The sequence below is a fragment of the Spermophilus citellus genome (assembly GCF_964194105.1).
Source record: "Spermophilus citellus genome assembly, chromosome: 4".
NCBI lineage: Eukaryota > Metazoa > Chordata > Mammalia > Rodentia > Sciuridae > Spermophilus > Spermophilus citellus.
The window spans coordinates 165,652,463-165,796,641 of NC_138185.1; the positions used below are offsets into that span (position 1 = coordinate 165,652,463).

The 144,179-nt window shown below is 38.8% G+C and overlaps 1 protein-coding gene across 1 annotated transcript; it reads right to left on the minus strand.

Moving 5' to 3' along the window:
* Positions 1–8,001: 8,001 nt before the first annotated feature.
* On the minus strand, positions 8,002–116,989 carry GNG2 (G protein subunit gamma 2). Its single transcript, XM_081289731.1, has 4 exons — positions 116,734–116,989; positions 99,499–99,539; positions 24,879–24,994; positions 8,002–11,264 (listed from the first exon to the last, which is right to left on the minus strand). Exons 3-4 carry the CDS (start codon positions 24,963–24,965, stop codon positions 11,136–11,138), a joined length of 216 nt encoding a protein of 71 aa, XP_081145857.1. The 5' UTR covers positions 24,966–24,994; positions 99,499–99,539; positions 116,734–116,989; the 3' UTR covers positions 8,002–11,135.
* Positions 116,990–144,179: the final 27,190 nt, after the last annotated feature.

The following is a 144,179-nucleotide window of genomic DNA, read 5'->3' on the forward strand; positions in this document are numbered from 1 at the left end:
GTAATTTTGAATGACACTTAAGTTTTTCCATTTGCAAAATAAAGGGTTGGGCTTGAAGGCATTGTATAGGGCAACAGTTCTCAAACTTTATGGCCTAAGTACTCCTTTATGCTTTTTAAAACTATTGAGGACCTACTCAAGTTCTTAGGACTTTGATTTATGGGAGTTGTATTTATTTCCACTTGCCATGTTAGAAATTAAAGCAAACAAATTTAAATATGCATTTATTAATTTGTTGAAAATTAAAAAAAAACATTATAGTTTAACATATTTTTTATGAAAAATAATTATATTTTCCCAAACAAAAAAAATGTCAAGAAGAGTGGCTTTGTTTATACAGTTTTTGCAAATCTTTTAAATGTCTGGCTTAATATGAAACAACTGGACTCTCATATGCTTGTGCACATTGAATTAGTTGTGACATCAAGATCATATAGCCTCTGAACCTTCAATGGAACTCATGAGAAATAGAGAGTAGAAAAGGTAAATAACATCAGAATATCATTATAAATATAGCTTTGCCTTATAGATCACCCTGAAAGTGTCTCAGGGACTGTCCGGGACTCTTGGAGAACTAGTGTTATAAAGTAAACCAAGATGACCTGTAGGTGGGAGGAGTGATTTTGAGATGAGATGTATCAAGATCTTATGCTGATCCCCTTCTGAGAGTGACAGTTTGCTTTGATAAGTCTTTGAACATCTTTACTCTGTGTATGTTTGTTGTTGTGCGTGTGTGTATGTGTGTCCCACACATGCGTGTGCACATGAGTGCAGCAGCGTATGTTGATCTGTGCTGGTATTCAATTGTAAGCTTGAATGTGAATTTGCATGTCCCTGGAGTAGGGATAAGAAGCAGGGTGGAGGTGAGGGGGAGGAATGAGCACCATTCTTATCTTTTCCAAGAAGCTCTTATAAAAGTAAAACTGCATTTGCGAGGGCTTTTGTCATGCTGTTCTTTCCTGATCCTTTTCTCAAATCATGGCTTTGGTTTTATTTCATTTTATTTTTTTAAATTTTTTTGGTTCTGCAGGGGAGCTTCACCACTAAGCTACATTTGCAACCCTTTTTATTTTGAGACAGGTTTTTGTTAAATTGGTGAGGGCCTCTCTAATTTTCTGAGGCTGGCTTTGAACTTGGGATCCTCTTGTCTCAGACTCAGAAGTTTCTGGGTTACAGGTATGTGCCACCACACCTGGCTTTTACATCATGGTTTTAAGAGTGAATGGGGGATAGGAAAAGGAAAGACAGTGGAATGAATCTGACATGATTTTAATCCCATCATCATGTGTATCCATAAGAATGAGGTCCTAACTACAATAAAGATACATTCCATGTTTGTTTAATTATATAAAAATGAGTTCTTCTGTCATGTATACTAAAAAAAAAAAAAAAAATTAAGAAAAAAAAAGAGTGAACCTCCTGAAAGCAACCATTGCTAAAGCAACCAATGCTACTCAGATGACCTTGCTTCTGACCTGTGAGGGTGTGTGGGGGGGGGCTCTGAGATGACAGGGAAAGAGTTGTTAGAACAGTAATTGGAAACTACTGATTTTCCCCTTCTGAACACTCTGAACCTTCCCTGTTACAAATCCTCTTCCTGGAGTTTCTTGCACAGGCTCTTAAATACCAGGGAACATTTTCTGTGCATGGTGAACCTGAAAGCTACTGCCTATACTTTCTCATACCAAATGATGATGGCAAAGAAAAGGAAAATGCTGACAAAAAAAAAGAGCTTACTGGTTTTGAAAAACCAGCCTCTACCTCAGAGCAAAGCCTTCCAAGGAAGGGGGCGTGACCCTTGTCCTTAGAAAGACCCACAGAGCACTCCTAGGCACATACCTACCCTGCTGAGTTGTTTGTCTGCAAATAACAGGAGAGATCTGTGGTGCCAGGTGTCCCTGACTCAGTCAGGCTAGGTGAGGACCCATAGCAACCCCCTAGAAACCACCAATCAGCATGAGACAGGGAAAATACCTGGGATACCAGATGACCCTCCCAGTAGTTTATGGTGGTTGATAACATGTTGGGAAACCATGTAGTTCAGCACGTATACCCCTTGTGGCTTAAACCAATCAGTCCAAACGAATCCCCCTCTTGTACTAACCAATCACCCTTACCCAACTTGTTCCCACCAGTTAATGTGCTAATCATTATTAAGAGTTGTTTTATGATTTTCCCGCAGTATGGAATGATTTGCTAAGAGATGCTATGATATATGTGAAGTCCCTACCTTCCCCCAAAGAGTGTGTAAAACTGCTGCAAACCCTGGGCTCGGGGCCTCTCAGCATCACCAGTTGCTGTGTGCTCGCGGAGGACTGAGCTACTCACAATAAACACCTCTTTGCTGCCTACATCCATCTTGGTCTCTGGTGGTCTTTTGGGATCCTGAATTCAAGCATAACAGTTTCTTCATTCTAGGAGAGTAATTCAGAGGTTTGAAGCTTGCAGACAATATGCTTATTTTATAAATAATAACAGGTTCAGAACTTTTCTTTTAAGCTCCCTCTTTGTAAAAGAACTCCAATTTATACTGTAAGATAGTAATTATTCTAGATAGGGAGGAGGGAAAGGGAGGGAAAGGGAGGGGGCAGGGGATTAGCAAGGATGGTGGAATGTGATGGACATCATTATACAAAGTACATGTATGAAGACTTGAATTGGGTGTCATACTTTATATACAAACAGAGATACAAAAAATTGTGGTATATGTGTGTATTAAGAATTGTAATGCAAAAAAAAAAACAAAGTACATGTATAAAGGCATAAATGGCGTGAACATACTTTATATACAGAGATATGAAAAATTGTGCTCTTATGTGTAATAAGAATTATAATGCTTTCCACTGCTGTCATGTATTTTAAAAAAATAAAATCAATAAAAGATTAAAAAAAATAAATGCCCATCTCAGCTCTTACTCTTAAAAAAAAAAGTTAAGTCTTTGGAATCTAGATAGATCTAGATCCTTAATCTGCCACTTCTTCAATGGGGATTTGGGGAAATGTCAATTTTTCTAAATCTCAGATTCTTTGTTTTTAAAATAGAGTGATTTAGTTTGAGTCTGCAATGGACATGCAAAGCAGAGCCTGAATGAAGGACTAGGATGCAGGTAGCTTGTTAGGGGGAAGGTGGCAAGAGTAATCTCAGCAAGCAGAAATACAGAAAGAGAGAAAGTAAGGCAGATTTAAGAAATCGAAACCCATATGGTATGTTATGAAGCTGATTATTATGTGGATGATTGAGAATCAGTCAATCTAAAAAATAAAACTATATAAAATGCACTCAGAATTATCCCTCTGAAAGGTGGAGTCTGAGACATTTCTCTAAACCCTCATCCCTCGGGGGTTAAGGACTGTCCCAGAGGATGCTAATTTCCTCTGGGAAAAAGGAATTTGCCCAACAATTCTTCACTGCAGCTGTGGCTGCTTTCAGAAGTGGGTCACAGATGTGTCATGAGGCACAAAAGGTAGTTGCTTGCGCTGGGATGTTCAAGTGGTAGCACGCTCACCTGGCCTGTGTGGGGCGCTGGGTTCGATCCTCAGCACCACGTAAAAATAAAATAAAGATATTGTGTCCACCGATAAATAAATAAATAAATAAAGGTAGCTGCTTCAGGAGATAAATAAAGTCCATGTCACATTGTGAGGATTTGATGTGTCCACATCGAATACAACAGTATTCAGTATTGTGCCTGGCACATAGCTAAGTACTCAGTAAGTATTTATTGTTACTGGTACCACAACGTGATCATTGTACTTTGATGAGTGACAGAGACCGGGGTAAATGCGTAGCTTAGAAGTTTCCAGGAAGGACATATAATTCATAGCCTATATGACTTACCATGGCCCAAGGCCAATTGTGATTGTTATGGATTATTGTAGCACAATTATCCCATGGTATTGGAGGAGGATTGGTTCCAGGATCCCCTGCTGATTCCACAATCTTTGGATACTCCAGTTCCTTATATAAGGAACATAGTATTTGTGGAAAACCTACAAGCATCCTTTCTAATACGTTAAATCATAACTAGATTACTTATAATAGCAACACAATGTTAATGCTATGTAAATATTTATTATACTGTATTGTTTAGGGAATAATGAGAAGAAACAAGTCTTCTTTACATGTCCATTACAGATGCAAATTTTCCCCCAAATATTTTCAATCTGCTATTGGTTGAATTTGCAGATGTAGAAATCACAGGAGAGCCACTGTACTTTTACCTTTTTGCTCTTCCTTTGTGTGTGTGTTGTGTGTGTGTATGTGTGTGTGTGTGGTTTGTCAAATTTGAGCACAAGGAGAAGGTGTATTCTGTCAGTTGTTTGGGGTAGAAAAAATATTGCTAACCGTTGCTGTAGATCAGCACTGTCCAGTAGAATTTCTGCAATGATGGAAATATTCTGTATCCATGCTATTCAATACAGTGGCTGCTAGCCACATGTTGCTATGGGGCATTTTAACAGGTGAGGAACTGAATTTTTAATTTTAAGGAAATCTAGTTAATTTATATCGAATTAAATGGCTACATGCAGACACAGTGAAGGACAATTACTAATGGTGTACTTAGTGGGTAGTGGAAGGGTCTTTCTCTGGGGCTAAATTTAAACAAACTCAGATAGCAATGTCTGGATAGGCTGGGGGCCACAAGATTTCACTCCCAGGCTGGGAAGTGGTGTATCACTGAGGCCAAGGGATTGCTGGATAAGAGAACATCTGTATTGCCATATTGGGAGGGGACATGGAACTCGAGCAGGTTGGGGGAGGAGGCTACAATCTCTCCTCATCTTTGCTCCACTGTTCTGTGCACAGTGGGCTGCTGACCATCGCAAGCAGGACACCTTAATTTTCAGCTGCCTGAGACTGGAGGATGATTAAAGGAATACTTACCTAACTGGCATTCTCTATTCCCTAGAAGGCTACAGATTACCTAAGAGAATTACCAATTCTTGTATAGTGGGCCATTAATACCAAAATCACCTCCACTGGCTGGTAATCCACCGTTGCTTCCCACTTGGCTTCCCATATCCTAGAATTTATCACTTTGGCCATTGACAATTTACTTGTATGCTTCCTCCATTAAACGACAAACTCTACAAAAGAGGCATCGTGTTGTCTGCCCTCACACAATGCCTCAACCACAGTAAAATTCCAACTGGTTTGGAGGTGATAATAAGGGCAACAGGAGTGAAGAGAGGAAAGTGATTAGTATTCCCTGGAATCATTCATAGACAACACGAGATTCAATCCAGGGAAGATCAAGCTGCTCAAGGAGTTGTGTAATGACATTTCAGAGGCGCTAACCTCATATGTAAAAGGGTGAAGGTAGATAAATTCTCAGGGCAGTGAGGGAGACAGATGAGCTAGAAGAGACGGTAGGAAAAAAGAAGAGGATTAGCAGAGTGGGACCTGACTCTCTGGGGCCTTGAGAGTCAGGCAGTCAAGTGAGGACCGGGTTTGGTAGACAGGAGCACCATGAAGCAAAGTACTTTGGGTTTCTGAGTGGGTAACATGGATAAGTCTGGTAAGGACTTCAGTTTTCTTAGACCAGCATTCTACCTTATGTGGCCTTAGTGGCTCTCTCTCTATTCCCATGGTGGGCATGTGAACCAGATCCAGCCAGTAAGAGTTTGAGGAAGTGTTCTAGGGATATGGGCAGGGGATTTTTGCCAGGTTTATCATGTTCTTTTTTTTTTTTTTTTCCTGTGATTGCTGAACTGATGAGATGTAAGCCTGGAGCTGCTGACAGTATCCTGATGCTGTAAGGAAAGATCTGAGAAGTAAACCAGCACAGAGGGAAGCAGAGTCAAGGGATAAGAGGGTCCTCTGAAGACATCAGCTGAGCACCTGGATCCAGCTGGGCCTGAAGTAGGTCCTATTTCTGGGCTCTTCAGGCATCAGGCATTTGCGGTGAGGTTCCTATCTCTGGCAACCTGGGAAGCCCTAGTGAGTGAATGAACACTCGGGCACATAGGGTGGCTCAGAGTGCAGGAGATGAGAGTCAAGAGCGGCCACACCAGCTGGTAAGGCAGGAATTCTGACAAGAGGCAGTGAGGGTCTGAACCCAGGACTTGGGGACTAGAGGGAGGCAAGGCAAAACATGAGAAGGAAGAATTTGTATTTTCCTTACTTCAAAGGTTAGTGGAAGAGATTCTTTTAGCTCTTCTTTTTCATGATCCTCTTTTTCATTTCAAGAATTACCTGGGATGCTTCTTTAAAAGGCAGAACCTGAAAACCCACACAGCAACCTCTACTAATTCAGAATATCTGGCAATGACTCTTAAGAGTATAAAGTCTGTTGCATATTAGGAGTCTGAGGACCCCTAACTTAAGTACTTAGGACAGCCAGCTTTTCATAAGACCTAACAAAGAAGGCACAAACAAATAGTAAACACACTCTTTTTTCCCCACAGTGCAGTAAATGACTTCCTGAGAGTGAAAACGTAACCATGAGTGAAAATCCAGCCAGGCCTGCATTTGACTGCCTGTTTGACTTGCTCACTTTAATTTGGGTCTAACTTTGTGAGACAAGTGAATCAGACATTCTTGTCCCTATTTTATAGCATGGTGAGATGAGAGATGAAAGGATTGGCCTGAGGTTACAGGGGAACCCTGGAGTCTAGATCTGATTCCCTGGCCCATGCCAAATGTGCTATTGCTTGGATATGGTATGAGTTGAGGTCACCAGGTGCTGTCTTTCTGCACCTTAGGGTAGAGCTGCATGTCCTCCCTCAGCTTATCTTATTGACCTGAAGAAATAGTAGGAGTTCTCACTAAGGAAAAGCCTGGGAGCCCATGGCCCCCTTCATTAAAATAAATTCTGCCTAAGTCTCCTGATTCTAAATAGAAGAAAATGTAGATTTGGGGCAGAACCGAAGGGAAAGGGATTTCCCTTGGCAAATTATTTGCAATTTGTGGATTGGAACTGACCCAGCTCCAATTCCCTCTGTCATTGTGAACGCTGTCTAAAATGTGACCAGCTTATTAAAGAATGAGAGCTGGAGGCAGGTCTCCCACAGGGGCTCCAGGAAACAGGAACAGAGCTAAAACCCACCGGCATCCTCTTCCCAGTGTCTCAGATGCAGGCCTGGCTGGGTTTTCACCCATGGTTATGTGTTCACTCTCAGGAAATCATTTACTGCACTGTGGGGAAAAGAGTGAGTGTGTTTACTATTTGTTTGTGCCTTCTTTGTTAGGTCTTATGAAAAGCTAGATGTCCTAAGTACTTAAGTTAGGGGTCCTCAGATCCCTAATATGCAACAGAATTTATACTCTTAAGAGTCATTGCCAGATATTCTCAATTAGTAGAGGTTGCTGGGGCGGGGGGTTCAGGTTCTGCCTTTTAAAGAAGCATTCCAGGTAATTCTGAAGCAGGTGGTCTGTGGACCACTGTCTAATAAGATATTGAGATATCCATGGAGCACTGGTGCACTCTGCCAAAGTGGCCCCTTCATCCATGGTTTAAAGATGCTGCTGTTGCTGGCACTGGATCTAGGAGGTCCAGTGTTTCTTTCTTTGCTAAAGGGATCTATTACTCACTGGCATTATTTGAGGGACATTCGGAAGGTTTTTCTGGACCAAGAAGATCTTCCAGGAGTTGCTGCTAGAGTCTTAAGGATTTATCTTCTCCAGTACATCTTTTAATTAATGGGTAGTTTACAGAGTATAGCACTTTTTGTTAAAAAAAATAATAATAAAGGAAAAATCTCTCTCTTGGTATACCCACAGCTCATCTGTGTGCATGGTCCAGCCTGCCAGAGTCCTGGACTCTTTCCCCACCCCCATCTTTCTTTGTTCCCAGTGGCTCTAAGATGTAGAGACCAAGGCTTTTAAGGAGTCCCAGGTGAGTTTTCCCTTCTTTAGGACCTATGTTAACAAAGAAGGCAAATTAATGGATTTGTATTTCCTTATCATCGGTATTTCCTTTTAAAATTAACCAGGAATCTATCGATGGGAAGGTAGTCCTCAGGCCTTCACAATGAAATTGACTCCAAATGAAATGAATCTGAAAATTCCATTTATTAAAACAAATACATTGTCAATGTGGGATGAAAATGTACACATCACATTCAGGTTTTCCTGTTTTAACGCTTCTGTATTTCCCTCTCTTTGAATGACACATTCTATAGATCTTATGTAGGAAAAAATGTGAACAATCCTTGGGCTATGAAACAGTAATGTATATGTAACAATCCACCATTTCCAGGAGCAGCTAGAAGCAAATATTAAGAAAAAAATAAATAAAACCCCTCTAAGAGAGCATACATGATTTTCTCAGAATTCCTTACATGAATATGAGTGTATGGAGAAATGTTTTTTATTGTTGGATTTTTTTTTCTTGGTAGGCAATCTCTTTCCAATATTATTAGCAGAATCAGACTCAGATCAAGCATTTATTTTAAATCTTTGATTTAAATTAAATAGTACTTCATTTAAAATAAAATATCAAAATTTAAACTGGAGTTAGTATTGAGAATGATGCAAATTTTTTTTTCTTTTAGAGAGCTTGCATTCTAAACATGAAGTCTACTATTAGTATTTATGAACTAATTCCATGGAAGATTTCATTATTATACAGGTAGATAGAAATTAGGGCCTTAAATAATTAAGCTGAATTTTTCTATTATCCTTAAGATAAGATTATGCTGGTGAAAATGATTGTTGAATTTCTAAAGGAATTAAGCTCTTTAGAGGCCTATGTAATCAAAAAACCAATTTCCCCCTAATAAATACAAATATCAATAAACCAAAACTCATATAAAGATTCTGGTATTATAACTACATAAAGACATGAAATTATGAAAAAGCCAAAACATTTTCCTTAAACTTAATTTCAGACGCTATGTATTTCCTGCCTTCTCTCTCCTTTTATAGGCACAGTCACATATAGTTTGGAACCTCCTTAACTTTTCATTGCCAGATCTATACTAAGGTGCTTCCTAGAAATTTTAATTGCTCACAAAGATCTAAATTTACATGGAAATAACAAGAGTCCTTCTTAGAGAAAGAACTGGTATGGATTGTGGAAATGATCTGGGCCTTCTAATGATGCTTCCAACACCCCCAAAGAGTGCTTTGCTCAGTTGTTTTCATATAACTATATCTTCAATTCACATTTTAGCTTGCTTTAAAAGTGTGATTCAGTTTTAGCTGATTTCACAGTACCCCTAATCTCATTGTGTAATACTGCAGTTCAATAAACACTCTGCCAGATTTTTTTTCACTTTTCAATCTTCATTGGAATCCCACTGACTATAATAAAACCCCAAGATTTGATCAGAAGTTTCTAGTTACAGAAATAGGTTTATTCATTTTGTGAATATTTCAGTATCCTCTTCTTCCCATCCCAGGCATAAGCTTTAATTGGACATTTTAATTCTTTTACTAGCATGCCCAGAAAGGAGCTAGGGAAAATATTTACCAAGTCTGTTTCAATCCTTGGTGTGGTATTTTTATCTTCTTTTTTCTCCCTCTTAGTAATTTTTTTTTTTTTTTAAATAGGAGAATGGTGAGGAAAGAGAGGAGAATAACTAAGTTGGAATTAATGATCTTTTGGGACTTGGAAGCATACAAGATGTAAGAGAGGTCCTCTCTGGCTGGGAATGACACAGGAAAAAAAAAAAAAGTGACAGAGGCTTCCAGGGTCTGTCATTACTGATGGAACTACAGCAGCAATGAAAAATCACTCCCAATATCTTATCTTGCAAAGAGGGAGCTCTAGCTGCAAGGAAGTTGTAAATAGAGACTTAGAGACTTTAACAAACAAGGTAGAGAACCAAAATCAAAGGTTTCTTTGAAAACTTAGTGAAAATTGAAAACCAGCACAGTAGAAAAAAAGAGCCAGACCCTTTCCTGGTGGAACCAGCTCTGGGGACCATGCCTGCCACACAAAGAGTGGGCTTCAGGGTCCTTCTCCCTGGTGGGTGAAAGGCTGGTGTTTCAAGAAAGGATCACCCTCTGTGGAGCTCTTGGCTCATTTCTGATACTTTAATGAAGGGGGGCCATGGATTTCTTGTTATGCATGCAAAAAGCATTCTTTCAGTCTGGAATTTTTGTAATTCAGGAGAAGAGGAAACGCTCACCCTCTAGTAAAAGCACCTTCCAACTCATAGTGAATCCCTCACAATGCTGCTTGGGGTATCTGTGCTGCCCTGGATCCTGGATAAATCAAAACACTTTGGATTCTGAAAAATATATTACAGAGGCGCTTGTTCCACTGTTCACTAGGAGGTATTTTAGGCATGGCTAAGGCTCTGAAGTAATGTCAATTTTCAGAAGACTGAGGTTTCTCCTCCTCAGCATCTTCTCTTTCTCTCTCTCTCTCATTTCTTTTCCTAACTTTATAGTAAAACAACAAAACTTCTGAATGGATGTAACATAGGGATGTTTTCATGCAATATTACTCAAAAATTGTCACAAAGATAAGAAAGCACCAGTCACAACACATGGTTTACTTGCAGAATCAAAGCTATCATGTACAAATATTAGGAATAGTGATAAGAGAACACAGACAACCGGCTTTTTGTTGTTGTTATTACCATGAGAATATACCACAAGGAACATCTCCCTAGACGTTTTGGGTGCTCATTCTTGGAGTTCAGTCTTACAGATAAGTCCAGCCTTATCTTCATACTACTCTAAGGGGAGGGGTGTGTGGAGGAAGAGAAGGAAAACAGAAAAAGGCACAAAGACTAAACATCGATGCCATTAAACCGAACTGCGGCTACACTGGACAACTCGGTTTATCAAAGGGAATTCTAATGACAATATTCATTCCGAGAAGGTCATACACATCTTAGCTTAGTACAGCTGTCTGTTTTAACGCTTATATATATATTTTAAATATGAAGCAGAAACGTAAGGGTTTGGGGGAGGGTAGCAGAAAAGAAGTGACACCAATTTTATTTTTATACATTCCCCTCCTCCAGGCAGGTCTGCAGAATCAGATCTCTTTTAAGTCAGGATCGGCTTTCATTCTCATCAAGGGGACCAGTTCATTAAACATGCACAGCCTGGAGTTTCCAGGATGGTTCTCCTCCCTCTCCTTAAATGTTGTGGACAAGAAAGGTGCCCACTTTGCTAGAAACTCTACGGCAATGTCCTGGGAGCCCTGAGGCTCTTCAGCCTCCTCCTGGAGACTTTAAAGGATGGCGCAGAAGAACTTCTTCTCCCGAAATGGATTTTCTGAGGCCGGGACAGGTGTCAGCAGGGGATCTTCCTTGGCATGAGCCTCACAGTAGGCCATCAAGTCCGCGGCTGCCTTGGAGACCTGGAGGGAAAAGAGAAATAACCAGAACTGTGGGGGCAGTTTGGTGCAGTCAAGGCCCAGCTCTGGGGTCTAATGGCTTGGCTCCAATCCTCACTCCACCACTTGTGTGAAAGTGAAGCAGACATTCAGCCTCCATAGAAAGGGAGCCAATGATGTTGACTGCAAAGGATTACCACGAATAGATACTGGGGCTAGGGTTAGGTGAGAAGGTCACTTAGGGCCCAAAAGTGAAAGAGGCACTCACTGTCTGGGTCATGCTGGTATCAACCCTGCACTGGTCCAGCCCTGAGAGGGCAAGTTGGCTTCAACTGTGTACCCAAGATACCTCACTTGTGCCACTCTAGTCCCATCCCTGATTGCAAGGATTAAATAAATGAGATAATCTATACAAGTCATTTAGTAAGAGTTCCACACAAGCTAGCTCTTGTTATCTTTCTGTAGCTGTGATTTTCTGCTTCAGAAATGGTGCTGGAGAGGCTGTTGACGCCCCCTCTTCAACGGAACACACCAGGAGGCATATATGAGTATGTGTGAACCATCTGTACACACAAACAGAAGGTTACAGAGTGCAGGAGTATATACACATATTGCAATATGACACCTATGACTTCAGCCAAGCCTTGTACCTTTGAGGGATGCTTCATTGGTAGACTGTCACTGATTTTGGTAATGCTATCCTTTCTCACACTTTCACAGCTTGTTGTCAGGAATTGTCTGTAGGACCTTCCTTTGGCAGTGGCAAATTTTCACTACTTAAGGGGATGGATTTAATTTTGAGAAACTAACATATCAGGGGGTGAGTCAGGTGACCACTCAGAAAAATGCCATGTGGGGGTCAAGAGTCAATTTCTTTGTGACATAATACACTTGCTCTAGACATCACTCCAAAAGACTTTTCCACATGAGAGTAACACCACTGTTCTTCTATAAGTGTCCCAAAGCTACTTCTGAAAGCATAATCCTCTGGAAGAATTAGGTAGATATATTATTGCTAAAAAATATTCACTGCCCCTCCCAAGGGGTGGGGTATACAAATCCCTACAATGACCTCAGTTGGCCATGTCACACATGACTTGTTCTAGTCAATGAGATGTGAGTAGAATTGCCATAGAAAGATTTGGGGCAGAAGCCTCAGGAGTCCATGTATAATTTGTCATATCCTTTTTCCTTTGCCACTTTCTCCAATTGAAATAGTTAACTAAGAAAGCTCTTCATTGATTTAGAGGTTTCAAGGAGTGGCATAGTGGCTACATCCTTGACTTTTGTTCCTTGCCTAGGACTAAGCTGATTGGACTTCTCATTGCTTAAATGAAGGTCAGTTTTACCATTTCCTAGTTGAGCGTGAAAATCAGTTTCATCCTCTCATCCTATAAATATTTAAAGTTTTGGATTTTCTGTACCCATTTTCACCAAATGCACAGAGGCACTATTCCTGTTAGAAGGTGCTCAGATGCCAGGGTTCCTGATAAATGTGACATGGTAGGGGAGCAGCAGCAGATCCATAGTCTCTTTTGATCTGAGGTAGGACTGAGATGTATATCTTTGCTATTGTAAGCTCCAATGAATGGAGGCAGGGGACAATTTCTTACTACCATGGAATTAGCCTACCTCACTGATGCAAAAGAGGCATAGGTATTGTTATGGGTATTAGTTTCCTCTGGTTATCTGAACAGATCACCAAAAACTTAGTGGCTTAAAACAACAAAACACTGATTCTCTCACAGTACTAGAAATTCAATGTTTGAAACCAAGGTGTCAGTAGAGCTGGTCCCTATAAGAGACTACAGGAGAATCTGTTCCAGGCCTCTCTCCTAGCACCTGGTTGCCAGCAACTGTGCAAACCACTTGTAGCACAGTCACTCCAGTCTTTGTCTTGGTCTTCACATGGCATTTTCTCCTGGGCTCCTCTGTCTATACCTGTTATTCTCATCTGTGCAAATTTCCCATCTCACCAGTCATTGCATTAGGGTCCAACCTAATCCAGTGTGACCCTTCTCTTAACTTGACTATATCTACAAATACCTTATTTTCAAATAATTTCACATTCTAAGATTCTGGGTGGGCCTGAATTTGAGGGGAAACTATTCAGTCTAGTATAGTATATTGGTGCAAAAATTATGCTTGTTCTTTAGGACATTGCAGCATTTTAAAAAAGTTTATTGTATTTTGTTTTAGAAATTGAGTTAAATTTTCTCTTGTCTCTCACAACAATTCTGAAGGAATTATCCACCTTTTATAGATGAAAACTTGAGTTGTTCAATGGCATACAGCAAAGCACATGTCAGAAAAAGAACTTGAACCCTGATATTTTGCCTTAAGCCACAACTATCTGCATATAGACTACTATACTGTTATATGTAGACATCTCAAAAGTGTGGCTTGTTTCAAAGGTTGAAACTGAAATTCGTTTTGCACCTTTACGAAATGCTCTCATAGCAAAATGAAAGGAAATAGTCTATTTTTGTGTTAGATCCCCTGAATGAAAGCAAAGGTCAGACTTTCAGATTGAATCATGATGACCACTTTATTTCATGTCTTAGCAATACTCATTATTGTACCACATAGCAGCTTAGCTGATAAGCAGCAGAGACTGTAAAATAGTAATTTCGAAAACTCTCCTGCTAAGGAGAGATCCAGCGTTGTCTATTCCTACTCATTTGTAGCACTCATATGCAAAGATGTGGTGTGAATTTTTGAAATCCCCTTTCATGACACAGAAAACACTATCCTGTGCCAAATAAGTAATTTGAGTCTCTTCTATTTGAACAATTGAATTCTGAATGGTTTCCTTCTCAAAGCATATTATGTGTTTTATCTTGTTTCTGTGACTAGATTGCAACCTCCTGTGGATGATGGTCCACAGGACTACTGTCAGAATGTCAGAATCCTAGTAGTAACTGGAATAATTATAATATTCGTAGCCCTTGCTATGTGTCAGAACTATACAAACCACCTCACATACAATATCCAGTTTAATCTGTACAACAACATGAGTAAAATATGATCATCTTGAATATGTGAAGCTTAGGCTTTGTTAGATCAATGTTTGCCCAGGTCTTGGCTCAGGAGCAGCTAGCTGTGACTCTCAGTGTTCCTGACTTCATCTATATGAACACTCCTCCTTTCTAACCTGGGGTATCATCCTCACACTTTATCTTACAATAATTCATAGCAATATTTTCCCTAACAGATCTCTTGTTTTCTACCTATTCCTGTTAACATTCTGCACATAGTCATCTTTTATATTCCTAGGCCTAGTTCTTCCATTGGGATTTCCCCCAAAACTCTAGAAAACCTTTTCTGTCCTGTTGACTTTTCCTCCAAAAATACCTCAAATTTGGCCCCTCTCTATCATCTCTACTGCAACTCCCTGATTCAAGTCTCCATCTTCTTGCTCCATGATTACTGAAATAACCTCTTAAATAAAAAGTGATTAACCTGGGTTCCCCATGGGGTCCATGGATAGAATTCTAGAACACACCACTGCAGTCAAGTAATAAAAGTTAATAAAACTAGCAAGTACCTATCTGAAACCATATTCCACTGATAAAATACTCCGAATACCCACTGGTTCTATATTAACACCGAAGTTTTGTTTCCTGAATTTAATTATAGAGAAATACCACAGAAATCCAAACTGTGTGACATTTTACAAAATAAATGGACTATAATCTTCAAAAATGTCAGAGTCATGACACTTCATTAAAGCCAAGGAAGTCTAAGGGAATGTCAGACAGGATAATTAAATGCAACACATAATTCTGAACTGAATCCTTTTGCTAACAGGGACAGTACTGGGAAGATTTGCAATACTTAAACAGGGTCTCAGGATTAGAAGGTAGTAACGTATCAGTGTTAATTTTCTGATTCTAATGACTGCATTATGATTGTGTAGAAAAATGTTTTCACTTGTAGGGAAAGGCACATGAAAGTTTTTGGAGGTGATAAGGCATCTTTTCAAATCTTCTCAAAATGATTCAGGGAAAAGGAAATTCTTTGCCCTGTACTTGTGATTCTTCTGTAACTTAGAGATTATTTGTAGAAAAAAACCCCAAACTTTCCAAAAGAAAGGGCAAAGAGAAATCAGAGACAGTGAATTGAGACAACTTTTTCACAGTTAGAAAGGCAAGCTGACAAATGCAATAGTGGATGGGAGGAAAAGTGGATAGGTCAAGACAAAAACTTTACTTAAGATGAGGCAATAATGCTATGTTTATACGCTGATGTCAGTGAAGAAGTAGAGAACCAAAAACTGATGATGCAGGATGAGCAAGGGATGGACCTGGAAGGCCGGCAAAGTGTTGAAGCAGTTTCTTTGGTTCAGGAGACCCAGGTTCTGATGCACAAAGGAAGGAATTCACTTTTGATCTTCCCAGATTGACAACTGTTGAAAACCAGTCATTCAGAGATCTTTCCGAACTAGAACCAGGGAGTAAGCAGTGGGGGACTCTAGACAGACCCTAGAAAGGGCACCAGACCATGACTATGCGCTCTGAAAAAAATAAGAACCAACTCTAGGCAGACACCTTGACAGTTCTGAAAAGTGGCTGTCAGGATAAAAACCGGACCTCCCCCAATTTAAACGGAATGTAAAGATACAGCTCCATTCATTACATCTGGGAATTGAGACACATTTTTAAAAATGATGTCACAAAATGTGGGCAAGCCATCAAGCAAAGACATGAACACTGAGGAGTTTCCATGGCCTGTGCACAGGGAAGTTAGGTGTGTGTAAGGGTGCCAGTCATAAAATAACCCTTTCAGTTGGGTGCTTGTTCATGGAACCAATCAGGGTTGACTTGAGTTTAAGTGTTGCTTAAAAGGACTTCAAAGATTACACTGGATGGAGGCTTGCAATGGAAATGCATAAAGAAAAAATATATCATCTTTCTCCTGCTCTATACCCAAACCATTGTCAACTCATCTCTTCTGACAACAGATATGTAACCCATATTCCCCACACCAAGAAATTCTCTGACATCACCCAAGCATCATGCACTTTAACTCAGTTCTGACACTATCTACCTGGAAACAGCATCAGATCCCCCAGGCTGAAAGTTCAGTTTCACATAGTTGCTCCCCTCTTCCCATTTCAGACACCCACTGCAAGCAGTAGGCCTCGGCATACCCACAACTTCTATCCCTCTGGACTATAAATCAGAGGTTCCCATGATTCCCTCCTGAGGTTTGCTACAGTGGCTCACAGAACACAGGAAAACAGAAAATTGCCAATTTATTACAAAAAATATTTTGAAGGATATAAATGAAGAGTAAGAGGAAGAGACATAGAGGACAAGGTTTGAAAGGGTCCCAAATGCAGTGGTTTCTGTCCCCATGGAGTTGGAATGCACCACCCTTCCAGCATGTGGATATATTCATTAATCTGGAAATTCTGCATCGCATACTTTTGGGTTTTTTTTTTTATGGAGGCTTCATTATTTAGGCATGAAACATTACTAACTGTATTTCCAGCCCCTCTCCTCTCCATGGAGGATGTGGAGTGGGACTGAAAGTTCCCTACCTCTAATCATGGGCTGGTCTTTCTGCTAACTAACTCCCATGCAGGAGCTTATCATGAGTCACCTTATTGGAACAAAAGATGCTTTTATCACCTGGGAAAAGACGTGGGTCTTAGGAGCTCTGTGTTAGGAACAAGGGTCAAAAATCAAATATTAGAGCAAAAGATTCCCTAGAACCTCTAACTAAAGGATTTTGGGAGCTCTATGTTGGGAATCCGTGGAAGATCACACACACACACACACACACACACACACACACACACAATTTCACAGCAAATTATTGTCAACATCAAGCAGAAGAAATGTAGGTGAAAGCAGAAGAAGACAGCACAGAATTTTCAAACTAGGGGATGTTGGGCTAACATTTGACTAAAGATGTCTTTTACTTTAATCGAAAGCTGCTGAACACATTTAAAAAAAGATTTAATAAGAAATATTAACACATCTAGGTTAAGCAGTAGTAAATGCAGAAGAAACCTCAAGATTCTTTAGTATATCTTGGAATTATACAGAAAAAATGAGAGGTGCTATGTAGAGCAAGATTCCTAACACAGAGAAGGGAAATCAGTGAGTTGCCATGATGCCTGCATCACCAAGATGCTGACATTATCATGATGGCTGCATCAAATGTTGTCTGCATCACCATGATGGCTGTATCATCATGATGCCTATATCCCTATGACTACCTGCATCACCATGATGCCTACATTAACACAATGGCTCATTACCATCATTTTTATACTATGATTGTTTGCAACGCCATGACGCCTGCATCACTACATCACTACATCACTACATCACTACATCACTGCATCACTACATACAATGCCATGATGGCTGCATCACCACAATGGCTGCATCACCATGACCACCTGCATCACCATGATGGCTGCATCATTATGATGCTTATAATCACCATGATTGCTGCATAACTGCTAGTGGTCAAAGGTGAGTCTAAATATTTCCACTCTGATTGTGAAGAGTGCCCAGGATCAAACTTTGATTGTGACACTAGAGAAAGTATAATTTTATGAATAAATATTTACTATTCTTATTTGTAACATCATATGCGACTATTCTAAGATGTTGTCCCCTCCTTGCTCCCCTAAGGTGATACTAAACTGATGGCACACATCAATAGGATCTATGTAAAAAAGATAACAAAATAATTAATTGTCAAAACAAAAGTCCTTAAGAAAAGTACATCATATTTACATTATTCTATTGAATAAAAGAAGAAAGGCATTAATATTGTCATTTTAAAAGTTACAAGTTGGGCTGGGGATGTGGCTCAAGCGGTAGCGCGCTCGCCTGGCATGTGTGCAGATGTTGTGTCCGCCGAAAACTAAAAAAAAAATAAATATTAAAATTTCTCTCTCTCTCTCTCTCTCTCAAAAAAAAAATACAAGTTACAAGTTGCATCCATCTTCCCTGAAAACTAGGATTTCCAGAAAAATTAATTTCCCAAGGATTTGAATCACCAAGGTTTTAGAGTATAAATTGAATATCCGGTACCCAAAATCTTTGGGACCAAAAGTGTTTTGAATTTTTGATTTTTGGAATATCCATATATACACAATGAGATATTTTGAGTTGGGATCTAAGTCTAAACACAAAATTCATTTATGTTTCATACATAATTTATACACATAGCCTGAAGGTAATTATATACAATATTTTTAGTGAGCCTGTGGGTTTTGTTTGTTTTGAGCCTATGTTTTGACTAAATCCTGTTATATGAAGTCAGGTGTGGAATTTGCCACTTGTGGTGTCATGTTGGTGCTCAAAAAGCTTTTGTATTTTGGAGCATTATGGATTTTGGACCTTGAAGGTAGAAATGTGCAACTTGTACTACTTCTATAGCTTTTAGGTACAATACAGAGGCTAAGTATGTACTTGGTGTTTAACAAATACCTACTGGGTTGTTATAAATTATATCAACCCTCATGAAACTGAAGTTACATGCTGAATTATTACTGTATACCACAATTTAATTTAAAAGCATTTTGCTTCATTTTAAGGAAATTAAATAAATCAGTACTGGGTATCTTTGAACACATCCCTTTCCTCTGTAAGTTCATTGGTACACTTGATTGATTTTTATCATCCTTGTAAATAGTCTCAATTGGTCTAAAAAGGAATTATATCTTATTCCTCCTAATAAAATTAACATAAGCATTTTAGGGAAGAGATGTTAAAACTTTCAACTCAAATGCTGGAAAAATGCTTACAAATTCCTGGATCTAGGATTTTTCTCTCTCTAGCATCAACCACAATATTATTTTATTTACTTTTGCTACTGGGAATTGAACCCAGGATTGCTCTACCACTGAGCTACATCCCCAGTCCTTTTTAAAAAATCATTTTTAGTTTGAGACAGGGTCTCACTAAGTTTTTGAGGGTCTCGGTAAATTGCTGAGGCTGACCTCAAAGTTGCAATCCTCCTGCTTCGGTGTCCTTGTCCCTGGAATTATAGATGTACACCACTGCACCCAGTCCAAGCATGATATTTAACTACCTCATTACTTATTATTGTTTTCCCTGAAGTTCAATTCCAATATATTATGAGTCAATCATCAGAATGGTGATTTAATCATAAGAAATGTTCATATTGGCTCACTCATTTATATACATTTATCCCTTATAAAAATTAGTCTGTTATTTTTATTTCAAATCATTTTAAAAACTAGGTACTTTTGATCACTGAGATGAAACCTTTCTTTAAAATAATCAATTATACCCTTCTTTTTTTTGTATTACATTTAAGTTCTCTCCTATTACCACAGTTAGCTTGTTACATTCATGCTTGGAATTTCTAAATCCATAAATGAAATTGGAAATGTCATGAAAGAATATATGTATCTGACATATATGATAATTATATATGTGTATCATATGTACATATACATATATATGATATTTCTGATACACAAATTTTATGCTATCTACTGAAATGAAAGTACTTATTGAATGCCTGTGCTCCCCAGCATCATGAAGGATGAAAAATGGACAACACGGCCTTTGACTTCAAGGACTATGCTCATCTAGTTGGAAAAGTTTATTTGATGAAAGTGAAATTAATTAATAAATTTTGTCAGAATTGAAAGAGGTTCATGAACAAGTGGAGACAGAGCTGACCTATCATTGAGGACTATTTGGATAGGTAAAATATAAGGGGAAGGGTTTTCCTAGTGAAGGACCCAGAATAATCAAAGAAGTAGGAATTTACATAGCACATTGTTTAAAGAGTAAGGGAAACCAGTTGAAAAAGTCTACTGGAAATATATGGGGAGAAATGAGAAACACATTTGGAATTTTTATGTGGGGTCAAATGGTACACCCAACTGGTGTTAAGAAGTTATCATTTTCCCCATGTTCCCTGGCCTTGACTTTCTTCTTCTCTTACATCAAATTTTATTTTTCTTTTCTTTTCCTTTTCTTTCTTTCTTTTTTTTTTGGGGGGGGGATTGAACTCAAGGTTGCTTTTCCACTGAGGTACATCCCTATACCTTTTTTAATTTTTTATTTTGAGACACGTTTTCACTAAGTTGCTGAGGCTGGCCTTGAACTTGTGATCTTCCTCCTCAGCCTCCTGAGCTGCTGGGATTAGAGGTGTGTGCCACAGCCCCCAGCAAAGTATTTTTATTCATACTAACAGTGACCTCTGTCAGACATCCTCTTTCCAGCTTACAATAGTTCCTGGCTCTTTTCCTATCTATTTGGATGGGTTAATTCCTTGGAGCCATGGTTATATAATGTGGTTCTATTCTAATGCCAGTTGATTGAAACCACAGATGTCTCATTCTTGCTAGAACAGAGATGCTACTCTACAACTATGGAACTGAGACTGAAAGGAATTAATTGAATCAATCTGTCTCTTTCTTCATGGAGCTGGAACTGTGAGTGCTACCCTGGAGCTATGGGTGGCCATCTTGCATCTGCCACATCAACCAGGCAGCTGAGAAATCCATTCTTCCAAGGAAATACATAGATAGAAGACATAAAAACAGAGACATGTGACAGAGCTCTCACAGTTCCCAGTGGCCTTTCACTTCTCCCTTACCCAGCTACACTTCTGCTTTCAGATTGAGGCACCCCATGTCTTTTCTTGTTATTACATGCCTGACGAGTTCTAATGCAATGATGAATGAAGACATTTGCTGAACCTTCCTCTCTCCCCTTTGGTACATGTTCCCTTCACTAATGCTCTAAGGTCAAGCTCTCTTTTATTTTGTTGTTGCTCCATGTTGGTGTATTTACATAAAACGAAGTGTCATAGTTCACAACCTGCCCCTCCCCATTTTCCTTTTATTTCTCTTTACTCTCTGTCCTTGAATGAAATGATAACAAAGAGAAAAACTGGAAGGATGATCTGTATATGCCTGGGGCTTATGAACAGATAATGGTTTCATTAGCCCAAGTCTCCCAGGACCTGTGATGCAAAGGGATAGAAAACAAAAAAACTTGAAAAGCAAAAATGTTATTCAGATCTCGTAGGGCTACTCTCTGCAGCCTGAGTTACTCTGGGGTCACCTGAGGGTCAAGACTACTCCCTGTTTAAGGGCCCCTTAGCAGCTCCAGTGTACTCCATCTCCTCTTATTAAGAGTCCTCCTCTTTGTCACCAAGCTGCAGTAGGTTCTGCCGGATGTACATACAAGTATTGCTGTCCTTTATAGCTCAAAGGGGTCATGACTCTAACTGAAAAAAATCACAAGTCTGGCACCTTCGGAGAGAAGCCCCTTCCTGCTGGCAGCATCATACACAGAAAATAGGTGAAGAAGCTGAATGCTCAGAAGCCCTGATAACCAAGCCCCAAACCAGCTGATAACTGATAACTGTGTCAACCCAACGGTAGTTTTATCCAACAGCTAAATGAAAAGTTTTCTATCACTTCACCACAGCATACAGGCCTGGCTCTGAAGTGCAGAACAAATGCCAAAATAGAGGCTGCTCCTGCATTTCCAGCAAGGTAAAGCCGAATGATGTCAAGGAGGGCCAGAGATCTGAGTGCAGATCACCTAGGAAGACAACCATTTGGTGCTCAGTTTAGAAGGTTAATGCTCTGTACATCTTTTAGTAGTGATTTATTTGTGTCTCTTTAAAGGACAATCAGGACATGGGGTTGGGTTCTTTCTGATAGTAATTGTGCTTCCGGGATATTTTATTTGTGTTGATAACAGGTCTTGTTCATAATTTTTTAATATAAATCTTACTAGGCTACAGATATTTGAGGGAAAACAATCATTAAAAACCATTTTTTTTATGGGGCTGGAGATGGAACCTAGGGTCATGAGTGTATTAGGCAAGTACTCTACCATGGAGCTATACCCTCAACCCCAAGAATTGTGTTTTATCCATCTCCAGATCTCTGGAACCTAATAAGTACTAGCAATTTAGAAAACTCCCAATAAAATATTAGATAAATGAATGAATGAGCAATCAGCAAAACTTTATGAGGAAAGTCTAGGAAAGCGTTTGTTTTGTTTTGTTTTGTTTTTGGTACCCGGGATTGAACCCAGGGCACTCAACCAACTGAGCTATATCCCCAGCCCCTTTTTCATAGTTTTTATTTAGATACAGGGTCTCACTGAGTTACTTAGGGCCTCACTAAGTTGCTGTGGCTGGCTTTGAACTCACAATCCTCCTGCCTCAGCCTGCTGAGCTGCTGAGATTACAGGCATGTGCCACTGTGCTTAGCTCTAGGAAAGCTTCTTAAAGGACCTAAAGACTGGTCTGATTCTTCAAGGAGTCAATGCAGTTAAGCAGAAAGGTAGAAAGAATGTTCTAGACATTTGAAATTGCCATCAAGAAAATTCAAAGTGGCTTAATAAGACTTGTGGGTGACAGGAAGGGGAGGAAGCTGAAGTGGTGACTGGGGACCAGGGGAACCTCATGACCCTGCTAAAGAATTTGAATTGTATCCTACAGGTGATGCGGTATCATGGTGAGATTTCCAGTGGGAAACGAACACAGTGGGATTTTCTTTTGTAAAGTTTACTTTGGTGGCAATGTGACAGGTAATTGATAGCAATGAAGGTGGGTTGAGATGGGATTGCAGAGATCCGGTAGGAACCCCTTGCAGTCAGTCATTCAGGAGAGGGATGATGAAGGTCTGACCTATCACTAAAAATGTCTATTTCAGTTCTTCTCCCACTCCTGTCAGTTTCCACCACCTGTCAGTACCCCACGTCCTCCTTCAGGAACAGTGCCTGGGGATGCTGAGCAGAAACCGTAAATGCCAACCACAGTAGAGCTTCATGAACTTTTATCTTCCCTGGGCAGCCCAAAAGGCAAAGTGGCATTTTCCAGAATGCCTGCAGGCAGAACCCTCCTTCCACTAAAATAACCAAATGTCCTTTTCTGATCCCACCGTCCTTGATCCACCTTGCTTCTCTCAGCAGTTGGTATGCCCAACTTGTCACTTTGTACTTTTCCAGAAAGAGAACAGAAAAGAAGAGGCCAGGAAGGAGGAATAGCAGAAAATGGCAAAGGAGCGAGGCAGAGGAAGGGACCTTTTATTTACCTCATTCGTGGATCAAGAAGAATTAAAGCAGTCGAAAGAAGAGCAGGCACTGATTAAATCTTATGGCCCGTTACCACTAGTCAAATTTTACAAAGGAGGTTTAGGACAGATGGGAAAACATCCCTGGATATTTGCTCAGCTAACATATGGAGAAAGATGAGCTCTCCCTTAATTCTCTAAGACATATCTGATGGGATCCAGAAGAACCAAAGCCCTTCCCCTGGGACAGCAATTTTCCAACTTTGCTATACATGATTGTTTCGATTAATAAATCAAAAACATGAAAAAATACTGATGCCTGGACCATACCCCAAGAGATTCCAATTGGTTTAGGTATGGTATTGGAATTGGTCCTTTTGTATAACCGTCTGGGTAATGTGAATATATAGATGGGCCGAGAACCATTGGCTTTCAACCAGAGTCAGCAAACTGTTTCTATAATAGGCCAGAGGGTAAATATCTTAGGTTTGGAAAGTAGGATGAATGCTCTAGTTTAAAAAGGCATTTAGAAGAGTATTTTGTGGGGTTTTTTTTTTGTTGTTGTTGTTAGTACAATAAGATACATTTCTGTGTTCCATTTTATAGAATGTTTCTGGGGAAGCAGAGTTGTGATGATTGACACAAATCCTTCTGATTATCCTCCTATGGCTGTGTATTCACAATAGATAGCTGTGGGGCCACCTTCACATTCAAAATCTGGCAACAAAAGTTTTGGATTTGAAGTCTTGCTTCAGTATCAGCCCTGATATATGGCAAAGCTGTCAGGTTGGGTTTCAGGAGTCAGAGAAAGAAAAAGAAGTAGACTATTAACTTTCATTAAAACTCTGTGTTGGCTGGGCGTGGTGGTGCACACCTGTCACCCCAGCAACTCAGGCAGGAGAACAGCAAGTTCAAGGCCAGCCTTGACAACTTAGACCCTGTCTCCAAACAAAGAATTAAAGGACTGAGGATAGAGCTCAGTGGGAGAGAATCCCTGATTTCCATCCCCAGTACCAACCCCCCACCATACACATCAACCCACCAAAGAAACCAAAAAAACTCATAACTCTGTTGTTTTATTCTTAGGGAGATCAAGTTTCACCTTTGTATGTTAAAGGAAAAAAATCCAAGAGGGTATAAGGAAGAAAAAATGAACCAACAATGGTGAATAGAAGGGTTAAAAGAAAGAGTCTTAGAACCTGAGTAAGGACAGAAAAGAAAGAACCCAAATGAGAAGAGGACCTCTATAAAGTCAGGGAGGTGAACCGGTGGACCAACCTGCCACACATTCCATTTTCCTCGCTGGAATTCAGCCATGAGCCTGTGTTTTACTTTTTGCTCTGTTTTAGTGTTGTTTTGTTTTTAATTTGACACGAAGAACCAGCTTTATTTTATGCTATTATTTTATACTAGAGAAATCTAGAGAAGGCAAAGACACATTAGAAAAAGGACCATTTGTCCAATCATTAAGTTTCTGTACTATCATTTCTGCTCTCATCCCTCTCTATGGAAGAGTAGTCAAATGACAGATGGCTGCAAACTGTGCTCCTTGTTGTCAGGCAGATGAACTGTGGGGGTTAAGTGGTCCTCACCTTTATCCTGTCGATGTTGGCTTCCATCTTAAGCTGTTCTACCAGCTTCCTGGCTTGTGCTATGCTGGCGGTGTTGTTGCTGGCCATCGGAGTGCTGGATTGGTTGTTCAGGCAGTCTAGAAGAAAACACAAAGAGGAAGACTATCAGAGAAGGAGCCACCAGATGTGCAAGTTCTTTGCAACCAGGGGATCCTAAAACTGTGGTTATAGCTAGGCCCAGCTCCTCCAGCTCTCCGCATTCCTGTTAGTACTACACCTGATTGGCAGGCAGACCAGAAGATGAGATTTTATTTTGCAATGCTTCACCTGCTTAACACACACACTGTCACTTCTTGGAGGGTGATGGTGGGGGAGAATGTTCATCAAATTAGGTAGAATAAGATGATCTTCCACAATAAGAAAACAATTGAGGTTCAGTGGTAGAGCGCTTGCTTAGCACATGCAAGGCCCTGGGTTCCATCCTTAATACCACCTAAGAATAAATTTAAAAAAGAATAAAAAAAACAAATAAAAAATAAATATTTTTTTAAAAAAGAAAAGAACAAATAAAACAAATAAAAAAATAAATATTTTTTAAAAAAAGAAAACAAGATACTCAAATTATCTTGATTTATAATATAAGTTCCAAATGATAAGGTGATGGTGTGCATTATTACTGTGGTGGCTGCTTAGTCTGTTGACTCCTAATATTGTTAGATTCTGAGTTAAGTGTGCTCAGAGGATGAGGAGGGGAAGATGAGCAGAGGGATGGTGGGTGAATTCTATGTTCCTTTAGGACTCAAGACACTGTTTTCAGTGTTCTCCGAATGGCCTCAAAACCCACCCTGCTGGTTAAGGGTGACACCTCAATCTATTTGTGGCAGCGACACTGCAGCAGGAGGGCTGGCTTCTCAGTGTCACTTCACCCAGCATTGTTGTAAATAGCCATTCCTCCCTATTCTGTGTGAATTACAGCTCGATTTACAACTATTTGCTTTTCTCACCATTCTTTAGGAGTACCCCAATAATGTCAGGGCAGAGGGTCCGCCATCTTTAAATTGTTAAATACATCAATTACCCTATCATTGTTTCTTCTAAATTAAGTACAAAAGAGACTTGCTTCTTTTATAAACATGGAATGGAGCACACATGTTTTGAGAGTGGAGTTCTGCCAACTGTGTAGATCACGAGAAGACGTCTTTGCTCTAGTGGTGTAGACCTCCTCCTCTGGTGTGCCTGCACCCACTTCAAGCCCTACCCATTGTCATTTGTCTTCTAATCCTTTATCGACACATCGTCTCTCTTTATTCCTGTTGTTCATCTTAAAAATTTCCTGTTTTCTTTTCAGTACTCATTTCCCTCATGTTCTGATTGGGTCTTGCTCCATGTCAAGGTGCCCTATGCTATTTCAGGACCAACTGTGTGACTATGACTCTTGAGGTCACTGATGCCCAATATTGAAGCGGTATCAGAGAGCTTCAATTTAGCCTCAAGTGCATGACCCAAGAAATGAGAAAAGTTAAACACTGCTTCAGTCAACACTAGGAAAATCTTGTTCCGAAGACATTATATTAAAAGCCTTGACCTTTGCTAACTTTGGGAAATCTTTTTATTTAAGGATGGAGCAGGATGAGGTTACCCATCTCAAGAAGGAAAGAAGACACATAGAAAACTTAGGGAAGGAAGAATAATCCCAGTAAGTTTCATACATCGTTTTACCTCCACACTAAAACCAAAAAACAATTTTTGTTTTAAGTACAAAAAAGTGCAAAAGTAAAAAAAACTACTTCCTTTGGCACTTATTTCTTGATATATAATTCTTCAAGACAAAAGAAGAAATTATATATAATTTTCTGTAAACACACATGTATCTTTATAGAGAATGTTACTTTGTAACGAATACTGCAAAATAAGCCATCCAACAGCATTTGCAGTATAAATTAGAAGATAATTGACTGTTCCTGTGACTCATTTTCAAAGAGTTTGGAGACAAAACAAATGAGAGGGAAGATTGACGGGATTTTTGAAGCCACAAAGATCCCCAAACTCTACTTTCGTACATTTGGAGATCAAGGGAGGGAAAAACATACGTTAAAACAACAACCACAACAAAAACTTTGATTTTATCAGCATGGTTAGGAACCCAGTCACCTCAGCCTTACAGCTAATGATATTCCCACAGTCAAATCCACATCTAATAGTCCATCAAACACCATAGCATGGAAATGGCATAGTGACTTACTCTGTAGAGGAGCCTAACCCTTCCATTCATCCAGAGTTGGTATCTGGATAATGTAACCCCTGGACAGAGTTCTGTGAAGCTAAAGTTTTTGACAAACTAGTATTCATTCATCACACGGATGCAGATAATCACAGCATTTTGAACCTGTGGAATACTTGGGAGTCGGTCCAGATACTCTTTAGCCCTTGGATCTAAATCAGATCACACAGTAACTTGTAGCAGAGACCACAATTTGCCTCCCACTATCCCTTCCTCTTATTAATAATGACCTTTAAAAAAAACTAGAGATCATAAGAACCCTGAATCTTAACAGGGTATAGTTTGCTGAAAGGCATTCTCCAGCTTTCCTTGCAAGTAGATGTTGTTATCTGATTAGATTTTGGCCAATGTGATAAAAGCAGAAGCATCCTTGAAGGGGTTGGGGTTGTAGCTCAATGGTAGAGTGCTTGCCTAGCCCATGGGAGCCACTGGGTTCGATCCTCAGCGCCACATAAAAATAAATAAATAAAATAAAGGTGTTGTGTCCATCTGTCCATCATATATATATGAAGTGCCCTTGAAGGAAGGAGTTAACCCCTTGTGTCTCCTGCCTTCTGCTGCTGACCATCTTGAACACTAGGATGAGCAGGAAGGATCCAAGTCTTTAATGACTATGTGGAGACACCAGGCCAGCCGTGCACTGGCCCGCTTTGACACGAGAGAGGAATAAGTGCCTATCTTGCATACACCACCATTAGTAAGAGGTTTTCTGTCACTGGCCAACAGATATGCTATTAACTGATTAAAATGCTCCATTATTTCCATTAATGCATCTAGGAAAGTTGGTGTCCTAATGCCTGGAAAAAGCTGTGAGTGTCCTGAGGAGACTGAGATGGGGAGTGTGTGTTAGTTCTAATGCTATTGTAGCAGACCATTACACAGTTAGTGACTTAAACATTAGAGATCAGAACTCTAAAACAGGGTACGCTGGGGCTAAAATCCAGGTATGAGCAGGGCTGTGTTCCCTCTGGGGATGAATTCATTTCTTCAGAGAGAATCTGCTCCCTTTCTTTCTCTAGCTTCTAGAAGCTACCAGCATTCCTTGGCACTTGACCCCATCCTTTCCAAAGCGTCTTCAAAGCTGGCAAAAGTGAGTTGAGTTTTTACATCACATCACTCCGCTGAAGTTACATCTCCCTCTGACTCCTGTTCCTGTCTCTCTTTTAGGTCAGCTGATTAGCAACCTTAATTCCATCTGCAAACTGAATCCCCCCCCTTTCCAGGTAACATAATGTACTGACAGGTTCCAGGAATTGGGACATGACCAACTTTGGAGTGGGAAAGCCATTCTGCCTTCCATGAAAGGAGACCTTGGCAGGAGTAGGGAAGGGAAGTAGGGAGGAGGGGAATTGAAGTGGGGATAGAAGGAAGGGGCAGGTGTTTAAAAATGCTGGAGAGGGAACACATTTGAAACCTAAATAGACTTAAAAGTTAAACACAGGCTTTGGGTTTCTAGTTTTAGGCAGCTACATCCTCTAGGTTCTTGTTTTACCATATGACCCAGACAAAGGCCCGTGCCAATTCTAGCATCACTTAGTACATTTCCCCCTCTTCACATTCAGCTGCATTTCCACAAAAGCAAGGGGAAAAAATCCCCATCTCCTGAAGAGCCGGGAAGAACTCTAGAGTTCTAGACCAGTGTCCTAAAGAATTACTTGATTTCTTAAAAACTAACCATGGCATTTGGTGAGGAGTAAGAATCATGTAGCAAGGACCCTGGATCCACTTAGGCTTAGAGTCACTTGGGTGGGGGGATCTTCACCAACTGGAAGGTAAAAAGAGGCGCTTCAGACTAAAAACAGAGGGTGGGATCCAGAGATGAAGGAGCGGGACTGGAGGGAAGGAAATGCTGCCCAGAGCTGGGGTGGGAGGAGAGAGGAGCTGGAAACACTGGCGCAGAGCTGGTTTGGGCGGGCAGTGGATCCAAGGCTCCAGCTCCCTTCTCTCACACCATGCATGTTTTGAGTGCTTCACTCTCCCTATCCCAGTAGTTTTTCTTTTTGTGATCCACTCTCTTCTTTCTCTTTGAAACTGGTCATAATATAGAATGGACATCTGTACATTCATTGGAATTCACTGGATTCCCTTCCATGTTCTTAATGCTTTCTCTTTCTTCTCTTTTTTTCCCCCTACATCAAACAACATCAAATATTAGTAGTTAATCATTTTGATTGATTCTGATCTATCCTGGAGTGGGTCCTCAATAGGATAGATCAGAGATAGATAGATTGACTCTGATCTATCCTGGAGTGAGTCCCTAACTGCGCCTCACAACATTCAAACTCAGAATACTATGTTGCCAGATCTTCAAAGAACCAGGTCATCATTTTCTGAAGTTCATTTCCTTGGAAGCTCTTCACTCATGTTGTGACTTAGGCAAAATCTGAAGGTCTTAAAAGGAAAAGTTACACCCCAAAATGTCAAACCCCACAGTGTCCTAAACGTAAGTGCCTTTGTAAATGTTGTGAAAGGCAACATATATGCAGCCATACTTTCCAGCTATTTCCTGAAACACCATGTGATATGTCTCTATTTCTGGCTTATGTGGATTTATTCAAACCCTGTAGAACCAAGTGCTGCAAAACAACAACAAAAAGAAAAAAAAAAAAGCCCGAAAATATAGACAGACAGACAAACAAAACTATGTGAGAGGAGGAGGAGAAAAACCATTTTCATATCTAACTGTGGTAAGTAAGTAAGTAAAAGTTAGTCTGTCTTCTAAGCTTGAGTTATTTGGGCAGTGTACCTCAAACACATACTAGTTTTCTCTCCCTTACTTTCTTCTTCTTCCATCCTTCCCTCCAACCCTCCCTCTTTCCTCTAAAAGGAGACCTCTACGTTACTGATTCTCTGAAGTACTGATTCTTTTTCCCCCTATTTTTTTCCTGTGGTAAATACAGAGCAAATTAATTATGATCATAATTTCCAAGCATGCAGCTCAGTGGTATTCAGTACATTAAATTTGTTGTACAACCAGCATCTAACTCCAGAACTTTTATCTTGCAAAACTGAAACTATTAAGCAATATTTTCCTTTTCTCCCTCCCCTGAGCCTTTGACAACCACTATTCCACTGTCTGTCTCTGATTCTGAACTACTTTTAGGTGATTCATACAAGCAAAATCATATACCATTTGTCTTTTTGTGACTGGCTTCTTTAATTTAGCATAATATCTTCAAGGTTCAGCCATGTGGTAACATGTCAGAATATTCTTCCTTTTTAAGGTTGAATAATATTCCATTGTATGTATATATTATATTTCATCCATCAATCTATTTTGGGGGGGGCATGTTGGGGATTGAACTGAGGGGCCCTCGACCACTGAGCCACATCCCCAGCCCTATTTTGGATTTTATTTAGAGACAGGGTCTCACTGAGTTGCTTAGCGCCTCACTTTTGCTGACTTGCTTTGAATTTGCAATCCTCCTGCCTTAGCATTCAGAGCTGCTGGGATTACAGGTGTGTGGCACTGGGCCCAGCTCCTCAATCAATTGATGGACACATTTGTTGCTTCCACATTTTAGCTACTATGAAAATGCTGCTATGAACATGGGTGTACACACATCTTTTTTAGAACTGGTTTTTAATTCTTTGAGTATGTATCCAAAAGTGGAATTGGTGGCTCATATGGTTAACCTCTATTTAATTTTTTTGACGAATCACCACACTATTTTCCACCATGGGTTCCAATTTTTCTACATCTTTCCAACACTTGCCATTTTCTGGCATTTTGTTTGTTTGTTTTGTTCGTTATCCTAGTGGGTATGATGTGTCATTTTGATTTGAATTTCCCTAATGATTAGTGACGTTGAATGTCTTTTTAAAATGCTTATTGGTTATTCATATATCATCTTTGGTGAAATGTCTTCAAGTCCATTTTCTATTCTTGTCTTTTTTTTTTTTTTTTTTTTTTTTTTGGTACAGAGATTGAAGCCAGGGAACTTAACCACTGAGCCACACCCCCAGCTGGCTTTATATTTGATTTTGAGACAGGATTTTGCTAAGTTGCTTAGGACCTCACTAAGTTGCTAAGGCTGGCTACGAAACTGCATTCCTCCTGCCTCAGCTTTCAAAGCTGCTGGGTTATAGGCATGCACAACCAATGCTCCATTTTCCATTTTTGAACTGGGTTTTTATTCCTGGTTTTGTTGTTGTTGTTGTTCTCTTTAGATATACATGGCAGTAGAGTATATTTTGACATATTATACATACATGGAGTATAACTTATTCTAATTAGGATCCCATTCTTGTGGTTGTACATAATGTGGAGTTTCACTGGGTGTAAATTCATATATAACATAGGAAAGTTATGTCCAATTCATCCTACTGTCTTTCCTATTCCCATCTTCCCTCCCTTCCCTTCCTTCCTCTTTGTCTAATCCAAACCATTCAGCCTTTGGTTTTTGGGGGATTGGCTTATTTTCACTTAGCTTAATAGTCTCCAGTTTCAACCATTTACCTGCAAATGTCAAGATTTCATTCTTCTTTATGACAGAGTAATATTCCATTGTGTATATATATATACTAAAAATAGTCAAGAAATTCATTTGGAAAAATAAGAGGCCTAGAATAGCCAAAGCAATCCTTAGTGAGAAAAGTGAAGTAGGAGGCATCATAATCCCAGACTTTGAATTTTACTACAGGATAATAAAAATGGCATGGTATTGGCACCCAAACAGACATGAATACCAATGAAATAGAATAGAAGATACAGAGACAAACCCACATAAATATAATTAAACCCATATCTCTCACCCTGCACAAAACTCAACTCAAAGTGGATCAAGGATCTAGGCATTATACCTACTAGAAGAAAAAGTAGGCCCAAATCTCTATCATATCGGCTTAGGAACCGAATTCCTCAACAAGACTCCTAAAGCACAAGAAATAAAATTAAGAATCAATAAATGGGATAGTATCAGACTAAAGAGCTTCTTCACAGCAAAAGGAAACAATCAAAAACCTGAAAAGAGAACCCACAGAATAGGAGAAAAATCTTTGCCACCAGCACCTCAGCTAGAGCATTAATCTCCAGGATATAATAAGAACTCAAAAATTAACACCAAAAAGCCCACAAATAACCCAATCAATAAATGGGCAAAGGAACTGAACAGGCACTTCACAGAAGGAGAAATATAAATGGTCAACAAATATATGAAAGAATGTTTGACATCTCTAGCAATTAGAGAAATACAAATTAAAATTACATTGAGATTCCATCTCACTCCAGTCAGAAGGGCAATTATCAAGAATACAAGTATCAAAAAATGTTGCAAGGATGTGGGGAAAAGGTTCCCTCATACACTGCTGTACTTGAGGCGTAGGTACTTATATATCCAGGATGTTAACCTCTTATCAAAAAAAATGGTTTGCAGATATTTCCCCCCATTACATGGGCTGCCTTTTCACTGTTGATGCTGTCTTCTGATGCACAGCAGTTTTAAATGATTGTGAATTCCAGTTTGTCTATTTGCTGTTGCTTCCTGTGTCTTTGGTGTCATATACAAGAAATTTTTGCCGAATCTGATGATGTGAAGCTTTTGTCCTAATTTTCTTCTAAGAGATTTATAGCTTATAGCTCTAACGTTTAGATTTTTGATCCTACTGTGTGTGTGAGAGGGCAGTGCTGGGGATTGAACAGGCTAACCATGACCTCCACCACGGAGTCTCACTGAGAGTTTCAACAGGAAAACAGAGATATTCTTTGCCAATGTTCCTGTTTCATTTTACATGTAACCCAAGTTGGGCAGAACTTGTTTAAGAGGAAAGGAAATGATTTGAATACACTGATCATTGAAATAGCTCTAAAAGTAAAACTTTGCTGAAAAGCTCATTTAGACAAAGCTTCAGAACACATATGTCTCTTCAAATGACAAAAATGCTTTTAGTTAAAAAGACAGGTGATTCAATTCTCTATACTGCCTCCGTTACCCCATCAGCCTAGCCTTTGATGATACACTGGTTAGTGATGAGTTGAAGTTTGGCAAAGCCCAGTCTGTCCCTGAAAAGATTGTTCCAGAGATGTTCCCAATGGTGGACTCCACCTCTCCAAGAGCAGCAGAGGAAACAGAGCCAGATTTAGGTTCTTTTGGATAAGTGAGATTTCAGAAGCCACTTCTGAGAATGAAGAACATTTGAGGGCATCTTCTGGGGTGATGACCCAAGTTTGGATAGTGCTAGTGTGACTTTCTTTGGCCTAGCAAGCCATCCTGAGCCTTGAAGTGGGGTAGTAGCTGCCAAGGGCTAGATTATCTGTTGTGACCAAGGTACAGCATGGACTCTGTGTGGTTACATTCTCTGTATTCGTATCAGAGAACTACAGTGCTGAAGGTTTATTTTTTCAAAACTCTACCGCCAAAGTCTCTTAAAAATTGTAGTCATCTACACTCTGGCAATACCAAATGAGATTCAATCTTTTCTCCATGCCTCACACTTGACCCACCAGCAGGGATATCCAACCAGGGAGGTAGGACTTCTTAGGAGACCTTTGGAAATGTATGAGGGTGGTTTTGCTTATGACAGTAACCGTGGGTGCTTTTGGCATTTAGTGTACAGAAGTGGAGACTTCAAAGCCCCACAGCATGCCAGGCAACAGTGAATTGTGTTGTTCTAAAGGCCCACGGTACCCATGATGAGAAATAGAAAAGATATCCAGAAAGTAGCCACAAAGGCATGCACGAAAAAGCTGCTCAAAGAAAGCATTACCTGCAAAAAGTTTCAAACTAATTGGCTTTTTGGTTTTATAATCCCTATTATTTTTCCAGTGATGAATACTGCTAGTGCTCATGATTCTCATTATGCTTTATAGATATTTGGTTCCTGATCATTTATAACAGAGCCGAGTCTCCTTTGTGCATTGTACTGGTAGAATGAGATTATGCTGCATTATACTGGCCAGAAAGCAAGCAGAACACAAATAACAAAAACCTCTAGAACAATTATATATGAGAGATTGGTAGAATTATTCAAAAATGTCTTAATTCTCCCACCTGAATTCCAAAATACAGAAGGCATTTTATTCTTTTTTATGAGAGTCCCCCACCTCCACACGAAGAACATGAGAAATAGGCCTGTTGTGGAATAACAACCCTTCAATGAGATTTCTTTTTCTAAAAATAAATGCAGTGTTTTAATTTCTTCCAGGAGGAACTTTTCTGTTAAGAAACCATACATTTTCCTGTCATTTAGCCTTTACAAGAAGCATAAAACCCCTTATTTCTGCTGCACAGAGATAAATAAATGTTTTGATAATGGGATCTTTGCCTTAGAGAGGGTAGGTTAATTGTGGAAGATTCCATTCTTTTCATCCTTTAATGATGTTTTTCAAAGCACTCAGACAGACTTCCCTAGGACCTTTAATTTTAATTAAAACTCTATGTTCCAGGCACTGTTTTGGTATTTGCAGTAGGTGCTGAGAGGTTTTAATTTATTTGTTTTGTCTATTTACATGTATCCCACTAGCAATAAAACAAACAATTTCTAGATCCGGAATATAAATTAGCCTCCTAGTCACTTGATAATGTCTTTATTATTCTCATTTGTCAGCTAGACACATCATCAGTGTTTGGTTGTTGGTTGGCTTTGAATTAGAGGTCTAATTTCAAAGTATCCCAATTTAGAATTTTTTTCAGAGCTTCCACAATTAGTCATTTGGATATATGTCTTTGCTAACTGCTCATACCATAACCCAAGTTTGGGTATTTTTGTTCCTTTATTTTTTAAGCTCTACTCGGATTTATTCAGTAGCAACTAAGTATACCGTCATCAAATTGATATTGTCTATGGTGATAAATAAGTTAGAGTATATATATATATATATATCCTAAATCAAGTATATGCACACCATCAAATTGGTTTTATTAAATATATATGTACACACGTAGGTTAGTATGTATGCTAACATTAGATTATGTACCAAGAGTACAGTTCATTTTCATCTGTGTGAAGATATAACACTGGTGAATTTATAAAGAGTAGATGCAGTGTAACTCAAATAATAATTGTAAAGTGTTAGTCTGCCAGGTTTCAGGTAGCTTTTTGCCAGGCATCTCCTTCTATTACCATTGGCCATTTGGATCCCCAAATTCCAAAATAGTGCATTGATCTCTGCTAATCAGAAAAACACTAATTTCTTTTTGTTCCTCAGCAACTACAGACAGTTGAAATTTATAAGGGATTTATTGTGAGCCCATTGCTGCTCCAGCAACACTTTCAAGTCAAGAGTAGCCATGTTAGAGTGCACCTCACATGTTCACTCTTTCCCAATCATATAATTTTTTTTTTAAACCAGGGATTGAATCCAGGGGCACTTAACCACTGAGTCACACACATCCTCAGCCCTTTTTAATATTATATTTAGAGTCAGGGCCTCATCGAGTTGCCTAGGACCTCACTAAGTTGCCAAGACTGGCTTTGAATTGAGATCCTCTTGCCTCAGTCTCCTAAGCTGCTGGGATTATAAAAGTGACCATTGCGTCCTGCTCCTAATCATATTTTTTGACAACTGGGTGCATCATAAAGATCTCTTTACTTACCTTTGCTCAGTTTTGAGCAGGAGTGTGGAAGTTTGAGATGGAGAAGGGAAAAGGAGATGAGGATAGACTGGGTAGGGCAGGTGTAGGATGGCTTTGCACCAGCAGGCATGGAGGAGCTTGGAGATGGAGGGTGTGGGACAATCCTGGACTCCATGGATCATAGCTTATATTTGAAGGGGAGAGAGGAGGGAGGATAGAGGGACAGCACAGGTAGACAGCCACCCCTGGAAGCCTCCGGGAGTTCACAGGAGGACAAGAATACAGAGGGCTGGACAACACAGTGCTGGCTGAGGGGGAGGATGGATTTGTAAACAAAGCAAAACAAAAAGAGCCTTCCAAGAGCTTCAACCTCCCTCTCTCTCCTCTCCATCGTTTAGTGCTTCTTATTTCCGGGAATTCATTTGCAAGCCTAATGCTCCGTTCTTTCACCAGAGGACCAGGAACTCATTCGAGTATTAGCTTATAGAACTGAGAGCTGGTCATGTGCTGGGAACTAGGCCAAGCGCTTCAAAGCATTATCCTATCGAGCGCTATCTGCCTCTTGGAGGAGACTGAGGCTCAGATTAAGTGAGCACATTAGTGAGAAGGGAGTTTCTGCAGCAGTCTCTCCAGGGAAAGATTTTCTTTCAGCCTCTCCCAATTCACATTTTCAGAGGCACCAGACTGATCCTAATCTGGGGGTCTATGGTATATGTTTAGCCATTTTCACAAACACAATAGCCATTTCTTCCGGTGTGTGGGTCTGTGTAGCTGTAGGGTGAGCTAAAGTGGATGAGGATGAGCACAGAAGTCCTAACAGCCAAGCCTGCTATTGGGCCAAGAGGGAAGAAACGGAACCATATCAACTTAAAATGCATTCTACTATTTCCATGCGGGTTTGCTGGGAAGTCGACACTTACCAACCAAGGGAAATTGAGTCTGACTTCAAATCAGCACGGGAGCATCTCTGCTGTATAGGTGGAGAGTAGGACCTGCAGTGTCCCTGCCTCACTCTGGTGCCAGAGACCAGTATTTGAAATGACAGCTCTGTGCTTTCCAGCAAACTCCTGCTTTTCAGAACATTAACTTCTACAAGATTCAGCCTTCCTCTTGGAAAGGAGGTCATTGGTTAGCTGCTTTTAATGACCTTGACAAAAAAACCACAGCCCTTGAAAATTGTTGACTTCAAAGCCATGGATTTTGCAAACTGAAACAAATGAATAGGCTGTCTTGCAATTTTAAAATGATACACATGCTTTTAGTTTTTAATCTGAGGCTTGGATAAGGAAATGGCTTATAACCATAAATGGGAGTTGGCATTTTTAGATGGTAGGGAGGCTTTGTTCATGGCAAGAAGAAGATTAGTATTTTGTTTGGTATATGTTGAATTTATATATTTTTTAATAATATGGAAGCTCAGACCATGAACCAGTAGGGTTCTAACAAAAAAAGAAATAATGAGCTAGTTTCCATAGAAATGGCTCTGTTAACCTACTGATGTCTAATACTGTGTAACAGCAGGCAAGGGAGATCTGACAGGCAGTGGCCTTCTGCTTCCTTGTAGGGAATTATCTATTGGTTAATTAATTTTCTTATAAGAAACCACTGCTTCAATCTTAAATCCTTAGAAAATCTCAAACCTTAAGCAACTCCTGGAGTTCAGGAGATGTCCCTCCCTGAGCTTTCTTGCCACTGCTCAGTGGTCCTGCTGGTTTACAAAATGATATCACAAGAAGTCTGCTGGTGAACAAAGAGATGCTGAGCTCCCCAACTACATTCCCCAAATAAGGACTGGACCTCTTCAGTTCAGGGTTGTTTTTCAGCATTGTCTTGTCTGGATACTCCCAGTGATGTACAACATCATCTTGTACAACCGGGAAAAAATCTGCACTAGGAGACAGAAGAGCTGAATGCTAGTTCCATAGCCACACTCCCAGCTGTTTGAAAAAAAATCATTTACTCTTTCTGGGCCTCAACTACTTGGCCATAAGGTGGGGCTTGCATACATGACCCTAATGTTTGAGACAACACATTGTAAATTAGAGAGTGCTATCCGAGGAGCAGGGATGAACAGAAAAGATTGACCACTGATCTTTACTGAGTAACTACTGAGCACTTATGGCCTAAAAATATTACATACATAGTCTTCATTCCTCACAAGAAAGAATGTGGAAAAGGAATCATGGAATAAGAAAGGCAAAGCAAGGAAATCTATAGGCACAATTAACTGGGACTCTATTAAGCAAGCACTTAAATAATAAACAAGAACTTAACAATTCAAATAAGGGAAGTCTGTTTTAAGGAAGACAATAAATAAATCCTTACATCCAATTTTGAAGTTTCTAATTTTCATGGACAACTTATTAATGAGATGGTGATTATTTGTAAATCGATTATGATTTACAGTCAGTTAGCAAGGATTTATTGAGTACTTACTTAATATGTGTGACCCAGAAGCAACATGCACGTGTTCCACTAGGTTTCTAAGGAAACCAGCTGCTGAGGATGTGAGAGTGCCCTGGGCTCCTCAATGATTCTAGTAGGTGCTTTCCCTCATTGCTGTCTTCCGCAGGGAAAAGCCCACATCCACAGACGTTGTGTTTGTAAAGGTTTCCTGTAGCCACAGAATAAACCTGCAAGCCTAGCACCACAGGCTTGTTTAATTGACTGCTACCTCTGTCTCCTGGGCCCTATATGCTGCATGCAAAGACCCCTGCAGAGCACACATAAGTACTTTGCTCAAGACCAACCTGGCTGCCACTAATATACATAATCCTTTGCCTGATCCTGCATGAATGCTGACCTCTGGGATCTTCAGCCAAACCAACCTGTTCTCTGTTCTCCCAACACAGTTCATGCCCACAGTGGCCCTGATTTTGATGCTTTTCTTTCACCTTGTCACTAATGCTGTGCCATACAGCCCAGGGCCAGCTTCCTTTCCTCTAAGAATCCTTCCTCAGTGATCACAGCAACCCCCTCAGCCCCTAGAGCCCACACCAGCCCACAAGCCTAGGCAAGGGTAATCTGAGCCACTGCTTGGACTGTTTTTCTTTCTTTCTTTTGCACGCTGTTGTGTTATTAATTATCATTATTTTGTGCAGCCATTTGTCCAATAGATATTTATAAATTCTGCCATTTAATCTCTCCAAAGTGATTATAAATTTGTCTGTGTTCGAGCTCTCACCCAATGGCTTTGCACATGCTGTGTCCCCTGCCTGCAATGCTACATTGTCCCTGTATGGCACTGCCCTTGGCAGCTTTCTCCCTGCAGCCCAGGTTCAAATGCCAAATTCCCCACTGATCCCTCTCTAAAGTGCCCTCCATCTAGTTCCTGTCATTTCCAGACACATTATTTTCTTTAATGCATTATAATAATCTTCAGTGCATTATGATATCAAATTAATTTAGTTATCATCAGTCACCTCCATTAAATATAAACTGTAAAAACAGTAACTTTGTAGTGTGCACAGCAGATGCTCAATAAATACTGGTCAAATAAATGACAGTCCACTAAAGCATCTTCTGCACCTGGCTTCTGCCTGTGTGCCACTTCTGAGGATAAGCTGAGCATCTTTCATACTGAAGGACCCCAGCCCCATAACCTAAGGCCTGATTATGAAAAGTAGAAAGTATGCAGTAAACAGGTGAGCTCACCACATGACCTGTTAGAAAGGGCACCCTGACCACATCACAGGACATGCTTGAGCAAACTGGGATCATAAGCGGGAACAGGGAGGAAACACAATGTAAACCTGTGAGATTGATGAGTTTTTCGGGAACCTATAGTGAAAAACAAGTTTATCATAGTGAAAAACAAGTTTACCCTTTAAGTGACCTGTATGTTGGATTCAAAGGGACCAATGAGACACCTGTTACTGTGCTAGGCGGGAAACAACTCCTTTTTCCCTATAAAAGATCTGTACCCCAAAGCCCGGTGTGCCAGTTCACCAAAGCTTCGGCTGAGGTTTTGCTGTGCACCCGCAGGCGCCTGTATATTAATAAACTTGCCTCTTGCTTTTGCAGCCAGTGTGACACTAGTTCTTTTGGACGGGGGATTTGAGGGTCTGGGGGTCTTTTCATCTCTTACCCTACCCCAACCAAACGCATGCTCCTGGATGCAAACTGCTTATAATGGCTTTTTTTGGTAGCAAAAATGCTAATGTAGCATATTCCCCAAAAGGACACCTCTCAGATTCTCACTTGATCTCATCTAATCTTTGAGTACCTCTACCTTCTTGGGGCAAAATATAAGTCTAAGACATATTTTCCCTCTTATCACTTACTGGCCACTTCTAGAAAAGGGACAGTGCTTCAATTTGATCTGGGTTGGGTTTTGGCAACACATAAACCCTAATAATTTTTCCCAGTTATGAAGTTACACAAATACTCTATCTTAAGAGCACAGACATCAGTCTGATGTTATAAGCGTCTCTGTGACGTTGGTCCCTGAATCATTTCAGGACGATTTACTCCTCTGAGACAGAGTCCCAGTATGAGGCCACAGTCCCTGAAAATGCAGCATCAAAGGCCCTTCCTTCTTTTTAATAGTTTACTGTTAGGGACAGTGGATAGCACATTCCCCCCCCCAGTTCCCTTTTTAAAGACTTTTTTAAATTTTCTTATAAAATAGACACAGCTACTTTTGGAAAGTTGAAAAACATAGAGATGCACAAAAATCTCCTATAATCCTATCACCTATGGACATCTATCTAAATCAACCTCTGCAGTATTTTTCAAGTGCTTTCCCCCAACTTGGAGTATTTATCTTTTTTTGTGTACTACCATGCTGGGAAAGTAATATACATAATCCTTTTATGTATACTAATATACATAATCCTTTGCCGGATCCTGCATGAATGTTGACCTCTGGGATAATTTCTTGTTACCTGCACTTCCTTTGGAGAATAAGGCTATTTTATTTTTTTCCCATGACTCAGCAAAGAATTTTATGTTACATCTTTTAAGGTGATTATACACCTCTGATGGTGCATGGTATAGAGGCTCTTTTTTTTTCTTTCAAGCAGTACAGTCTTTAAAATTTCTCCTCTATGTACATAAGATAAATTGCCAACCCAGTACTCTCTACAAGGAGAAAGCAGAGGAAAAGTGTGGGAAATAAAAGAGGAAAGGAAGAGTATATTTAAAAACATAAAAACAATGTCACTAAGTAAGAGTCTAGACATCTATTGTCCTTGCAGGCTCAGAAATGCCCAGGGTTGGTGGGGTAGAGAACCAGGGAAAGGATGCTTCTCTCTAGGACAGCTGTTTATTTGTCATCTCCAAAGGATGATAGGCACTTATTTTAAGCTTTGACTTGGAACCAGAATTCAATCTTATAGAAACAGGATGCATATGCCTAATTCAAAAATCTGAAATGTTTTCTGGGTGTGGTGGTATATGCCTGTAATCCCTGCCTCTAGGAGGCTGAGGCAGGAAGACTGCAAGTTCAAAGCCAACTTCAGCAACTTAGCAAGGCCCTGAACAACTTAGTGAGACCCTGTCTATAAATAAAATATAAAAAAGCGGGAGGGGCTGGGAATGCGGCTCAGTGGTTAAGCGCCCTCTGGGTTCAATCCCTGGTACCAGCCCCCCAAACTCCCCCCCCCAAAAAAAAAATTCTGAAATCTGAAATCGTCCAAAATCTGAAATTTTTTGAACATCAAGATGATGCCACAAGTGGAAAATTCCACATCTAACCTCATGGGATGGGCTGCAGTCAAAACGCAGGCACACTAAAAATACTATATAAAATTATCTTCAGGCCATGTATGTATGGCCTATATGAACAAAATTAAATTTTGCGTTTACACCTGGGTCCCAGCCCCGAGATATCTCATTAAGTATATACCTATACTGTTCCAAAAACAAAACAACAACAACAAAATACCAAAAACCAAAACCAAACCAAAACAACAACAACAAAAGACAAAAATAAAACCCAAAATCCTAAAGAGTTCGGGTCCCCAGCATTTTGATTAAGGACACTTAACCTGCAGTATTTTACATATCAACATTCACTCTTTTTAGGGTGTCACCATAATTGCAGATACTATTTAAGGAGCTATTTAACCACTTTTATGCTCACCTGCTTCCTTTCCTAGCCCACCTTCACAGAAGGAGGTCCTCGGGTGTTCAGGGCCATTCTTAGAAAGCAAAGGCTGTGGCCCTTACTGACCTTAATGTACCATGAGGTTGATGGAGTTCTTAAAGCTCAGAGTTTTGCAGAATCCAGAAGCTGTCTTGGAGAACAATCTTTCCAAAAGAGAAATCTCTTTAATTGCTATTGATTGAAACACTTTAATCACTTGTGACTCAGGTTTAGAAAATTCCTCCCAAAATACAGAGCTCAGAGTGGCACTGTGTTCTCTTTTAACAAGCTTGGGCCTATTTTTGTGGTCCCTGGGGGCTCATGAAAGAAGGTCCTCTCCAGGATTGGATGTGAGGATTTTTCTAGGAATGAGCAAGTTAGAAAATGGCTCTTCTGCAAATTTATGCCACTGACCCTTAAACAGGGGTTAAAGATGAGACATTTGAAATCCACTGAACTGGGACCATTATTTCATAGATAAAAGAAACATAAGGGACAGAATGATTACATGAATTGCTCCGGAAACCATAACTATAACCAAGTGTCAGAACCTCATTAGATATACTTTTTACTGTTTCTTGACTTTAAGTATTTTTTATTTGTTCTTATTAGTTATACATGATAGTAAATGTATTTTGACATATTATACGTATATGGAGTATAACTTCTCATTCTTCTGGTTGTACATGATGTAGCATTACATTATATATGCACATAGGATAGTGATGTCTGCTTCCTTCTATGATCTTTCCTGTTCCCATTTCCCCTCCCTTCTTTTCATTCCCCTTTCTTTAATCCAAGTACTTCTATTCTTACCTGCTCTCCCCTTATTGTGTATTAGCATCCCATTATCCAAGAGAACATCCAGCCTTTGGTTTCTTGGGATTGGCTTATTTCACTGCTCTCTAGTTCCACCTATTTACTAGCAATCTTGAATTTATTTTAAACATTTTGGTAACCCCTCAAATTGGATGTATTATTTAGGTCCAGGTTACTCAGTAAGCTGTCTTTTCTTCTGATCCAAATGTGTGGCCTCTATTAGGAGAACTGAAAGACAGGAGTGAGTGAAATAATACCCTACCCTCTCTGCTGACCTGTCCCTCCCAATGGTGATCACCATGCAGTAGTGAGATATTCTGATGCAATGAGATAAAGGAACTGGGCCTGATTTTCCCAGTTTTTTTTTTTTAAATTATTGTTACAATCTGTTAAAAGGGAGCAAATTCAACTACAAAGGCTCCCTGATTAGTGTGTGAATAGTATTTGCTAAGCAGGTCTCTGTACTTCAATAAAATAGGTTTAATGTTGTACAGAGGGAGAAATAGATAATTGTGTGGATCGCCAGGGAATTTTTTAGAGGACATTTCTTTTTTATAAGTGTGGTAGCCTGTGAGAATTTGAAGGGAAAGACAAAGGGATGTGGAAATAGCAGAGCCACAAGGAGACTTAAGGAGCAGGCAGTCCGGCATCCCAGGTGCCCAACTGATGTTCATGAGAGGATGAGAGCATCAGCATGGGGTACCACACACAGTACTGAATGCTGAGGCTAGAAGGCTGTATCTGAGTTTCAACTTTGCTCAGTGAACACATACAAGTCATTTCATCCTTCTTGGCCTCCATTTCCCCCTTTGCCAAATGAGAGTACTGAAATAGGTGTTCGTGGATTCCTTTCTGGTTCTTTTTTTTTTTTGCCAGTTGTTTTATTGACTAATGTAGTCGACTCACTACCAAGGAGTCCCACAGCTCTGGGACTTTCTCAGCACAGTTAAGTTCCAGCCCATACTCCAAAATTAGGTACACAAAGAAACTAGACAAAAAATGTAGAACAGCTCTAAGACCAATTGGACCCCAGGGTGAAATGGGGTGTCCATTTCCTGGCTTTACTAGATTCTCATTGTACCCTGACTCTAATGATCCTTTGATTCCACCAGGACTCTAATCTAGTGAGCTTGCTGCCTTTTTGCTGTCCCTTAAAACCATCATGTCCTCATAGGCCGATGTGCCAGGCTTGGATTCCACAATCTATTAAGTGGTCACCTCCTTGTCGCTTACAATGGCCTCTTTCTTCCTCCCTCATACCGGCTGATAAAAATCCCCTGTCCTGGTTGGACACAGTATTTAATCAGTTCTGGGCATCTGAAGAACTCTGGATAAACACACCACCATGGGGGCTGGTCTCATTCGAAATTTGCAAATAATTTCAAGTGGATCCGGCTTTCCATCCATATTTATTGAGCCACCTTCTAATGATTTTTCCACACCTTCTCTTCTGTCCTTAAACCTCTTAACACCTCCTTCCTCCCTGACCTCATTCTCAGCTGGTAACCTTGCTTCGTATTTCGCTAACAAAATAGCAGCAACAAGAAGAGTAAGTCCACATTCTCCCATGACCAATCCCACCAACTTACCTGCACCTGCCCTTCTGTATTCATAAACACAGATGAACTGTCTCCGGGCAGCCCCTTCCCTTGAGCATTAGCTCCATTTCTCTTGCCCACTAAAGGACCCTGCCTTCTTGTTCTCTCTGGCTTCATCAGTTCCCTTCCCTCCTCATTGGAGCAATGTTGCTAGCATATAAACATGCTAAAACATCTCCCATCTTCAGAAATAAAAAACAACAAAAATTAAACCTGACCCTTGACTCTGAATTCCCTCCCCAGGCAGAATCCCATATTTCTGCTTTTTTCTTAATCGACAACTTGAAAGAATTCTCTAAACTTGCTTATCATTTCTTCTCTTCCAGTTTTTTCTAATAACCATTTTAAATACCATCCCATCAAGTACTCCACTGAAACTCCACTGTCCCAATCACCAGCAGGTTCAACATCCAGTTTGCCAGATCCAGTGGTCACTCTTCAGCCCTAATCTTACTTGACCTCTGTCTTAGTTTGCGATGCTGCTATAATAAATTACCAACAAACTGGATGGTTTCAAACAACAGGAATTTATTCTCTAGTTGTTCTAGAAGCTAGAAGCTGGAAATCAGTTTCACCAAGCTGAGATCCAGGTGCCAACAGGGCCACACTCCCTCCGGATGTCGTTGGATAAACCCATTTTTTGCCTCTTCCACCTACAGTGGCACCAGTATTCTTTGACTTGTAGCCACATAGCTCTGATCTCTTCTTCTGTGGTCACACTGCAGTCTCCTCTTCTTTGTGTGACCTCCCTGTTCCTCTCACTTGTAAGGATACTTATGAGTGAATTTAGGGCCCAACTGGAGAATCTAGGATAATTGTTCCATGTTAAGAGCCTTAGTCACATCTGCAAAGACCCTTTTCCCTTGTAGGTAACATGGATTCCAGGGATTAGTGCCTGGTATCTTTGGGGACCATTATTCAGCCTGCTACAACTTCTCTTTGCCTTAAACATTTATCCCTTATTGTTTTTTGGTTTTTGCTACCAGGGATTGAACCCAGGGGCACTCAACCACTGAACCACATCCCAGCCCTTTTTTGTATTTTATTTGAGACAGGGTCTTGCTGTTGCTTAGGATCTCACTAAATTGCTGAGACTGGCTTTGAACTCGTGATCCTCCTGTCTCAGCCTCTGGAGCCTCTGGGATTATAGGCCTGTGCCACCATGCCAGGCCTCTTCCCTTGTTTTTTAACCATCTCCCTCATTGCCACTCCCAGGTCTCAGCATGTGTGCACTTTCCCAAATTTACCCTCCCTGCTCAAGGTGATCTTACTCCTTCCCATTGGTAAATATCATCTCTTTGCTTATATCTCCCAAATTTGCACCTCCATGCAAATCTTGCCTGTGACCTCTATACCTATAAATCCAATCACCTACCTACCTTTGACACCTAAACAGACATCTCCCATTTGACAAGTCCCAAACCAAACTCTCAATGGTCTCCCCCAAATAAATAAAGAAAGAAAATAAAGGTATTGTGCATTCTATCTCATGGCAGTCAACAGCAGCTCTATTCTAGTCACACAGATTAAAAACCGAGGGCATTCTTGCTTCTTTCCTTCTTTTTACTTCTCTTCTCCCCTCTATCCATGGCAAATTCCTGAACTCTTCTTCAAATACATCCAGAATCCCTCCCCTTCTCCTCACTGCTCCTGCTGTCTTACCGGCCTCACCAGCTTTATTTCTTGTTGAACATTTCAATAGCATCCTGTCCTCCCCGATTTTGCCCTTGCCTCTTTCACTTTATGCTTCATATAGCAACCAGAGTGTTCTTTTTTTAAAAGCTATGTCAGAATGATGTCACTCTTCTGCTCATTACTCTCCAGTGGCTTCCCACCTCACTCAAAGAAAAAGTACAAGTCCTTCAAATGGTCTTCAAGCTCTGAATGATGAGGTACATGGGCATCTCTCTGACCTTTTGCTAGTCCATGGTGTTTGCTCCAGTACAGCAATAATGTCAATTTACTCTTTCTGGAGCGTGGCAAATATGCTGTGTCCCAGGGCCTTGGCATCTCCTCGTGTCTCTGGAATATTCTTCTAGTTCACTGCCTCACTTCAGTCAGGTGTCTGCTCAAACATTTACTTAGAAGTTTCCTGGACTTCATGTCTAAAACAGCACCCCATCTCTTTTGTGTTTTTTCTTTGCAGTACTGGAGATTGAACCTAGGGCCTCATGGATGCTAGACAAGAACTCTACCACCAAGCTACATCCCCCAGCCCTTAATTTCTATTTTAAGACAGCATCTCACTAAGTTGCCTAGGCTGACCTTCAACTGAGGATCCTCCTGCCTCAGCCCCCTGAGTAGCTAGGATTACAGTTGTGCCCACTGAAGCCCTTCTTGCAGTTCTTGTCCCCTTATCCTCCTTTACTTTCTTTCTTAGCACTTATCACCACGTGACATATACTTTATCTTTATTTTAGTTGTCTGTGTTGTCCAGTAAAATATAAGCTCCAGGAGAACAAAGAACTAGTGTGTTTCTTTTTAAATATTTATTTTTTAGTTGCAGTTGGACACAATACCTTTATTTTCTTTATTTATTTTTGTGTGGTGCTGAGGATTGAACCCAGGGCCTTGCGCGTGCTAGGCCAGCGCTCTACCGCTGAGCCACAACCCCAGCCCCCTGGTCTGTTTTGATTATTGTTGAATTGCTGGTGCCTAGAGTAGGGCCTGGTTCACAGTAGAATGAATAAGAATTATATTAATTTAATAACTCATTGTACTATGAGTAAATGAATGGATGGATGGGTGAATGAATGAAGCACACATAATGCTTTTGTCAAAGAGTCATTTTTCAGAAAGGAAGTTTGCATCTGTTGTTCATTTGTAGATGGGCCTAGAGAGGTTTGGCACTTTGGAATTTTATTTTTTAAAAAAACATACTTGGAAGTTAGCTTTAGAACAGGTTTTCTGTTGGTCTCTCTAAACACTGCTCCTACCTACAGGTTAGGGGATTTGATGCTAACTTTATGTGATATTTCTGGGGTTTATTTCTTTCATTTAATTTTTAGGAAATTTTTATGGAAAGATAAGCATCATGTGAAAGGTCACCTTCAAAGATTCATATTGTGTTTTCCTGTGTTTTGGGTAAACACTTCTGAGGAGAACCAGAAACAAATTTTTTTGCAGTTGAAGAAACAATAGAGAGATCAGGTGACCAACCAAGGTCAAAGATGGTGACCAGAAGCTGATCTTGTCGTGTCTGAGAAATAATACTTGCATTAGAAAACCCCAGAAAAGAAAATCCTTTCTCAGGCAAGGTCTTTCCTGTGAAAATGATTTGTTTCCTCCATAAAGTGGAACCAAGAGTAGAGCTCACATTCCCAATCACTTTGCTCATGGGTATGAATTAGGCTCATGGTTACCCTGTGCCCAAATCACCAAGGAACATGACAGGACTGAGCTAAACAAGCAAAGCGGACTCTGCTAAAAGGAAAGAAAGTGTTCTCACCATATTTGTACAGTGCTTAACCAAACACACCGCGGGAAGTGCACACAAAGGAAGCAGAAAACCACTTTATGCCTGGTCAGAGCAGGATTCACTTTGGCTGAGTAGTTCAGGGCGTCATGTATGTTGAGACTAACGAGAACAGGCACTTCACAGGGAGGGATGGTGATGAGTGGTTTATAGAGAAACATATTCCAGAACTTTTAGAGATAGATGCTTTCATTACCAGTATTTAAAATGAGGCTGAAACATTTTTTTTTCTGGCTGACAAGAAAAGATAATATCATCTCAGCAAACAGCTTTGCAGAGGCACTGAATCTCCTATAAAATTTTTCATCTGTCTGTCATGCTGGCACCAGAGCAACCTGCCTCAAGGACTATTGCCAGCCTTTTTTCTCAACACCAGCCTAATATTCTCTTTGTTTTTTCTACCCTACCAAGCACAGAAGGCACAAGAAAACATCTATGATAAATGGATTCAGTCTTATCTCATCCTAAAGAATGTTTCCATGAAAATTAAACCAAAACTGAGTGGGAAGGAAAGGTAGATATTACTTTTAGTTTCAACACCCTCCATCACTTTGGGCTCTAGGTACATAAGGCTTATATTGATGACTAATGCCTGGCATTCTCTCTGTACCTTTTGCCTTGCTTGGATGAACACATTCTGCTGGCACTGCTACAGGATTCTGTGATTTATGGATACTCATTTTCAGAACCCCTGTGTGTCCTGAAAGGCTGCTTAGTGACTCTTGATTCTCAGCATCTTCACATTCTTTTCACGTCGTCAGTAAATATTAGATGAGTCATGCAGATATGAACCGCATCCATCATTGGGGGTAGACAGAATGGGATGATCAGAAATGGCCAGTGGCCCCATTACAGAAGCTATTTGATATAGCTTGGAAAGCAACAACAGACAGCTGTGAATCTAAGCCAGGTTACTTGCTGAGCTTGTCACCGAGGTGACTCCTGATTAAGCAAATGAGCCTGGCTCATTTTACAGAGGTCTGACTCACATGTTCACATTCGTAGAGTCATTTGCTAAACACCAGTTCCTAGGATTCGGCCTTAAAAACCCCAATGTCAGTAATACCCCTTGCTCGTAAAGTCCTTATTCCTGAGCTCCACATGTACACTAATGACAGAAGATTAATAATAAAAGTCTTTTAGAATTCTCAAAGTTATGGTTTGGTGAGAACAAAGAGAGTCTATCATTAGAAAAGGCCATTATTCAGTTCACACCAGTCACTGTGATGACACAAAAGCTGGAAAGAGGCAAACTCCCAACAGGGGCTGCCAAAGAGACCTGGTGTTTCCATCTATTGACATGTGATGTCAGGATGAAACCTGAACCTCGGGGCTCTCATTAACGAGGGGACTGGCTGATCTTTTCTTCTGATTGTTTGCAAAGAACACCAAAAGACCATTTAAAAATTGTTCAGCCTTCCTTCACTTAGCAGATCATTCTTCCTAAATATCTAGGTGGGCTTATTTACTGGGCAGCAGATCAGAAATCTTGCCAGCTTCTTGGAGCTACTTTCCTTCCAAATCTCCATGTAATGGAGAGATTTCAGGCTTGATGTGCCAGACAGTACCGGGAGCCAGGGTGGGACAGGGAACAAACAGAACATAGCTTCTGTTTCCAAGGAGCTTCTATGCTAAAGATCAGGACAAAGACAAATCCACAAACAAGTTATTTTGATGTGGTGTGATTTCTAATAGAAGAAAAGGCACCTCTGAGGGGCACCCCAACCCATTTTTTTTCCCCCAGAGAGAAAGAAAAGTCTAGTGTATAGTACTAGAGTGAGATATTGAGATCGGTTGGATTAAAAAGGGATTTTTTCCTGACTAATAAACACAAAGCTCAGGGCGCTCCTTCAAAACATGAGTATGTGACTTGACCAAGGGAACGTGGAGAAAGGTAGAAGAACTTCATTTAAAGATGTAAGAAGAGGGGCTGGGGTTGTGGCTCAGTGGTAGAGCGCTCGCCTAAGATGCGTGAGGCACTGGGTTCAATGCTCAGCCCCGCATAAGTATAAAATAAAGATATTGTGTACGCCCACAAGTAAAAAATAAATATTAAAAAAAAGATGTGAGAAGAGCTGACAGTGGAAGCAGAAAAACAAAGATGTGAACAGTTTTTCCCCGGCTCTGGACATGAAGTGACATTTTTCATCCTTGGCCACATGAGCGAGACTTACTGGTTGGAATTACAATATGAGCCTCTGACATAAAGAATCAGACCCCCACCTGGAGGCCTAGCATTGTTTACCTTAGCCACTCAGTGGCAGCTGGGTCTTAACTGAGCTAGAGAACCTGACTTAGGAAATCTGATTTTGAAGAATTTTATATGGTTAAATTGGGGAAAGGGATCAGAGGAAAGAAGCCTGGTGATTATAATTCAAAATGACAACAGCCCTAGAAAAGAAATAGAAATCTGATCCCAGACAAAATTATTTATCGTGTTGCTGGACTGACTATCCTCTTAAATGGAATTATCTGACCAAATGGTACTGCTAATGGTCAGGGGAGACAAGAAATAAAAAGACAAGCACAGCTCCCAAATGTGGGGAAACTTTTAACTTTATTAATTAATTGCTAATTAACCATCTGAAGTGCACCTGGTGACTAGCCTCCATTCAGATCACCCTATGTGCCTCCAGGGACCTCTTTCCATCACTGAAGTGCATACTTAAGTTACCTTTCATATGTTAGGGGTGCCCCACACTATGGACCACGTTTCTGATCAGTTCCTAAGTGAAAAGTTATTTTACATGAATGAGCCTGAGAATAAAGAAATACAATTTTCTCAAGAAGATTAATGTCTATGGTAATTTTAATACCTAGACTATTTTAAATGTCAATCTGTTTTTTATTAAAACTTTAAAATATTACAGTTGGTAAAGGGCCTTAAAGTAGTTATTCAAAAAATGAGAAATCTCAAGACAAGCAACAATATTGGAGCTATCATGTGTCAGTGGTCAGTTGGGGTCTATTATGGCATGGTGGGACATTGAGTGGACTACATTTTCTGCCCCTCATATCCTCACTCCTGAGAAAGATGAACCAAAGCTCATTCTAGCTGAAGATATAAACCCTCCGCTTTTAAAATTACATTGAATATATGTTTGCCTATAATTTCTATGACTTGTTTAGAGGGAAAGAGAGGGGATATTTTTTTAAAGTTAAGATATAAAATTCACTATCGTTCTCTGCTTTTTAGGGCTTCTTTCTAAATAAACTTAAATGTGCCTTTGTGAAGTCGGGTGTCAGAAGCAAACTTAATGTCATACTGATGGTTTCAGATTTCAGAAGCCAGTAAAATCAGAAGCTAGATTGGGAACTTCCTAAATACCACTTCCTAACAAAAATGGTCACTTAACCTTCTCAGTATCCTTAGACTGATCATTTCCTTGGAATCCTTTTGTCTCTCTGGCCTTGCTTCATCCACGCCTCTCTGGGTATATTTCAAGCCTTACTGTCAAGTCTTGCACAAGAGAATTTGGGCACCAGACTTCTAAAGAGAGCGTCCTCTGAATTTCAGAGGAGTGGGTTCTGAGCATTTCCATCTCGTGCACATCATAATTACCTTTACCTGTAATGGCCACACCATTGGTTGGAAGGAGGTGCACTAAGGACTCACAGAATCTATCCAGTTCTAATTACACTGCCTCAACTGGATCCTCTGCCATCTACTAACTAGTCAAGTTACTTAAATGTGCAGCCTCAGTTTTGTCAAGCATAAAATGGGAGTGGTAAAGTACCTAGGGTTGAGGTAAGGATTAAATGAGATGGTTCATACACAGTGCTTAGAAGAGCACCCAACGCACAGGACAAGCTTAACAACTGCTGTCTACCATCAGTAAGATGAAGAGGAGGCAAGAGAGGACAAGCAGCACCATTGGGAGTGGATGTTACATATTATGAATGCTAAGTGGGGCCAGGACTGACCTTCAGTTATTTATACTTTTGGTCAATCCTTGCTTTTATGCTCAGAATTCCTCTTCTGTCTTGGGAATTACCTAACACATGAACATGAATCTCATGTAGGGACTCTACCCAGAACAGCAACCTAGGTCTGCAGGGCTGCTGCTTCCTCACGTATTCTCACTGAACTGCAGAGCAGAAGTGGGTTCTAGCGTTTACGCACTCTTTCCTCTTCCTTCTGTCCTCTGACCCACGCTGCCTTCGGATGCCAAAGTCTCACGCTGAATGAACATGTACAGGTCTGATCTCTCTAAATGTCTTATATTTCAAAGCTTCCTCTCCCTGTGGCATCTTCTCCAACTCAACTAGAAATAATGAAAAGGCACAATGGTGTACTACTTATTTCAACCACAATGATCCATAGTGATGGTTACCGGTGTTTGAATGCTACTTCATAATTTGATAGAGGTTCTCCATTTGCATTATGTCATTTGACTTTATAGCCACTCTATGATGCCTAGGCAAGCATAATCATTCTTATTTTCAGATTAGGAAACTGGAGCTCAAATGAATTCACAGGGCTTATTCTAATCCACAAAACTGTTAAGTGACTCTAGGTTAGAAACCCAAAGCTTCTGATTTAGTCTCTGAAGCCAATTGAAACAGAAAGCTCCTGGCTTAAAGTAAATCATACTAAAATGTAAGTGGCCAGTAGCCTAAACCTTTCAAGAGAGAGCTGTGTTTAAAAGAGAAACCTAGAAAATGATAATAGATTCATAATTACAGAATGAAGATGGGGGCAGGGATTGGGGATTTAAATGGTGGTTTTTTTTTTTTTTTTTTTTTGAGCAGAGAATCTTTCCAATCCTGTTCTCCATTCCTGCTGACCTGCATGACCAACCCTCCTCAACTGAGGTGTCCCAGTGTACCTGCTGAGTTGGAAGAGAAGAGTAAGTCTCCATCTTGAAGGCGTCACAGGACATGCCACATATCGGCTCACCCTGGCAGCCCTTGGCTAACCTACTACACAAGGGGGACCTTAGGCAGGTTCCAACCATTGCCTACTTAATGCCCATTATTTTCTCGGCTTAGCTGTTATTTTCAAATAAGGATATTCTATGAGAAATAATGCCATCCTGTCCATGGGAAGCCACCAAGAACATTATTTGTCAGAAAGCAAAGGCCCTGCTAACCAATATAGGTTGGCTTGCAGCTCTGAGGAAGACCTGCACCAAGTGTCCACCCGGCAGCCTGCGCCACACCTCCCGCTCCTCCACCCCCACCCCACAGCCTTGGAAAGGAGTAGCTGCAATCTTTGACTGGGCTCTATTCAGACTGGCCACCCCAGGCTGCTCAGGAAGCACATACCAGCAAACGGAATGAAAGGGGCCTTTATAAGCCGTTGTCCGTTATTTCTTAAACAGACTCCCACATAAAGACTTTTTTGTTTGCTACTCTTTAGGAAAAACTGAGCTCCCCTGAAGTTTTGGGAGAGGGAGGAGAAGCTGAAGCAGGGAGGAGGCTCAGGGGAGGATGGTCCAAGGCTGGGGACCAAGGCGGGCAGTGGAGATGGTCAGGCAGTGAGCTCTCTCTCCTTCTCTAAGGGGAAAGTTCCAGTGCTCCATGGCTGGTGAGGGAGGCGGGATCAGGGTGTGGCTGTAAGGGCCAACCCGGTTACTTGAGATCCCCCCAGAGAGAGAGTCATCCACAGCAAGGAACATCTAGGGAAGACCCTTGTGCTCTGCTCTCCAGAAAAATTTCATAGCACTAGGTTTTCTCTAAGTAGACCTAATTTCTTGATTTTTTCCCCCATCATTTTTCTTTTACCCAAAAAGCTACATTTTACAGGAAGCTACAGCTGTTTCCTTCCTATCATCTTATACTGGTTCACCACAGAGAAAGTAGTTCCTTCTGTTTCCTACAGAAGCATAATCTAAACTATTTCAAACATCCCAAATCTGGGGAGGAGGCAGAAAATCCCTAGAGTTTTATAATTTGACATATTTGGCTGTGACAAAATTACACACACACACACACACACACACACACATTATAGAAAGCCTCATTAATTTCTTCTTTACTAATTAAACAATAATAATTTATTGTAATATAATGGAGTCCAGATGGTACCATTTATTATGAAAATACTAAAGAAAATAATACAAAGAAAAACCACAGGAATGTGGAAATTCAGATGCATGAAAAAAGAGAAAAGAGTGCTGGCTACTGAACATCTGCATGAGCTTCATTAAAATGGGATGTCTACAGGAGACAGAACCCAGCTGAAGTTAAGGCTGATACACTTTTTTTTAATAATTTTTTTCACCATTTGAAATATCTCCCCCAATTTAATATTTGAAGCCTCATTCTACTGCTTAAAATGAACAAAAACCACCACATTCAAGTTCCACCCTCAGCCTCTAAGATAGCAGCATTCATTTCAGCTGCTTTGCTGTTCCAGCCACAGGTGTGAGAGTGATAAGAACTAAGCCCTAGTTTAATATCCTGTGCACACACCAGGCCCAGGGGCTTAATTACCTACCTATGACCTGAGGAAGAAGAGTCCCTGCAGGCACAAAATAAAACATTTCATGAGTATGGCCTTTTTTCTACCAATCAAAATTTGCATCTTTAAAACATGCCTAAAAACCAAGGGAGTTCTGGTAGGAATTGTGGCCTTGTAAACTCTTCATTCCCCCAGACCATCCTGTTTACTTACTTGTTCACTGCTGGGTCTCAAGCCTTCTGCCTTTTTGGAATTCTTAAAGGAGGTGACCTCCTTTCAGTACATAGTAATAGTAGTAAAACAGGCACTATTCTAGGACTTTATTTAGATTAATTCATCAGATTTTCACAGCATGATACACTTTTGGAAACAGATACACAGAGTGGTTAAGTAACTTAGCTAGTCACTCAGCTGGTAGGTTACATAGCTGGGATTTGAACCCTTGCAATCCGGTTCCAGAGTTCCAGAACTCCTTTCACTGTATTATTTACAGCCTTTTAGGACTTCGAATCTAAATGGACCTCAGAGATTATCTCACCTTAATTCTTTCCTTTTAGAGGAGAAGGAATGAGATTCAATGGAGTTAGGTGACTTTTCCAGAAGGATATAGCTAGTTCCTGGCAAAGTCCAGAGCAGAACCAAGATCACTCTAATCCTAACAAAACATGTAAATGCACATCCCTCCCCGAAAGCATGTCCTCCTAAGCAGCCCATCTCCCATGTTTCCAGGCCCTCCATGATTGTCATTTGTCAGACATATGTAAATTCATGATATTCTGTTTAAGAAACATTGGCATGGGCATGACACAGGTGAAATTCATGGTTGGGGCATTCTTGCCATATTCCACTGCCTAAACAGGATGAAAGGGAACTTAGAACCATTCATGGACGTATTATCCCAAGAGCTCAAGATTTCTAATGCTCACCTGGACCTTTCATTTATAAATTCTATCCAAAGTAAGTCCTCCCAAATGTGTGTCATAGCTCATGGCATCCCGTTCCTGTCCTTCAGAGTAATTACAAAGCCAATGACATATGTGTTTAGTTTCTGTCTCCCCAACTGGACTGTAAGCATCATGAGCGCAGGGGTGATGTCTGGCTTGTCTATAAATACCTAGAGCCTGGTTATGAAATAAGTGTTCAACTAAAATGTATTAAATGAATTCATACTAGAGTCTCAGCCACAGTTTAAAAGACAATCTTATGCTGTTCCACATTTTGCCCTATTAACTTCTATTGTCCAGTGATTGGTATCTTGATCCAGTCATTGGACCACATACATCACTAAAGCAGAAAATATACAAACAAGGTGTCAATCAGAATAAGCCAGCTTATAAATCTACCTTTCATTCAGGGCACAGGAATGCACTAGGAACCCAGTCAGTGGGATCACTGAGGCTGTTAAACTTCAATTATCTAAGTAGAGGGAAAAAGACCAGTATAAAACATCTAAATGATGGACTTACATCAGGGATAAATGCATTAATTTTCAGTTCTGAAGGTAACTCAGAATATGTGAACAGAGTTTGCTACAAGAGGCTTCTTTGGGGGTCTTGCTTGAAAGACTAGATAAAAGTATTGTTGCTTGGTGTGTTAACTTGTTAACTGTAAAGAGCTATTTCTTAAGGTGTTTAAAAAGGAATTACTACTTTAATATTTTAAACATTGTCATTACAATCCCGTTTACACTACTGCATTGTTATGACTTGTGCTATCTATAAAGAATAGGTTCGTTGAGTAAAATAAAACATCACTCAAGTAAAACAGTGAATTAATAGAATTTAAATTAATGAAGCTCTTACTCTAGTTGAACTATAAAAAGTTCTCTAAATTCTATTTCTTTGATGATAAATAAGAATTTCTCAAAAACAACAAACAGTTTGTTTTTAACTCTTTCATAACAACTATAATAAGGACATAGAGGCAAATCAGTAGTTTGTTTGCCCAAGTGATAACCCACTGTACTTTGGTCTCCAAGTAAAAACTGTGTTGAGTAGTGCAAGTCATTGGAAGCACAAGGAAAGCATTCCTGTGGGATCCTGTGAGAGATGAATAACAGCCCTTTTAGTTTAAGAAAATACCCTTGTGTAAGTTGGGATGGGTAGATATTTTTAAAATTTGAACCTAACCCTCTGCTTCATTTTATCAAAATGAAACTGCAAAATTTTCTCCTTTATTTTTTTAATGATAGGGATAAAAATTGACTTTATGTTTTTGACAAATGCTCTGTTGAGGCTTGTGTGTATATAAGGAAAACTAAGAAACAAAATTATCTGAAAGCTGCTCCTTGCAGTACACAGGTTGTGCTGCATGATATTTTGGGGATAAGGCAAGGCTCCTGAGATCACGGGTGTCTCTGGCCTTGTTGAATAAAAATGCTACTACTCCACTGTTCTGCCCCTACCACTTCTGGCTCATTATCCTGTAGCTTTTTTCTTTTTTCCTTTTTTGGGGTTCAGAGGAGTTCATTTGTTAGTTTTTAATACAGAGTATGTGACGATTAATAGGGAAATGATCAAAACTTCAGATTGTCTTTTGTGATTAAAGTAATCATGACTGCATAGCTCAATGGCATGGTTTAAGAAAAACCTGATTTTTACTTTCAGGGAACAACAAATGTGCTTTGATTAATCCTAACTACCTTTAATCACAGAGAATTTCGGATGTGCAGGATTTATTCTGTTTGCTGGAAGTTAAGTGATTGAGAAGACTTGGTTCTAATAAACTGGGCTCCAGGCTAAGGTACAGACTCTAATCCCCTGGAGGACACCACATCTTTCCAATGATCACAAAGGTGATCACAGCACAAAGGCCATCGCTCATGCCACTGCCTCTAACAAATGGGGTGCATTTTTCTTCTGCTTTCCTCCTGAGGATCCACAAGTGCAGCTATGGAAAATTCTTCTTCCCAGCAGTGTCTGGGTTCCACTGGGGAGTGTGGTGACTATTGTGTATTTTGACTCTGCAGCACTTGGGGACTACTTTCCCTATTATGGAAGAAATGAGAAAACACTGTGGAAGAGTGAGGATCAGCTGAAGATGGACTCCTATGTTTGGTTTTTCAAGGTACCATCTCCTCCCCATTGGCTTTCAGCAGACTGCCTACCGGCGCTTGAACCATCCCTGAACAAACCTGGGCAGAATATATAACATCAGAACTCCATGTACTATTATGTGTAAAAAAAAAAAAAAAAAGAAAGAAAGAAAGAAAGAAAAAGAAATAATAATAAAAAACCAGCTCTCTATCAATGGGTCTGAAATAGACTTTGCTTCCTTAAGCCTTAAAACCAGGGACCAGGGGACACCTGGGCACCCAGATAAAGTTCCCTTTAGCTGGGCCTTCTGCCAGGCCTCCACCTCCAGTGGCCATTCTTTCTCCCTGAATCTTAACAAATGCTGTTAGATGGGAGATAGCTTCAAAGCTGGCAGATGGCCCTGGGCCCTGACACTATCTACCTCTTGTCATCTGCACTCCTGGAGCCCCCACCCCACCTGAGCGTGGTCCAGGGAGGTCTGCTCTGTCCCCCTATAGCTCTCCTTGGCTGGCTGTCCTGCTCCTGGCTCCCCTCTCACTGACCAGCTGTACCAGCTATAAATCCTCAAATCCTCTTCTCCCAGGAGGGTGTGTTTAATTGGATTAATTTCCACTGGTCTTTTTTTTTCCCCACAATTATTCCAGTGGAGAAATTTCAGCACGTTAGGTGTTATCACACTGGCATCCTCAAGACTGAATATGAAATAACTCAGCCTCAAACAGTCCTTCATGGGATGCCAACATGCAAATTCTTCCACTGTGTTCTACCCACAGCGCACCATTCCCAACTATTCCATCTATCTCCAGGGGGCAAATAGTGGATATGTTCCAGCACCCACTCAATTTCTCTGTTTTCTTCTGGCCAAAATAATAATAGATCTCAAATATGATTTTCCTTCTAAAACTAGCCATTGGTGAGACACTCTCAGCTACCAATTAATGCAAAGAAATTTCACACGGAAATAAAATGATTACATGGTTACAACAATGAGTGGTTTCATTCACGGAATCGCTGTGCATTTGGTGCCTACTGCATATACTACAGTGTGCAGGAGGGGACAAAGAAACACACAGGAGGAAGCTCCTTTTCTCAAGAAGTTTATCTTTAAGGTCAACTTTATATTCTTTTATAGTCCAACTGTATGCTTTTTATTTCTAATGTCTCCCTCTCTGAAAATGACAGCATCTATAGATTTAACTGATGCCAATTATTGCTACCTGTCACTTGCTGCCACAGTTGTGGGAGAGCCATCAATCCCGCTGTGGCATTCTGTGGTGTGTTTGTGCCTGAAGAAGGAGCACAGCGTGTGTTTACTAAGTTCTGAACACATGGCCCTTAATTCATATGTGGAGGCAAAAGGGACTCTTTCAGGCTGAGTATGCCCCCTTCAAAGCACAAATTTAGAATGATGGCATTCCACCCCCCAATAGCATTTTATCATAAAACATTTTAGAAAAATATCAATTTTCTGACAAGGAGATATATTTAAAGGGCCCCGAAGAAGCTTTTTATGAAGTAAAGTCATTTTAACTATAGGAGAGAACAGAAGGTATCCACTATTTCATATTTACTCATTGCCCCCCTTAATTTTTCATTGACCCCAACTTCAATCTATTTTTCTTCTGCTTTTTTAAACCCCTCCCTTATCCTTAGAGAAGCCTGTGGTATCTGGAGAATTCATTTACATTTGATGTCCTATTCATTTTATTTGGTGTAGTAACAGTTAACAAGGCACAAAACACATTAAAGTCTGTCTGTCATGGTTATTACACTCAAATGCATCCTTTTCCCTCTTAGGGATCAGAGGGGCAATATGACAAAATGGAAATTTCTCCACCAGAAGTTGTCATTCTCACCCCTGAGCTAGTTAGTTAACTGCTTTTCCAAGGAACTGGCTTTTCTCCTTTAAGGATGCATCCTTATTTTAGGAAAAGAACAAAAGAGATGAGCACAGGGAACAGACAATTGAACTAATTTATACCCTTTGGGTCTATGCTTGGCCAATGTTTCTTAACAGCTGAGGCAAACATTTGGGAGTACTCAGTTTTCTTTTCTTTCCTTTTTTTTTTTTTTTTTTTTTTTGGTGGGGGGCAGGTACCAGGGATTGAACCCAGGTGCACTTAACCACTGAGACATATCCCTAGTCTGTATTTATTTTTTCTTTGGAAATAGGGTCTCACAAAATTACCCAGGGCCTGGCTAAGTTGCTGAGGCTGGCTTTGAACTCATGATCCTCCTGCCTCAGCCTCCAAAGCTGCTGGGATTACAGGTGTGCACCACCATGCCTGGCAGGTATGCAGTTTTCTGATGAAGTAAAGGCAAAGCAAGCTTCTAAGTAGAAAGAAATGCCCCTGAAGTTAGACTCAAGCAAGCAGCCATGAAGAAACAGACTCTCTGCCCCTTGCCTATGGTGGGTGGTGGCATGGCAGTGGGTATGACACCAGGGCATGTAGCATTTTTGTCTATCTCTCCCATTTTATTGAGAGAGAACCCAATCATACCATCTTCAGGTTTCTTCCCAATCTATAAATAGCTTTGTGATTCTGGTTAATACCGAAGGCCAGTTCAAACCTGCATTACACTTAAAATAACAACAAAATACTCTTCAACTGACATCAGATAAATAAAGCAAACTAGACCATGGGGATCAGTTTGAAGTGTTTCATCAGCAAAGATCTCTCTTTGTTATCGGACCCACCAGATCAGGGCTGCCAAGGAGCTCCCTGAGACTGTTTTAATTAGGTATTTCACTTACAAATGAATTAATTAATTAGAGATAAGCACCTGCAGCACATTACTCATGTGGTCTATTCAAAGCTTTAAACAGATAAAAACTGCTGACAGCACATTATGATCAGATCCTGTTACATGGGACTTAACACCCAAGGTGGTTTACCAAATCTCTTATCTGAACAGCTAGTATTTATTCTAATCCCTCTCCCATGCTGGGCACCATCAGCTCAGAGGATTCCCCAAGACAATTTAGAAAGAAAGGATGAAGGAGCCATAGTTACTGTGCCAGTGTTCCCCCATTAGTACTGTGTCAGACAAATTTAGTGGCCTAAGATGGCAGTCCTCATTTATTCTGCCTTGCTCTGACTTATCCAGTTTATGTTGCCTAATGACCCCTATCCAATGGCACAGTCATGTCCAGCAGCCTCTGGCTGGAACAAAAGTGGAGACAGACATACACACAAGTCAAAATGGAACATTCCCAAAACTCATCAGATGAATGCAACTTAAGTACCATCTGCAAAAACATGAAAAAAAAATAAGCAAGTAAACAAAAAACCTTGAACTTTACCCTGGATACAGTGAAGTACTATGTGTTGCAAAATTATATCATAAAGAGTGCCCACATGATGTTCCTTTGTGTGGTACCTTTAGGCTCATTCTGGACTCATTGATATCTTAAAAGAAAGAATCTAGGCTGGCCACCCTGCGTCGAAAAACTCAAGAGTGTCAGATTGGGTCAATCCTACAGTTCTGTTTTGGAAATTTCATCCCTGGACTCTTCTTGTGGTTTGTCTGAAGAAGCCCAGAGGTATTAAAAGCAGACAGGATCCCACACCTCCTTGTGTAAGAGGGGTTCTACCCTGGAGGTCGATCATGTACCCCAGGAAAGACCCCTAGGCAGCCTTCACTAGGCAGGGCAGCTGTAGCAACAGCAGGAAGAGATAGTCTCTCCCCACCCAACTGGAATCTCTGAGGGTAGAACATTATCAGGGCACACTTAGCATTAGGATGACTCACCAGGATGTAGGGATTGCTGGGGCTGGTGTGAAGGCATCAGGAGATGGGGGCAGAGGGTAGGAAGGGCTCACCCATTGTACAAAGGTGTCTTAGGGAATCAGTGTTATCATCTTTCATCCTACTGGAGATAGAGTCTCGACACTACAACATCTACTTTAGCAACCTGGCTTGGTTTGGGGTTTATGTTGTTTCCTGGAGGTAGGAGATCACTCAGGAAAAGCTAAAACAAAGACTTAATTTAAAATGCTGGAGTTCTCCATCTCTGCTGGTCTTTGAATCCATAATATTATAGTTATGCTTTCAAAGAGATATGACTGCTACAATGTTCGGGATGAAGTCTTTCCCAATTTCAAATGGTGAGGAGAGATAGAGGGACAGAGAAAGCAGAAGTGATCATTGTTAAAATCAGGTGGGTTGGTATATAGGTGTTCATTGTTTTATTCTTTTAATTTGCCTGAATGTTTATCTACTATATTTCTCCCCATTATTTTTCCCTCCTCTTGCAATAACAATGAAAGCTAACACTTTTATGAGGTTGAGAGGTGTGTGGCAAAGCTGTGAGGATCCTGAGCCCAACTGCTCAAGTTTGAATCTTGGTTCTGTCATCTATTAGTTATGTGATTTGGGGCAAGTTACTTTGCCTCCGTGCCTCCATTCCTCATCTGACACTGTTGGTTTTATTTTTTTAATTTACTAAGCAACTGCTTTATACAAAGGTCATTTCATGCCTCAACTCCTGTGACATCTTAAAAGAAATAATAAAAACCCTGTGAGAAAAGACTATCTATATGCTCATTTTAAAGATGAAGAAAATGAAGCCCAGATAAGTTCATTCAGTTCCAGAGAGTTCCCAGACAGTCAATCATGGTATCAGGATTTGAACTAAGGCAGTGAATCGCCGAGGCCACCTCTTGGCCATTCAATCCTGTGGCTTCCAGAGTCTGGACAGAAAAAAACCAAGTTAGTGCTCAGAGACTATTTCATTCTCTTAGGCTGGAATAAGCATTCTTTTCCCTTCCCCATAATAGATTTCATTTATTCATTTTCCTACCCCAAACATTTTCCCACACACACACACACACACACACACACACACACACACAGATTTTAAAAAGCACATCACATTAAAGTATGGCACCAAATCATGTTATATTTTTATTTCATATTTTTGCAAATGCTGAAGCTGACCCTATGACTCACCAGCTGGGTGAGTGGCACAGACAGGCTCTGGCTACATCCCTTCTGCATTCCAAAGAGCACCGTGAGGGAAATTCTGAGGTTAGCAGCACAGCTCTCCTTATTAAAAAATGGCTCAAAACTGACCTGACTAGCAGTGATGCATTTCAAAGGTTCAAAAGCTAAAGGCAAAAAGGAGGGAAAGTAGGTTGTTCTGGAAGTTCAGCCAGCGAATTCCATGTAGACAGGTGACCCATATTATGTCAATTAAGTGTTGCTTTAGAGACATGTTGCCCGGGCTTTTTACAACACGGAACATTTTAGGGTAATATGGAGATGGATCACGGCTTGCTGAATGCACCAGGGCCTTTTCTCTGTAATTCAATTAACAGAAGCAGGCATGGACTTCTGTTGGCATCATCCCGAGTGGCTGAAAGGCAAAGTGGGGCACAGACTTTGAAGTCCACGAGGGTAGAAAGGGCCTGGCAGGGCTGCTCAGCCCTTGGAGTGTGTGCCAAGTACAATAACAGGTCCCAGCCCAACAGTGTTTTGCTCATGAAGTCCAGGTGGGCAGTGAGTTCAGGAGATGTGATCGATAGAACTCATGGGACCTTCTTCCCTGGCTGAGATCTCTCCCCTCCAGTCCAATGGCAAGTACTACTCCCACTCCTATATCTGCCCTTTTGAACATCTCCATATCCTGAGTTTCTTTTTTTTCAAACTATTTCTTCCAGAAAAATGTGTAGGTCCCAAACACTCTGGCTCCTAGCTCCATTACCAGCCTCTTCTCTTGCTATGATTCTTTTTGGCCTCAGAGGTGTTTTTTGCTTTCTCAAAAAGCCCAACTCCTTCCTACTTTAAGGTCCTGTGTGCATGCAATCTGTTACTTTGCTTTCTGGAATGATGCTCCCAGCAGATCTCTCACTGGCTTCAAACTCATCCTTTAGATCTCCACTTTCTTGGCCCCTGAAATACTATTTATTCCCTTGACTTAATTATAGTTTCTAAATACATATTTGTGACTGTCTGATTTTTGTCTCTCTCCCTCATTGTACAAGAAGCTCCATGTCGAATCTGATTTTTGCTCACAATTATATATCTAGGGCCCCTTAGAGCTTCCTGATAGCCCACAGTGGGTATTCAAAGTTTATCCACTGTTGAAATAAATCCACAAACAAATGAATCCCTTTCTTTCAGAGTCCTGATCTCTTCAACTATTGTCAAATATTAACCTTGCTTATACATAGTGGCCAATATCAACAAATTGTTTCTTCGAGACAACTTGTGTTGAGTCTGAGGTATCTGCCAAAGTGGTAGGGAGGTTTTCAGGAAGGAATGGTGACAGCTGTGGGGAAGAACTGAGGGAAGCTGGCTTTCTACAATCCACACCTCTTCACTTCTAGCCATCACTGTCTTCACCAACACACAGACAGAGGCCTAGAGACGTCAGAGTTTATCTCATTAGCAGAGGAGCCAGGAAAACATCCCCAGTATTCAGGCTCCAGGCAGAGAAACCACTCTTGTGCTCTGGAGCTGCAAGCAGCACTCTGGAGAGGGTGCCCCACCTAGGAAGCACCCTCCCAGAATCCTTTCCACTCTTCTGGTGGTTGCTCTGATCTTACTGCAGCACCCACTACCTTTGGTCTTAAATTTCTCTGCCAAGTACAACATCACGCCTTCTTAAAGTCACAGCAAGGTATATCAAGGTAAAGCGATACAGATTCTAGAAAGGTGGATGTTATTGGCACTTTTGTCACCACTGGAAAGAGTGCAATTTAGTACAGTAATTTTAGCAGATAACTCAGCCATATTTAGTAGATTTTGAATGCACAACCACTTTCATTCAATAATTTACCTTCTGGAAATTTACCCCAAAAGAATTCTCACAAAGCATAATTCTTATTTTATCAAAAAGCTGATGGGAAAAACTCAACTGTGTTTTAGATGATTCTGGTGGTCACTATATATAGTACAGTCATTCAATATAATATTAATCAACTGGTAAAAAGAATGGGTTTATCAAATGGTATTAAAAGGTGTCTACAATATACTGTTAAGTATAAAAAACAAGATTTAGAATACTGTATAGTTTTCAAGTAAATATATTAAGTAAATATATTGTATTATATATAAATACATAGCTATGGTTATAAGGGGTCTACATGAACCTTTTATGTCTATATTATACTCTAGTATTTATAGACTTTATAAATGTGTTTTACTTAAATGCTTCAAATTTACATTCAAATTTCATACCTTTTGAAAACAAAGGTATAAAATTGTTTTCAAATTATAAATCATTATTATTAAATTGATCAAAAGTCTACCTTTAGATAAACTACTAGACTTAGAAAGAATGCAGCTATCCGTGGTTTCTAGAAAAGCTAGTTATTTGAGCCTGTGGTAGCCAGCCTCCCAGGCGATCTGTAATAATTTCTGCCTGCTGTTACTTGGTTAAAAAAAAAAAAAAACATGATTTCCATCTTGGGCTCTCTTTCTTGGATCACTTGCTCTGGGGAAAGCCAGGTCCTGAGCAGACTATGGAGAGGGCCCTGCTGTGAGGCACTGAGGCCTCCTGCCAATAACCACATGAATGAGCTTGGAACCAGATCCTCCAGACCCAGTCAAGCCTCAGATGACAGCCATCCCAGCCAAGACCTCAAATGCAGCTTTCCAAGATCCCCAGAGCCACCCAGTTAAATCACCCTTGGATTCCCAACCTATAGAAACTGTGAAATGATAGATGTTTTTTTGATTTAAGTCACAAGTTTGGGCTAATTTGCTATATAGTCCATTATAATTAGGACCCAACTGGCTCTAAGTTTTAGTGCTTTAGTGCTCGTTTCCCTATCCAACACACCATCTTTACACAATAAACAGTCTCATGTTGGTCCCCTCTTCCCACCAACACCAAATCGGTTAAGACCAGCAACTAAAGCTGGTGTCCAGTATTTTGTTCTATCCTCAGGAGGACAGCAGTAAGGATGAAGGGAGCAGGGGCTAAATCCAAGGATGGTCACTGGGGTCACAGGAGCCAGGAACTGATTTGGTTCTCAAAACTTCAAATTAAAGTCCTGTGCTTTTTGGAAGATGTCTACCTTTTCTCTGTGATCCATCTAACTGTTACATTATTGAGTCAAATCATGGTTTAAATTAAATGTCACAGGAGAACCAGCTAACAAAGGAAAAAAGGACAGAACACTGGAAAAAAAAAAGCTATTTTTTTCTTTGCAATTATTTCTTTGCTAAATGGGATCTCTGATGAAAGGAAAAATGGACTCCTTTTGTCTGTAGGCTTAATTTTCCTTAATACCATGTGCAGATGGGAAAATGAAGTCTCATTATTGTAGAAATCTCTGTTATGATGGTTGGTATGTTTTCACTCAAGACCCTTATTTTTGATGGGTTTGAATCCAGTCATCAGCTTCTGCTCAAATAGCTCTAGAATAGCTTTGCTTTTCTGTTTAAAATGGTTTGCACATGGATCGTACATTTTTGTATAATTGAAAAAAAAAAATGTGTGCATGAATCAGCACCTGAAAAATCAATGAGAGGTCAGGGGACCATGCCCAGCATGTCTAGACTATCAGTCTGCTGCCAGCTCAGTCCAAGGAGACTTGGCAGCAGCCACCAGCCTGAATAAAATCCAGGAGCTGCCACACTTGTGCCTCCAAGCACAGCTTAATAATAAAGTCATGGAGTTTCTGCAAAGGAGTCTCCAACAGGCTGCATGTAATATATATTCTACACACATATGTTTTTTCTATTTTCCTGAATATAGGTAGATGGTAGTATGGTAAATCAAATGCATATTTGTTTAAAAACCACTTTTTAATTAATAGCTTTCTCAAACAATGGACATCAAAAATTCATTTCCTGGCAGTTAGATACTGAAATTGGCAAAATTTTATTTAAAAAGGAAGACTTTTCTAATTCAAAATGTTGGGAACCATTGTTCTAGAGATGCTGTATAGTAAGATAAAAAATGTACCGCTCTCCACAAGATGTAATGGCACCTTCATTCAGCTCAGCCACTTCCTAGACAGGCAGGGTCAGTGAGATGACTAAACCAAATCATGCTTTATGCATAAATTACATTTACAGAGTATGCATTTTAAACAAAAGTGAATAGACTCATTAAGTATGCTACATAAAAAGGCACCAGAGTGTCTTAATTCCTACTAGGTAAAAAATGTAATATGAAACAGTAAAACAAAGCAGGATGGAAGAAGGAAGGAACAGAGCAGGGCCCCTGAAAGTCACGTGGTAGGAAGAGCAGAAAGTAGAAACTCTTACCTCCTGTGAAAAGCCCAGATTCTAGTAGCTTCCATGAAATAAAGTGACAGCAACAGACCCCTCTGAGTTTACTGGCTATAAATGCTATTGTCTCAAGTCTCACTCATATTTGATGGCACTCTGTCAAAGAATACCCTGTCACCCTGGGTGACTTAATTCTAAGGCATATTTGGTTCTATTCTTTTTAAAGTTGTCTACCACTTAAACTGGAAAGGTAAAGGTAACTGAAATGGATTCAACTTCTCTAAATTTACTTTTATTGTGTTACTTTTTCTATTTAGTTTTCAACTGATACATGAAAACATAAACACTGTACAAAATAATGTAATTCCACATGCTTGTTTTTTCATTTATCTAAACCTATGTTCAGAAAAATTAAATTAATGGAGAAGAAGAAGCATTTAGGATGAAAAGATGACTGCCATTTTAATTTTAAAGCTACCTATTTCCTATAGTTTCCACAGATGTGGTAAATATCCCAAAAGGACAAAACCTCTCAAAAATTGAAAAACCACAGCTGTCTCGCAGTGAGAATATAAAATAGTTAAACCATGTTCTGCAAAGAAAACACTTTCAAATGAAATATTATTGAATCCCAAATGTCTGGCTGCAAAGCAAAACTAGTGTTATCTAAAGATTGGGGTCACAGTAAAATTACTTGGGACCAAATACCTCCAATTCCTGGGAGAGAGGGGGTGATTTTGGAGAAGGTAGGCAGGGAGCCAACCTTACCAAAGGTACCCAGAGAACCACCTGCTCCACCACCCACAATCCCCACCCCTTCCTCACAGAACAAAACATTTACATTTATAGTGAAAAATATTAAACAAAATACCCTCAGAAAAGTTCTTTTAAGTGCAATGTTTTAGGTGTCCAGATTTGTTAAAACCCATCCTATCTGAACCTTGTTGTTCTGTGTCTCCAGCTAGCTGGACAACCTGGCAGACATAGAAACAGCTTACAGAAGTTTTGTATACCAGTGGGGACAAAGTGTCTTTTAAGGAATAATTTGTTTTTAAAGAAACGAAGCTCATAGCTAGGCATGGTGGTGCACACCTGTAATTCCAGCCACTAAAGAGGTTGAAGCAGGAGGATCACGAGTTCAAAGTCAACCTCGGCAACTTAGCAAGGCCCTATTTCAAATAAAAAAAAAAAAGCTGGGGATATGACTTAATGCTAAAGTACCCCAGGAAGTTAAATCCCTACTACCAAAAATGAAGAAGAAGAAGAAGAAGAAGAAGAAGAAGAAGAAGAAGAAGAAGAAGAAGAAGAAGAAGAAGAAGAAGAAGCTGCTGCTGATAAAAAACTTGTGAAGATCCAAGTATTACAATAGAAATTGTATTTGAATCTCATGTTGGATGGGGAGGCAGAAACCTTTAGGGTCTTAATTTTGTGCATGATTTTTTCACATGGGTGAGTCAAAAGGCTTAAAGTTTGGCATTTCACTAAAAATTGTTTTTTATCACTGTCTGGAATCTCTTGCCCCTCTCCTAATCCTAAATTGAAAGGAGGGTGTATAGGGAACAGCTAGAGCAGCAGGAGAAGCCCAGGTACCAATATGGGTGTGCCAGGGCAGTTAATGGTTGCAATAACATTTCCCTGTGGTGCCCCAAGTAACAAGTAAGTCCCTCTGGTAATGAACTGTCAATAAACTGTACAAGATGGTAAGGAATGTTCATACTTTTTTTTCTCCCTTCCTTTCTATCCCTTCCTCCAAACTTTTGAGGCAGAGGTTAAGATTCATTTCCCAGGATTCCTTGCAATTAATGTAAAAGGACATGCTATTGGGGCTCCTGTCCCCACTGGGAACTGGAAATTAGTTGTGTGAAGAATCAGGGATGGTAGATGTGGTGTGATAGAAGCTCGTTTGGCTTTCAGAGACATCTGTGGCAGAAATTCCAGCAGTAGTTTTTGAGTACCCAGTGTCAGGGTTGTCTGTGTGAGCCGAGCTGTTGGCATCCAGCAGAAGTGGGGGTGGCATCTTCTGTGACCAGCACTGTGGGGCAATTTGGTGCCGTTTCTGACTATCCATCTTTCACATTTGAAGATTCTCCATTTCTCCAGAGATTCTGTGAGCAGTCATAACCTTTTGATCAATTCTTTCTATAATAAAGTTCACCAAAGCTGGTTACTTTGTTTATAACTAATGCCCACCATGGCTAGACCTGGGAAGCAACAGAGTTCTCTGAGGTTTGAGTCTTTGTTATTTCCAGCTAAGCTCTCTGGTTAGGATTTGGGTTACAAGTACCACGTTACTATCTGGTTTATTCCCAAACCAAAGAATTAGGAGTAGTTATCACTTTATGACCTTGTGGGAACACAAGGGGGAAAAAACTATCTATATCTATATCCATATATGCATATATATGAATATAGATATCTATAGATAGATAGATAGATTTATCTATTTATCTCTCCAAAAGTGCTTGCCATCTTCTAAGAATTTCATGTGCAGTTCTAGTGCTGCTTGAATAATGGTATTCTTGTTGATCTTAGAGGAAAAAAGGGAATTAGAGATCTGAAAACTCCACAAAAGACAGAAAGTCAAGACATAAAATAGACTTTGAACTGGACTTGTTTATGTTCACTGGTATGAGAGAGTTTAAAAACAGTACACTAACCTAAAAACAGATACCCTTTTCTTGCTCAAGACTGAGTATTACTAATAAATATCTGACTCAAATGTGAACATCTAAGTCTCCAACTAGAGGTCAATCTCATTAATAGAGGTGATTCTCATTTAATAGAGATAATTCTCATTACTGAAGGTAGATATGGTCTGTAATATTGCTGAAAAGACTGATAATTGCATTCAGGGGTTATGGAGTTAAGGGTCCTGGGAGTCTCAATACCTACACTTGTTTTATGTGCATTTCTGTTTAAAGATACCTTGTTTAATATATATCTAATATATATCATTGATGCATTTACATTGAACTTGGAGCCAACAGCTCTGTAACTTATGCTTGAGCAAAATATCTAATACATGTTTTCTCTATAAGACACATCACTGCCTCCTTGTATTTAGGAACACTAGACAATACTTCAGAAGTGTGACTGGGGACTATTGTCAAGAGCAGACTTATCACCACCACCAACAACAACAACAAAAAAGAAACATAAAAAAAGCAAAACACATGGCAATAAATAGACCACAAAAGGAATACTTGTTTGCAGTATGAGAGCTGTCACCTTGGTTAACTTCAGCAGGGAACACAGATGTTGGAAAACTTAATTTTTTTCCCATTGTCTGCATATGTCTGGGAATGATCACAAAAGTACATGAATGCTGATTTGGGGGCTGCATATACATTTTAGCTAAAAGGCATATTTATAAATATGGAATCTCAAATAATGAGGGTCAACTGTACTTTGTTGACAGAAATCTTGCTGGATGCTATGAACCACTTTTAAACATTGCTATTACATACTGTATTATAAATTTGTGAGAAGCAATGTAAATTGTAGAGAAGAAACAATCTTCCATTTTGGGAAAATATGGGAATAAATTCTAAAGTGCTAATAACTGCAGTGGATTTCTATATTAGCAATCTGTAAGGAGGTAAATTTTTATTTAAAATTTACTGGTCATTCACTAGCAAAGCAACTCAATAAGAATTATAAACCAATTATCTTTATATCTAGATACTCTCCAATGCCACTCCATTTTCATTCAATAAACAGATGTGCTATTTTTTTAACATGGTTGCAAGCAATACGTCTATTTATTACTGTATCTTCTAAACTTGTCTATATAATTTCTACACATATTATTTCAAATAAGTGCATGTGCTGCCAAATTGTTTCACCAGAGTGTTTCTAAGTTTTGTTATTAAAAATAGTTCTATTATTATTGGGGCTGGGGATGTGGCTCAAATGGTAGCGCACTCTCCTGGCATGTGTGCGGCCCAGGTTCGATCCTCAGCACCACATACCAACAAAGATGTTGTGTCCGCCGAAAACTAAAGAAAATAAATATTAAAAGAAAATTTTCTCTCTCTCTCTCTCTCTAAAATAAAATAAAATAAAAAAATAGTTCTATTATAAACAATTTTAATCACCATTATTTCCCAAGGCTAAATTCATAAAATGTGTTGAAGAAAGTGAGTGTCCCTGATAGCAAGGTATAAATTAAGTAGATCCTTTCAGAAAGTAATGACAAACTTTGCTGTTCCCCAATGGTTCTCCAGAATTGAAAACATTTTTTTTTTTAATTTTACTAAATTAACAGGTGTGAAATTATCCCTCATTATTGTCTTAGTTTGCATTTACTTAATTACTGGTAAGGTTGAAGAGTTTTTCATATCTTGATTCAGTTATTCATTTAGTCAATTAACATTTATAAAGCCCCTGCCAGGTAGATATGGAAGCCAGGCCTGGGTCAGCCACAGTCCATGCCCTCAGGAACCTCCCCACCACCTGTGATTACTTTTATACAAACTGCTTATTAAAATTCAACCATCTGCTTATTGGAAGGTTGTGCAAGCTTTTCAGTTTTGAATAAGCATATTATGTAAATTTAGACAATGAGTCCTTCTCTATCATATTGCTATTATCATTTTTTTTCTTAATTCTGATGGCTTGGTTAAATAATTTTGATTTTTATACAGCCATAAAAAAAGAGTCACGCTGAAAATTAAAATATTTAACAATTGGCAAGGTAAAATGTCAAGATGTACTGTAACAAGCCATAATATATTCAACATCCCTTTTATTTGCTGAATAAACTATATTGTAAAAAATGTATATATATATGTGTGTGTGTGTGTGTGTGTGTGTGTGTATGTGTCTGTGTGCGTGTGTATACACATATATACATATATATGTGAATGCCCTGATAACAAGGTATAAATTAAGTAGGTCCTTTCAGAAAGTAATGTGTATACACACACACACACACACACACACACACATATACACACACACACACACACACACACACACATATATATATATACACACACACACACACACACACACACACACACAATATATGATGGAGAATATTATTTGCCCAAATACTTTAGACATTCTCAAATCATTTGTTGATTTTTACAAAATGGCTGTTGTGGGATGTAGCTGTTATCTAGCTAAGCGATGTCCCTGTTCAGACCATAAAAGAACAACATCCATGATTTCAGTGCCATATTGACATTAAAACTCTTTGCTGCAATGGGCATACCCCAGGCTCTTCACAACATCAAACCTGGATGCCAGTGCCTCCTAGAGGCTAAGCCTCCTGATTCCTCCTCCGCCCCTCGTTCTCACCTCCCCCAAACACTGCCACCAGTGCTACCTACTCCACTGCTTTGTTGCTCCTGGCAACTCTGGGGCAGGTAGAAGTCACTGCACACATCTCCACTGTCATCTCCCAGGCCACTCAGTGGCTGTCAGGGGCCACCAGCCTCGGTGCTGGCACTCCTCCCAGGTCCATTTGCACTCTCATGGTCACTGATGGGTGATGTCATTAGATACCTTATAATCTCAAGGAAGAAAATTCTCTTTCCCAACAGGTACAAAAACACTTCAGTATGTTAACACCCACTGCAACTCTCTGGTACATACCAGCCTGGCTACCTCAAATGAATATTTTATATAAAATGGTAATTGAGAAACAATGCCTGCAGATCTATTGTCTGCTTGGCCCTAAGTATTCTCAAATATTTTAGATGGTTTACATGGCAGGTGTGGGAACACGTTGGTATCACGTCCCACATTTGAACTTTGCATATACTGAATATCTACCTAAATAAATAAAACCCAAAGTCAGCTGATGAGAGCATTTCAGTGCCTGTAGGTAGAGTTACACCTTTGCTTTTATTAAATCATGATACTGAACTACTCTTATTTTTTATTAGAGCATTATTCATGGTATTTGGGGTCATGTTGACAAAATCATACTTGCAAGGAATTTGATTTCAATCCTTATTCCACCTTTTCTCCCCTCCTCTCTCCCCCTATTCTCCCTTCTCTACTAAACTTCCTTTCTTCTACATACACACAAAGCTGAAATTTCCTTTGTATACAAATATGAAATGATTTTGTTGAATTCATTCCATATTGTTCCCCTTTCTATTCCTTCTTCCTTCACTCTTGATTTCCTTCTTCTCCACTGATCTTCCTTATATCTTTATGCTTTTTCACGTTGTCCCCAACCACCTTCATTACCTTATTTTGCTCTAGCTTCCACATATGACAGAAAACACTCAACCCTTGATTTTTTGAGCTTGGCTTATTTCACTTAGCATTATATTTTCCAGTTCCATCCATTTTCCAGCAAATGCCATTATTTCATTCTTCTTTATGGCTGAGTAAACCTCCACTGACTGGGCTACTCTCTCTGGCAATTACACAACAAATAGATGCAAAACTTGAGTTGGGAAGAAGTTAGAAAAGTGATAGTTTCTCTCCTCTCTGCCTCCCTAATCTATCACTACCCTCCTTTGGAGAACATGGAAACAAGGAAGTAATATTACTCTCTATAAGTAAAACTATTAAGTTTATTAAGAATAAATTCCAAAGCTCAGAAATATGGCAGAAATATACCTGTGTGCCTTTTCTTTTCCTTGTTTTCTTTTTTTGGGGGTGGGGGGTACAGGGATTGAATCTGGGTGCTTAACCGCTGAACCACATTCCCCAGCCCTTTTTATTTTTGGTTTTGAGACAGGATCTCACTAAGTTGCTTAGGGTCTCACTAATTTGCTCAGGCTGGCTTTGAACTTGTGGTCCTCCTGCCTTAGCCTCTCAAGCCTCTAGGACTACAGGCATGAGGTATTGCACCCAGCCCTTTTCAGTGTTATATAAGAGACCAAGTTAATATAACATATAACAGCGACCATGTTATATTAGGGCATATACTCCATAAAACTAGAAGTTCACTCAGATTAACAGATTACACATTATTTTTGTTGCATAGAGATAAAAATTATTTGAATAAAAAATAACCCAATTTTATAGCTTTATTGTCCCGTAGGACATTAGCCCATTTTGTGTGTCATTTGGCAATCCTATTTCAGCATTCTTTCATTCATGGACGATGTATTTCAATCTCTTTCCATTCTTTAAATCAGGGTTTTCACTTGACATTTCCATAAGTTAATTAAATCTTTGACGTGTGTGCTTGTGACATACTTGTATGAGATTCATACAAGTATGAATCTTAACTTTTTCAAAATTGACTTTGACAACCACGAGCTAATGAGCTGTGGTGGAGATATGCAAAGACATCATCAAAGAGACAGGATTATTTCCTGATAGGGTCATAACTTGACTGAATTAAGTTCCTCGTTGGTCAGTGAGCAAGGGGAAACTGGTGATTCAGCAATGGAAACTTCAAAAGCAAATGTCCAGTCATCTAAGAACTAACAGGAGGATGTGGAATCCACTTGGCAGGTATATACAGGTTCTATGTGTAGGTACCCCCCCTTGATGTCTCTAAATACACAATCCATAAAACTAGCTCCCTTTTTCCTTTTCCACATTCACTAAGTAACCTCTGGATATAAGTGGGTTTCCCCAGCAGGGAAGTGATTCACTGCCCAAGACAATATGAGTAACCCATCCAGCTAGTGGTTTCATTTTTCCTGGTAAATGAATAAATTGGCGGTGGCATGTGGTTTTACATTCCAGTTCTTTGTGGGACTTGACAACATGTATCTATGTTGTACTTAAATCAACTCTGGTTCTTCTACTAGATCAAGTTTCTGGGTCTGCAGGCTGTGACCTATTCCAGATCACATGAATCTGCAAGGAAAATAACAGCAAATGCTCTATGGTTGCAATACAGTTTTGTTCATTGTTAGTTTTGACTTTCTAATGCCTTATGGACCAAAACTGTTGTAAAATCTAATTAAAATATATAACTAGAAAAATGAAATTAAAAAATGTACAGGAAATCCAAACCCAATCTTTTCATTATTAGATTTAACAGAAGCTGAATTACCCTGTAAATCAGAAGTTTCTTGTAAAAAAAAAAAAAAAATATATATATATATATATATATATATATATATATATATATATATATATATTAACTTCTAAGGGCTTGTTCTCAATTTATGTACTTATATCAGGTCCAGAAACTACACTCACTTCATCTGGGAACTTGTAAAAAAGGTAAATTCTTGGGCTCCATCCCAGACCTGCTGAAGCAGAATCTTGGGCTTGGGGCCCAGCAGTCTGTTTGAACAAGACCTCCAAGTGATTCTAATGTATGTTAAATTTTGAGAATCGCTCATGAAGAATGATTATAAAGCAAGAGTCATAGTTTCAAATGTCAAAAGGGCTAAGCAGGTACAGAAACCCAAATTTGACAAGATGAAAATGGTAATTTCCCTGGAAAATTGCAACTTCGGTCTTAAGTAGCAACAGAAGCTTTCAAATGCACCTTCCCCATACACCTTCCACACACACACACACACACACACACACACACACACACACACACCTCTTTGGTTTTATAAAATCCATTGGCTAGTGTGTAACCCAGCCTATTATTTTTTCTAAATATAGACTTAATATAATCTTAGTCTTGATAAACCAATAAATTGTTTTTTCCTGTCAATTGCTTAAGTTTGTAGTAACATATATTAAATCTTAATTGTGTGAAGATTTATCCTCAACTCTTTTTTTTTGTATTTTCTATTGGTGCATTACAATTATATATAATAGTAGGAGTCATTATGCCATATTTGTTCCTACACATAATTTGATCAATCTCATTCCCCAGTACTTTCCCTTGCCTTCCTCTCCTCCCTCCTGATCTGTTTGCTCTACCCTCCTGACTTTCCTTCTATTATTGCTGTTGTTATTTTACTTAGTGCATTATAATTATATATATAATTGGAATTCATTGTGGTATGTTCATTCTTGGAAATCACATATTTTGTTAGATTTCATTCCCTTATACATACCAATGCTCTCCTGTTCACCCTCCTTCTTGATCCCCTTTCATTAGATCCCTTTTTAAAATTCCTTTTTCTTCTATCTCCAGTTCCATATAAAAGAAAATACTGACCCTTGACTTTCTGAGTCTGGCTTATTTCACTTAGCATGATGTTCTCCAGTTCCATTCAGTAACCTCTAAATGACATAGTTTTGTTCTTCTTTATGGCTGAGTAAATCTTACTTGCATATACATAATACATTTTCTTTATCAAATCATATGTTGACAGGCACCTAAACTGGTTCCATAACTTAGCTATTGTGAACTGTGCTGCTATCAACATTGGTATGCATGTATCATTATAGTGTGCTGATTTCTGTTTCATAAGAACAGAAATCTGGTCATATAGTGGTTTCATTTCTAGTCTTTTGAGGAATCTCCATACTGCTTTCCAAAGTAGTCATACTAATTGCAGTTCCACCAACAATGTATAATTGTACCTTTTCCCCCATATCCTCAACAGCAATTATTGTTATTTGTATTCTTGATGATTGCCATTTTAACTGGAGTAAGATGAAATCCCACTGTAGTTTTGATTTGCATTTCCTTGATTGCTAGGATATTGAACATTTTTTCTTTTTTTTTGCAATTTGTATTTATTCTTTTGAGAAATGACTATTTAGAACACTTGCCCATTTACTGAGATATAATAACAAAAACAGCATGATATTGTCACCAAAATAGACATAAAAACCAATGGAACAGAATAGAAGACACAGAGACAGATCCACATAGTTACAGTCATCTGATCCTTGATAAAGGTACCAATAGTCTATGTTTAAGAAAAGATAGCCTTTTTAACAAATGGTGCTGGGAAAACTGGATATCCATATCTGTAAGAATGAAACTAGATCCTTATCTCTCATCATGCACAAAAATTAATTCAAAGCAGATCAAAGACCTAAGAATTAGGTCAGAAACACTGCAACTTCTAGAAGAAAACATAGGGTCAACACTCCCAACATATTGGCACAGGCACCAACATCCTTAATAAAACTCCAAAAGCTCAAGCAATAACCAAGAATCAATAAGTAGGATGACATCCAATTAAAACTTCTGTGCAGCAAAGAAAACAATTATGAGTGTGAAGAGAAAATCTAAATAATGGGAGAAAATCTTTGCCAGCTACTCTCCCAACAGGGACTAATATCCAAAATATATTAAAAAACTCATAAACTTAAGGTGCTCAACTATTTATTCTGTCACAATACTGTTTCCAAGTCTAATTCTATGTCACACCATTTGAATTATGAGGTATTATATTTTTAACATGTAGTAGAGCTTGATCCTCCTTAACTAATTTCTTTGTTTGAAAGTTAGCTCTTATCAATGAGTTTTGAAATAATTTTGTTTCATTCTATTAAAGTGCCCTATTAGTATTTCAATTGAAACGGTTAAATTGGTTAACATTAGCAAACATGGTGGCAGGTTCGGAGAACACAGGCTTTGGGGCTACCAACCCCTTCCTGCTGCTCAGTGAGCCTGTGAGTGGGCAAGATGGAAGCCTTGGCCAGGGAGATGGCATAAGAATCAAAGCCTCCCTCCTCTCAGGTCCACAGGAAGAAATTAACAAAATAACATGTAAATCACCTGACAGATTGCAGGTGCTCCAAAAAGCCACTGCCCTTTCTTCTTCTTCCCACTCTCAAACATTGCTAATTCCTTCTCTATCTGGTTAACAGTTATCTTCATTAAAGGAAGAAATGAAAAAATAAAACAATCTCTCTCTCTTTTTTTTTTTTTTCAAACTGGGAATTGAATTCAGGGGCACTTTACCACTGAGTTATATCCCAGCCCTTTTTATTTTGAGACAGGGCCTTGCTAAATTGCTTAAAGTCTTGCTAAATTGCTGAGTCTGGCCTCAAACTCTTCATGCTTCAGTTTTCCAAGTCGCTGGGATTGCAGTTGAGAATAAAACAATCTTGAGAGCAATACATCTCTCCCTTTGTACTGTTTGCTATACCCTAATTATTATTATTGTTGTTCTTGTGCAGTTCTGGAGCTCAAACCAGGGCCTCACACATGCTAAGCAACCTCTGAAATATGTCTCTAGCTCAACTTAATCATTTTAAATGTTGCTTCTTAATTATCATTATTTTTGTACCAGTTGTGCTATGGCCATAGAATTTGATATATAATGGTATAATTTCTGATTTCTAACTGAAAGTTTCCATGTGCTCAACTAGTACATTTTTATAGCTTTCTATGCCTGATAGATAAGCACTTTCAAAGGCAACAAAAGGAACAGTCAAATTGGATTACATCAAAATTAAAAACTTTTGTGGTCTGAGAGTCACTATTGACAGAGAAAAAAGGTAACCCATGCAATGGAAAAAAATATTTGCAAATCCTATATCTGATAGGGGATAATATCCAGAAAACTCAACAACAAAAAAACAACACAATTCAAAAATGGGAAAATAATTTGTATCAACATTTCTTCAAAGAAGATATGCAATAAAAATGACCAATAAACAGATGAAAGGATGCTCAATATCACTACTCATTAGTGATATGCAAATGCAAATCAAAACAGCAGGGAGGGATCACCTCATTCCCATTAGAATGGTTACTATTTTAAAAATAAACAGAAAACAACAAGTAATTATCTAGCACATGGAGAAACTGGAACCTTTTTGTACACTGTTATAGGAATGTAAAAACAATATAGTGGTTCCTCAAAAAGTTAAAAATAGATTTATCATAGGATCCAGCAGAAAACTAAAAGCAATTTTGAAGACATATTTGCACACCAAGGGTTTCATGCACCATTATTCACAACAGCTGAAGCATGGAAACAACCCAAGTGTCCAATGATGGGTGAACGAATAAACAAAATGTGTAATATACTTAGAATGTTATTCAACCTTAAAGAGGAAGGAAATTCTGGCACAGCATACAATAAGGATGAACCCTGAAGACAATATGGCATGTAAAACAAGTTAGTCACAAAAAGACAAATACTATGCAATTCTACTATAAGGTGCTCAGAGTAGTTAAGTTCATGAAAGTAAAAGGGCAGTTGCCAGTGGCTGGGAGGAGCGAAGAATAAGGCGTTGAGGTTTAATGGGTATAGTTTCAAAGTTTTGCAAAACAAAGAGTTCTGGAAGTAGATAGTGGTGATGATTATACAACAATGTGAATATATTTAATGCAACTGAAGTGTATACTTAAAATAGTAAAGAGGATAAATTTTATGTTGTGTGTACCTTACCACAATTAAAAAAAAAAACTCAAAACTTTTATTTTCCTTTTTATTCTCTCAATTTGGAATATGAATCACAATTCTGCTTATTGTCATTATTTCTTACTTCAGTTCCAAGGAAGGCATGGATTGGGGAGGGCCTGCGCCCTGGGGGAGGGTATGGTTCCATCTGTGGCTTTAGTCAGAGAATGGCTGGAACTTGCAGACACAAGGCAAACAAGAGCCGATGGGCAGGAATGGGCTGGGAGAGGGGGAAATAAATGGGTTCCCCAAACAATCCCACTTGTAAACTCTATTTTACAAGGTTTCAGGACCAGAAGTATGTTGTAGAGACATGGGGACGTTCAAAGGGAAACTCACAAACTCGTCATGTGTCCTAGAAGGTCTTTTGCAGAGTAGAGACGGTTTCTAAAAAGCTTAAGGAGGCCCTATCAGATATGGAGATTTTTCTCACAGTTGCCCTTCCTCCCTCTTGTGACCCATCTTTCCTCACTGCTGCTGAAGGGGAGTACACCAGCCTCCTAACGTCTTCATCAATCAGTGGTCTGGTTCATCCATCATTTTATTTCTACCAAATCCTCCTGGGTTTGCAGCAGGAACATAGAAGGAGAGCTGGCCGGGGCCACCAGCTGTAGTTGGCTATTGAAGGAAGCAGGGGCTGATGACCTGTTCCTAAGGGCAGCTGGCTGGGAAGCTCATCCCTGTGAGTGGTAGAGACATCCCTCATCTCAGAGGTTGCAAAGTGACAGAACTTGAGTGCTCTCCAGTGAATCCCACATTTGTATTCAGTGCACATCCTGCCATTTTTAGTTATTTTTAATTCAGACAAAGAAATTTCTCTGGTCCTTTGTGATTATTTTGTTTGTTCCATTGGGCTTTAGCTGGAGCTGTTATTTTGACAATTTTCTCTTCTCTCTTTAATGAGAGATCTTTTTAGGCTTTGTTTCATATGACTTAGGTCTTCCATTTTTTATTAAAAGGGACGAGTAATGAGAACCATTTTTCTCCTGGCCAGCTCTGTGCTGTTCCCTCCTATACCTACCCCAGTCAGACCTTAGTTAGGGTTTTCACTATCCTATCCTGAGAGGAAGCCTTGATCAGGAGCCCACAATGTGAAGAAAGTCCCATTTTGGACCCAAAGTGTAAGGTCAATGAGTAGGTTGGTGGGATATGTGAAAAATCCTTCTTCAGCTTTCCCAAATGAATGGAACTTTTGCCTGGATTACTTTTTCCATAAATACAGTTGCAGATGTTATTTCATTTCCTTGGGGGGTTCCTGGGCTTAATAGTGGTTGCAGCTAAAATCAGTATTTGGAATGTCATCAGGCCTTTCTTTCCAGATGTTTCAGGATTCTTCCTTTCTGAATTTTGAAAATGTTCGAAGTACATGTATTGGCATTTTTCCCTGGACATTAATTTATACATGTAACCCACGTCTTTAATCAATTCTGGAAATACTTTATACCTTAAGTTGCTGACTATTTCATCTATTGGCTTAAGTGTTTACTCTTTTATTTTTAAATTAAGATACCATACTCCATTCTCGAAATGGTTCATCTCGGTCTGGAGTTATTTTTCACAAATTTATTTAAGTCATTTCATTTTTTTTGTTTGATTCTGTAGTTAATAAATACACTTCTCTATTTAACTATTTAGTAGTTCTCCATGTAAATGCTTTTCTCAACTACTTCTGGAAATTTCCTTAATTTTTACTACACGGCTTTAGTTTTGAGGCTTTTATCTTTCTTCTCTTTTAGCTATAGTTGAGTAGTTTTTTTTAATTTGGATTAAGACTTTCTGGTTGCTCTGTGTTTTGTTCTTTTTCCCCTGTTCTTATATGGCTTTCTTCTTTGGAATCTGACTTTTAAAGAATAATCTTTCTTTGACTTGTTTTGTGGGTGCTGAAGTTATGCTGTTGAGGACTCCCTGAGGCATTCTCATTGGCATTTTAATGGGTTTCCTGTGGAGAAGGCTACCCTGCTACTCAGGCCACTAGCTTCCCAGAGGTAGCACCAGTATTTCCACTTATAAAATGTAGCCTTTAGAAGCGAGTACCTATGAAAGTGGCATAGATTTTTTTTAGACTGATAGAAAAATTTATCCAATAGCAAATATCTTAAAATGAGCCTCTATCCAACAGATAAAATTAGGCTTTAAAGGACATTTACATTTAAATGTAATAATCTCTATTAGGATTTTACTTTCAACCAAAATGCGGCTGATCTGGAACTAAACACAGAAACGACATGCCCAGTTACAGGAGGCTCACAGCACTGCCTTCTTCCATCCTAATTTTGACACACAGAAGTGAACTTGGGATGAGGTCAAGTGGGACAAAGCTCTTCTTCCATATTTCTTAAATCCATCTTATCAGTCTGTCCCTGGGGTTCTGAACTAGGGATTCCACTGCGTTTTAGTCTGAGAACAAGTTTCAGCATTAAGAGAAGAAATCTGTTTCTTCTTAGATTTATCTTACTTCCAGCCATTTTGCCAAAGAGGGAGGGAGGGAGGGAGAGGGAGAGGGAGAGAGAGAAAGAGAGAGAGAGAGAGAGATGGAGATCTAAAAGAAACAAATGTTATTTGCTAGAAAATACATTTTAAAAGAAAGCTATAGTACCTATTTAGAAACTATAAAATATTATTAAGTGATATAAAACAAAGACTTGAAAAGGAAGACTTTCTGGATAGATAAAATAGAATGTTAAAAAAAAAGTTGATCCTTTTCAGTAACACTTGATTTTAATGCAGTGGTTATTAGAATCTCTAGTGGTAGCTTCTTCCTATTTCAAAGATAATAGGATGACTTCAAAGTTTATATGGAAAATAAATGCCAAACACAAGAAATTTTGAAAAAGAAGAGTGAAATGAGACCCAGTAACTTTTATAGACATTAAAACCTAAGATGAAATTTATTGCACACATAATGGCATCATATGGACATAAAAATGAAAAATAGAACAAGACAATATAATACAAAATACAGAGATTGATCTAAGTATATGTGCAAATAATATATGACTAAGATAGCATTTTAAGTCAGTAGATAAAACAGGTTTTTTTTTTTTTTTAAACAAATGGTGTTATCAAACATGCAACATATTTGGAGTAACAAAATAGTGCTTGTACCTCACATTACATGCAAAATATGTGTATTAGTCAGATTTTCATTACTATAATGAAGTACCTGAGATATGCTGCTTTATTAAAAGCATAACAGTTTTTGAGAGTCAAAGTGCAAATGGCAAAGAGTAGGCTCTGGCAAGGGCCCCTCACAGCTATAGCACAAGGTGGGACCATATATGTGTGTGTGTGACTTTTGGTCACCAAGATTCAATCATGGGGGCTTGCCCTAATGATGTGATCTTATATCTTATAAAGGGATTATATTTCCACCTTTAATACCATTAACATAACTTTGGGGATTAAACTCCTGCCTGAGTTCAGGAGGACAAATCATATTCAAATCATAGGAACATAGATTTATATATATATATATATATATATATATATATATATATATATATATTATTATTATTAGAAAAAGAGTAACGAGGATATTTATATTACCTTGGATAAAGGAAATGTTCCTGAGCAAGACAAGAAACCAAGAGCCATAAAAGCAAAGACATATATATGACTAAATACTAAAACAACAACAAATATGGCAAAAAAAAAATACTACAAACAAAACCAAAGAAAAATGCTGGACTGAGAAACAAGTAACCATGTCACACAGAGCAAAGTATTATCACTAATAAATTAAGGACTCTGCAAATTGAAGAAAGAGTCAAACAACTCTACAGAACATAAGCAAAGGACATACGAAATGACAGTTCACAGAAGAGGAAATGCAAAAGATAATAAAAACATATGAAAATACGCTCAACCTCACTGGAATTCAAAGAAATGCAAAATAAAACAGAACACCATTCTTCACCCAACAGAGTGGCAATACACAGTGAGGACTGGAATATAGGAGACGGTCTCTTCTCTGCAAATTGGAGTCTGAATTGTGATGATGTTTTTGGAACTTTGGCTCAACAATCCCTCTTTAGGGATTCAATTAGAATGAGGCCCTGGTATATAGGAACAGGTTATTTAGGGGACACACACCACAACCAAGGGAAACATTGTTGAAGTCTCTCCATAGAGGGGAGGGGATTAAACATTAGGCAATTATTACCATGAATGAGTTAGATTTACGTCTACAAACTAGATGAAAAGCTATAATATCTGTTTTATAATATCATATCTATTGGCTTGATAATGATATTTTTTTCTTTTCTTTCTTTCATTTATTTATTTATGTATTGTGTGTGTATGTGTGGCATTGGAGATTGATCCCAGGAATGCTTAGCCACTGAGCTACATCCCCAGCCCTTTTTATGTATTTATTTATTTTTGAGACAGAGTCTCCCTAAGTTGTCCAGTCTGGCCTCAAACTTGTGATACTCCTGCCTTAGCCTCAAGAGTTGCTGGGATAATTAGAACACGCCACAGCTGATGATGCTAATATTTTTTTAAATCCCCAGAAAATAAGATAGGCACCTGTATGATTAAATTACACAAAATAGCTGGTATCAACTGCTTTTGATCTAAAAAAAATGGTAATCTCTCACATGTCTCTCTAACATATATTAGTGACATATTTATGAAAAGGAACAAAAATGTGGAATGATTTCCCCTAACATTTGCATTGTTTACCTGGGAGAGGAAGAGAAAAAGAGGGAAGAGGAGATAAACTTCTCCATACATCTTTGCACTGTTTTCCTTATATAAACAAGAATACATTACTTTTATAAACAAAACAAAATATCTAATAAAGAAACAGTTTGGAGAAAAAACTTTAAAAAATTCTCAGGCTGGGTTGTGCTTGAAAGCATACATCTAGGGTTGTACTTGAAAACATTGCAATACAGCAATGGTCCATTTTACTTTATTAAATGTAATAAATAAAAAAAACAATTTATTTCTCTTTCATCATAATAGTTTTAAATGTACTCTAAGTAATCTTCTGTTTTTGTTTTTGTTTTTGAAGAATTTGGAACATACCTGCAACAAAGCTAGTAAAAATTAAAATTCAGAGAATATTAAGTGTTGACAGCAGAATAATAACTCTTTTGCACTGCTAAATTGGCATGACCACTTTAAAATAATTTGTTATTCTCCTAAAAAGATGAATATTCGCATATTCTATGACCTAGCAACTGATCTCCAAACTGTGTGTCTTAAAAAAACAACTGCGTGTAGACCAGGAGACCCACTCAGAACAGAGGGAGCAGCATTGTTCATCACAGCAAGGAGCTGGATGCGACCTAAATGCACCCAAGGGTAGAATGGATAATGAGTGGCACATTTCATATAGTGGAAGAGCCACAATGATATATGAATTGATACTAGTTAGCAGTGAAAATGAGTGAACTACAGCTAGAACATCCACTTGCTTGAGACTCACGCATAAAGTTGAGCAAAAATTCAAGCCATGGAAAAAGCTGGTGCCATTTATTTAAAGACTATAAGTAGGCAAAACTAAGTAAGCAGGGAAATAAGTAAAGAGTTGAGATTATGCCTTTCTGGAAAAGAAAAAAAAAAAAAAAGGATGGGATCAGAAAAGAAATAGAGGACTCTTTGAATAGTACTTAAAAAATGGGGAAGTGGCCAGGTGTTGTGGCACACGCTTATAATCCCAGTGGCTTGGGAGGCTGAGGCAGGATGATCACAAGTTCAAAGCCAACCTCAGCAATTTAGCGAGGCCCTAAGCAACCCAGTGAGACCCTGTCTCTAAATAAAATACAAAATAGGGCTGGGGATGTGGCTTGGTGGTTCAGTGCCCCTGAGTTCAATCCCTGGTAACCTTCCCCCCCCCCCCCAGAAAAAGGGGGAAGTATGTGTGTTTGTTTTATTAATAGTTTTTAACATCTGTGTGTACATCATGAATTCTTTTGATGTGATACATTACACACACAAGGAAAATGTCTATGCCTGTGTCTATTCATATGTATAAAGCCCAGCCTCTCACTAGAGAAGTCACTTAGCCATCTTTCAGGTGTACTTAGTGTTCTAAATGTTTAATACATAGGTGAATGGATAGCTTTCTAGAGTGATATTCAAAGAAGCATCCCAGGGAGTCATTTTTCCAGTACAGGGGTAAAATGGAAAGTTATACAATTTTGTTATAGTGCATCAATGTTGAAGAATAAAGAGAAAACCCAAGCTAAATCACATACTGATATAAAACTTTTCAAGTTACCTTGGAAAAACACAACTTGCTAAGTTACACCAAAAGCAAAGCTAACATGTCTGAGTTACAGAGGTTTTCTATTTACCCTGAATTAATAATACCTCCTGTTCATTTATGATAAATGATATCAAAACTCCAACCTTGGCTAGTATGATTTTTAAGAGTATGAAAAATGCCTTTTTCCCTAAACCATGAATACCCAGGAAACACCAGCTTCTAATTGCAAGTACTACAGTACTAGTCCTAGTTCTGCAGCCCAGCAACTAAAAGCATTTTAAAGAAGGTGGTGTTTCACCAGGTGAAGGAAGATAGTCAGAAAGGCAGGAAGTTTGTTCTCATTTCCACCGTCTGCAGCCGGCTAAAACCCATGTTGTACTGCTGACCGAATCACTGCTCTTTTTGATCTCCTGGCTTCTTCTCTTCTCCACAGACTGAGTATCTGGACTCTACGCTCCCTATTCTTTCTACTGCTTTTGGGAGTTCAATAAATACTCTGAATGAACTAAGATGCCTTACTGCCAGGATATCCTGTATCTAGTTCACTAAGGCTGGAGGAAAGGGTGATTAGACAATCTGGATGCTTGTTATTTTAAAAAGGAAAGGAAAAGACAAAAAAGTCAAAGTAGCCTCGGACCCTTTATCCTCCTGAGTAAACCAAAACAATATCGAACTACCTCATATGGGCAAATACAATTTATTTCCAGATGTCACATTTTTCCTTCCTGTTGCTAGAAAGGTTCACTTTGTGCTCAAGACCTGGGAATGCAGGTGCAGCACAACCAGTGAGATAGACAGCTTGACATTTCCTTTAAGCCAATGAAAAGAGGGAAATTAGTCACTGTTCTTGAATGTTTTTTGCCAAGCAAAGCTTTTCATGTAATTTTTTAAACATAATTACTTTATTGAGTTATAATGCAATGCCATGAAGTATAACTCTTTTAGCATATTTACAGTTATGTGTTCATCACTATTCCTGACACCAAATCCCCACTATCAGCCAATCCCCATTTTCTCCTCCCTTCCACCAGCTCCTGAAACCACTCTTCAACTTGCTGTCTCTTCTGCCTCTTTTGTACATTTCAATAAATGCAGCCACACAATGCATGGTTTGGTGTGTCTTTTTTTTTTTTTTTCCATGTAGCATAATGTTCTCAGGGTTCATCTTGTTGTGGGATGTATCAGTACTTCATTCTTCTTTATGGCTGAATAATACATCTTATGGATCTACCACATTTCCTTAAGCTGTTCATCAGTTGGTAGACATCTGGGTTCTTTCCTTCAGCTTGCTTATTTTGGAAAAAAAAAAAAAGAAAATCTAGGAAGCAGAAGAAACTGGACTTTGGCTCTGAACTCAAATGAAACCAGGGATTAGTAAACACAATTGCTGTTAGATTTGCATGTGTGCCAGATTCTTAGAAATTATATTGCTCCTGGAGGATGTTAACAGAGATGTCTGCTGTGGTTACATAAAATTGTGAATATTTTTTTGTTATACTATTAATGAAGAAGGAAGAAGAGAAAATGAAATTAAAACATAATTGAGCAATGTCCATGAACACATGAGCAAACTCAACTATAACAGAATACCACCCAGCAATTAAAAAAAAAAAACTGTTGATACATAAGACATGGGTGTATCTTAATGTAATTATGCTGGAATGGGGATGAGAGGGAGAGATTTATGATAGGATATGAGGAAACTTATGGTGGATATGTTCATTACCATGACTGTGGTGATGGTTACACAGGTATATGCAGTCAAAATTCATTAAATCATATACTTTAAATATGTGTCATTTATTATATATCAATTATACTTCAATAAAGTTTTTAAGAAATTATTATTATTGTTATTACTATTTACAGTACTGGGGATTGAACCCAGGGGTGCACTACCACTAAACTACACCTCCAGTCCTCTTTATTTTTTAAGACAGAGTCTAGGTTGCCAAGGTTGGCCTTGAACTTGAGATCCTCCTGCCTCAGCCTCCAAAACTGCTGGGATTAAAGGCATGCAGCATCTTTTCTTGCAAGAAGTATTTTTTTTTAAAGTGAATATATCCACTCATCAAACTATACACATTAAATATAAAATTTTTTTTGGTCTATCAACTGTGCTCCAATCAAGCTATTTAAGAAAGATATATATAATCCCCCTCCTCAAACATTTTGCATAACTACTGCATGGAAAACGCTGCCTTCATTTTGCACATTTCAATTAATTTTGTAGCAAGTGAAATTATCCTCATTTTACATATAAGGAAATTTGAGGTTGAGAGGTCAGTAATTTTCCAAAGTGATCACAGTCAGTCTTAGTCTGAGGTCTCTAATTATTTACCCCCAAATCCATGCTTATTTCTCTATACCAAACTGGCCTGTTCTGGTCAAAGACCCAACTCTTCCCTGTATTTCCCAAATCACAGAATCTTCTGGTCCATGGAAGAGGTTTCTACTTCAGTGTGGTACTCCACATTTGACTATCATTTTATATTGCTGCAAATATTTTCCTAATTGTGAGATTCATCTGATTCAGTTGATTTATTCATGTTCAGTGGATCAGAGTGGTTAATCTGGATTATAGATTGAGGGAAGTAATCTTGCTCCCTGGGTTAAAGGAATGAAAATAATTCATCTGAAATTAAAATCCAGCTAGACAAAATGCAAACCTTGGCATTCAACCCACTTAGCTGGCTGTTGGACATCTTTGGGATAATAGTTATTCCATTGAATATGGGAGGCCCAAGAAGGTGAGCTATCTAAAGTTGCTCCATGATGCCTGGCTACTTTTTACAGCCAACTTGAAGTGTAAGTTGAAGCTGCCATCCTCTCTCTAAACAGGGCAAGCAAGAGGGTGGTTTTCTTTCTTTGTGCACCTCCTCCAGATCATCTTTAACCAGTTGAACTGTGTCTAAATGCTACTGCTGCATTTTCGTCCATTTGAACATGGGCTATGACCCCGATTAACTAAAACTAATGAAAACGAAAATGAGACAGTTGGCTCAAACAAATTTTTTGGTAAGGGAGTGCTGCCCTTTCTCTCATGAAAGACTTTCATAATGAAGATTAAGTGCACTGGATATGTTCCATTTGCCACAACAAATTCATTATCCCCACTGTTCCACCTGGCTCAGTGTCTCCTGGAGACCAAATTGTACGGACTCAGCAGCAGACTGGCTTGTTGTTTGCCTTCCAGTTGGGTTTGGCCAATGGTGAGCATGAGCAGATCAGGAGAGACATCAACTCAGGCTATTTGCTTCCTGGAATCCCTGACTACAGGGCTGTCATAATCTGCTGGAGACTACGGTTCCATTCCATTCAGGAGGCTTCTCTTTACTTCCTTCATTGCATCAGATCACACAGCCCTGGAGAACTCCTCTCTCCCTTGCAGGTAGGTCCCCTACTCTGCCCAAGTCTTTGTAAACATTCTCTTTATTAAGCTCTGCTGAAATAAACCAATCTAAGGATGCCAATAATTTTCAGTACCACAGATATTTTCTGAGGGAGAACCCAGAATATGTCTTATTCAGATTATGAACTTATAATAAGTCCTTTGTTTATATAAAAACACCAACATTAGTGGTGCAGATCCCATGCAAAGATAACCACCTGCTAAGAGAGGCACAGAATCACACCAACCTGTACTGGCGATTGTGAAAGTGAAGGCAGTACCTTATGAGAATGGTCACAGCAATGGATACATTTCACAGATTTTTAAATGTGAGAAATGGAAAACATTTTCAGGTTGAAAGATCATGTTTCTTCATGCTTATAAATCATATTTCCATAGTGCCTTCCACTGTTTTGCATATAGTATTCTTAGATTGAGGTTTTAAATCACGTTTTTTTTTTTTTTTGGTTTTAATTATCAAATATAGTGATGTTTGCTACAATAAAAACTGTCTACATGGCAAATCTAAGATTCAGAGAGGTACCATCTGTTTTCCTTCATGGAGAGGTATTATCATATATAGGGAGAAAGGCTATAAAAGGGAAGTGATGTTTCTTGTGTCATGAATAAGTCATAAGGTCAAGTAGATTTTGATTACTTAGAGCTTATATCAAAGCTATATCTTTTAAGGAAAAGTTGAATCCTGATCCTATTTAAATCCAAAACAACTAAATCCCCATTCCCAGAATAACCTCAACTGTATCATTCCCAAATGAAGTATAATTAGAATAACTACTTTGTTTTATTTTCCTTGATGATTTTTCTTTGATAAGGCTAAATTGTTACTTAGTATGAATCTGTAAAGCTCTTTTTTAAGTGAAAAAGCTAAATGATAATATATAATATGATGTTTTATTTATCTCTGTGTGTAAGCATGCATGTGTGTCACAGAATAAGGCAAGAGAAAGAAACCCATTCAATTAACCTGAGTCAGCAAAGGAAGATCTGTGCTTTCATTCATTATAGCTATCTACTAGAACTTATAAGCATCTGAAAGTAGGTCTGAAAAGAAAATCTAGGGAACTCTGGCAGCTTCCATTTAATTCTGCAGGAGACCAGATGGCTTTCACAAAGCTCTTGCTTCTTATTTTCCAAATGAGTGGTAATTTCATTCTTTCAACTTTTCCTTACTCAATGTAACATATCCATGAATAATACCATCTCACATCTGTGTCACACTGTACAATTTACAAAGTGATTTCCTATTCATTATCTCAACTGATGCTTACAATAGTTCAGGTATAGTCAGGGAAAATATTATAACGCCTGTTTACAGATAATGAAACTAAGACCTGGAGATTATTAGTTAGGACTCTTTCAATAACAATTTGAATTAGCTTAGGTAAAAGATGAAAATGTATTGTCTCTCAGTGACTGGATTTATGGACCCTAATTGTTTCTAGGCACTCTTGAGTTCCCTCCCCACCACCCTCTCTGCCCTCCCCCTCTGCACATTGGATTCATCCCTGCAGCTGACTGAATCATGGCCTTGCATGATTCCCACTGCCTCAAGATGAGAGAAAAGATGGGACCTCTCCTCCCTCAACCTGAGTTGGATAATCCAGAGGAAGAACCTGCTGGCCCCGATGGTCACAATCTGAACCCACCACTGTGGTCTGGGGATGAAATATTATGGCTTCTTCAACTTGGGTTAAGTCCTGCCCCTGTGCCCAGTATTACCTAAACAAACAAAAAAAGGAAACAGAAGAGCCACAAGGAAACTGTGAAGAGAGAGCCTGTTACCCTAGTTTGTGTGCTGCCTTCAACAACTTGCCTAAGAGGCAGCATCAGGACTGAGTAATCAGATCTTGAGGCTGTACCTGTCCCCTCATAGTCTGTCACTGCAGAAACCCCAGAGATGCTACTGAGCTTCTCCTGTCTTCAGTTACTAAGGTGGTCTGGTAGAGGCTAAAGTTTAGAAAAAAACCTGGATTCTAGTCCTGCTCCTTTCTCTAGTCAGCTGTGTGATCATGGGCAAGTTACTTAACCTCTGGAAACCATAACTTCCTTTTTTTGTAAAATAAACAGACCCTGCATTGCAGGGTCATCGAAAGGGTACAGGGAGATAATGTATTCCAGATGACTTGAAAATCTTAAAAGAACTACACTGAGGGTTGTTTCATCCATAAATGTTATGGAGGCTAAAATCACACATTAACTTTCATCAGTTGTAGTCCTAGATGCCACCAGCCCTCTCTACTGGCTTTCCTTTGGTTCTGACATTTCTACTCTTTCAGTTTTAAAAGGCACAGTTCAAAAAGTAACGTCAACAGTGTTTTGAAATTAAAAGACTTAGCTCAGAAGAGGAGCTTATGAACAGATGGTTCAATGACACTTAACGTACTCACCTTTTCAACACAGATTAACCAGGAGATGGAAAATTTCTGGAATGCATACAAGAAACTATTAACAGTGGTTAAATTCAGGGAGAGAGGCTGCAAGTTGGTGGTGGGGGTTGGACTCTCACTTTTCATTTATGCATGTGTCTACTACTTGAATTTAAAAAATTTTTTCCTTATATTTCTTTCACAATTAAAAGTAATTAGAAATAAATTATTGGTTATTGTAGAAAAGGAACACGGCATAAACTTAGTGTAGTATTTTGAGCACTAAAAGCTTCCATATGGTATTGGTTATCAGTCAAACTACATAGTTCTAGCTACCACCTATTCAGGAAAGTAAAATCAGATTCAGTAAAATAAAACCTAGTTTTCTTGTCTGTGAATGTACATTTTTTTCAAGAATCATACTGCTCATTTCCACCTGCTGAGGATATGGTTTTAAACACTTACACATTCACATATCAAAACTGAAACCACTACCTTAATTCTCAGTTACAAGACACAGTACATGTGGCTCCCTCTCAACGACATTACTGCCCTTGTGGACATACTTCTTTATTACCATCAGAGCCTGCTGGGCTTCCAAAAACTGTACCATTTTACAGCAGGGTAGAGGGTTGTATAATATTTTCTAAGAAAATAAAGGTTACATGGCAACATATGCCAAAGCTAAAGAAGATTTAAATAGTATTTGTTTAAAAAACAGTGCAAATGCTAGGATCTTTGGATACTGTGCTCTGGCTAAGTGCTGTACTGGTTGTCTACTTATATCTCTATAGAAAGGTTATAATAGTTGTCTCCAAATCCAAAAGAAATTTAAAGCCCAAAAGTTTCATAATTAAACCAAGAACTATTTATGCAGTCACCCCTTGAAACATGTTCCTATCAGGTGATGGCCCTTGGGATGTCTAAAGAGAGATTTTAATAAAAGATATTTTATAAATGAGATTTGTTACTTTGCTTTTACTTCATTAAAGTTATCACATATGGACTCGCCATTTTATCATTTCCAATTATAGGCTGCTACTACTAGCTATTAAAAACTTTTCAACCTAGCTGATACAACTCCTATACCACAACATGTAGAAAAAGTTCAGTGTTTTAAATTGTTAAACTTAAAACAAAACAAAACAAAAAAATCTTTTTTTTGTTGTCATCAACTTTGCAAAGGATAGGTCAGTCCACAACCTAGGAACAAAAACTACATATCTTTAGAATATGCAACTAGCTTCTTAACTCTTGGTGATGTTCCTCTTCTATCCCTCCAACAGCTTACTCATTGGTCTGTCTTGTGGATACTTATGTTCAAATATCTTCTCCCAACAATGGAACAGAACAGAACAATAATTTAGGTATAGAAATTTAATACACGTATATGAAAAGCATATAGTGTTCATCCAGAATTTTAAGAAAGAGGAAGCAGCTTTTCTCTTTGTCTCTCTTTCTCCAAGTTCAATCAATGTTTTGGTTGTTTTAATTGAGGCAAAAATTCACATAACAAAATTAAATATTCTAAAATGTACAATTCAATGGCATTTAGTATGCTGACAATGTTGTGCAAGTGTCACCTCTATCTAATTCCAAGACATTTCTATCACGCATACAGAGAACTCTGTACCCAGAGACATAGGCTTTTTTGATCTCTTATTTACATTTCTTCTCTAATTTCTTTTTGGAAAAGAATAAAAGAGTATGGGTTTAAATTACACCATAAAGATTCAATCTGCTTTAATCTCTTGTAGAACTTGTTGATTCACAAATATCAGTTGAGGTTTGAAGTTGAAGTGAGGTTTTCTTTTCCCCTTTACTTTTTTGAGGTAGGGATCCAATCGGGACCTCATATATGCTAGGCAAGCACTCTACCATGAAGCAACACCCTCAGCCCAGAAGCTAGTCTGAATATTCAGGATTGGATGTCCTAGGAAGAAGAAAACTTAAATGATATGGAGAAGGAATTAAAATAATTCACAGTTCTGCAGACATGTAGACCAAGGGAACAGAATAGAAGACACAGAGACAAACCCACATAAATACAGTTATCTCATACTAGACAAAGGTGCCGTAATCATACATTGGAGAAATGATAGCCTTTTCAACAAATGGTGCTGGGAAAACTGGAAATGCATATCTAGCAAAAAGAACTTTAACCTCTCTCTCTCTCACCCTACACAAAACTCAACTCAAATTGGTCAAGGACCTAAGCATTAGACCAGAGACCCTGCATGTACTAGAAGAAAAAGTACACCCAACTCTCTATCATGTTGGCTTAGGAACCGAATTCCTCAACAAGACTCCTAAAGAACAAGAAGTAAAATCAAGAATGGGGTGGTTTCAGACTAAAGAGCTTCTGCACAGCAAAAGACACAAACAAGAACTTGAAGAGACAGCCTACACAATGGGAGAAAATCCTTGCCACCTGCACCTCAGATAGAACATTAATCTCCAGGATATATAAAGAACTCAAGAAACTTAACTTTACAAATAAATAAATAACCCAATCAATAAATGGGTAAGAGGAACTAAACAGGCACTTCACAGAAGAAGAAATATGAATGGTCAACAAATATATCAAAAAGTGTTCAACATCTCTAGCAATTAGAGAAATACAAATAAAAATTACACTGAGATTTCATCTTATTCCAGTCAGAAGGGCAATTATCAAGAATACAAATAACAATAAATGTTGGTAAGGATATGAGGGGGAAAAGGGTACACTTATACATTGCTGGTAGCACTGCAAATTGGTATAATCACTCTGTAAAGTAGTATGGAGATTCTTCAGAAAACTTGGAATGGAACCACAATTTGACCCAGTTATTCCACTCCTCAGTATATAACTAAAGGACTTAAAATCAGCATACTACAGTGAGTCAGTCACATCAAAGTTTACAGCAGCTGAATTCACAGTAGCTAGACTATGGAACCAACCTAGGTACCCTTCAATAGATGAATGGATAAAGAAATCTGATATGCAGATGCTAACACACAATAAGGGGAGGGGGAGGAAAGAACAGAAGTTCATTGGATTAGACAAAGGGGAATGAAGGGAAGGGAGGGAGGATGGAAATAGGAAAGACAGTAGAATGAATTGTACATAACTTTCTTATGTTCATATGTAAATACACAAGTGTATCAAGTAGAACCACAAGAATGGGAAGTTATACTCCATGTGTGTGTAATATGCCAAAATGCATTCTACTGTCATGTATAACTATAAAGAATAAATAAAAATAAATAATTTACAGTTCTGTTCATGATTGCTCCTTGTCTGAAATCCACATCTTACCTCAATGACTGATAGTGCTAAATCTTTTGGGGGAGAGGGGGGTGGGTGAGAGAAGAATAGAAAGAGAATTCCTTGGATCTATCAACTAGGACAGCTTGGAAGACAGAAAAAGATTAATATATTAAAAAAAAATTCCAAATCCTAAAAGTCAAATGCCTATTCTGAAGAAGCCGATGTATTGCTCTTTCAAGTACAGTGAAGAGTTAGTTTTCTTTGTTTAGTCCCAATTATTTAGACAGTACAAATCTCCAAATAAGAGCCAAGAATGCAAGGGATGAAGCTGTAGGAGTTCTATGCTGCTGGAGCAAATACGGGTTTTGTAACTTCCACACATGTTGACATGCTGAAAAAGGTTCAGGGAGGTCCTGTGGTCACCTAGGAGCAGAGTTATTCAAGCTTCCACAGCAGGGTGCTGTAACACTGGAGAACTGAATGGCTAGATTTCTTAACTAATACTTGTGATTTCACAAATATCATTGGTTTTCCTTAGATATGAATTTTAGGGAGTCTGTTTTTTCTTTTTAAGTTGGTTCGGAACAACATACACAGTTGTCTCTCAGTATCCATGGAAGACTGTTTCCAAGACCCCGGTGAATACTAAATTCTGTAGATGCTTAAGTCCCTTATTGGAGTTGGCGTAGTATTACATATAACCTACTGGACCTCTTCCTATATACTTTATAATATCACTAGATGACTTATTATACCTAATACAATGCAAATGCTATGTAAATGACTGTTATACTGTATTGTTTAAGGAATAGTGATGAGTATTGTACAGAAGCAATTATTTTTTTCAAATATTTTCAAACAATGGTTAGTTGAATCCATGGATGCACAACTCATGAATACAATTAGGACCCAGTAACTATGCATAGATGTAGAGTTTTCCAAAGGAGTTGAATTCACTATCAGTTTCAACCCAAACTTTGGGGGTTACTTCATTATTTATATTTTAACAATTTATATTCTATTTGTTATACTTTATATTTATATTTTAACAATTCATCAAACTGACCGTTACTTTCTACTGGAGCCATTTTGTTAAATATCTAGGGTGAACAAATATCTCAACATGCCTGAGATTCCCTCAGTTTCAGTACTGAAAGTCCTCTGTCCCAGAAAATCCCTCAGTCTTGGGCAAATCAGGACAGTTTAGTGCCCTCCTGCTAGTCCTAGGCCTGGACTTCTGATCTGTATTGCTGGAGTGTCTAAAAGTGGATAGAAAGGGAAGTAGTTGCAAAAATAGCTGAAAAACGAAAAATCTCCACCAAAATTTTCCAGCCATGTTTCATTCTGAAGATTGTTTTCAAAAAATAATCCAGTGATCTATTTCACTCACCAGGCAAGAAATGGTTTCTTGCTCTGTGAGATGACCCACCTAATGCATGGAGAAAACAAAACCATACCTAGAAACTAACTATAATAAATGCCACTAGAGTGAGGTTCTAAAATATTATCCCTCACCCCATTTTCCAGAGTTAGAATCTAATAAATAATGCATAATGACAGGCAGCCATAACAGCATAAAATACAAACCTCACATTTCTTTGGTCCTATTCAAAGACTTTGGATCCTGTGTGCAGTAGACAAACTCCAGAGTTGGAGAAATGCCCAGAGTAGCAAACTCCAGAGGCCACACCTATAGTACCAGAAAAGCAGGCCAAGAAAGGGGCCATTGGACTTCAACCTGTCCACCTGCTCCATTGCAAAATTCTCTAAGAAAACCAAGAGGCTTCAGTACCAGAACCTATAAAACAGGAACTGCAGAATCAAGACAAAAACTTGCTTCATTATTTTGGGAAGCCAGGACCTTCTCAGTCTTGTGTGATTAAATATTACATTTAATCCTATGTGATTAAATGTTACAGATGATCCTATCTGTACTGTGTGAAGTTTCTACCATTCTGAACCATTAATCTTCACTTTATAGTAGACAGAACAATAGCCCTAAGTATGTTCATGTCCTAATCCCTGAAACCTGTGAATAGGTAACCTTATCTGGATAAAGGCACTTTGAAAGTATGATTAAATTAAGGATCTTTTGATGAGGAGTTTATCCTGGTTTATTGAGTTGTGTTCAATCTTATCATATGGGCCCTTACAATCAGACAGCCTTGTCTGTCGGAGTTCAGAGTCAGAAGGAGATGTGACTACAGCATAAAGACACACAGAAATGCAATGTTTCTGGTTTTGAAAACGCAGGAAGGGGGCTTCTAGAAGCTATAAAATACAAGGAAGTGGCTTCTCCCTTAGAGCCTCCATAAAGAAATGTAGCCCTGTTGAGACTTTGTTTTTAGCCCAGTGAAATTCCTATAGAACCTCACCCACAGAACTGTAAGATAAATTTGTACTGTGTTAAGCCACTAAGTTGATAATAATTTGTTACAGCAGCAATAGAAAACTAATACATCTCTCATCACTGCTGCTGTGCAATTTGCAAAATGCCTTAGTAGTATTTTGCTTCAGACCTCAATATTTGACCATTTCTTACCTAGCGTTTAATTTGTTCCTCTGTATAGACTTTAAAAAACAGACTTAGTACTAGACCAAATATACTCCAAATCCCTCTGACCATACAAAACAATACTTCCTTTTACTTGTCTAATTTGTTTAGTTTCTCTCTTCAGCTTGTTAGCACAGAGACTACTTACATAAGGAGCCTCTGAGCATAACTGAAACCAATAATTTTGTATGAAGGAAAAATGCTTTTTTAGGGCTGGGGATGTGGCTCAAGCGGTAGCGCGTTTGCCTGGCATGCGCAGGGTGCTGGGTTCCATCCTCAGCACCACATAAAAAAAATAAAATAAAGATATTGGGTCCACCAAAACCTAAAAAAATAAATATTAAAAAAATTCTCTTTCTCTCTCTCTCTCTTTTAAAAAAAAATGCTTTTAAATGAGAGTAGAAAGCGACAAATAACCTCCTTAAAGTTATATGCTAAGAAACGACAGTTCTCAACATCCTTAGGGCATTCTGGATGTCACAGTGACTGGAAGACACCACTGGCCTTTTATGAGCCAAGAACCAGTACATCAAAAAGCACAATGAAGTATTATTCCATTAAACAGATTGGTAATCCCCACTGACAAACAGCTTGATTGATTTGAAAATTTTCAGTATACTTATTAGCATGAATAAAAATCAGCACACATATCAAATAACATCATATTCTTTTAAAACAGTCTTTAATTATTAGTAATATTTGGTAGAATTTAGGGGTATCTTGGCCCTCACCTAAAAGATGTTAAGTACAGCTACACAGTCTTAAGAGAGTATGTGCATGTATGTGCACGCACGGTTTACTTCTAACCAGATCTAGACTAGGGATTCTCAACCTTGGTTACTTTTCAAAAATTACCCAAAGAGCTTTTAGAAACTACTATTGTCCAGACTCCCACCCCCACCCTCCCACCTCCCTCTCCGCCACGCCCCCAAGATTCTTACTCCACTGGTCTGGGTAGGGTGTGAGCATCAGTGCTTTTCTGGAGCTTCTGGCTTGCAGCCCACGCTCTGCTCTGCCCAGCAGGGAGCACTCTGTGGGACATACCCACTTGGATGAGGCTACTCCTCAGATCTGAATGCCATCTTCTCTTCCTGCTTTTATAGCACCATTCTAATTCCTCAGTTGATCTTCCACAAGAGAAATCTGGGAGTGATTCTTGATGTTTTCCTCTCTGTTACCTCTCACTTTATACAACAATTCCATCAGTTCTCCCAAATCCAGTTCATTTCCAGACCTAAACCCCCATTGATTTCCCTTTCCACTTACCCTGCTGCCTAAGGAATTATCCTTTCAAAGAAAAATTCTGATCAGGTTCCCTTTCCTGGCTTCCTACTCAGCGGATAGAGTTTGGACACAGGAGTAAAGCACATGGGGTCCATCCTAGGCTTCCTTGGTCTGCTTCTCCAGCCATAGCCACTCTAAATTCTAGAAGGTTCTCAGAGTGCCCTATGCTCTCTGGGGCCTCTCTGTACTTTCACATGTGATCACTTGTTCCCTCCTCTGCCTGATGGCACTTCATACCACTGCTCAAATGCCTGGCGCTTTTCCCCACCTTGCCTTCAGCCTGGCCCTTTCCTGCTCACAGTTTGACCACAAAGGCCTCCTTGGGCCCGGTTTCTCCTCCTGGAGACTAAGCAACTGAGCCAGGCCTGTGCATTTTTCATCTTTATATGCCCAGCATCTGGCATTCATTCTTTTGTTCGTTCATTCAACGGTTTTATTAAATTTATAACAAGTGCCAGACATGCCGGCTACATGCTGGAGGCAAAATTGTTAACAAGTTAGAAACCACGCCCTCTCTCTCAGAGCTTTTCTTAAAAGGGAGGTGGACAGCTGGATGAACATTCGTGATGAAACAGAAAGGTACTGTTTAGAGGACTGGGATAAGTTTGGTTTTGTGTTGTTTTTACACTCCCAGTGTACTAAAAAGTGAAGAAGTAGGGCTGGTGGTGTAGCTCAGTAGAGCGCGTGCCTAGCATGCATGAGGCCTGAGGTTCCATCTCTCACAAAAAAAAAAATTTTAAAATGAATATAAAAAACTGTCAAAAACAGGTTCCAAAGAATTGTGGCATATTCTAAAATGTCTACCTTAACAATCACAGTTGTAGGATGTATGCTGACTTTTCCTCCTGTCAGTGTCTAACAGATAACTTCATTGCAGATATCAAAAGTCCAAATCTGACAACCTTGTAAATGTGAGAAAAGGAAAACTGACCCTCAATTCTAAGGAAGGTCTGCTACCTAATAAACAATAAATAATAAATAATAAATGAACAATAAATATCTGTTGAATGAGTAAATAAATGAATGACTAGTTCTAGTAAACTGAGCCATAAGTAGGTTTACTTTTTATTAGCATTTTCTGTAGCCATTAGACAGTGTAAATAAAAATTAGAAATCCAACAATCAAATTCAAGCTGTCATACAGTTCAATGGGTATAGAAGAGAAGTGGATGGGAATATAAATCAAGCAATACCGGCCCTGAGTTGACAGCTGCTGAAACTGGTGATGAGGACATCAGAGTTTATTGTGGTACTAGCTCTGCTTTGGTATATGATTGAAATTCTTCATAGTGAAGATAACTTTTAAAATGGGGGTAAAATCAAATTCATTGACTAAAGGAAAGTATGTACCTTCATGGGAGCAGACAGACACTTATCATCTGTCTCAGAATTATGGAGCCCTTTTGAGTCTACAACTAGATATAAATGGTATTAGCTAGTTTCAAAAGCTAATAGTGCTTCTTCCAGAAGAATCTCCACCAGCTGAGATTGACCTTCTGTTATTACTGTTATTGGTACAAGAAAAGTCTTTCCAATGTCTACGACCCATCTGCTAAGAGCAGGGTTTACCTTCTCTGATCTAATCTCCTTTGAGCTTCTGTCTTGCACAGGGTATGTTCCCAGTGTCTGCAAACCATTAATCATGTTTGATACCATAAGCATATTCTGTAAAGGCAGCAACTTCAAAGGTTTTCTAGCTCAGATTTTTAGATAATGGGAAGATTGGGATAAAAATCCAATTTTATCTATTACTAAAGAGAAACATTTTTTTCCTTTGAATCCCATAGTCATGTCAATATTGTTAAGAGTGTATGAATGTTTCTTTTCCATAAAACATAACATGTCTAAATGATTTCATCTATAGACATACTTAAGATTTTTTTCCCTTTTATAGTTCTGGTAAAATTCAAGAAGATCCTAGAAAAAAATATTTAATAACTCTTACCTCTTCAGTTTCCAAAGCCTGAGGCTCACTGGCAGATCTGGCTGTTGAGAAAACAGAGGAAAATGTATTTCTTAAGAAAATGAGAAATAACACGATTTCCTTCAATATAATTCCCCATTATTTCCCTTTTCTGTGCACATATGAATAGTTACAATGAACCCCACTATGTAGAGTTATAATGTACAAATGAAACATTAAAAGAGAAGAAATCATTTAATTTATGCTAATAAATTCTGAAAAGAAAATTAGAAATAGCAAAACACATAAGAGCTGAATGAGCAAATAAAAGTTTCCATAATCAGAATTGATGCTAATGGCAGTATAGTTGGAAGGGCAAGGAGTCTCACAGGTTTACATTTCAGGACCTAAAAACATTTTGTAAACTCTTTCCTTTAAGAAAGATATATAGTATGTGAAATAAGAATTTCTCTTTTGTGAAATTCACTAGCTTGCACGAAAGCATGAAAACAAAAAGTCCACTTAGGAACCTAGGAGAAACAGAGCTGTTAGTAACAGAGGCTGTGCACCATGGGATGAATAAGAACAAGCTTTGCTCCTGACCTAACCTGTACACTCCAAGGCAGCAGAGGAAGCACACTCCTGCTCCAGTGTTAGGGACAGAGTTGGAGTCCATATTGTTTGTGTGCATCTGCCTCTATAAAAGGGTAATTTTTAAGACAAGCCAGTGGTTATGAAAGTATGTATTGCATCCAAAGCTTCATGCAGGCTGCTTAGAGGTGAAAGGCACCTATGCCCTTAGTCACTAATGTGTCTTGTAAATGTTGAACAGAGGTGGCCTAATTGTGCCTACTGCCTGGTGTGGTTCATATACAGAAGTTTCCTATATACAGGAAACTTCCAACTACAGAATGCTCAGTCTAAAGGGAATTGCCAAAGTCTCAGCAAGCACAAAGAGGAATCTCATATTGAGAGTACTACAACTGAAGGTGGAAATCAAATTCAGATTGGGTCTCAGGACCAAATAAACAGCAGCATCTCTAGAGATCTCACACTGCTTGAGACTGGCATGTAGGCTACATCTCAACACAACTAACACTATTCTCAGGCTACTATAAGGGGTCAAATGTTTTTTAAAGAACCAAAGTTATTAAAAACCCATTATCTCATGATTAATGACAGCAAAGGAAAAGAAGACAAGCCAAGGGCAAAAACCAACCTATTTTCAGAGAATAAACCCTGGGGATAACAATGACTGAGTTGCAAAATAAGTCTGTTCAAGGGTGCTCTGTGACCAATATATTATTGCTGATAGTATATATGGGCATGGCTTCTCTGGGAAATAGTTTAGCACTATTTATCAAAAGTCTCAAATATATTCTCAATCATTATTTTAGTGACATCACTCCTTAATTTGAATAAAACAAATAGACAAAAAATTATTATGAAGACATTAGAAATAATCTTATTAACAATAATACACTCTTCTAAGTAAAACAAGACTCTCCACATGTAGAACAAACAATGGACACAACAAAATTAAATGATGAAAATGCATGTGAGACAATTAAGTGAAATAAGACATAATAAAATGTTATCAAAAAGGTAGCTTCAACTAATATTCTAATTTAAATTTGCATATTGACTAATCCCTCCTTATCTTAGGTTTTACTTTTCTTGCTTTCTGTTACTTGTAGCCAACCACTATTTGAAAATATTAAATAGAACATTTCCAGAATAAATAATTAATAAGCTTTAATTGCAGGTCATTCTGAGAAGTATGATAAAATCTCATCCTTGCTTTCTCTATCTTACTCAGGACATGAATCATCCTCTTGTGCACTGTATCCACACTATATATACTACCCACTCTTAGTCATTTTGTAAAGGTCTCAATTTCTATATCCACTGTTGCAAGATATCATAATTCTGAATTATGATATCTTGCAACAGTGGATATAATAATTGAGACCAACACAGCTTCACCATGCCTACACAATTTACCTCACTTCCTCTCATCATGTAGGCATTGTATCATCTCGTATCATCACAAGAAGGTGAGTATAGTATAACTGAGGGAGAAAGAGACCATATTCACCTAACTTTTATGAGAGTACATTGTTAAGATTGTTCTATTTTATTATTGATAATGTCTTACTACACCTAATTTATAAATCAAACTTTACCATAGGTATGAATGTATAGGAAAAAAACATAGTATGTACAGGGTTTGATATTATCTTCAGCTTCAGGCATCCACTGGGGGCCATGGTGCATGTCCCCAGGGATAAGGGTGTATTCCTGTACATCATATTTTTTAACACATAGTATCTATGATTTTTAAATATATAATATTTTATAATATATCATACATGCTAACATATAACATTATAAATATGCTATGTACATATTATAATATATAGTGTGAAAACAATATTTTCTAGTATGCAATATACATCTCTCATTCTGATACATATGGATGTATGTATGTACGTTTGTGTATACATATACACACATTTTTTTTTGTTTAGAAAAGGACTGGAAGAAAATACATAAAAATGTAAACCACACATTTCCTCTCTTTTATAGGACTATAGAAATGGCAGAAATTGCTAGATATGCCCCAAAATATGCTTTTCTTTTCTTCTAAACTTTTAATAGAATTTTAAGCTATGCTATAAGCTATATATCAAAATACCTATTTTTCCCAGCTTCTCTGCTGCTAGGTGTATGGGAAAAATACATATGTGATAATCTTAAAAAAAATTCAACCTATAATGAAATTTGGGCAAATATTCCTTCTTTCTACTATAAGAATACATATAAGAATAAAATATATATTTTAGAATTTCTTATTATTTCATATGCTGGGATACAACCAACACACACACACACACACACACACAGACACACACACACACACACACATAAAATCTGAGTTTGAATTACCCTTTAATCAAAATTCACTTTATTCAAAGATTTTTGAAAAAAAAAGTTTTATTAAGGAAAAGTTGTTCCAACTCTAATAAAATCTGCTTAATGTATGCTCTAAAGAATAAATTTCAGCCACTGTATTACAGTTGTATATTTAAAAGTATGCCCAGACTTCTTAAAGTGAATTTTAGAAACACTTGACAGTTGTATGTGTGCCTTCATACCAGTACTTCAGTGAATCATTGGTGTTTATATAAAATCCCAATGGCCAATCCACTGGCCCAAGTACACTTGGATGCCCATCAACCAAGAGTGTGCTTTGATTTTATTTTCTCCTGGAGTAATGACAGATTTGGCAGAGCTCCCATAATTTCCCCAGTCTCCCAGGTGACCCATGGGTCTGCATTATAAGATGGTTGTTCAAGATAACAGAGTCATACCCAGCCCACAAAATAAAGACACCAGGTCTACTTATGAATCAGATCAGAACAATAGTCTCATTAAAAGCAGTCTGTAACTGTATTAGGGCAATACACTCAGGATCATTTAAATCTAAAATAATGTTTTGCCAGCAGCATTTGGTGCCTGTTAGAGGATCATTAGTCTTGTGCACAGGCACACAAGATGCTCCACCAGGTTGACCTTAGAGACTTACATGTAATTATATATCAGAAAAAGAAACTATTTCCCTGCTCTCAAGGGAATGCCAATTGGTCTTTTTCTCCCCTGTGAACTGCAATGCTCAACACTAATATAGCTAGTTCATATTCAATAAGAAAGACAGGCTATAGTCAGGATGACTATGCCAGTGTGTTCTCAAAAAACCCCTAAATTCTCTCCCGCAATAGGCAAACCAGAGCTGATAGTCAAAGCTCTGAATTCTCTCCCCCTCTTCCCTCTACAGGAACATAAGCAAGCCAACTCAATAGGCCTAATTGCCATGGTAACAACATGCACTCTGATTATGAGTGTGTTTGTGTTTTTAAAATGACTCACAGATTGTTCCCCCAGAAGCCCCAGACACACAGGTTTCTGGCTGGTTTATGAAATGCATCTAAAGTTTTCTTGCAAATTTCTTGCTCCTATTAGCATATCTGGTGCAATGGAGAGTGATCCATCAAATCAAACATACTCTTTTCCTTAAGGATAAAAAAAGAAAAAGAAAAAGAAAAAAACCACGTGGTCCCTTAAACACTACAAGATTAATCAATTTAAACCTCAGGTTTATAATGAAATTAATTTGAGTTTGTACACTGGAGATAATTAATCTGTTCCTAATTTAAATAATTAAGGTATTTCATAATGTAGTTCTAGAGATCCAAATGAAATAATCAGGCAAAATAAGATCTATAGTAAAAAAAAAACTATCAAATAAAATAACCCAAATATGGGGGTATATGCATGGTCAAATGTAAAGTATTACAAAATAATATATGTAAATCTTAATACAAGATGTTTTAAAACCAAGGTGCAAAATAAAATCATTAATTTAATCAATCTGAACATGAAAGAGTCCAGACATTTGAAAGAATATGAACTACTTCCATTTATTTTTTTCAACAAATATATTTAATACCATCTATGAACTATGCACATTGTTTATAACCAGAATATCACAATAGGGCTTAAGGAAGACTATTGTCTTAGTGGAGACCAAGGCCGTGGGCATGGCTGGGTGCATTCTCTTCTCTCAGGAAACTCCTTCACTGCTCAAGGCACCATTCTGGGTAGATCTTTCATTACCTAAAAATCATAACCTGATGATCATATCAGGCCTGAAATTCAGAGTCCTGACTTTGGTACAATAGTTGACTTGCTCAAAGAAAACATGCTGATAATTTTAGTCTGTTGATTTCCTCTGTATGAAATGGAAATAACTTTATTTTAAAAGAATTTAAGTAGAAATTACTTATATAAAGCTATTTAAATCCCTTGATTCTAACATACTACATTTTGTGCACAAATGCATGTGCGCGCGCACAAACACACACACACACATACACACACACACACACACACACACACACACACATATACATACACCTATACCTAGTCATTAGAAATTACACTTTCTGAAGAGCTACACATTTTATTGACATTGACAATAATATGTTTGGTTTTTTTTCCCTCTAGAGTTTAAAGGTAAAACCAGAGTGACTATCAGTCAGGATAAACTGGTACTGTGGTAGCAAATAAACTGACTTAATACTGTTCTCACAACACCGCTGATTTCCAAGGAATGTGCTTGCAGCCTGGTCTATAGCTTCCTCATGGAAGTGACATACACCACTGTGTTTACATTGCCCTAGCTGATGCAAGGCACATGGCCATACCTTGTATAAACTTCTTACCAGTTGGGAAGGAGAACTAGAAAAATTTATGGGTAAGTCCAGTGGATTTCCAAACAAACAGTGCAAGTCTGAGACTGGCACTTCATTAAGAGAAAACATGGACATCTGACTATTCCAGGAAAATGGGTACCCTTAGTTGTACAACTCCAAGGTCTGAGTCCCTGTGGTTAATATTAGGCCATAGCAATCACTTCTGCTAGAAATTGGCAAGAATTCTTTGAATAAAATAAAAGAAACTCCAGTGCAGATCTGTAGTAACAATTACAGAGTAATAGCTACCCTTCTTTAGTAAATAACCCAGGTACCATGCTAAATAAAATTTTATATACATATAATCTTCTCCAAAGTAGGTATCATCATATTTCCCATTTTATAGATGAAGAAACTGAGGCACAAAACGTTTAAGCAACTCGTCTAAGTGACTGTGACTCCAACTACTTTGCTCTTCTATCAATTAAGCCTTAGGATTATTATTTTTCTGTTAGTGTATTTTAGAATTATTTTAAGGCTTATAATGTAAGACTTTTTTTTTTTTGCCTAGAAATTCTCACCTTTTCTTAGTTAAGCTTTTCTTATTTTAATTTAAAAGTCTTGGAGTTGTTCAATATGAACATTTTTTCTCTCCAAAGGGAAAGAAATAATAACACTGCTAGGGAAATGGCTTAATGCCCGAGCACAACAATGTCCCCAGAATACAATCCACATTCATGAGTTTAAAAGAAAAATGGCAAAGGATCAATTCATTTCTCCCAGGAAAGCCATGCAAATGACAGATTTTTTTTTTCTTGTTTAAATGTTTTTACATTTTTTTTCTGTCCTACACAGATCAGATAAATACTCACTTTAAACAGAGCTCTGTTGGCAAAGCCTAGAAATTAACTTTACTTTCCTGTTTAAAAATGCAAATATAAGAGTAGGAGGTGCTCAGTCATTTATTACAGAAAAAGCACTCCTACCGTTAACGCTTAGCCTGTTACGATGAAAATGCACAGGAATACACACCTTGGAGACAAGCAGTCAAAATACTAATGACAGCAACTGCACTGAACTCTCCCTTCCTCACGGCTGCTGCCTCACCCAGGCAGCCTCAGAAGAGAATGCCCAAGAAGGAAGCAGGAGCCACACTGGAAACGCAGCACTACTTGGTGCTGCCTCCGAGTTGGGAAGTGGAAACCTATCATCTAAACAGCTCATGATCAGGAATCCCAGAGATTATTCATTCCTCTCTTCCAGGTGCTGTAATCACCAAAATACAGGCCTCTCTAGAGAAAACAAGGTTTTCATTTATGTCAGACAGATACCAGTCATAGAATCCTTGGCCTTTTGAAGCTCATTACTCAGCCCAGGGTGAATTTTATTTAGATCAAATTGATTTAAATGACCAGGCAAGAAGACTCAATTTAATTATATATATTTTTTTGACATTGCAGAAACACAGGGCTGGTTGTCTAAATTAAATGCCATTCCTTTTGCTTTTTTAGGACCTTCTGGAATATTCTATTTAGAAAGATATTCCTTATTTTGTCTTTCTTCAGCCTTGTGTGTTTTCCTCAAGGAATCTTTATCTAAACTAGATCATTACCACCAACAAAAACAAAGTGTGTGTGTGTGTGTGTGTGTGTGTGTGTGTGTGTTTCTCTGAAAGGGAAATGCATGGAAACACTTCCATTCAAAGTTATGTGATCTTGGTAAGTTATTTAACCTTTTTAAGTCTTAGTATCTTTACTGATAAAATGGGAATACTAGTAGTGGTGACTGGCTACGAAACAACCGACAACCCCTTCTTTCTTGCTAATAGAACCTTTTAATAGTCCTTTTTTCCTGGGGTCTGGTGACCTTGTTCTTTAGAGATGCTGGGCTGCTCTATGGCTTCAGGAGGAGACTCTTAAATGAGTCTTAAACCCCAGTGGTTTGAGTTGGGAGGGGAATTCTGCTGGAGCCTGCTTTGCTATAACTTTACTAAGAGCAGCAGAGAATAATTTAGCCCTGTACTATGCTTCTACATATTGATATCTGCCTTTAATTCTGAAATTGGAGTAGTCATCTTGACACAGTAAGGGGAGCTCGATTAATCAACCCATTGAGGATGTCAGAGAGGGAAAAAAGAAAGAATTTAGGTTGCTGAGGACATTGTCCAGCTACCACATAACAAGCTCTGAAGCTGCCCTCCTTTCAAGTCTTGAGATAATATTCTATTGTTTAAGCCATTTTGGTAGGGTATTTTTTCCCCCATGAGTAGCCAAAAGTATTCTCGTAGAAAAATACTATCCTCATCTCTGAGTTATTTTTAAAACTAGCTGAAAACACTAATGTATATAAAGTATCAATCACAAATTCAATGTTCAATAAATAATGATTCTCAACTTGATTCTTAAAACATCTTCTAACACAAGTACTTTAATCTGTATGGTTAAGATGATTCTTGGGGAAAGTTTTCCCTGGTTCCCCTAAACAAAATTAAGGACATAAATCATTGCTTTCCTTTCTTTATTCACCCAAGAGATAATACCAAGGACCTGAGGTTATTTTAAACAATAAGGATGGTGTTTAATTCAGACAACAAGCCCTGTAGAGCTGATTGCAGTGTAGGAAAATAATATAATTAAATGGAGTAGTCTTCCTGACTGTGTAAGTCAATTTGATCTAAAAAAAATCTAACCCAGAGCAAGTACTCAACAGAAGGGCCAAGTGTTTTGCATTCGGAGTCCGCCCAGTTTAATTGAAAAGCTGCTTTCTGTAGAGGAAAGACATATTTTAGATTACCATACATGGATGTTCAAAAGTCACATTTCCTGGGCCTTTCACCTCAGCCTTACTTCAGAAAGGCATTTGCATCTTCTGCTTGGAGACAACTCCCCACCCTAGAAATTCACATGGCCGACTCCTTACCATCATTTAGGTCTTATTAACTCCAGGGTCATCTTATTAACTCCAAGATCACCCAACAAAGCTGAGTCCCACTGACCACCACGATCATAGAAACAATCTCTATCATTCCATCCATTTCTACAAATATTTTCTCATTTTGTGATTTCTGTCTGTGGGTTCCAGTCCTGGCTGATTCTGATTTAGTCAGTCTGGAGTGAGGCTGAGACAAAAATTTTTCAAAGTACCCTTAATGATTTCTAATGTGCAACTAGATCTAAAAACCACTGGTGTGTGTGTTTATTGAGTCTATCTCAAAACTAGAATGTAAGTTCCAAGAAAACAAAGGACTGGCTTGTTTTGTCCACTGTTCATCTCCCTGGCATCTAGAAGGGTGCAGGGCACATTGCAGACATTCATTTAAGACTTGCAGAGAGACAAAACAACTGAATTATAATAATTTCTGTATTTGTCTGTTTTCCCCAGTAGTCTGTGAGCTCCTAAATGACAAGTACTGTGTCTAGTTCACTCTAAATCCCAAAATGAGTCACTCAAGAAAGTTCATCAAATAAATGGATGATGAACAAACTGCACAGTGAGACAAAGATGAAACCAGATGTGACTGCTGTCCTCAAAGATCTTACCATGTGGTTAAAAATAAAAGGCATGCAGAAGTATATTCTACATACTACTTCCTAGTCATATAGAGGATTGAGTTAAATGCTGTGATAAAAGACCAAAGGATGATTTCAAAGGAGGCAAAGACCATTCCTTAGTGGGGAAAAAAGGAAAGAAGCCAAGAAAGGCACCCCAAAAGAGGTAACATTCAAACTGAGCCTTCCAGGACAAATGAAATCCGTCTACTTGGAGAGGTAAGCTGGGGTCAAGTATAGGGTGTCTCTCTGGAGCAGAAAAAGCTATTCCAGGGAAAGAAAAAAACACAACCCACAAATCAGCCCAGCTGGAGGTGAGGAGGGCCTGAATAAGACACTGGTTAGCAATACAGAAAAGAGATAGCATCAGGATGTTTTCCAATTGCAATGCCAAGGGCTGTGTTACATTCCACAACACAGTCATGCAGTAAGGAAAATAGTGAAACTGAGTCTTTGTAATTGAGGTACTGAAAGAGGAAGGTGTCACTAATAATCATGGAATTAAGTGAGGAGATGGTTTTGAGGTGTGGAAAAGGCAATGTTGAGCACCATCTTGGATGCATGAGCTTTACCTTTGGTGGGTTGGATGTTCTGGTGAGTTTACAGTCACCTCACCATGTGTGCAAGCTCAGAAAGTAGGTGAGAGAACAGATTTGGGACTGCCCCATGAAAGGCAATGATTGAAATCACAGGAAATGATGTAAGTAAGAGAGAGGGAATAATTAAGTGAACCAAAGAGGAACCAAATCTTGAGAATACTCATATTTAGAAAGCAGGAATTGGAGTTAGTGAAGAAGCCTTCATAGAGGTAGGAAGAGAACTTACAAGAGAATCAGCAGAGGTTACAAAAGTTAAGGGGAAACTGATGGCAAAAGGTTTATTATTTTTTATTTGTAACTAATTTATGAGTGTATAAAAAAGTAAGTATGTTTATAGGCAAAGAGGAAAGGACCAATTAATAGAAGAAACCAAATATGTAGCAAAGAGAAAATTATGTAAGATACAATCCCTTAGAAAATAAGAGAGAATGGGATGGAGACTCCATGTAGATGTTCTTCTCCTGGTTTAAAGGAATGTTATGTTATGTTTTTTTGACCTAAAAGAAGGAATTAGTGAAGCTATGATTTAAATATTTGTGCTCCCCTCTCTCCTCCCCATTCATATATTAGCATCTGTTCCCCAATGCAATTAGTATTGGGAGAAGAAAACTTTGGGGAAGTGATTAGCTCATAATCGCCTCAGGAATGGGAGCGGTGCCCTTACAAAAAGAGGCCTTCAGGGCTGCTAGCTAGTCCCTTCCATCAGATAAAAACACAAAGAATGTATCTTCTATGAGAAACAGGCCCCTACCAAACATCTAATCTGCTGGCACCAAGATCTTGGACTTCCTGGCCTCCAGAACTGTTAGAAATAAATTTCTATTCTTTATAAATTAGCCAGGTAATTTGTTAGAGCTGTCTGAATGAACTAAGATATATGAAGACAGAGAAATTTTGAAGTGACAAGACAGGAGATTAAGAAAGTCTGAAATTTATACCTTATCAGAAAAAGAGAAGATGAGGTCACCAATAATGAATAAAGGGAGTAGCGACCTGGACTGAATGGTTTTCATTGAAAATGCGCAGAGGAGAGTGAAAAATGAAATACAAAAGAAAGTAGGAAAGGATTTTCAAGGATCAGGAATGACCCTGCTGACATAACAATGAATCCAGAGTGAAACCAACCTACCCAGCTTCCAGCCCTTCTCTATTACCTGTGGCACCAGGAGATCAGGGGGATGGCTGGCCCCACCAACCAGGCATGCTGCGGGGAAGGGAGGCCATGGAAAGGAAGTCCAAAGACTGCTCTTTCACAGTCTTTCTATTAAGAGCTCGACTATTTACAGCTATTTGCCAGGAGATAAAAGAGCTGGTCCTGCCTCATCTCAAACCTCAGTGGACAGTGGTACCACTTCTAAGAAAAATGTTAGCACTAAAATTTGATGATTGAGCACTCTCTTTTTAAAGATTTAATGAAGCTCTCTAGAGCTTGTCTGAACACACTGATTCTCATTAAACACAACTTTTTTTTTTTTTATTTTAACATAAAGAGCTTTCAGGAGACCTCTCATACTTTTATCTGAAAAATCAAATCTCTATTCTGCAGTACCTTCCTTATACTACAACAAATTTGGACACAAAAATTGCATATTTATATAAGGCATGAAATTTAAATATTACCCCCCTTTTCTGAACAAAATAATTTAGTCTTACAAATAATTTTAAGAGTGACAGAGAATAAAGATTTTTCTCTATCCATTTGCCCTAATATGGCAGGAAGAAAAATGAATTTTGAATTGGGAGATGATGGATTAATCAACTGTACAACTTTCAATTCCAGGCCTATTTCATTATCCATCATGATGGGGTTGATAAAAGCTAGGTCATGCCAGGCCATTTTCAGTTCCTGCCATTCGACCATGTCCAAGGCCAGGGACTGAGTCTTATTTATTTATTTTTTTAGGTTTTAATTGAAAAATAATAATTTTGCATATTTATGGTTACTATATGATATTTCCATTCATGATTGAGCACATACACGAAATGATCAAACCAGGCTAATTAACATATCTATCACTTTAGGGGCAGAATCTCAATATAGTTCTATAACTCTCTTATCCACCTACTCTAGTAAAGCTAGGCACATGGGCTCTCCCAGTAATTATAGAACAGAGATTTTCAAATTAAATAAAATTGAGGATCATTATCTGCAAGCCCTCAACCCCACGCACACACCTGCCCATGCATAAAGTTAATAGACAGTCATCACTTAGGAGCACTTCAAACCCTTTAAGGTCAATCAATGTCTGCACCCACACTGTGAGGCTCAGATATTGGAACTATTCAAGGGTCCTCCCTAGTCTTTTCACTCAGCTTTCCTTAGTCATATCTACATCCTGCCTCACTGGTTTCAGGATTAGGAGTGATATCTGTAGTGGAAAATGAAACAGAAATGTTCTTTATTTCTAAAAGTGAAATTTGGATTGGAATCATATTTCATGGGTAGAAACTTGTTGTCTCGGAAACTCATTGTACTGTCTCACTGCTGTAGCCTGTGGCAGAGACTAGTGCTCCCCATCATAAAGGATTTGAAAAGAATTCAATACTTCAGTTTCTTCTCTTTTTCTGATTCTGATACCTGTTGGACATTTTTCTTATCCCCAGTAGTTTCATTAATGAGTAGGGACCAGGAAGACTGAAGCAGCCTCCCTCCAGTGTCTCCTTGAGAGTAGCCTGGCCTACGACTTGACCAGCAGGGTCACTGGTATGTGTGACTGCCAACAATAAGGTATTTCACTGTCAGGTTCTTGACATTACCAGTTCACAGAAGCTATGAATATTTTCTTACTTTCTCTTTTGATTTTAAAAGTTACTTTTGAGAGAAGTATTATATTTGGGCAGGAATAAGACTTGTATGCAGGAGATTAAATACAAATATTATGACATAATGTTAAGAAATTTTAAAATGTTGCCTCAAAAATAATCCAGTGAAAAATCAGTAAAGGATTTGAATAGATACTTTACTTGATAGATATGTAGCCAGTCTGTCCATGAAAAGGTACTCAACAGCACTAATCATTAAGAAAATGCAAACGCACAAAATGAAATTGAATCCCTTTCTCTCGCCATCCACAAAAGTTAACTCAAAATGGATCAAGGAGCTAGATATCAAATCAGAGACAGTGCGTCTGATAGAAGAAAAAGTTGGCTCCGATCTACATATAGTGGGGTCAGGCTCCAAATTCCTTAATAGGACGCCCATAGCACAAGAGTTAATAACAAGAATAAACAAATGGGAGTTACTTAAACTAAAAAGTTTTTTCTCAGCAAGAGAAACAATAAAAGAGGTAAATAGAGAGCCTACATCATGGGAACAAATTTTTACCCCTCACACCTCAGATAGAGCCCTAATATCCAGAATGTACAAAGAACTCAAAAAATTAAATAAGATAACAAACAACCCAATCAACAAATGGGCCAAGGACCTGAACAGACACTTCTCAGAGGAGGACATACAATCAATCAACAAGTACATGAAAAAATGCTCACCATCTCTAGCAATCAGAGAAATGCAAATCAAAACCACCCTAAGATACCATCTCACTCCAGTAAGATTGGCAGCCACTATGAAGTCAAACAACAATAAGTGTTGGCGGGGATGTGGGGAAAAGGGTACACTTGTACACTGCTGGTGGGACTGCAAAATGGTGAGGCCAATTTGGAAAGCAGTATGGAGATTCCTGGGAAAGCTGGGAATGGATCCACCATTCGACCCAGCTATCGCCCTTCTCAGACTATTCCCTGAAGACCTTAAAAGAGCGCACTATAGGGATACGGCTACATCAATGATTATAGCGGCACAATTCACAATAGCTAGACTGTGGAACCAATCTAGATGCCCTTCAATAGATGAATGGATAAAAAAAATGTGGCATCTATACACAATGGAGTATTATGCAGCACTAAGAAATGACAAAATCAGAATTTTCAGGGAAATGGATGGCTTTAGAGCAGATTATGCTAAGTGAAGCTAGCCAAGCCCTAAAAAACAAATGCCAAATGTCTTCTTTGATATAAAGAGAGCAACTAAGAACAGAACAGGAAGGAAGAGCACGAGGAAAAGACTAACAGTAAACAAAGACGAATGGGGGGAGAGAAAGGGAGAGAGAAGGGAAAGCATATGGAAATGGTAGGAGACCTTCAATGATACACAAAATTATAAGAGGTTATGAGGGGCAAGGGGGAGGGGGGGGAAAAGGGGAGAGAATTGAACAACAGCAGAGGAGGTAGAGAGGGAAGATGGGAGGAGAGGGGAGGGGAGGGGGGTAGTAGGGGATAGGAAAGGTAGCAGAATACAACAGTCACTAATATGCCATTATGTAATAATGTAAGTATGTAACAGTTGTGATTCTGCAATCTGTATTTGGGGTAAAAATGGGAGTTCAAAACCCAATTGAGTCTAATGTATGAAAGATGATATATCATGAGCTCTGTAATGTTTTGAACAATCAATAAAAAAAGAAAATGCAAATGCAAATCCAAAGGACAATGAGATTCCACTTCCTATGTATTAGGATGTCTATTATCAAAAACTAACAAAAACCAGAAAATCATAAATAAAATAACAAATGTTGGTATGGGTGTGGAAAAACTGTAACCCTAGTAGGAATGTAAAATGGTGTAGCTACTGTGGAAAACAGTATGGCAGTTCTTCAAAAAATTAAAAAGAATTACTAAAGTCCCATAAGTCTGCAAAGTTAAAGAAGGACTCTAACAGATACTTGCAGACCTGTATTTGTAGTATCATAATTCATAATAATCAAAAAGTGGTTCAAGTGTCCATTGAAAGATGAATGGATAAATAGCAGGTGGTATATACACACAATTTAATATTATTTAGCTTTAAAAAAGAAGGAAATTCTGACACATGTGACAACATGGACAAACATCAAAGACAATAAGAAAAATATTGTATAATTCCATTTATATGAGGTACTTAGTCAAATTTACAGAGACAGTGGAATAAAGATGATTGCTAGGGTCTGGGAGTCATTGTTCAATAGGTACAGAGTTTCCATTTTGCAAAATTAAAAGATGTTCCATGGGTGGATGGTGGTGAATAGCACAGCAATGTGACTGTACTTAAAATTACAGAACAATCCACCCAAGAATGGTTAAAATGGGATATTTTATATTATGAATATTTTTCAAAATTAGAAAAGGTCTTCTCCACCTTTGGAGGCAGTGACAAAGATGAAGAGCATGTTAACTTTTTCTTATGCCTCCAAGGAAGAAAAATAATACTTGAGTATCTTCGGTGTACCATACACTCATTTATCATACACATAAAAGCAAAAACAAACCAAACAAAAAGCCTGGTTATGTGCTGCTAATCCTTCTTTACAATGAAAAAATTAAGGTTCATAAATTAATGTACTGGGTCAAGTAGTAAGAGCGTGGTAGGATTCAAAGGCAGATCTGCCCGACTCCAAAGCCTGTGTTCTTTTTATTCCTTTGTGTTCTTTTCTTCTACCCACAGTAATCTTTTGTGAACAGGCTTTCTGCTTTGACTATAGAGCTTTTAGACTTAAAAGTTGGGCCTGTCTTCTGAAATAGGCTAAAAAAGCCAGTCAACCAAACACATTCACTACATGCCCACCATATGAGGCCCAGGGCTGGTCATGAAATAATGGAGTCACGTTTCCATTCAGCCATTGGCCATATGGTGGGGGTGGGGAGGAAGCATACAATTAAAATTTCAATGTTGGTTGACTCCCTCAAAAGCCACTGAATACCCTGAGCAAAAGCAATGTATCTTCAATATCCCATATGGCCAGAATAAGTGGAAATAGTTTTCATTTTGCAGCGTAGGAGAATATTCATATTTTTCCTAAACATCTCACCATCCTAATTACTGATCTGCTGTTACTAACGTTCTGTTTCAAGCTGGAATTTAACAATTATGGAAATGTTTTGTGCTGTGAGGAAAACAGGCAGCTCTTAGTTGTTTTCAGAAGAGAAGGGGCCTCTTGACTCCACTATGTCTGTTGGCCAGGGTTTCATTTTCTTACTGTTGGATGAAACACTCACAGAGGAGTAACATGCATTTTCTATACATTCCCAAACAAAGCAGGGTGTTGGCATTATCTGCCGACTACAGCTTGCAGATGGATCAATACCAGAGGGTAAGCCCTGCCCTGATTCATGCAGCTCAGATTCCCAACTTTCTATTTCATTTAATGACTACAGCTTGATTATAGGACTGTAAGATCTACACTAGGCATTCTATCTAGGAAGATTATCTTACATATTTGACTTTAGGATGTAAACTGGAAGTAGAACTGTGGAATCCTGACATGACTTGTTTTGCCTGTAGCTTTGATTCATTGAATCCTCAGATGAGCTTCATGGTTTCCACACCAGCAATACTTTGTCTCTTAGACCTGGTGCCGGTTTACTTTAATGAGAAGTGGCCTCAGAAAAATAGACATTTTTTCTTTAGTACCAAGAAAAGCTTCCTATCTCTGAAACTGTGTTTCTACTCCATCTGAGAGGCCAAATCAATTTCATGAAGATGGCAAAAAACAACAAAACAAAACAAAAAATCCTTTAGCTATTTACAACTGGCAATGGTGAACCAGGAGGAGGCATATACATTCTCAATTGGTATATCTGGTTATGAAAAACTTGTATTTTAAAAAATTGTGAGTGTTAAAACATGTCCTTTTTATTATTTTTACTCTACTATAAGCAGTTCTTTCTTTCCTTTGAAAAATTATCACCCTTAATTGTAAAAAATAAAACCAAGAAAAACCCTTTTATCAATGACCATCAATTGCTTAAACCCACTTTGTTGAAGAAACAAAGCTTGATTTTTTTAAAAAAAATCATGTTACACTAGGGTATTAAAACTGTTTCTCCTACATATCCTGCAAAGGAACCTCACAGTCTCCGTTCTAGTCCGTTAGACCTATTTATTGCACTTTTACATATCATTCATAAATATGAACAAGTCACAGCCCTAGGCTCTCATTAATAGCATCCATTGCTCAGGAAAATTAAAGAATAAAAATTATCTCCTGCTTGTACTACTTCAGTCTATTAACAGTATATACAGGTAAGGAAATAACCCAGCTCACTTTCATATTTTGTCCCTGACCGAGGTTAACATGACCTAGAGATGAATAAAATCCATATAAACATAAAATCCATATGTACGCCAGTATTCAATTCTGGACAAGTTACGGTCCCCAGACCCGCCAGCTTCTTTGAATAAGGATGCAACTTTAGGATAAGACCTACTGGCAAATGGAAGCTGTTTCTGAGGTTACCCTGAAAGCAGCCGCACAGAGCTGAGGGAGGAAGACACCGTTTTTTGTTTTTTGTTTTTTTATGGTAAATACTGCCCCTCACCTACGCAATTCGAGCCTTTGTTGGCAAATTCTTAGTACAGAAGGATCTAACTCCCCAAAAAGCCAAATCACAGCCATTACATTGCAAAGCAGAAGACAGCCCCGTGCAATATGTAAGAAAGAGAATGCAGATTAACATTTTTCCCACCACTTACACCCCCTAAACAAGAGGACTGCAACACTGATGACCAAACCACAGCTTCATAGCCCCGGGTTGATTTCCACTCAGCCCTGTTTTCCTATCAAGAGAAGAACTATGCAAACCGCTCCTTACATTTAGCGCGTTTTTCTGGCGAGTCACCCAAGGTAAGCACTAGAGGATGATTTTTTGTTGTTGTTTTAAGAAAATGTGTCACAAATTTGACCATCATTCTTAAAAGCCCTTTTAAAAGACCAAGACTGATCATCCCCTAATCGAGAAGCAATGTTCTCAGCTTCCCTTAGAAAACTGCCCTAAAATCCACAGGCAAATGGTCACTTTCCTCAATTAAAAAGGAGCAACATGGAAAAAGGTCTCCTTTACCTTGGCTCCGGAGGCTCGGTCAGAGGAGAGTGGCTTTCCCTTCTCCGGAGCTGATCTGTGTAGGCGAGCTCCGCGCGGCCCGCCCAGCCCAGCCCAGCCCAGCAGTAGTAGGAGTTGCCCACAGAGCGCGGCGGCGGCAGCAGCAGCGTCGTGTGTATGTGTAGCAGCTGCGGCTGCAGCCCAGGGACTAGTCCCCACCCAGCTTTGTCTTCAATCATCGTTCTTCGTACAGGAAGCAGTGCATCTCCCACTTCCTCCTCTTTTTGGTAGCTGTTTTTCCTTGCTTCTCTCTTATTCCGTTTCAGGACTTACTCTAGTGGTTTTTGCCTGCTCTGGGCTACTGACAGTAATTTGACTGTAATCCCGAGGACCCCTTTGTCCCTCTGGTGCTATTTGTACCTTCCTTTCCCTTTTCATTCCTCATTCCTCACCTGCTAACTGCTTCCACAGACTGACCCAAGCAGCCCCCTCTTTGTCATCTAAGCTGCTTTCTGAGCCCGAACTTGGCTTCTTCTTGCTGCTGCTGCTGCTGCTGCTGCTGCTGCTGCTGCTATTTTTATTGGGTCAACAGCCCCTGCCCAGGCTCTGGCCCTGATATCCAGCACCAGTCTAAACTGTTCCCTGATTTACAATGGTTCCTATCTTCTCCAGCTGGGAGCTGGCAGTTTCTTGATTCAGCATTTTCCTCTGTGGCCAACCTTCCAGACACTTCATTTCTCGAAGGTCTCACCACTACTGAGATTTTACTTGACTCTCATGCTCAGAAAGAAATGGTAAGCCTTCTTGTGGAGCCTAATAGCTAAACCAAGTCCTGTGGTGCTGCCTGTAGACCTAATGTGAACACATATTCTCTAAAGGCTTTCTTAGAGGATTGAGGTGGTACCCCATGCTATGGATTCCCAGCCCAGCAATAGAACCCTGGACCCCACCTCTACATAGACTCACACTGGTAGGGCGGAGAGGACCCTCATGGCCCTCCAGTCCCTTCATTTCAGGTAGTGTCATGGATAAGGGTAGAGAGTGAGGGCAGTTGGTCTGCCAGAGTTTCAATCCAAGCTGCCATTCCTGACTGTATGAACTTGAGCAAATCCTTTAACTTCTGTGCACCTCAATTTCCTCATCTGCAAGATGGAGATGATTGTAGTCATAACCCACAGTGGAAATCTGGGGATTAAATAAGACCAAACACAAGATGCTAATAATAGCTCCAGGAACATAAGAAGTATCCAACAAATATTAGCTCTTACTATTTTTAGAGGATATTGGAGTTCTGAGGTGGCAAGTAACCTGGGCTGTCAGTAACCAAACCAGGATAATGGTTGGTTTTCAAATCCCTACAGTTAGTATATTTACCGTTTATCCCTAATGTACTCTTGGTATTCAACTTGTGAGTCATCCTCCGCAAGCACTAACAGTGTGCTTTGGGGAAGCTCCAGATTAAACACAGGATTGTTTTAGAGATCAGGCAATGCTGTTAAGAGACCCCTACTTGGAATCAGTGCCTGGAAAGCTAAACTTCTGGGCAATAGAGTAATTCCCAACTCTACCTTTTTAAATTCAGTCTTGCCTTAACTCTCTAGCAAATAAACCTACAGAAAATATTAGAAATGTAGGGTTGATGCAGGATAACCCACCAAGTGAGTCTTCCTAATGCACCTTGGGGACCAGAGTACATTATCTTGGTAGGTACAGAATTTTATTTCTATGAAATGTTCCGAGACAGTCCTATGATGCCCTTTGTTTTGATTGGATGTTCTATGAACAGAGTTTGCTTATTGTTTCCTGGAAAATTTTCGTTCAACAGGACCCTGCTGTGAACTCACTGACATATAAAAATCACAAAATAGATTTTTAAGATTAAAGCTGAGGAACACCTTTGAACCATCAACAAATAGAATTATAGTATTAGAAGAGGATTGCTCAAAGATCCAATGTAATGTGAGTTACTACCAAATCAGGAATCCAGGTGCCAAAGGTTAACGGGAGCTTCTAAATTTAAATTTCAATATACATGATGCCAAGTTTTTTAAAAAAGAAAAGCATGTTGTTAATGGTTAGAAAGATTATAAAAATATGTCTTAGGGTAATTTCAGATCTGTGGATTCTGGTATTAACTTTGGACTCAAACAGATTTTTTTTAAAAAATAATTGTCACATCCTTTCTTTCTTCTGTCCCTCTACCCCACATCAGAAAGTGGTAGGTACTTTATATTTAAACCTATAAAGGAAAGCTTTTCTTTTGAACAATAAAATTGCTAGAAATTTAGCTTGTTGCCTTCTAATCATTCTTTCAGCTCTGGCCATAAACCTCACAGTAGGTTGATCTGGCCATCACCAGGAGGTGCCAACCAAATTCTCTTCAAAACTCAAAAGTAGATTTTAAAATTTTTCTCTTCCTTGGTTGTCCTCTTTGCTTTCAACTGGTTCTAACATTCTCTTTTTCAGGAAAGAAAGGTAAAGTGTGGGGGTCTAGACAGGCCAGGAGAGACGATGAATCTAGTTGATAGCTCTTAACACAAACATGGTAAGTATTAAGTTTGAAAAAATGGTCATTTCTTTTAGGAAAAAAAAGATAGAATTTCATCTCACCATTCAAAGTTCATGGGCTGGGGATGTGGCTCAAGTGGTAGTGCGCTCGCCTGGCATGCGTGCGGCCCGGGGTTCGATCCTCAGCAGCACATACAAACAAAGATGTGTCCGCCAAAAACTAAGAAATAAATATTTTTAAAAATTCTCTCTTTGTCTCTCTCTCTCTCTCTCTCTCTCTCTCTCTCTCTCTCTTTAAAAAAAATATTTAAAGTTCATGCCTTCAACTACTAGACATGAACCCAGAGACAGAAGCCTGTATAAATTCTAGCATTCATCAGTGCCTCTATTTGCAGGCATTAATAGCTGTTGCATTTCTTGCATCTACCCAATAGAGGAGGATGTTGGTAAGAAGAGAACATCATTTTGGCCTGTGTCCTGCCTGTGTTGTTGAGAATGCTGGCTGGATGTTCTTTGGAGCTCTTACATTTCTATTCCTTAAGTCTTAAACATCATTTTCATCCAAAGTCTATTCCTCTTTCTATATTTTCTACTTTTTGAAGCATATACACCAGTTGCCCACAGCAGTAATATGTGAATAATCTCAGAACCTTTCATCTTTGTTATCCCTGTGTGGTTCCTCAACCTTTTATTAGCACCTCCAAATTATCTCTTGGCCCAAACTCCCTCTTTTCTTCCCCTCACCACTGTCTTTATTCCAGAATGCTTTGGGTTTCCCTGCATCCTACCTCCAGTCTCTCTTCCAAGCCATTCCCACCAAAAGTACACTCCTAAAAATGAAGCTTGGTCATATCACTGCCCTGTTATAAGTCTTCCCTTTCTCCATCCCCATTGCTCCTGGTATGCAAGCCTCAATTCTTTGCCTGGTATGCAGAGCCTTCCATGTGTCACCTGTCTATGCACCAGCCTCACATGCTGCCACCCCATGTCCATCTTCACACAGGGTCTGGTAAGACCCATGTTCCTTTCTCCTCTGCACCTTAACACATGCTATTCTTGTTCCTCCATGGTGTCTGCTGGTAACCCCTACTATCCTTCAAGACTCAGCTTTTCTCAGAAGCTTTCCCTGACCTGTAAGCAGAGCCAGTTTTGACCTCTGTAAGCACATGGTGACTTACTTGACTCTCCCTCCATTTCAGCACCAATTGTTTTAATGATTTGATATAGGTCCATCTCACCCTTTAGTATTTGATCCCCTGGAAGTAAGGGCCATGTGTTGTTCACCTTTGCTGGGTGTGCCTACCTGACATAATAGTTCACAGATGTTTATATATTGAAAAGACATGATTGGCAGAAATTCCAAAAGTGCTTTTGTATTTCTTTGGGTGCCTAGGGAACAGGAAAAAAAGGAAGTCTGAAATGAGAAGTTGGTCATGGGATAAGAAACAATAATCCCTCTATTTTATTTTATTTATTTTTTTTTTTGGCAAATGGCCTGCAGAAAACTATGCCACATGCATGCCCAATTCTGAATATTTGTTATTTGGGCAACCCTACAGAATTCTGGGGCAATTTCTGGCTGCATTTCTGCATCAAATTGCTTACAAACAAGCACAGTCTCACAACAGAAATGTAATTTTTTAAAAAAAAAGTTTTAAAAGAAATAAAAAAATAAAAAAGCTAGTCTTTCCTTGCATCTATGGAGGAAATTTAAAGAGGCCAATTTATAAGCCAGAAATACTTCTTTTCACATCTCCTCTGTACTCTCCAATCTTTGTCACCTCACAGCTGTCCCAGAACCTCTCTTATGCCAAACTCATCTTCTCTCTCTAATCTTTTGGCAATACTGTTCTCATCTTGACCCTCCCCACCCTTTTCTCTCTCCCCCCCAGCTATGCCCAGCTAGTTCTTTACTCTTTTGATTGACTTGCCTTGTCTATGTGATCCCCTCCCACTCTTCCTTCCACATCTCAATCGTGGTCTTTCTCTCCCTTTTTCATTCTGTTGTCTCAGAAAAGAACCATAAATGGTGCCAGTAAACCCATTCCTTCTGTGCATGTATGGTGGTAAGGAAGTAAGATGGAAATGGGAATAAGAGTTCATATGCTAATAAATCTTGTTCACTCATATACATTAATGATACACTTAATGACTTGCTTAATTGCTATACCATATTAGTGAAGAATTAATAAATTAATTATTAAATTGATATTTTATCATACACACACACACACACACACACACACAAAGACTTGCAGGCATTTTCTTGCATCAGCTAAAGGGAGTAGAAGCCCCTCTCAAGAGTTAAAAAAGGCATCATTGCCTTGATCTGTGTCACTGGATCGTCCCTCCTCTAGACATCTGAGCCTGCCCCAGCTGTCAGGAGCCAAGAAGACTGAATAATATTTGGTTTAAAGAGAGTGAGGGTTGGGGCCAAGCTAATCTTTCTTGAGAGTGAGTTGCTGGCCTTTACTAATGAAAAACGTCATTCTCTGCTTCTGTCCTACAAAAGTTGGTAGGACAAGGAGTGTGAGGAATGAGGGCCAACTCTTCCTCCAGAAAGAGTGTTAGAACCAGGAGTTCTCCTATCCATTAGGGCTAACTAGGGGGCTAAGTGGAAGACTGTGGAGCCCCCAGGCTCTTCTCTGCTTTTGCCTGAATGTCACACATGTGTGTATGTGTATTGCATACTTCCACCCCTAGGAAGGGTATCAGTGATAAAGGAGCTCAAGAAACTTGCTTTTCTAACATCTCAGGGGAAAATAATTACAAGTGTAGTTGAGAAAGGAAGGAATAAGTGAGGAGTCCATGGGTTGATGGAAGTTGGTTTGAGGAGAGCTGAGTATGAAGTGTGAGGTCTTGCTGAAAAGGGCACTGGACTTAGAGGGACATAATAAGACAAAAGGCAGTAGAGGGGCAGGCAGGCAGAACCTAAGCTGCAAATATAAGAGAGCCATTGAGGCATGAATGAGGATCCAAGGGGGTAGATGCTCCCCACCTGTGGGCTTCCTGCCATGTGTCTAAAGTTCTAGACTTCCCCTAAGTGGGAAATGTCCCCAACCCTCTATCCACCAGCAGAAATGGGAGCAGGTCTACTGAGTAGAATCAGCTGAAAACATTTAAAGCAAATGCATCATAAAAACAGAAACAGTAATTCTGTGAACTGAAACTTGTCCCCTCTAAAAAGTCTCTGAAGATCAATATAGAAATTCAGGGACAACAGGAAACGAGTAACAAGATCAAGAAGAGGGAGTCAGCAACAAAGTGTGGCAGAGGTTAGAGAACATTGTGCACTAGCAGAGCCTTGGAAAAACAATCCTTTATAAAGAGTGTCAGAATTAAAGGATACAAATCAGTGTGATTAATATCACACAAGTAAATCATTTTGAAGCGTCTTGAAAGAAAAGCTATGCAATAATAACTCCAATCATTTTCAGGAAAGGCAGAAAGGCAAAACTTGATTTTTTTTTTTTTCATGCCAAATATGCAGACTAGACAGGGTGATCTTTTTTGTCAGTAAATAGGTTGGCACAAGAGGCTAGGGAATTAAAGGAAATGTTTGAAGGCATTTTATCTTTGTGCCTTTGTTGATTTCCCTACTGTAAAGAAAGGGTAATCGATTTTCATAGATTTACTTATGACCTTGACTCCTGACCCTCCCCTGATTTGTTTTTCACCTATGTTTTAGAATTTCAGAAACAGAACCATAGGAATCCAAGGGGATTGCCGGGTAAGTGTGGGCTGGTGAATGTATCTCCTCTAGCAGTGCCCCCTAGAGTTTAACAACTGGACTTAGCCCTTGCTGAGTCCTTGTCTTCCTGGACCAAGTCTCCCATCTCTGCATATTCAACACCGTGCTCTGGACTGGACACTTTGCATGAGATCAACATGCATTAATTATATTCATCTGAATCTAAGCAATTAAGCCCCATGGAAGAAAGTCAGGTATTATTGATCATTTTGAAAATACATGAACACTCATTTTTATAAAATCAGATAAAATTCTAAGAGAATTAGCAAGCAACCAACCAAAAGTACTTAAAATATTACCAAAAATATCTTTAGGAGTCAGAAAATGAGAAGAGGATGTGGCAAGGAGGAGAAGGTGATATTGATTTTGGAAAAAGAAAGACCCCGAAGTGATAATATTAAGCCATTAGAAGAAATCTGTTCTTTACTTAGATGATAATGAATCCCACTATATGTAAAAAGCTCTTCTAAAGGGAAGTGTTTTCAATTGATTGCTTTTTTTGCAAGTCTGTAAACTTGGAAGGTACATTTTCAGTAATGCAAAACATTAGATATAACTTCCCATGACGTGTTGCCAAAATGATTTCAGTTATTATAGTAAGAAATTATTCAACATTCTTTAAGTCTTACTTATGTGATTGCATAGGGAAAGTTCAACAGAGAATTGTGTGATATACAGTAAATTTAGAAATCTGAAATTATTGACTTGGCAAAATTTATCTATAAATAAGATTCCTTAGTGAATTACTATTTTTACTGTTTTCTAAAAGAAAATGGCTGGGCTAGGAATTCCCTCTTCCACAAATCACCTTTTATTTATCTCGGTTGTAGCTCATATCATAAGGCATTACTATTGCCTGTTTACCTTTCTCTATCCTCCTATGTAAAATGCTAGAATACACAGGTAATGTCTTATGCAGAGGTGATACTCTGGTTCCTTGCACAATACAAGTGCACAGGACATAATAAGCATGTAATAAATATTGTGGCATATGCAAATACACACAAAGTTACAAGTGAGGCACAGAGATTAATTTCAGGAGGGGTACTATCAGCCAAATGTCTATCTGTAGGTTAACTTGTAATTCATAAACATGAATAAAGTTCTACAGTATCTTGTTAGTGTAGCAGATTATCAATTACAAATTGCCATTTATGTTTATATTTTCAAATGAAGAATAGGTTACATGCTCAAGACCAGTTATTGTCATTGACTCCCTCCTACTCCGAATTACTGAAATCCACCCAGATTACAGGCAAGTCATTTGCTTACTATTAAAATATTAATGTATACTCCTCATAATGCTCTGCTTTCAGAGTTTTGCATCTAGAAAGATTTATATTAACTGAAAATTGACAGTATAAATATGAATAAAATTTAAAAAAATAACCAAACCATATGAATACACTTGGCACAAATTTGAAAAGAATGAAAAATTATATTACCTATACCCTCATTTAAGGATTGCCTGTAACAATTGTTTATATCTGAAGGATGTAGCAGTAATAACCACAGGTGATATAGGGAAGAAAATAAAATGTTCATACTGATAGCTTGAGAAAAACAAGATCCCAAGAAATAACATGTTCAACACAGATGGATTTACTCAATATATTAGCAAGATGTATCTCTTTCTTACTCTGTATTAACAGTCGAAGGAAATTCTTCAAAGATCCATCATCTCTAACAATCATCAGATGGGGAAAAAAGAACCTTTCTGCCACTAAATTTCTAGGAAGGTAAATGGTGCTCACCTTGATCAGCCAAGGTCATTTTTAAAAATATTTTTTACTTGTTCTTTTTAGTTATACATGAAAGTAGAATGTATTTTGACATATTATACATATATGAAGTATAACTTCCAATTCTTGTGGTTGTACATGATTTGGAATTACATTGGTCATGTATTCATATATTCACATAGGAAAGTAATGTCTGATTTATTCTATTATCTTTACTATTCCCATCCCTTTCCCTTCCCTACATTCCCCTTTGTCTAATTCAAAGCATTTCTATTCTTCTGGGCCTCTTGCCCCTAGTGTGAGTTAGCATCCACATATCAGAGAGAATATTCAGACTTTGGTTTTTGGGGATTTAGCCAGGGTCTTGATAGTACCTGCTACATAGTAAGTATTCACTAAATCTTTATTAAATGAATGAATGAATCTACAAGGATAACAGAACCCCATTACTCCTGTTGATGATATAAGTTAAGATGAGTTTTATCAATACTAAGAGTCACAACTTCTGGTTGTGGTATGGATGGTGGAATTAGGTGCCCTTCATTGACAGCAGGCTTTTTTTTTTTTTTTTTGAGAGAGCGAGAGAAAGAGAGAGAGAACTCTTAAATATTTATTTTTCAGTTTTCGGTGAACACATCTTTATTTTCATGTGGTGCTGAGGATGGAACCCAGTGCCCCGCGCACGCCAGGCGAGCACGTTACCGCTTGAGCCACATCCCCAGCCCAACAGCAGGCTTTATGATGAAGCCTTCCATGTACCTTTGGTGTGAAGTGGTAAGCATGTGTGCATTCCCCCATTCCAAGGGAAGCTGCTTCATGATGTCAGTGACTGGTTTTTCCCAGTTGGTGTCATGGAAGATGCTAATTTGTAATATACCTTTGGGGGCTGATAGAACAGAAAATCACCCTTCCACCAATACTAGATTTGGGTGTAGATGTTCTTGAGGCCGCGTCACCTTCTTATAACCAATCAAAGGGAATCACATTGTGTTTGGGGTCCAAATATATTAGCAAGATGTACCTCTTTCTTACTCTGTGTTAACAGTCTAAGGAAATTCTTCCAAGAGATATTTTTCTACTTGATTGGTTCTTTTCCTCTGATCATCAATAACCATAGGATAATAATAATGTTTTATTTCATATGTGCCAGAGAGGCCAAGAAATTTTGACAGGTGCCCTTGCTGGATGTCAGGAATGAACAGAAGAGGAAATATAAAGGAGAAAATCAGGAAATAAGGGTTTATTTTTCTCATGAGTGCCAATTTTAAAATAATCTCTAAAGGATAACTTAAATGAGAACCACATAAACAAAAGGCAATTTAGTATAATTATATTTTAAGGGGGAGAAATATAACAACTTGCTTTTTAAATTCAGTTAAAGTGTAAAGGTAAAATTTCTAAGCTGATTCTAAGCTGCAAAAGTCTGAGTTAAAGTGTAAAAGACCGGGCATTGTAAAGTCTCTAAATGGTGAGGCCTGGGCTAAAAAGTAAAAGACAAGGCATTGTTACAACTCCTCTGCTACCCCCGGAACCTGTAATCTCTGTAGCTGTTAGGACAATACCTGAACTGCCCAGTAAATATTTCTTCTGGTCCCCTGGTTGTTCAATAGCTAAGGGCTCCAAGTAGCATGGCACGTAAGCATCTAGGCTCCAAAACCAATCAGTTTAAATGTGTACCCCGCTTAGGAATGACCAATCACCCCTGCCCAGACTGTTCCCGCCAATGAATGGACTAATCATGTATCAGAGTTGTTGTTCAATTTTCCCGCGCCTCATGATGATTTGTTCTGATGCATGCAAAGCCCCCCGCCCTCTTCAAAAAGTGTACTTAAGCTCTGCTTGACCTCTGCTCTGGGCTCTGGGCTGCTCTCCCTTCTTGAGTGAGCACGGAGCCCCAGCGCGCTGGAACGGATCCCTAATAAATCCCCCTTGCCATTGCATGAAGCTAGTCTCGAGTGGTCTCTTTCTCCGAAGCTTCGCCGGACCCTTACAAAAGAAAAAGGAAAGAAAGCACAAAACCAAAACAAAACCTGAAAGGAAAATAAAAGAAACTGAGGAGGGAAAATTGACCAAGAGGTAAAAATGTTGCTTGCAAATCTCCAAGAAGCAAAATCTAATTTTGAATAGTATTATCCTTTTTTTTTGGAGGGGGGCCAGGGGGACAAAATAAACTTTTACTTTAAAAACTGTAGGGTTATTACTGGAATTAATCATTTGCTATTTCTCTAAAATTGGATTTAATTTGGATATAATTTATATATTCAATATGCAAATATTTATTGGAAGATTATTAGGTGATAGTGGGAGACAAAATAGAATAAAGTCATATTTCATGGAGTTTACACAATAGGGGAAATCATAAAATAAATAATACAACAAACCTATAAATACACAACTAAACTCCATGAAGAAAAACAAAACAGAGAGAAAGGCAACATCATGGTAGGAATGCATACAATATTTTAAGTAGGATGATCAAAGAAGGATATTGATTACTCTCTGATTTTTTTTCTTTAATCTGCTTATTTCCCCCACATTTTAAAATTCATTCTTAGTTCTTCTTTGTTCTGTGTCCAGGGTATATTTAAGATGGCCCCCAAGTAATCTCAGCTCCTGCTATTCATATCCCTTGGGTGATCTCTTCCCACATTGACTCTGATCTGTTGACTCATAGATCAAGGTGGCCAAAGTGACAATGTGTGGTTTTCAAGCTATATTTAAAAAGGTACAATAGCTTCAACCTTGGCCTCTAGGATTCCTCATTCTGGGGGAATCCAGGTACCAAATTGGGAGGATGCTTAAGCAGCTGTACAGAGAGGCTCACATGGAAAGCATTTTGTATCTCCTGCTAATAGCCAGCAACCATCAGAAAGCCCTATGTATAAACCACCTTGGAAATGGAGCCTCCAACCCAAGCAAGCCTTCAAATAACTACATTTTGACAGAAATCTCAAGTGAGAGAGGGGCTGGAAATACCAAGATAAGCTGTTTCCAAAATTCTGATCCACAGAAACTATAAGAGATAATATTTATTATTTCAAGCTACTGTGTCAGGGGATACTTTGTTATGCAATAGTACAATATCACCCTGTCTCCTTCAGCCTCTGGTTTCCATCTGTGTTTGGCTGATGGGCAGAAAGTGAGGTCAGTGAGTTCCTTAGCATTCTGCTCTGGTCTTTGTTTCCTTCCACAAAACCACAGCTCTTCTGGGCAGCCCTATGGGTCTTTAGGACTGCAGCTGTTTGCACTGATGCAACACTAACCCCTTCAAGCCGAGGTGTGGTGTCAGATCTTGCTGTTGTTTTTCTTAACTCTGCACACATCCCTTGTAACTAGTTAGTTCATTCTCCTAAAATTGCATGTCTTTTATTTCTAGGCTAATACAAAAGTCTCCCTGTAGGAAAGGATATTTGGACAGAGACCTGGAGGAAGTGAGGGAGGGAGGCCTCCTAATATCTAGGGAAGACTGTTCATCAATTGCAAAGCCCCTAATTTAGCCAGTGTGTTCAAGGAACACAAGGAGGTCAATGTATGTAAAAGGGAAAGCAAAAATAGGAGAGAGCTAGCGTATGAGGATGGGGAGGTAGTCAGGGGCCACATCAGATAGAATTTTGTGGATCATTGTTATAGTCTGAATGTGATGGATAGCCATGGGTGGGCTGGGAAACCATCAGAACAGGGCATGAAATGCTCTAACTGGCATGGTAACGCCAGAATATAGGCAGACAAAATGGAAACCAGAACAATCAAGAGGCTTTTTAGAATTTAGAAAGGTGATCGTGGCTTGGTTTAAGATGACAGAGAGTAACGGCAAGGAGAAGAGATAGGTTCAGGACTTACTCTCAATCAAGGCTGAAGGATTTGCTGCTGAAATGAATGTGAGGGAGAATAGGAGGAAGAAAGGCTCTGAAGTGAATGACAAATGATGGAGCCAGGTTCTGAGATGAAAACAGAGGGGTTGCAGGGGACCCTTGTGGGGAAACAGGTGAAGATCACGAGTTTGCTCATCTAGATTACAAAAGAGAAAAACCTATAGTTTTTTTTAAACCTATAGTTTTTTAAAATAGGAAGATATGTTATTTTTACAAAAATAAGAAAAGAAAGAAAGAAAAGAAAAAAACTATACTCATAAGATAGCTTTCCTATCTCCTGGCATATTAAAATATTGCCATTAGAAGAGTTTAAAATCAAGCAATGCTTTCTCAATTTCAGTTGAAGGTGTAATCAACTCCTAAAAGTCAGATTATTAAATTCAGGAGCTAAACCTGTTCTGGGGGTCTAGCGCCCTCTTGTCTGTTATCAAACACCATCTACCTATAGTTCAAGGATTCTGGCCCACTGAGGATTTTGTTATTGTGCCCCTAAAAGATAATCTCACTGTTTATCCTCACATGACTTTCTTCTTTTAAATTTGACATCTGACTACCTGCAGCTGTGACAGGAAATGAGACTTAGCAGATAGTTCTGCTTCTTTGGGGACAGTACTTTGTGCCCCACTTCCGCAGCCTGGGCTCTTCTTACCAAAAAAGTAGAGCTGCACCCCACCCAAATTGAGAGGCACTCTCCTGGCACCACATTGGTTACCTGCTTTTCCTCCACACACTTGGAGCTTCAGAGAGGATGAGGCGATCCGGCTGGGGCTGGGGCTGGGGCTGGGGCTGGGGCTGGTGCTTGTGTGTACAGACTTCTCCCCTGAGCCCTGCTCTGGAGCCCAAGGCAGTGCTGTGTGCCAGGACAAAAGGCAACGCCCTCCTTCTCATTGTCACAGTTGCCACCTGCTCACTCACCCTCACAGTCTAAGGTGTGCTTGTTGATGGCAGTGTGCAGGCCTGTCTTGAGGCCAATAGGCGTGTTTTTTTGTTGTTGTTTTGTTGTTTTCATAATGACCTCCATCTAAAAATTCTGTAGGCTTCCTGGAAGGGACACAGCTTACTGTGATAAAATGGACTTCTCCTCCCTTCCCCCCTCTGGTTACCATGGCAACTCTGAATGACTGATTTCCTGGTTACCATGTAAATGCAGTGGGATCCCAGCCACTGCACCACACAAAGACGTCAGTAAGAATAGTGAGAAAACAAAACAAAACAAATCATGTTTAAAAAGACAATTTCATCGCAGGCTTTCTTTTCTCACACACAAAAAAGAAGAAGGGAACCAACTGTAATTAGAAATAGTGCTCTTCCCGAGATGGGAGTGAGTGTGTCTCACATTGGAGGAAAAGACTGGAGAAAAATAAAAAGAAAGAAAGAAAGAAAAAGAAAGGGGGGAAATCCCGAGGAGTTGGCATGGAGACAGGAAGACAGATGCCAGTCTCAGGTGGCTAAAACCTTTCAGCAACCAGCCCAAGTCCTACTGAGAGGAAATCTGAAATATTTAACTGGAGTGAAAGAATTAAGTGAGAGTCAAAACAAAACAAAAAGCAAGTCTCATAGACTTTTTTAGAATGCTTTTGTTTGTACAATTTTAAAATCAAGACTCCAAATGTACTCATGTAATGTTCAAACGATGTTGCATTTTTATTTCTATCCAATAACTTTGGAGAATTGACAACAAAATGCAGCTATTTTCTATCTTCTTTTTGTTGATTTGTAATGCCCTGATATAATTGTGTGTCAAGAATTGATTAATCCAGATTTCTCTGATTTTCATGCCTGTGTATGTATTATCTGTGTTTAGTAATATCTATGAAGTGAACTTGCATGCGAAAAAATTTTGTAAAACATTTTTATTACTCTAAATATATTTTTAAAACTAAAATTGTTGCACTTCCTTGACTTTTCATCATATCTTAGAGTCAAAGGGTTTCAAATTAATGTTTATTTCTTTTCCAAAATAATACCTTTCTGCCTTTTGACAAATATTTCATACATTTAAAAAATTAAAAAAAAAAAACTGATCAGGCAAAATTTCCATAACTTTACTGAAATACAATAAGAGCACTGGTGCTTTATATTAATTGGCAGTTGAATCATAAGGTCATTTTTTAATGTCTGTCTTGTCAAAGGTTGGAGCAATGAGCTCAAGCCTCCCATGTTTTGTAGATATGGAAGGCATGATGCCAAGAGATAAAGTCCCTGAATCCAGGTGACTCTGCAGTACAAAGATCCAGGCCTTGTCTGTAACTGCCATTTCTTCCTGTTCTTTTTAGGACTTACCACTCCCCCTTCGTAAAGTCAGCATGTCCGAAACTGGATCAATAGGTATCACAGAGGGAAAAGATCGGGATGGGGGATTCAAAGCTCAAATTATTTTGTAGAATCCTAAGTTCAAGGACATCAACCAGATTTATTTACTACAGGACTTGCCCCAGGGCTTTTGACATTCTGACATCTACAGTAACCCTCCAAGGAGGGGTTCCCATTGAATATAGTGTTTCCCAAAAGTAATTGTCCATTGAGTACCATCTTCACAGAAATACTCTTAGTTTTTCAGAAGATACTTTGAGAAATGCTGGGCCAAATTTTCTCTAAAATCTAATTATAATTTAAAGCTATATGAATTTTTATTTGTGATTTAAATTTACATAATTTTTAAAAGTTCCATACCATGATACTTAATGAGCCCATAAACAAATAGAAGCCACAAAAGATGATGTATCTTTTACAATATTTTAAACCTAAGTTTGTGAGCATATGTTTTCATTTTCAAGGTTTTGTTGTACCTTCTATAGGTCTTATAGGTGACGTTCCCTAACAATAAAATCCACAAGAGCTCTAACTTATTTTAGCAGAAATTGTGCCAGGGGGTAAGGCGGATGGATAGCAGAGGGACATGGAGTGATGCCTTTTAGTTGGGGTTCAGATGAAAGGTACAGTGAATTCTCCTCACAAGGAGCCACCAGTGATTAAGGAAATTCTTAGCACTGAGCCCACTTCAGTGGAAATCTAATCACACTGACCTTTTGTAGAGTGACTTCACATATCCCAGCTAGCCAAGGTTGGGAGAGAGGGGGAGGTTTCGACCAAATGTGCCATGGTTAACCAGACCAGATTATTTTAGCAAACACAACTGACTAAAGAATTATGACATAGAGTGAAACATTGTTACAAGAGCCTGGTGCCCAGAAGGAAAGGAGAGTTGATGGGAAACACAGTTGGTGGCAGCCATTTGCAAGATAAAATTAGTTCATGTGTTTACCTCAATAGGTTAAATGTCTTCAGTCAAACAGGTTTGAGTAGCTGAGACAGCCAAGTAAACAATGTGGGAGGATTACAGAGAAGAGAAGAGGACAAACAGGGAGAAGATAAATTTACTTTGCCTGAGTTTCCATGAGAGTCCTTGCGACCAAGGGAGCAACTGATATGATAGCTAAAGGTGCAAGAAGAGAAAGGGGGCTGTGGGGACAGGGGTAACTGGTAGTTTGGAGGCTTGAAATGGGATAGAATATGACTATCTCTGTGAGCCAGAAAGGATTTGGCATAATAGGCTGGAGTGTGTTGATGGGCACATTATGGGTTGCAGAGGTGGGCTGGGGCCAGTTGGGAAGTGCTTCCATGACACTTGAACCAATGTGGAAAAATTAGGAGCCATGGAAGATTTTAGTCGAGGATAGATATGACTAGGTCTGCAATTTGGAAAGACCATCCTATGACCACGTGGTTAGGCATTCAACAAAAGTAGGGTGAAGATGAGAGCAGAATGGACATCTCCAAATACTTATTTCCATAGCACTTCATGGTTAGGTATCTGAGAATACCTGGGTGGAGGTAGGTAACAGGGAGAGAAGCAAGAAAGAAGAGGTCATGAATCTTCCTAAGAATAGTCAGCCATGCCTTCATCCAAGCCATTCAGCAACAACTCATTCAACTTAACATAGAAGTACCATCTTTTCCCTTTCTTGGCCATGAAGACCTTCTCTGTGACTTATGGTAAGAAATGCATTTATTAAAATCACCCGAAATAGTTCAGCTAATTATAACTTAATTGACTTGTTGGTCTTGTCTGCTTTATAACGATGCTGGTGGGTCTTTTGCTTTGACATTTCAGACTAGTACCTTCTTGGCAATAAGATTAGCAGCCAAGTCCTCCCAAGAAAGATAATTTTTTTTTTCTCTTACTTCTGGCAAATGACTGTACTTTGTTAAAAAAGGATCACATACAGGCTATCCCTTTGGCCAAATAAGCCAAGCAACCATCTCATTAAATAATGTTGGACCCTCAATGAGTCTGTGACTATTCTGGTGGGACCTCAGGAAAAGCCCTTCCTGCCGCAGGACAGTGCTGCCACCCTGCTCCTCAACATTCATGTGTATGTGCAGAGCCCTATGGCTGCTACAAGTGAAGTCCTGCCTGCCAGTGACAGCTTCAGTAATTGGTGAGCACAACTTGTACAGCTATAATGGATGTTTGAAAGAAGAAATAAATGAAATGTTTTAGTGAAGATCTGGGAAAGATGTTGGCGCTCTCCCGCTACAAAAATAATATATTAAAATTGGATTTTTAGAAAAGTGATTTCAAGACACCAGCTTCAGACTGAAATATTCTAATTGTACTTTCTTTCATGAATCCCTATGTCTAGACCAGATATTATCAGCACAAGCACAATTGTCTCATATCTGAGAAAGGTTTTTAGTGGCCTGGCTCTGAATAGAAGGATTTTTCAAGGATCTCAATTTCATTATGGTTTAGTCTGAGAAAGGGCAAATAAGTATGACATCATGGTTGTCATCTAGGTTAGACAAGGAGGCCTTTTAGACAACAGGAAAATAATGTACAATGAATTAAAACCTTCATTAAGCAGAATGTTCAGAGATCTGAAATGTTTTCCTTGCCAGGATTATCTGTATTGCTCTGTGAATAATTGACTCATATTAAACATCTTTCATACATATGTTTTATATATATATATACACACACACACACACACACACACACACACACACACACTATATTCATGTATACAAATATATTAGTCTTTTTTTTTCCTTTTCTTTCTTCTTTTTTTTTTTTTTTGGCCATGCTTAGTGCACACCTGTAATCCCAGCAGCTCAGGAGGTTGAGAAGAGAAGAGGACAAACAGTGCAAAGCCAAGTTCAAAGCCAACCTCAGCAACTTAGCAAGGCCCTTGAGCAATTTAGTGGGACCCCCGTTTCTAAAAAATAAAAAGAGCTAGGGATGTGGCTCAGTGGTTAAGTGCCCTTGGGTTTAATCCCCTATACAATAAATAAATAAATAAATAAATAAATAAATAAATAAATAAAATATGTGTGTGTGTCTTTTTCATCTTTTTCATACATAGTATCTTGGACACAATTTATTCTTCTTTCTGTTGGAGTTTGCACTATCTGAAGACTGTTGTTAATATCTTGGTTATCATGGTACAGCCCTATAGCACAGAATTTCACTGAACCTTTACCTTCTTCTAAATGCTAGAAGATGTGTCTGTCTTTCACTATCTACTTGTCCCTATGGAGTGGTTTTCATATTTGCCTTTCTTCTCTTTCTATTCTATTCCTTCCATGTGTTGTTCACTTCTTTATTTCCTCTTGATATTTCTGTTGAAATATTGTTATGGGCTCCAAAACTAGATTATTTGGTTTCAAATCCAGACTCCACAACTTACTGGATGGGTGGCTTCTATGTGCTGTAGCATCCTTGTCTGCAAGATGGGGACCATAATCATACCTACTTTAGAGGGTCATTGTAAGGATTATATGAACATAGAGCAGTATCAGGCGTTCTTTCCAGTGGAGCCTCTAAACATGGGCTTCCCAAACCTGGTCAAAGTCAGAATCACCTGGGAAGGTATTTTACAGTATAGATTTCCTGGAAACACCAGAAATTGACTCAGGTGGGGCCTGATGCTGCTGATTCTCAGAGTAACATTTGGGAATCACTGCTTCAAATGGAAGACAGGTTCTGTGATCCTGCTTCCTTACTCTTCTCTTGGCTTCTGTTGTCTCAAATGGCAAGTGTCTGATTTTGTACATTTTGGGCTTTTTTTTCCTACCAAATATATATCTCTATATAGAACTAGCCATGCCTGCAAAACTGACCAATCATAGTATTTTCTTGACTATTTATGCATTTTTGATTACTCCTTAGAATGTGTCTGTGAGCTCTACTCTTGAGGGAAAAGTTAAAAAGACCACCATTAATCTATTTATTATGATGGAAAGCAATATATTATGTTTTAGGCATTATATATATGTATGACGAAGCTAGTTGTAAGGCTCAGAATACTGCAAGTCAGGAGAAGATTCAGAGTTGTGTTATTTAATGTAACAAACTGATATCACAATAAGCAGGGAGTTGTCTTCTAGCAAGTACTGTAGGAGATATGCTAAAATGCAGTCACTTAGACCTGTCTGAAAGTTTGGGTCACTCTCCCAGTCACTTCACCTGGGGACAAACCTGTGAAGGTAGCTTTCTTCTTTCTTTACCTACTCATTGGATCCAAAGCCACTATCAGCTTAAATCAGGAAAAAAAAAATCTGAGGCAATGGGATGAGTGACAACCCAGGCAATAAGGCAGAGAAGCAAAAGATGCAGAGGGCCAGGGGAAATTGGGTGACCCAGTGGAAGGTGACATTTGCAGAGGGGTGAAGTATCTAAAGCTGGATGACTTTGAGGGCTGCACCCAGACAGGAGAACCAAGACTGTGCCCAGAAAGGGAATGGGGTGGGGAGTCAGCCAAATAGGACAAAGGAGCTGTCACATTCCACAGCTAAACACTTGGGGTCACTCCAGGTGAACCGGACTGGCACGAAATAATCACATAGAGATAGAGAAATACTTTTTTCTTAGAGTCCTGTGATGACTCCTCCCTTAGGGGCCCATGGATAAAGAGAGAGGAACTCGTGCTGAATCCTTTTATTGGGGAGAAGCCATTCAAATGAGGCAAGGGGTAGGATTACAAAGAATAAGTGAGTGTAACTCAACCCCTCTGGGTGCTGCCTACTCCTAGGGCCACACCTTGTTACCCATGTGAGGGAAAAGCCTGAATCAGACTACAGTGATCTTTCAGATCTCCTTACTGCATCAGGACTTAAACGTGCATGCATTTGGAGTGGCTCCCCACAAGGAGCCACTTCTGATTTTCTATCAAAGGTAGATTGCCTCATAGATATCACAGGGAATATGCTTGATGGAAAGGTACATGAGACACAATACAGAAACATAAAGCTTCTTCATGATAAAAGGATAAGGAATAAAGAAAGCTTTGGAGGTAAGAGAAAACAGGTGACATGCTCTCAGACTAGTTGCAAGGTTTTCCAGCTATTGATGACATTGCTCAGGTGATAATTTCACAAAACATGATAAACTCACCTTTGCCCATTCTCACAGGTGATTTTTAATTTCTTAAGTCCTACAGAGCTTCTTGCTTGTGTGATGTAAGTAATTGATACAAAACAACTACAACATATGTCCAATGCTTACTACAGAGACAGTAAAGCAAAGAGCAATTTTCTAAGAGTATCTTGCAACTGGCTAAAATTTCAGGACTCCTGGGGATCTAAGAAGTGCAGTTAAGTGGCTTGAGTCTTAGGTTAGATATGGTTCTGCATATATTCTAGCACTCCTTATGTATGAGGGAGTGAGCAATAGTAAGGCTTTATTTAAGTTAAAATACTTTGTGGTACCTCTTATTCTCCCCCCCCCATTTGTAGGAAGATTAAGGTATAATTTGCATGTTACAAAGCGTATCCTCTTAAAAGTATAGTTATATGAGATTCAATAGCTACCCCACAATCAAGATAAGAAATAGTGGCATCTCCCCAAAATCCTCTCATCTTCTCTTTATAGTTAATGCCTCCCCAAACTCTGATCCCTGGCAACCACTGTTTTCATCCTTATCATTTTGCATTTTCCAGAATGTCAAAAGTGGAATCATGCAATATGTAGCCTCTGCAGTCTGGCTCTGTGACTCACATAATGTATTAGAGATTCATCTCTGATGTTTACAGTTGAGGTCCCTTAGTGTTACTGAGCACCTTATACTTCTGGTATTAAGAGTATTATGCATAAGTTGGTATAGGAAAATGTGTAGATCCAGAAGGGGATGGTTAAAAGAGTCCATAAAAGAATCCAAAGAGAAAATTTTTGAATACTTAAGTAAAGACTTTATGAAATAGGGTTTTTAAACTTTTTTTTACTTAATAAACACCTGTACATTGTTTGCTACTCTGTTCTAAGTTCTTGCCAAATAACATCTAATTTAATTCTCATCCCTCTAAAGTAGAAGCTGTTATTCCCATTTTAGAGATGATGGAACAGAGGTACATGGAGGTTAAGTGATTTGCCAGAATCACATAGTGAGTAACTGATGGAGAGAGGATTTGAAGCCAAGCAACTTAATCGTTCTCTTCCTGCCAAAAGATTATAGTCATCTATCAAACACTCACCCACTGTAGTAAAGAAAAGTCAGAACAAATTTAAAGTCTAGACATTGATCGAAAGCAGCCTTCCTGAGAATCATAAATGATATTAGCTTGTGCAGTAGGAACAAAAATAACTAGCGATTTGGAAATACAGTTGAAAATTGTTTAAAATTAAAATTCAAGGTTTTTGTAGAAATGAAGACTGCAAGTTTTCTATAAATTAGTGAATCTGCCTTGATTGAGTATTATGGTATAGACATGAAGTATCTCCTGAAAGTTCATGATTAGATTATGAGAGGTAAATTGGGGAACTGATCCATTTGATGGATTAATAACTTGAAAGGAGTATTATATTGGATGATACCTGTAAGCAGGTAGATGTTGGCTATTGGAAGTAGGTCTTAGGGAGCATGCCTTTGGTGTTTATATTTTGTCTCTGGTACCACACATTTTCTCTGCTTCCTGGCAATCATAGGCCAAGCAGTTTTCTTCCTCCACACCCTTCTTCCATGATGTTCTGCCTCACCTTGGGCTAAGAGCAATGGATTTGGCTGACCATGGACTGAGCCCTCCAAAATACATGAGCCAAAATAAACTTTTCCTCCTCTAAGTTGTTCTGGGCAGGCATTTTGGTCACAGTGATGCAAAGCTAACACATCAAAATAAATGATCTTATGTGGAACCAACACAAAACAATGAAAAAGAGACAGCAAGCCTGCTGAAAGCAGATAACACAGGAGAAATGTGCCATCAATACCCTTCATAAACATTAAACGAGAACCATATATTTACTATCTCCTTGGGACAGGGAGTCATTCTGAAATCAGATCTCTGTATATTGATTATACTTTGATGTGTTTATATTTATAGTAGAGATTTCATTAAATGTATGTAGTGCTTATATATTATTGATTAGGTTTTTGTGTGTGTGTGTGTGTGTGTGTGTGTGCTGCTGTGACCAAAATATCTGACAAGAAAAATTTTAGAGGAGGAAAAGTTTATTTGGTGCTCATGGTTTCAGAGGTCTCAGTCCATAGACAGTTGACTCCTTCTGGGCTTAAGGTGAGGCAGGACATCAGGGCAGAGGAAAGCAACTCAAGATGTGGCAGTCAGGAAGCAGAGAGAGCTACTCAAACCAGAGACAAAATATATACCCAAAAGCCACAACCCCAGTGACCTCTTTCCTCTAGTTATACCCTACCTGCTCACGGTTATCAATCAATTAATCCAGTTGAGTGAATTAAGCCATTGATTAGGTTACACTTCTTGTAACCTAATCATTTTACCTCTAAACGTTTTTTTGTATTGTCTCAGACATGAGCTTTGTGGAGGCCACCTCATATATAAACTGTAACAGTCCCTAAAGAGTCTTTTTACACAGTGCTAAATTCAGAGGGCTTTTCTGATATTACTAAGTATTTGTACCAATTATATTTGAGTGGACAAATGTCCTTAGACCCAAACTGAGAATAAGTGAATGTATCAGGAAAGTATAATTCTGCATCTTCACTCTTCTTTTAAAGTGATCCTTCAGATCGGAAGCATGGGATCTATTTACTCACTCAAGATAGAATTAATATAATTTGTCTTCATTCTAAAGCTTTAAAGAACTATCAAATTGTTTTCTTCTTTTATAACAATTTACACATCAGAGGAATACCTATTCAATCCACAAAAGATTTAAATTAAAAAGTGGTAACATCATGTGTTGGCAATCTATGGAGCAACTGGAATTCTCAAATAGTGTTGGTGGGAAACGAAAACTAGTACAACCATTTGGAAAAATGTGTGATGTGTGGCAGTACCTTCTAAAACTAAACACAAATGTAAACTGCGATCCAACAATTCCATTCCTGAGTATATAGTCAATAAAAATGTTTACTTATTCCCATAAAAGTTTATAAAAATTATGCCCCCTTTTTTTTGGATACTGAAGATTTAACCTGGGGGCACTTTTCCACTGAACCACATCCCTATCCCTTTTTTAATTTTTTATTTTGAGACAGGGCCTTGTTAAGTTGCTTAGGGCCTTGGTAAATTTCTGAGGCTGACTTTGAACACGTAATCCTCCTGCCTCAGCTTCCCAAGTTGCTGGGGTTACAGGATTGTGCCTCCATGCCCTGCTTTAAAAATGTTCTTAGCTTTATGCCTTATAGCTGAAAATTGGAAACAACCATTCTTCAGCATAAGTTACAGTAAACTCATACAATAGAATGCTAAAAGTAAAACAAATCAAAAAAGAAACACTGCCATATGCAACAATATGGATGCATGCTGCAGACATAATTTATGAGAGGCAGACACCAGATACAAGAGAACACAGACTGCATGACACCATTTTATGAAAAACAGGCATACTAATTTATGGTGATTGATGTCAGAAAAATGACTATCTGGGGTTAGCAGTGATGGCGGCTTTAGAGTGGAAAGGGCATCAGAGAACCTGGGGGTACTAGAAGTGTTTTCATCTTGATGTGAGTCATGGTGATGTGTATTTGACCAAAGACACATTTACACGCATGCAGAAAAAGTTATTGAACCATATGCTTAGAACTTACATACTTTACCATGTGAATATTGTATTTCCATTAAATTATTTTTCTTCTTTTGTTAATGTATACATTGTGGTAAAAGGACTTTATAAAATTAAACAGATCAGTGTAATAATTTGTTACATTGAATTTGAACTAATTTCTTGATCTTCCTAATTTTCAGTTTCCTCATTTATGTAAGTGGAATAAAAACAACCTTTCAGAATTGTATCGATCTCATGAAGTAGTGAATATTAAAATTCTGCTGTTTTATATATCTTAAGAGTCTGTTAAGAATAATTATCCAAACTTTGGGAACTAGTAGGTCTTTCCATGGTGATCAGGGGCTGTGTATAGGTCTGTAGTGGTTGTATCTAATACCTGTAGTGAGCACTTTTGTTTGACTTGCTAATTACTCTTTTATTAGAATAGTTTATAACCTGTAAATATAAAAGTCAGCAATGCAAATGATTCCTGTCAAAGAGTAACACAGAAAGGTTGAAAATGATTTCTGGGTTGAAAAGATCAGCCCAAGGTTACACTGTTATTTCCCTGAAAGATAGGAAGTAGTTATGCATCTAAATTATGAATATTATTCAAATATTATTCTTTTTCAGCCTCTAAGAACACTTCAAGCTTTCTAATCCTTTGCTTTCTAATTCTTTTTGAATCATACTGCCAGTTCCCTTATTAACAAATTAAAACCCCTTTGACATCTACTCACTTTATATTTGAATGAATCATGCTTTAAAGTTTATATCTCACAATATTTAGCAGAGTATTTTGCTCATAGTACATGAACTGTGACATTTTTTTTTTCTCATCCAGATTTTTTTTCTTCCTTCCATGTCTAGGCGTGGGAAACAATATAAAGTGGAGGTTTCTTTGATAATTGGTTTTCCAATAAAGTTTTATTTTATTTCATCAATGTTTATGATGAAAATATGAGATCACTTAAAGGCCTAATACTGAAAACATTTTATTTTATTTTTTTTTTAAAAAAGCTTTTGTTATATTTTGGCATTGAGTTTTTTTTTTTCTGGAAAATTTTAGGTTGGGGCAGGAATGGAAAATCCTATAAGTTTGCTTTGCAATGTTTTTCTTTCAGATGTGTCTAAGATTGGAGGAGAATGGACTAGAGAAAGAAAGAAGTGTATTACCCCTGATAAACTTTGGTCAGGTTATCCAAAACTGTTACTGATTTTTGAACCCAGAGACTGAGTTTCTTTTCCCTCTTATAAATGTGGACTCAAGGACAAGACCAAGGACTGACTGACCCATGCTAGAGATTTTATTCTTGGCTAAGAACAGAAGAGGGAGTTAAACTCACAAATCAACTTCTCACACCTTGGAGGTCAGGTGGTTATAGATACAAAGTGAAAGAAATAAGGGGGAGGGATTTTCATTTCTTTTATTATAGTGATGCCAGATTTCTGGGGTCACTCTTTTTGCTATCTTGGATATAATGTCAGCCAGCCTACATGAAGGGGGACTTAGGGCCTTCAGGCATCCGTCTTCAAAGATGAGCAATATTAGGGCAGGTAAAAATTCAGCTAGGCCATCCAGGCAGTGCAAAACGAGGGTGGGTAACAAAAGAAGTGGCAGGTGGCATTCTAGGGGCTTGCAAACATTGCAGGGAAAGGAGAGGACACTGATGAGTAGGTGGCATGGTAAGAGATAACTATAATAACTCATGTTTGTATGGTTTTTGTAATCTGTCAAACATTTTTATATTCATTATTTCCTTTGATTCCCCAAACAACCCCATTCAATGTGGACTTCCATTTTATGTAAAAGGAAACAGAGACACAGAGAGTTCAAGGCAATAGAGAGTTCAAGGTCAATCAGTGAAGTAGCAGTTTATAGAATTGAGGCCACCAGCAAGTCCAGACCTTGTTCCATTACACCATACTGCCAGTAAGACCTCTGCTATGTAGTGAATGTTTGTGTTCCTGCAGAATTCTCATATTGAAGCCTAACTCCCAAATGAGATAATAATTGAAATGGGGTCTTTGGGAGATCATTAGGTCATGAGGGCAAAGTCCTCGTTGATAGGATTAGTGCCCTTCTAAGAGATAAGCATGAGATAATGAGATAATCATGACTCCTCTCCCTCTCATCCTGACCCCCTCCACATGTGAAGCTATAGCAGGAAGACAGCCATTTGTAACCAGGAAGAGGGGCACCTTGATCTTGGACTTCCCAGCCTGCAGAACTGTGGGAAATGCATTTCTGTTGTTTAAGCAACCCACCCTGTTAGAGCATCTCAAACTAATCTATCTGCAATCTGATTTTCCCTGTACATCTCACACCCTGATATTTCCAAGGTTGGACATTAGTACTTCCTTTTTAGCACTCACCAGTAGAAGTTCTAGCAGTAGCAAGACTGATTTTTTATAAACCAATAGGAAAAAGAAAAATGTAACACTTTAGCTAAGATGTTCTGCTTTGTTAAATGTTTATATTCAGTTTCAATTCTAAAAGAAAGATAACTTTGAGAACCTCAAAAATTCAGGTCTTCTCTTTATTGGAAAGATGTGGGTAAAGAGCAGGAGTAGATGATATTATGTTTGCTTAAGATTGTTTTTAGGTGCATCTGTTTGTGGAGGAGCACAGACCATGAGAATGAGAAATGAGTTAGACTTTGATTTTTGAGTCAGCATATCTCAGACAAGTTGTGGGTGATATTCTGTGTCCCAGCTGTAGTTGTGAGGAGGGGAGAGGAAACTGGAGAATGCAGTTTGAAATCACTTATTTACCTAGACAACCTTGGGTTGCTAAATATTGCAGGTAAAGATAGCTGGGAGGTCTGGATATAAATAGCTCCCCCCCATTTCAACATAAAAGAAATGTGTTGGAAGATAGGTCTAAATGCTGAAAGAATCAAAAGCCTGCAAGCCTAGTCTTTCTTGCCACTTCATATTTTCAGGAGCTTCATGCCTCTTATCAGATGTGATTAGTTCAGGGCTGCCTCTTGCTTCATACGGTAATTACTGATGCTCAATTTCCCTCTTCACCTCACCTGAGCTGGGGGCCATTAAGAAACATCAGGTTAGTCTAGAGGCTTTCCCCTGTCTCTGCTTCTGATACTTCAGAGAGCATTTAAGAAGCTGGGCTAGTGGTTAATGCCTATCTCTCCAGAGCTCACCTTCTGTTCATTTACATTCCACCCATTTGGTTAAGACTCTGCTAACCTTCAGGGTCCCCAGCTTTTTTTAGCACAGAATTTTATTATCCTTCATATGTAAAATAGGTGGGCAGTTATTGTATCTTTAAGCCAAGCAAATAATAAAGCAATCTAACTCAGAGTAGGATGAAGCAGGAACAAATGGAATGTTCTCAAGGGAATGGAAAAGAAAATATATTTCTAAAACATTGCATTCTATTAATGGGCACTTCAGATCAGATACTCAAAAATCTGCACACATTATGGCTCTAGATGGGTTCCCATAATCACTTGAGAGATGTCTTAACGCTTTCCTTCTACCCACGAAAAGGACTTCCTTTAGCAACCTCGATGTTGAGTGGGCGTCTCTTGTCCTTACCCAGCACCCAGTGGCATTAGTATCCACAGAGCACCGGAGCACAAAGCCTGCTACACATTGCAGAGGCCACTTGTCACCCTCAGGAGGGAATAGCATTAGCATCTTGTCAGCCTTTCATCTGCCACCATTACCCAGCACTTGGCTCTTGTCTCCCAGCTGGTTGACAAGCTCTGTTTTCAGTCACTAGAGAAGGCCTGTCTTCCACGTGACTCTGTCCACAGCAGGGAAGACTGCAGCAGGCAGAAGCCAGGCAAGGCCAGGGAGTAGCCATCAGAGTGCAGTACCCAGTCACTACAGATGAGAGTGGGAGAACCTCTGCAGAACTTTTGATATACAAGTCTGTATTTGCATCCTCCTGTGCTGCTTTCCCTTCTCCTGCCTGTCCTTCAAAGGCCCTTCTTCCCCCTTCTCCAATGTGTTATTATTCAATGCAGTATCTGAATGAAGTCAACATACTGCAAATTATTTGTCTGCCCTTTTTTAAAAAAAATTTCCAGAAATTGTCCCAAAGCCTAGGACCATGCCCACCAACTCAATTGGTGTTGCATGATGAGGGTGTGAAAAGGCATTCTGGTGATATTATTGAGAAGGACCTCAAGGCATCTATTGTAAGCTATGCAAACACAATATATCTTGATACAAATGCAAACACAATATATCCTACTCATCTGGCTGCCATATTGTATCAGTATAAAAAGAGGGTGGAGTGGCAGAGAAGAGGCATCCATTCTGATATGAGGTCAGTTCTTTTGCCATTCCAGCAGATCGCACACAGGAGAGCATTTAAGAAGCTGGGCTAGTGGCTACCATGATGGATGAGTGATTTCCTTTGACAGTGTTGCTGGGAACTTCTAAAAATCAATACTGCCATTCGTTATGCCCCTCAAATATACCACACTTCTATTCTTTGTTCTTGAAATTCCATAAAGAGCAGTTTTTATTCCTTTGACTGAAGGCTTCTTGACCACTCTTTAAAAACCCCCAAGGCTGGCCTTGAACTCTGAAGCTCAAATGATCCTCCTGCTTCAGTCTCCCCAGTTGCTGGGGATACAGGTATGGACCATTGCCAC

Excerpts from the sequence above, each read along its gene's own strand:
- GNG2 (XM_081289731.1), bottom strand. The coding sequence starts at position 24,965 with ATGGCCAGCAACAACACCGCCAGCATAGCACAAGCCAGGAAGCTGGTA. Across the intron at positions 11,265-24,878 it reads CCAACATCGACAGGATAAAG|GTCTCCAAGGCAGCCGCGGA; the intron begins GTGAGGACCACT and ends TTTTCCCTCCAG.